Genomic DNA, 144179 nt, shown 5'->3' with positions numbered 1-144179 from the left:
GTTGCAACAAGAACTCCATATTAGTAAATTGTAATGTTAGGTAACTGAAGCTTGACATGACTGCTTGAGCATAACTATGGACACAGATGATATTCATTCTGATTAAAATATTATTATTGAATAATGACTTCTGTCTACAGCTAAAAGCAGCATTTCCGAAGAAAAGTCTTCCCCCTGCCACCCAAGGGGTTGTTGCGTATGAAAAGCAGGGTTTTGCTGGAAGAGGTAGGTAATAGGTTTTTCCTTTAATGTTTTTAATAGAAATAGTGTAGATTTCTCTTTATTATCTGGAAAATGTGGCATAAATCAATTTCAGCTCTCTTTTTTCTTCTCTGATGATCGGTACTAGCCTTTTTGGTTCCCCTTATAGTTGCTAATAAAATTGGTCCTTAATAGCTAACTTAGAACTCCTTAGATCATTGTGGCATGTAACTTTTTTATGGACATTTTCACGGCATTACTTTGTCCTAGAACCAGTTGCGCAAATTGTGACATCTCTTTGTTAGGCTATATTGATTGAAGCATGTCAAAGTTACCTCTGTAACTTGATAGTGGATAATTTGAAACTCAAACCCATAAAGGTCTTTTCTTTCATTTGTCTGATATAACTTGAAAATCATGAAGTTTGGAATCATTTGAGTTTCAAAAATGAAACCTTTTTCTTGGGCATTATAGATAACTGAAGCAGTTGATTTATGAAGTTGCAACAATAGCAATTAATTGTTAATGTGACGTGAATTTGTCCTCAAAAGTCTTAGCTTTGTTGCAGAGAAGGTGTTCATTGGAGGAGTGGATGACAAGCTGTTATCTGACATTGATTTGTCGAGAAGTGTCACAGTGGCTTCCTTTCTTGAACTAGAAGGTGCTGCGAGATCTGGTATGCATAATTCTACTTCATTAAGATGTAGTTATCTTCTGTAATTTTCCAGTAAAAGTTGATATATGATAGAATCTAAGTAATAGTGGATGTCAATTAGAGGATATGTATTTATCCATGATCGATATTTTTATCATTACCTTGGATTTTTACATTTTATATATTCTTTTCAGCATTCCAAGAGGAAAATGAATGCTCCCCAGAACCGAATGTTGCTGGACATAGTACAGTTTTATCAAATGGCGCTCCTCCCAGTTCAAACATCATGTTGCTGGTTCATCAATAACATCAGATTATGGTAGTGATACTGCTTATGAGACATCTGAGCTTGGGTCACCTAGGTTAGGGAGAGATGACAGCTCTGACATTGGTTTCGGAGATCTGACTTTGGATGAAGATTTGTCAGGTTCAATAGAAAAGTTTGTGAAGTATGGTATGTCCAACATCGATGAGGGCTTGGTTATGGGACAAACAATTTGGAGCAGCTAGAAGATTTTCCTAGGCATAAAACACACAGCAGAAACATCAATAGTACTACAGAGAAAGAAACTTATAATGGAAATGGCTCTAGAGCTTCATTTCTTGGCGGTAACGGACTGGAAACTCTTTTCCGAGCCAGAGCCAGCTAAGATGGTTGGTCATGCTCAAAAGCTATCAATTGAAAGTGTTGGAAGTGATTTAACTTCTTTGCGAGGTAGTGATATGGGAAACTCTAGAATTCCAGATTCATCTGTCGACCTTCCTGGAGCTTCCGAAGTTTCAAGCACCATGGCTACTCTCGGAAAACTGGATTCTCTGTTTTCTGGTGGTACACAAATATTTCTTCCATTGGATCAGCGTCAGAAGATGAACAGGGTTTTGACAATGCAGCAGAGACTAGTCACTGCAAAAACTGACATGGAGGATCTTATAGCAAGACTAAATCAAGAAATAGCCGTGAAAGGCTATCTTACAACAAAGGTTTGTAGAAGCAGTTAGATATTATTTTGAGAAATTTTGAAAGTTATCATAATATTATTACTTTAGTATCAGTACATTTGAGATACTTTCAGTATTTGGGACTATTTGCAGAGACATTTAATATTTTTGAAGCTTATTTTTGATATTTCACTATATTGGTTTCCGTTTTCTTTCAATCTACATAGAGATGAAAAATGTGCAAAAGAGGATTTTTTATGGTTAGCCCTTTTTAATGTATGCTCCAGTATTTGCAGATCTGTTTACGTTCCAACAAATTTGACCAGAATCCTTCGTAGCATTTCATTCTGTTTTCAACATCTATCTTCAAGTGCTTTATATTGCAATAGAGGTTAAATGAGATTTATTCTTAGTGAAGTATTAGCGATTTGGAGGTAGAATTAACATATTGGAGATTTTCAGGTTAAGGATTTGGAAGTGGAACTTGAAAGCACCAAACAGAAAAGTAGAGAAAACCTGCAGCAAGCTATCCTGATTGAAAGAGATAGGTTTACTCAAATGCAGTGGGAAATGGAAGAACTTCGGCGTAAATCATTGGAAATGGAGTTGAAGTCTAATCCTAAACAGGTAAAGCATATAACCCCCATTTAACATTGAAATATATTCTTTAATAATTGCCACACGAGTGCACATGCATGGTATTGATGCTATGTGCAGATATTTGTCAATTAAGGTAAATGATGAACTTGGCCTGATAAAATCATGCATGTAATGAAATTGCTTAAAATTGGTGATTGTATGTCTGTAGTCTCTTACTTCCATTAAAAGTGTATCTCCAACCCTCTGCCTCTCACTCATCCCACAGGATAAAGCCAAACTAATCTATGGGTAGGAATGTTAGGAAAATTAACTTCCATTGCTTCCCCTTGGACAAGCATTGCAAATCTTTTCTGAGTGCCTGGCATACAAATTGAGGCACTTTCTGCCCCTGAGAGTAAAATGTACTTACAGGTTTTTTAGTATTCACTAATAAAAATAAAACATGAGACAGGATGAGATGCAAATAACAGAGACAACTATCCATTTTGCCGCTGAGGAGAAAGATGCAATGTTGCAAGAGTTAAATGCTACTAAGGAGCAGCTGAATAGTATCTCAAAGCAATATGAAGAGCTAGAGGCTAAATCAAGAGCAGATATTAAACTTCTTGTTAAAGAAGTGAAGTCTCTTAGGAAATCCGAAAAAACAACTGAAGCAGGAGGTTGGTCAATCACTATCAAAAATATCTGATGTCGAGGTAATTTCTGTACCAAAGCATCTGTTTTCTTCTCTAGACATTCAACAACAACCACCCCCACGCCGCCACACATACAGAGAGACATTAGGTGTGGTCAAAGTAAATCATCGCTAACAGATTGTCCTTGGGATTTGCAGGTACAACTAGAACACGAAAGACAAACCAGCAAACATGTAAAGACTGCTAGGGAAGAGCTGCTAAATGAATGCCGGCTTCTTCACAATAGCCTCTTGAGTGCAATGTTAATTTGTCCACAGATGATGAAATTTGATCAAAGATTCTTCCTTAGTCGAAGAAGCATGGATTTGTTGACTACATCTGATGATAAAATCACTCTCCTACTTGCAGAGGTTCCTTGCTTTATGCCTTTATTCAATATCATTTATATCAGAAATCTTAGATAGAAATCGAAAACCTTTTCACGTTGTAAGTGTAAACCATAAATGGATTCCGGATTTTGTCTCCATCATTTTCTCTTCCCCACCACCTTCTGGTTTCTGGTAACATTTAATATAATTTTCCATTCTTTCATTATCTCATCTTCCCTGACCTTTTTCCGTTACTAATTTTTTCTCTGCACAATATGACCTAGGTGCAACTATTAGCAAAGGAAGATGCAACTGCCATCGAGGATGTCAATAATTTACACGACAGCCACTATGATGGTAGAATAGATGATGAGTTAAGGAAGATCATAGCAGACATCTTCACCGACAATGCTAAATTAAAAGCAGGTGAATTCTCAACTACGGTACTCGAATGTGATATCGCTTCATAGAATAATGACAAGGAGTTAAACAAATCTTAAAGAGAAATGAAATGGGGTATTGGAATAGAGTATAAAATCAACCACCAACAATGTCCTTACAGTTCCCGGTACGCAATCCATGCTTTTTATTGCATGATCTTAACAATTATAGTTGTGTTTTGCGGTTACGTATGTATCTGTGATGCTGAGAAGATGCCCTTTTATGAAACTTATGTATTCTATTTCTGTTGTTTACTTGAATAAATAGAAGATGAAAGTAAAGTCAGTGTTAGATATCCTCTAACCATGGGGCTGTTGGCCATAAAACTCTGATTAACTCTATCACAAAACTAAAAGCCGGAAATGCTTATTACCTAAGAGTTTTATGACAGTCCTTAGATATTGACTCAATTCTAATTAGAAATTAAGTTGGATGTTTATAATTCTATTGATTGAAGATTACTTTATGATTAAGAATTCTTATTGAATAAGGATTCTAGGTGATCAAGTATTTGATTTTATAAATAGATAATATGTATTAACCTTTAAAATTACGATAGAAAAATATTTTGGAGAGATGAAATCTTTTTATAGTCTCAAAATGAAATTCTATGTTAATAGTGAATTATTATTCTTCTCATTCGTAGAGATAAACAAGGCCGAATCACGACGTTATATCTCACCTCCCGTTCATAATTCTCCCCAATTTCTCCAACCATACATGCATTTATCAAGTTCAGATTGCATTAATCCGTACTCCATACCCAGCATAAATATTACAAATAAGTTGAGTATATGTAAATTTTGTGAAATTTGAATCTACTAATTAGATATAAAATGGATGTATATATTTACTTTAAATTTAAATTAATTAAATTACCGTTGAATATATAATTAACTAAAAAAATCATATTTATTAAGTTTTTTCTAACTGGAAAAAAAGTAAATAATGATGTATTTGCAAGTCATTTTCTTAGTACATATATTTAGATTTCTTGTTCTTACGTTTCATTTACTTCCACTCCTTTGCTTAAAATATGTTGGTGGAGTGGACACCACTTTTTCTCCCCTAACTAATAAATGGCACAATGTGATTCACATAGCGTTGAAAAGCCTCCCTCCATACAACAAAGTGTGAGGGTCAAGAAAAAAAAGCTTACTAATCACTCGATCATATTTATATTTGTAAATTAATTATAAATAATATTTAATTTTAATTATTTGAATTACGTTCAAATAATCATGTTAAACTATACAGAACATTGAGAGAATTATGATAAAAACTAAAACATGATAGAAAATAAAACAATAACATGAAAACAATGGTCATATACGAGTAGTAAGACTACTTCAAATAAAGAGGTTGAATATCAAGAAATAAATCATTTAAATAGTTCATATCAACTTTTGAGTTCTATATGGACTAATTTGTTCAAATTGTCATTCAAATTTAAAAATAAAATAAATATGTATTCATTATAAGATGTTAGGCAAGTTAATTCTTTAAAATTAATAAAAATTGAATTTTATTGCACTGACAACTTAATGAAAAAATATATATAGAAATTTATTGAACGAATAATCACAAATAGAACGATAAATTATTTGTATATAGATCTATTAACTTTATACCTGGTCATGAAGTGATATATTTTAATTTTTATTTTAAAAAGATAAAATTATAATGAAAATGAAAAAAGGCAATAATGAAAAAAATCAACGTTTGCTTTATTTAAAAATTGAAATTTTAAGATTTAGATTATAAAAATAAAAACATTATTGATAAATGTGTAGTATCTTATATAATTATGTCTTAATTTGATATTGAATCCATTCAGATAATTACATGTGGTGTTGTCTAGAGCTACAAACCTCATACTTCCCCTGGTCCAAAAACGTTACACGTGCATCTTCACAGACATCTTTCAAGTTTAAAAAAAAACACAAAGTTCTGCCTTGTGACAAATGGCGTACATGTATTGGTGAATTCAAATTTCGTCCGTAGGTATCGGACGCATGCGATCACTCACCCCCATCTTGCACGTAGGCCATCGTTAATTATCCGAATCTCAAATTTCTTTTTCGTTTTGTTTATTGTTGTAGCCAGCGAGTGGCGTAGAAATCTAGATTCTCCCTTTGCTCAAGTAAGCTCCTCTCCTTCTTCTTCTTCATTGAAACCCTTGCCTCATCTTCAAGCACCGTTTCATTCGAGCTTGAAACTTGGTATATTGTTCAAAATCAAAGGTCGCGCTTCTAATTAATGAAGGGATTAAAGGGATGGTTTTTGTTGGAGTAAATTAGAAGAGATTAGGGGATGCGAGCTTTGCTCAATACCTAAAATCATGGGCTTCGCTGCTTCTTTTCGACCCCATCATCTCCCAGCTACCTTCCTCTTCGTTCCCGCGAGGTGCGTTCTCCATCTCTTTTTATTTTTCCTTTTTTTTGGATTTCCCAATTATTTTGTTTGTTTACTCATCATCTTTCAGTATTCTGGAATCTACATGCTAACTCGAATGTTTATTTTTAGTTGGGATTCTTGAATCCACTGATTTTTTTTTGCCGAGCTTAATCCATGCTTCTTTAATGCAAGAGAGTGAAAATTCTTTAAAAAGTATATAGTAAAATGGGTAAATTTAGCAGAAGGAAACCATGGCAATCATTTTCTGGATTTCATGGAAAACAAAGCCGTTCTAGATTTGTGTTTAATGGATAGTAAAAGAAAAAAATGGATGTATCATTGTTTTGGCAGATTTTGATATTGTTGGATTGATAATTTCAACATTCGAATAGTAGATTTACTATTTTCATATTATATTTAATATTTGCAGGGATATCGATCTTAATATACCCTGACTTCATATTATATTTTATGGTATAGTGATCGAAGATTAGTTGTTGATTAAGTTTATTTAAATAGAAAGGATTTTGATATCTATATATGGAGAGAGGTTATGCTTTAACATGGAGAGTTTGGAGGATTATAATCTTGTTTTGATCCTTGCAACTATTAGAGCCTATATTGTAGAGATAATCATGTAGTGACATGGAAAGTGTCTTGCGATACATCAGATTTTAGTAGACATATACACCAAGTTTGTAAGATGTAGGAAATTTTTTTATTTGTATTCTTCGCTGTCTCTAAGCTTACACGAGATTATTTGTTTCTCATCCGTGGAGATAAATAAGGCCAAACCACGTTAAATCCAATCTTGTATGTGATCTATTTCATGTTAATCTTGTATTGTTCATCTTTCCGCTTACATATTTCTAACCTGTTCAATGCAGAAGTATTGTGTATTTGAATATAGCATTTTATTTTATACGGATATATTATCCAATAAATTTATGATTCATGCGTGTATATTGTGTAAAATATTGGGATTCAGACTAATATATTTTAAAAAATTATCCCTAATTACTGTTTTCCTAGTGAATGAGTAGTTATTTATAGTTTAGCAATGTTTTTATGCAGTTATCTTCCTTGAGGCGCGGTTGGAAACAGAAAACGCTACCTTTTGCGGCAGTAACAATAGGGAAAGATCATTCCATTCTTATTGTCAAATCTGGGTTAAATAACAGCAAGTCTAGCATCAATGACAACGGGGCATCTGAAACTGCAAAAGTTCTTCTCGAGAGGTTGTTTGCACAGACCCAGAAACTCGAACAGGAATGAGCAGAGATGGTGAACCGCTCGAGGATTTTCATGTTGGTTTCGACCTTCAGACTCTGGAGTCTGATCTGCTTGCTGCTCTGACGGCATTGAAGCAGAAGGAAGATGATCTGCAGGATGCTGAGAAAATGGTCGTGTTGGAGCAAAGTGAGTTAACCCGTGCAAAAGATGAGTTGGAGCGACGGGAGAAAGAAATTGCTGTCGCATCTTCTAAGCATGAAAAACTGGAAGAGCAGCTGAAGCAGGCAAATCTTGCATTTGCTTCTCAAGCCAGCCAGATAGAAGATTTGAAGCTTCAACTCAATGAGCGAGATCAGGAGGTCGGTGTTGCACAATCTGCACTGTCTGCAAAAGAAGATGAAATTGATAAAATGAGGCATGAATTGGTAAAGAAGAGTGAGGAAGCTGAGAAGATCCGATCTGAACTTGCATCAAAGTCTCAGATCCTGAATGAAGCCAACGAAGTTGTGAAGAAACAAGAAATCGAGCTTCGAGAACTCCGAGAAGCAATTCAGGAGAAAGAAGAGCAGTTAGAAACGTCCGTGAGTCTTAGGAAACTTGAAGAGGAGAAGCTGAAAATTGCTGAGTCTAAATTGGAGCAGCAGACCATGGAGTGGTTATCAGCCCAAGAAGAACTGAAGAAACTCGCAGAAGAAGCATCTAAGCACATGGGAGAAGCTAATGAGACCTTTAACGATTTCACCAGAGTGAAGCAACTACTTGCTGATGTTAGGTCCGAGTTGGTTTCTTCTCAGAAATCTCTAGCATCTTCGAGACAGCAAATGGAACAACAAGAACAGTTATTGAAAAGGCAACTTGAAGAGCTTGAAGAACAGAGGACAAGTGTTGCATCATACATGGAAAGTTTGAAAAATGCCCAGATAGAAGTAGAGAGTGAAAGAGTGAAGCTTAGGGTTGTAGAGGCTGGGAATAAGGATCTTGAACGAGATTTATCCGTGGAAAGGGAACTACTAGAAGAGTTACAGGAGGAACTGAAGAAAGAGAAATCTTCACTTCAGCAGGCTATCCAGGATGCCTCTTTTCTTCGACAGCAGTTAGAGCAGAAGAATGCTGAGTTTGGTGATATGAGCAATGTTCTGCAAAATAAAGAAGCGGAGTTGGTAGAGGCTAAACTAGAAATCCAGCATCTGAAATCTGAGCAAGCTTCTGTGCAGCTTATCTTGGAGGAGAAAAACCAGGAACTCTCCGATGCCAAAAGAAGTTAGAACAGTTAAATCAGGAGATTGCAGAGCTAAAGATGCTTATGAGCAGTAAAGAAAATCAGCTCACTCAAGCAACTGCTTTATTGAAGGAGAAGACGAATATGTTCTGAGAGTACAAGATGAGTTGAGTGATACAAAGATGAAGTTCTCTGAAGCTGAAACTGTGATAGAACGAATTGCAGAACTCACGAGCAGACTAGTTACCTCTGTTAAGGATGAAGATAACAATTTGTTGAGGCCTGTTGATGATATTGGCCATGAGTTAATGCATCAGCTGGTAGATAGACCTTCTAATGATTCCAGATTGCAGAAGAAACAGCTTGAAACCGAACTCAAATTGACTAAAGAGACCTTAAAAGAAAAAGAAATGGAAGTTCTTGTTGCACAGAGGGTCCTCACAATAAAAGATGAGGAGCTCAAAACAGTTCTTGGGAGGTTGGAAGCCAGAGAAAAAGAACTAAAAAGGTTGAAGGAAGAAATGATTGAAGATGCCAATGATATGAAGAAGCTTTATGCTTTGGCACAAGAGAGAATTGGGGAGAGAAGTATTGGTGATTTGGCCATTGAGAAGCTGCAACTTGAGGCAGCTGAACTGGAAGTTGAAGCTGCCACAAGCGCTCTTCAAAAACTTGCTGAAATGAGCCATGAACTTTTGATTAAAGCTAGCACAAGTGTTGAGGCCGATTCTGATACCAGTATCTTACTGCAAAGTTGTTCCGATCCTATGATCAAGAACGACGAAAGTTTCACTGAAGTTAAAACAGGAGTAGCTAGGCTTTCAGCTTTGACAGAGCAGCTAGTGAAAGATGCTGGACTTGCTGGTGCACACCTGCGAAGTTAAAGCTCCTGACCTGATGTTGCATCTAAATATGTGACTGTTTTCACTCGCAGTGAGAGGGTGGCATCAGGGAGGTAGCTTGTTCAGCTAAGCAGAAATTCGGGTTGTAGGTTAGCTGCTTGCATCTTGATCATTAATCATGTTCTCATCGATCATGCAGATGTCGAAACTTACTGTACTTTTTTGCTGAGTTGAACTCCATGAACTTCTTGTCCCTTTCTCTGAAGTAGACTTAGGCAATTTGTGTACTTGTATCATGTCATGTATTTTATCATGTTATAAACATATTTAAGGTGTTTTATTTTTATGTAAATTTTGATTCTATAAAACCTTAAACCAGAGTTCTGTATTCAATAGTTTTGGTAACTTTTATATTAAGCTATTTTCTACTTTTAATTTGTAATTACCTTTTACATTTCGTATAATTTTGCAAAAGGAAACTAGATGATGTTCATTTCTACTTTTAATTTGTAATTACCTTTTACATTTCGTATAATTTTGCAAAAGGAAACTAGATGATGTTCATTGGAGTACGTATTATTAGGATGTCTCTTCCCTTGCATACTTATTGGTTGACTTGATTTGAACAGATAAAAAACCCGAGTTTTATGGAATTGACGTAGGCCATGTCTCATGAATTATTTGGAGGATTATCTAAATATTTTGTAGCTATCTTGCACGCATATAAGACTTTCCATTTTCCAACATGGTTGAACACTTCATTGTCGATTTTGAGGTATTGTTCTTGCGCATTCTGTGGAAGAGAAAATGGATGCATACAACTGTGATCTTTGATGCTGCAATTGTTCTTGGTGAGCTTGTATAAATTCAGTTGATTATCAAACGTTGTGCTGTTGAAGTTTATACAGCTTGTCTGCAGGAATGATTGGCGTCAACCTATTGCAAGAGAAGCCAAGTTAGCGTGCTCCATTGATTCTTGGCCCTTTGTTCCACAACTACCAGTTGGCTGATGGAACAATATTACCTTTTGTCGATCATTTTCATTAAAGTAAGAAGCAGCAAAAGCAGTCGGCATTAGTTTTGAAACTGTTTTTTCTCCCATATTCATTGGCTAATGTTCAACTTTCACCAATGGCTATCACTGGAAAGTGACAGTAACCCCCTTCAAAGGAATCAATTTCTCTTGCTCCAATGGCGGCTGCTTGTGATATTCAAAGCATATTATAAATCCTTTGGTTTTGTCGAGGGGAAATGTAGGATTGCGGCAGCTGTAGGCAGTTAATTTTTAAATTTTGAGAGTCACAACCGGTAATTTTGATAAACTGAAGAAGATGATACACGATTTGTGAAGAGAGAAATTGAGAGTTTAAGATCTCTAGTCATGGATGATGCCTTTTTTTTTCAAATTTAGGTGGAGAGTAAAACTGGTGATTCTGATAAATTGAAGAAGATGATATACAATATGTGGAGAGAAATCGATTCAGGATTTATTCTCTAATCATAGATGGTGATTTTTATGTTAGATTAATGTTAAACTTAAACTAACAAGATAAAAATATATGACTATCGGATATCGGATTTAACTCTAACAAATTAGATGAGTTTATCAATAATCATTTTAAGAAATTGTAATTGATTGGAGGCTTCCAGAAAATTTGGAGACTTCGATCAACAAAAGAATTCCTCTTAAACTTCAATAGATACAAGTGTGGAGTATAACAGGTTTCCTTGAAGAAACTGAACAAGTACAATCCCCCCAACCCAAATTGATTCTCACTTGAGAAAACTAGTTTCATAGATGAACTTAACTCGGAATATAATCAAGCAACCCTATGAATAACCCATAAATAAAAGGAAAGAAAGAAAAACAAAGGGTTCAGATTTCAATAAGTACATAGAGTCGTCCAATGCTATAAATATGTGAAATTTAGAGAGGAAGCACCTTGTTGACAATGTCCTGACTGAGAGCAGCAATGGGAATCAAGTGACTTAATGGTCTCTTCTTTCTGATTCTCCAAATTAGCCAAAGCCTCCTGCAATTCAGCCTCAACTTTCTTCCTTCCTTCAGCCAGTTTCTGCTCAACTTCCAACTGAGTCTCTTTCTTCATCTTATTCAAGCGGCTGAAATCTCTGCCCTTGCAGCTCTCATGATAGCATTGGCTTGTTCTTCAAGCTGCTTCACTTCCTCAGACGTGTCCTTCACGCCGGAAAGCTTCTTCTTTATGGCTGCATCTCTCTCGTCCATGAATTTCCCCAGGGGGTGAAGTAGACCTTGTCGAGAGCAAACATGAGGAGCAAGAACTGAACCATCATGATTGGGAGAGTTAAGTTGAAATAAAAAAGTGCAGCCTTTTCTATCTCTGCAGCAAGTGAAGGTGGGGCAAAGGACAAAGAGGTGAGTGTGAAGATGGAGATGGATTTGAGAGTGGGGATTTGTTGGGCTTTTAAGAACTTTGGAATGGGGATTTTGGGAAAGGAAAGCTGTGGAGTTTTCTGAAGTTTGGGTTTTGAAGGGAAGGAAGATGAAGCAACAATGGTGGTCACAGGTTTTGAGGAAGCCATTATCATGCTGGCCATGGCTTCTGGTTTTTGATGAAATGAGGGAAATGGCGAGTCTTTTGAGCTTTTGGGATGTCTAAGGTGGGATTTTTTTGTTTGTTTGTAATTTTCGGTTTAAATTGCAGAAAAAAAGAATGGGTTTTTCCAATTTTGTTTGGAGATGACGATGAGTGTGAAATTTTGCAGAATGTTATCTCATTATTTGCCACACAAATTGAGGAGAAAATACAACTTTCTATTTGATCATCCTAGTGTTTTTTTATTATTAAATCATTTTTATATGATAATTTTTTATTATCTTTTAATTTTTATTTATTATCAGCAATTTAATTACGTGTTGGTTAAATAAAGTCAAGAGAAATTAATTTGTGAGGATAATGAGATTTAAACCCTTATTCCCTTATAAGGAGGTCAATAACATGGTTAACGATCTAGACATCTTAGTTGTGTTAGTTTCATTAAAATAATATTTATACCTTCATTTAAAAATAAAAAAATAATTATTTTTATTTTGTTAACCCATCAATATTCATTGTTTGAACGGTTTAACGATAACAAGATTAATATGTGATTATTCATTGACAGTTGATCTATATAATATATAATTGATTAGTGTTTTTCTTCTGGGATTGACGTTTTCTTCTTCTTCTTGAAGATAAAGATATTTATATGATAAATTTGTGCTTAAGGTTCTACTTTATTTTATGTTGATATGTTAATTCTGGTCTTTGTTCCTAATAATATAAACGTATTTTATATTTAAATATGACAGCATATTGAGAATCAAATAGTGGTACCAAATTATGAAGATTTTGGTTTGAAACTTTCACCAGAAAGCACACCGACTTGATCCGTTTCTGAAAGTTTCCGTATCTTTATTCTTTAAAAGGTGAACACTTTGAACACGACGACCATAACCCACCACATCTTCCTTCTTTTATTACCTCGTAAATGTCTTCTTCTTCTTCTCATCTTCAAGTTCATCCACCAACAGCCTGCAATTTCCCAAGCAGCTTCATCATCTTCCCATGTCGAGTTCATGTTAGTGTTAAAACAGGGTTAATAAAAGAGAGGCTTACTGATATGAATGGTTTTGAGGAACAGTCTCTTTACTTTTCGGAATCTTTATCGAGTTGGTGCTGGTGGACACATGTCTAATGAAATGAAGCTGAAGAGAACAGGAAAGGAAGAAGAAGAAGAAGAGAAGAAGAAGAAGAAGAAGAAGAAGAAGAGAGAGAAGAAGAAGAAGAAGAAGAGATCAATGCAGGTAATTGTGGGGACAGAAATATGATGTTGTAAGAGAAGAGGAAACATGGTACGAACCTGATCGGCATCCTTGATGCCATAGTTTACGATCAGGTCGGTGTCTTGGATCAACTTCTGATCACCATAAGACAAGCAGAAGTGTCCCCAGACATGTATCCTCCATGTCCCAAAATGCAGATTCATATGAATCCATGTCACAACCAAGCAACTCAATGTCAACAACACGTACCGATGGATAACATGCAAGAAAAACATATGATAAGAAACATGAAGTTACCATGAAATCTTGTCGGGACCATCGTTTGGCATATGATCAAAAACATTCTGCACCCCTAGCTTGAGATCTGCAACGGTAGCCGACTTTAAAACCTCGACATCTGCCGGAAAAAAATAGATGTTAATGGAAACCCAATGTTATTTGGGATGGGCAAGGAAGTAGGAAAAGCACCAAAGGAAGAGCCATCCAATTTGCGAATGCAGAGGTGACGGTTTCTTCGGGAAGCTTCGAATAATGGAAAGTCTTCCGAGAAGAACCATTGTCAACCGCCGGGGATGGCATCGACGGCAGCTTCGAAGTTGAATTTTCCTCCACTTTGAGTCTCAACATGCTGTCAATCTGTCAAAAAAACAGGAGGAAAACAGACGAAAAGAGGGTAATGGGGAAAGAGAAAAAGAGGTAGCGTGAGAGAATATCCGGTTTTGTCTCTGGAAAAACCAGGTGTCAAAGGCTCAACTCATTTTGATTCTTTGGGAACAGGGACGATCTGTCGGTCGTTGGAGATTCAAAGAGAGAATAATGGAATGTGCGTTTCTCGTTATCTTTCCATATTAGCTATGTTTAGGAGGTTATTCGATAGGACCAAAAATTAAATCGAACTTAAAAATCAATTCATTAATCATTTAAAAAATTGAATTATTTTAGTCATATTTTTTATTTGATTCTTTTTTACTCTATGGAATGTATCCATGAATGTAAAAACGTTTTGCTCTCAAGATATTCAGCAAAGAACTCCTTTCAGGCGAGGCACTAGACCAGAATCCGGTGATTTTCAACAATATAACATTTCCTATGAGAAGCAACGGCATGAAAGCGAATTGAATTACATTTACCTTCCAACCATAGAAGATGAAGAATACTTCTGAGTTCTGTCCTGCAAGAAGGAACTCACCAGGGACGGGCGTAGACCATTATAAAATTCTAACCGAACGAATATCAATAAAAAATATAAAAATATCACAATCATGGCAAACACAACTATAGTTCGCCTAAGAGTAGTGTACATGGGAACTCACTGCGCGTAACGAGCTTTCAGGGAGCAAGACAAAGAACCATTTTTTATCAGCCAAGTATCAAGAAAACACTGGGGGGGGGGAAATCTTGATCACTGCAATAAGTAAACAATTATCCAACAGATCGAAACATAATAGTACCATGTAAAGCAAAGAGGTTCGTGTAAGAGGAAGGGAACCAAACTCGTATTGCTATAAAAAATATAAAGCTCATATTACTTATTTTCTAAAATGATTTGAACAACCTATTAAACCTAAAAAATGCAATCAACAGTTTTATGTAAGATTATCAAAATATATACTGTTTGATCATAGTCAAAGAAGTCTAGTTTAGTTCCAACGACAAAGAGTTAAAACCTGTGGTAGCATTTTAACCTTATCTAGTTGATTTCAATTGTCACCAATGAATCCGCAGAGAATTGGTCGAAAGTCAATACAAAGATTAGTTGTTATGTCAACGTCAAAGAAGCTAAGACAAGAACTAAAGCACAAGCATTAGCTTTTCTCCCTCACAACAAAGTGGTAACACAACCTGATTAACCCTTTTGTTCTACGCTTTTATATTACAGAATAATACCCTTGAATCCGGGCAGTCAAAAGAAGCCTCCTCAAACAATGACTGCTTAGCCTTCATTCTCCTTGTTCTTCCATTGTTGTAAGAATCTTCCTCGTCCATCTCTTTCTCCTTCATTTAATTTTCTTTCCTTTGTAAATTGTATGGCCGGCCTTACTTTTAATCCATCTCTTTCTCCTTACATGTCCCATCACTTGGACTAAAAGTGTGTATATATTATGCATCAGTTCATACACGTCTTGTACTGCTACTCGCCATGGGGTTCCTCAGCTTTACTCTGCTGATTCTTGGGCTGCTTCGTCTTGTTTCTGCACAACAAACCACTGATCCAAATGAAGGTCTATATGCAAAAAACCATTTATCTTTTATAGAACGATCTGCAGTTTTCATACATGTTTTGATCTGCTTTTTTCTTTCTCAGTGGCTGCCCTTAGAACGATCATAAGTTACTGGAACCTTGGAAGTAAGATCAATCTAACAATGGACCCTTGCAACCAAACTGCACCATGGGCCACTGAGGATTCTAACCCTCGTGTTGCCTGTGACTGCTCCAGCAATCCATGCCACATCACTCATTTGTCAGCTTACAAGCATCACCATGATTCATTTCTTTTGTTTGCTGTTTTGGGTTTATTGACCTGAACTTGTTTTAAACATCTGCAGGAAGATTTATGCTTTGGATGTCAAGGGTGAGATACCCAAAGAATTGTTTGAGCTTAAGGAGTTAATGGACTTGTATGAGACCGAAATTTTTGAACTTTGATTCCGTTGTTTTAGCCATTGTTTTAGATTGATCTGATATGTCAACTTTGATGCAGGAACCTCGGTCAGAATGTGTTGAACAGTTCTGTTCCGGCCGAAATCGGACAACTATCGAAGATGCAATACCTGTAACTCTCTTAAACTGCTACTGTTGAGCTCATTTATATGAAAGGAACTTGAATTATTACTAACGCCTTTTGTTTGAACAATTCAACAGTAGCTTAGGCATAAACAATTTAACAGGTGCAGTCCCTTCAGAGCTTGGCAATTTAACCCAGTTGCTTTCCCTGTTAAGTTCATATCTATCTGCAATATCTTCAACATTTTCATATTCTTTTTTGGTTTTAAAATTAACCAAGATCCCATAATCATATTTATGAAAGAATTTATTGAACCATTTGATTATTACTAAAGGTGATATACTAATGGTTTAACTAGTAGTATAATACAAAATGAGAATAAATATGCATCATTTTATTATTTATCAAGTTAATAGTAATAATAATAATAAATTATTCATTTACTTAGACTTAATTATCGGGTTAAAATCAGGTCGAAGTAAAGTTTGGATCGAATATGGGTAAATTAAATTCGGGTTGTTTTCGGTTTGGGTGATTTCGGTTCGGGTTGATTTTGGTTCGGGTTGCTATTGGTTCGTGTTACTTTCGGTTCGGATGGTTTTCGGTTCAACAAAAATTCGGGTCGATTTTGGTTCGATTCGGTTCATTTCGGGTTTCAGATCAATTTTAGGTCATCATATTTTGGTCTATATCGGGTCTCGAATCGGGTAAATCGGTTCGGGTAATCGGGTACGAGTCAACTTTGCCAGGTCTAATATTAAATAGTGTTTTTGGTTCGTTGGGATAAAGAGTTATATAGTAAAATAATGGCAAAATTAGTACTTAATGTTTATTGAAATGGTCGTTTTGACCCATATTCTTGTTTTGGAGCATTTCGGCCCCCTAACGTTTTATTTTAGGGCAAAAAGACCCCTAATATTTAAAAGAATAATCACTTTGACCCTTATTCATTTTTTCTAGAACATTTGGAGCCCAACGTTTTATTTTAGGGGCAAAACCCCTCTATTTTAGAGCGATAATGGTGTTTTAACTAACGGTTTCCCTCTTTAGTAAAGGTTTTTTGCTCCAAAATGAAACGTTGGGATAAAAATATTTTAAAAAAATAATAGGGGCTAAAATGACCATTTTAGTAAATGTTGGGGGCTGATTTTTACATTATGCCTAAAGTAATTTAGGATAAACTACACAAATGGTTCATTGACTACAGGGAGATACTTTGTTGAGTATTCCAACTATTAAAAGTTATAAAATGGTCCCTCGACTATAGGGTGTTGTTTTGTTGAGTCATCAACTATTAAAGCTACGAAATGGTCACCCGACTATTCATATGTTTCATACTCATACTTTTATGTTAACAATGTGCGGTTGTCTGAGTTTGACGTTAACTTATTGACTGAGATATGACAAAATCTAATACCAAAATCGTGAGTTGTATTTTGTAGATCAACTCTTCATTTACATTATGTCGACAAGTCAATGCTTGAAACATTTTGTCGTCAAGCTAGTGCTTGAAAGCAACGACGATACCACTAGACATCATTAACATATGATTTTATCATATCTCAATCAACAGGTTAACATCCATGTCAAACGATCATTGATTTTTTCTTTTACAGAAAATTACAAGTTTTAAACATATTAATAGTCAAATGACATTTGTAGCTTTTAATAGTCAGGGACTTGACAAATATTGTCACATAGTCAAACAATTATTTTATAATTTTTTATGGCTGTGGATTCAACAAACCAGCGTCCTATGATTGGGTACTATGTATATACTTTACTCATTAATTTATACATGTATTTGTTTAAATTATTATGCATTATGTTTGTTTGTTTAATTAATATATTTTATTATATTTTACAAAATAAACAAAACTATGCTAATTAAAGGTAGGGTAAATTGTTCAAATATCATTTAGCCTTAGGTTATATATTATTTTTATCATTGAAATTTAAATTATTTTAATTTTAATAATGAAATTTGGTTGAATTCAATGTAAATACTAAATAATTAAATTTAAACGGCAATTAGAAGGCGGCAAAACTGCCCAAATAATGTGGTTTGAGATCTTTTCCCCAGAATCATCTACTTCTCGTATTATTTCCCCAACTATGGTGTTTTCACGATTTCTCGGCGTCTTTAGGCCAACCAAGAAGACTTTCTCGGCGTCTTCAGGTAATCTTGAGGCAACTCAGAAGACCTCGGGAAATCATGGCGTCTTCATCTTTATTTTCTGAACCAAAGCAGTAAAATCAGCTGCATGCCGTGCAAAACAGCGTTGCATGCATGCATGCGTTGGGGACCGGGATGAATAATGGAGCACCGGGAAGCAGCGAAGCTGTGCATGTCCAGCTGTGCATGTCCAGCTGTGGTCCCTCCTCGTCAGTTGCCACCCACGCAATGTGAATGAGAGAAAGAAATACAGGTTATAAAACCCAAAAATCAAGCCAATATTTGAAAACCAAATCAGCAAAAATCGACCTTGATAAATATCAATATTTGAAAACCAAAAACCCTAGGGTTTACCCTAATCGAACCCAGACCCATATCCAGAAACCACTTTGTGCTCAGGTCTCTCTCTTTCTCCTTCATTCTCTGTATCTTCACTATTTTTCAACATCTTTTGCTAATTGAAAAGAGAATCTGGGTGTGTTCTGCAACGGAATCTTTGTTGGCTGAGACTTTAGTTCTGGCTGGAAAGTATCATGCTTGCCTTCTCATGTTGGTATATTTACTTCTAAAGTTTTCCTTCAACTTTGAAACTTGTGTTGTTTGCTTTATTTACTATGTTATACTTTTTGGGGTTTGTCCCAAAAAAACATTGCTTTTGTTTGTTTTTTAAGGTTATGCTGCTTATAGTGTGTTCTTCCCCAACACATTTACTGAATTTGCTGGTTGACTTGACCCTCTCTTTGTCTCCATTGAGGTTTTGAGATACAAAAGTGTTAGAATTACTACATTTTCTGTTATGAATTTGCACATTGGTTGTTAAGGGCAAGTTTTGTTTACAGCTATTGAAACTGTGTGGACCAACTGTTGGGGTCTTAAGTTTTCCTCCTATTTTTAGATTAGGTGTTTGCGGAAGACTTCAACTTGTTTGCACTTTATCTTTCTCTTTTAATTGATTTCATTACGTTTTATTGCTTCTCAATGACTGAAGCTTTTACTTACATGAAATGGTGGGTTTTTTTTTTCCATGTAAGTTTAGTTTAAGCTTTGTTACGATATTTAACATGTTCTTGCTACTAGAAAATAATATACCTTCTATTGTATGTTGTCTGCAATTGAACAATTCCATATTCTTTAATGTCCAGTGATGGACATTGCTGCCTGTGGGCCCTGCAAATTTTGTTTTTTAGTTAGATTCAACATAATATACTGGAATCCTTCTATACCTCTTCTAATGGTTTTCTTTATTTTTTTTTCTTTTAATCATTGCTTTATTATATTTTGCCTACGGTTTCTTTTTATTTACACCGGAAAATGGAACACTTCAGTCCATACAAATGTTATAATCCTACTATTCGTTCTTGCAGTTCATGATTTCCAAAGTTGATACTTGAGTGAAGGAGCTAAGACAATCAATTGATCGCCTTAAGGCTAAAAGTAAGAAGTTGGAGGTAACATTTTCCCCATTTGATTATTCATATTAAGTTGTATTTGAGTTTGGTAAGTTTAGTTTAAATTATATTTTTATTTTTTATTGGGTAATATAAATTATTGGACTATTTATTTTGATTTTACAGATTAAATAGTATTTGAGTGGTTTGGTAAATTTAGTTTAAATTTTAATGTTTTATTTTTTATTGTAAATATAAATTAATTAGACTATTTATTTTGATTTAACATATTTTTTGTTTAAATTTTATTTAATTATTGAAATATTTTTTTTTATAGATTTGTTGAAGCATGACAGAAGAAAATGTTCTTTTGAAGCTAGATGGTCGACACATTTCTAGTCATTTGGGAGCACTAGTATTATGATCGAATAATATATTTTAATTGAGAACGGTGAATTAATTCTAATAACATATGATTTTGATCATATGACATCTATGATGTCAAATACGAGTTTTTGTCATCAGGTGAGAGAGCATAGTGGTGTGGGCATGTATTTACAACACCAGATCATATGCCCTCGATGAATGAGCATGTTGGTTGTGATGAACAAACTCTTGAACAACCGCAATGACCACAACGAAACCGACGTATGCCTCAGCATTATTATTCAACAACACTCCGACACCGACAGGAGTCGTAAATGCTTTATATGTTTGAATTAATAAATTTTAAGTTGAATTAATATTCATCACATTCATTCAAATATTGATATTAATCATATTAATTAAAATATAGCGTCAACAAACCAACCACCAACCTACTCGTATTATTAATGGATAATTAATAACTATCAACCTACCTGAATTATTAATGGATAATTAATAGTATCATTATTTTTTGTCATTATAATAAGTATTACTTTTCGTCATTATAATAAAAAATGTTATACTACAATTACTAAATGCTTCATTTTTTTTTCTACTACATATATACTTTATAACAACCGAGAACTCATGCATGCATGGACTGAAATGCTCCATTTCCCGCTGCAGCTCCCCTATTTTATAACATTTCTTGCTTCATTATTGGTCTAATAATGACTCATCATTCATCCCGGTCCCCAACGCAGCAAAATTTACCTGCATGGCATGGAAAGCAACGCTGCTCCATTATTAGACGAAAGTAATGTTTTTTTACAAACCCCAAAAAGTAGAACATAGTAAATATTGTACCAAAGCTTAACCTAAACTTACATGGAAAAAACCACCATTTCATGCAAGTAAAAGCTTCAGTCATTGAGAAGCAATAAAACGTAATGAAATCAATTAAAAGAGAAAGAAAAAGTGCAAACAAGTTGAAGTCTTCCACAAACGCCTATTCTAAAAATAGGAGGAAAACTTAAGACCCCAACAGGTGGTCCACACAGTTTCAATAGCTGCAAACAAAACTTGCCCTTAACAACCAATGTACAAATTCATAACAGAAAATGTAGTAATTCTAACACTTTTGTATCTCAAAAACCTCAATGGAGACAAAGAGAGGGTCAAGTCAACCAGCAAATTCAGTAAATGTGTTGGGGAAGAACACACTATAAGCAGCATAACCTTAAAAACAAACAAATGTAATGTTTTTTTTGGACAAACCCCAAAAAGTAGAACATAGTAAATGAAGCAAACAACACAAGTTTCAAAGCGGGGGGAAAACTTTAGAAGTAAATATACCAACATGAGAAGGCAACCAAGATACTTTCCAGCCAGAACTAAAGTCTCAACCAACAAAGCTTCCATTATAGAACACACCTAGATTCTCTTTTCAATTAACAAAAAGCAAAAGACGTTGAAAAATAGTGAAGATACATAGAATGAAGGAGAAAGAGAGAGACCTGAGCACAGAGTGGTTTCTGGATATGGATCTAGGTCCCGATTAGGGTAAACCCTAGGGTTTTTGGTTTTAAATATTGATATTTATCAAGGTTTGCTGCTTTGGTTTTCAAATAGTTGTAACACCCCCAACCCATACCCGACCCGGATATGAGTCAGAGATACTACATTGACTTTAAAACACCCTCTTAATAAATAATAGTAAAATATTGGGACTTGTATTAAGAAAATACAATAATATACATACTGTAATATAAGTTTACAAAAATATTCAGAGCATACACAACTTAACTCTTTAATTACATGCCAACTGCTATTTACATAACAAAATAACCTACTGATAAGTTGCTTCTGATCTGATGGTTGCAGGAGTAATACTGTCAAGCTGCTTCACCTGTCTCTTCTATTTTTCTCGGATCCTACGTGTGAAACACTCACACGCTAAGTCATCGACTTAGTGAGGCAACAATAATAAGGCAATGTATTGTAATGAATATGTCAGGATCATATGAGATGAGATGCAAACATGTAACTAATCAATGTAGTATACTTTAACAATATCCATACCTGTAAGCGTATGACTGTAACATTCATTATTCAGTATTAATAAGCTTATTGGCCCATGATAGCATATTGAGAACCTAAGGTATTGAGTAATGTGAGGTTGTGCACTATGCTGTCACCACAGCTCGTATAAATGCACCGAAGTGCCCGTAGAATTGCACCGAAGTGCCCGTAGAATTGCACCGAAGTGCCCGTAGAATTTTGTCCATAAGGACCACGTAGAATCCTTTAAGAATCATATACATATACTATGGATCAAGTATGTGTCTTTCAAGACTTCACACAGGTTCCAAAGGATATACATATGTCCTAAAGAACCGAGTATACCCTCTACCCTTGGCATGCCAACTATACCTATAGTTCTCATCTACATAACATGGGCTTATACATTTCCCGTAGTTCATATCGCGTAGACATAGTATTTCCATACCTTTAACACATAGGCATATCATTTACATACTTTTATCACATAGTGCATAGAACTTTTCTGCATTCATGTCATGTAATACATATAAGATGAATTCATGTCATGTAATACATTTAATACAAATTCATGTCATGTATCATAATATGGAATGTAATCATGTGTCAAAATATGGAATCTAGACTTATCACAAGTCTAGAACTGAATATACTACTGTATTCATGCTATGCATATGCACTCACCTATACTTCTTTGCCTTTTCCTCGATCGATCCTACTTGTAGATTGTTCCCGAACTCGAGTAGGCTCGGTATCTACATAAACATAATTTTTTTAAGATGATCATCAGACGTCTGTGTCTTGAAATTAATCTTTAATAGCTTACTAATTAAAAGAATTAATAGCTTAGTCTTGCTTTCTTTTCTTTCTTCTTCTTTTTCTCATGGGGGAATCGGTTCCCCCCTGGGGTATCGATTCCCCTTAAGCAATCTGGAATTCATAAACGATGAGGGGGTATCGGTTCCCCCCTGGGGGTACCGATTCCCCTCTAGCATACTGGAAATCATATTCGTTGAAGGGGTATCGGTTCCCCTTGAATGGGTACCGATTCCCCTAACCCATAAATCCTATTTTTAGCCCGAAAATCATCTAATTTCAACTCAAACATACATATTTCAATCCCTTTACTACTCTTAGCTCTCATACACTTACTTAAACTAATTATTATCCATTAAATACCTCTAAAACTTAGAAATCTAATTCTCCATGTAGCATTTAAGAATCCAACTCAAATTCCAATATGTTCTAATTTGAATTCTAACCCCTCATACTTCTTAATTAGCTTATTGACAAGTCAAAATTCTGATTCAAACATCAAAACCTCATCCATATCAAAATCTCATCTATAAACTCATTTCCAATCTATCTCTAAAACCCTAATCTTGTTGTTTTAATGTCATATAAGCTTTCCTTTAGCTTATATAACATCCAAGCTTTCATTTCCAATCATAAAACATCAAAGAAACTATCAAGTTCAGATTCTTACCTTAAATGCAAGCCCAACGTTGAGAGAAGGAAGAGAAGAAAATGAGGAAGAAGGGAGAAGAAATGGGAGGTTCTGGAATACACGTGTTCTCATATACCCCATAGCATTTTATTTAATTAAAAATTCCCCTTGCAAATGACCATTTGGTCCTCACCTTAATCTCATATTTACCAACCTTTATTTTTAAACTATATAATTGTTCTACTTTAATCACCAAATGTTGAAACTTTGCAAATTAATCACTAACCCGGCATGGAGGATGTTACAAATCTCTCCCCCTTAAGAAAATTCGTCCTCGAATTTTCATTGCACAAACAAATGAGGGTATTGATGTCGCATATCCTCTTCACGCTCCCACGTTGCTTCTTCTACTCTGTGATTCCTCCACAACACTTTGACCAAAGGAATGGTCTTGTTCCTCAATTGCTTAACTTCATGGGCTAAAATTTGAATCGGTTCTTCCTCATAAGTCAAGTCAGGACGAACCTCAATCTCTTCTGGTGTCACGATATGAGAAGGGTCAGATCTATATCTTCGAAGCATTGAAACGTGAAAAACATCATGTATCTTTTCCATCTCAGGGGTAAAACTAGCTGATATGCTACAGGTCCTACTCTCTTTACAATCTCATATGGTCCAATAAACCGAGGACTCAATTTTCCTTTCCGACCAAATCTCAACACCTTCTTCCATGGAGACACTTTTAAAAACACCTTATCTCCAACTTGAAATTCAATTTCTTTCCTTTAAGATCAGAATAGGACTTTTGCCGATCAGAGGCCACTTTGAGGTTATGCTGAATTTCTCGAACTTTCTGTTCTACATCTTGAATTAAATCCGGACCAAGAACACTTCGGTCTTTGAGTTCATACCAATTTAATGGAGTACGACATTTTCTTCCATATAATGCTTCATAGGGAGCCATCTTGATACTCGAATGATAACTATTGTTGTAAGCGAACTCTGCCAGCGGTAAATACTTTTCCCATGATCCTTTAAATTCCATTACGCACGCTCTCAACATGTCTTCCAATATCTGAATAGTTCTCTCTGATTGCCCATCAGTCTGAGGATGAAAAGCCGTACTAAAGTTTAAACGAGTCCCCAACGCTCCATGCAAAGATTTCCAGAATCTAGAAGTGAATCGAGGGTCCCGATCAGAGACTATGGAAACAGGTACTCCATGCAATCTAATAACTTCTCTAATATACAGCTCTGCATACTTTTCCATAGAGAAATCCGTTCTAACAGGGAGGAAATGCGCTGACTTAGTTAATCGATCAACAATTACCCAGATTGATTCTCTTTTGTTCGGAGTCAAGGGTAACCCCGAAACAAAATCCATCGTAATATTTTCCCACTTCCATTGAGGAATTAAAAGCGGTTGCAATAATCCTGATGGAACTTGATGTTCGGCTTTGACTTGTTGACATATCAAACATTTAGACACAAATTCTGTGATGCTTCGCTTCATCCCTGACCACCAAAATCGATCCTTCAAATCCATATACATCTTGGTTCCACCCGGGTGCATCGTTAACGGACTGCAATGAGCCTCTGTTAATATTTCTTTCTTCAAGTCTTCATTGTCAGGTATTACAATTCTTCCTTTACAATATATATTTCCATCTGACTTAATCTCAAAGTCTTTAATCTCTTGATTCTTTACTTGCTCAATTCTTTTCAAACACATTTCATCTTTACCTTGCAATTCTCCTATTCGTTCCAACCATGCTGGTTTAAGGGTTAATTCTGCACAAAGACCACCGTCTCCCGTTAAAGATAATCTTGCATCCATAGCTCGTAAAGCTGCAAACGTCTTTCTACTCAGAGCATCTGCGACCACATTAGCCTTTCCGGGATGATAGTCAATTATCACATCGTAGTCCTTTAAGAACTCTACCCATCTACGTTGCCTCAAATTCAATTCTTTTTGAGTCATCAGGTACTTCAGGCTCTTATGATCCGTATATAAGTAACAACGTTCCCCATAAAGATAATGACGCCAAATCCTGAGAGCGAATACTACCGCAGCCATTTCTAAATCATGTGTGGGGTAATTCCTTTCATGTGTTTTCAACTGTCTCGATGCGTACGCTACCACTTTTCCTTCTTGCATTAGTACACACCCCAACCCGTTATGGGATGCGTCACTGTATACTACAAAATTCTTGCCAGATTCCGGTTGAACCAATATCGGAGTTTCCGTCAGAATTCTCTTTAAAGCTTCGAAACTTTCTTGACATTCGGAAGTCCAAACAAATGGTACGTTCTTTCTCATTAGCTTTGTTAGAGGCAGCACAATCATCGAAAAATTCTTAACGAATCTTCGATAGTAACCGGCAAGTCCCAGAAAACTCCGAACTTCAGACACATTCTTAGGAACTTCCCAATCCATTATAGCTTTAACTTTCTGAGGGTCTACTCTAATCCCAACTGCCGAGATCACATGCCCCAGGAAAATCACTTCCCTTAACCAGAACTCACATTTGGACAATTTGGCATACAACTTTTTATCTTTTAAAATTTGCAAGACGATCCTCAGATGTGTGCTATGCTCTTCATGGGATTTCGAGTACACCAGTATGTCATCAATAAAGACAACAACAAACTGGTCCAAGTAGGGCTGAAAAATCCTGTTCATCAGATCCATGAAAGCAGCAGGTGCATTCGTTACTCCGAATGGCATTACTATGAATTCATAATGACCATATCTCGTTCTGAAAGCTGTCTTCGGAGTATCTTTCTCCTGGATCTTCAATTGATGATAACCCGAACGTAGATCGATCTTTGAAAATACCGAAGCTCCTTTTAGTTGATCAAACAAATCATCAATGCGCGGAAGGGGATACTTGTTCTTGATGGTCACCTTATTGAGCTGTCGATAGTCAATGCAAAGACGCATTGATCCATCCTTCTTTTTAACAAATAACACCGGAGCTCCCCAAGGCGATACACTTGGTTGGATAAATCCCTTCTCTAGCAATTCTTGTAATTGATGCTTTAACTCTTGCAATTCTTTCGGAGCCATTCGATAAGGTGCCATTGCAATCGGAGCTGTTCCCGGCATTATTTCTATTTGGAATTCTACCTCTCTATCCGGAGGTAATCCTGGCAATTCAGCAGGAAAAACATCAGGGAACTCTCGAACTATTGGAATTTCCTCTAACTTTTTCTCTTGAGCTCTTGAATCAATCACATTTGCCAGAAAACCCTGACATCCTTGTAGCAATAATTTCTTGGCAGACATCATTGATATTACATTTGCTAACGGATTAAACTTTTCACTGTTCACACTTATCTCTATTCCGTCTGGACTTTTCAGAGTTACCTTTTTCAATCTGCAACTAACATCTCCATAATACCGAAACAACCAATCCATTCCCAGAATCACTTCAAACTCGTCAAAGGGTAATTCCATCAGATTAGCAGGGAATTCAATTCCCTGAATCTTTATGGGACCCCCTTACAAACTTTATTCACCCGGGCACTCTGGCCTAACGGAGTTGTTACTATATTCTCATTACTCGTAGCTTCTAAGGGAATCCCCAACTCCTTTACTAACTTACTTGTAATATAAGAATAATTAGAACCCGGATCAATCAGTACCAATACCAATTTATCATACAACTGAAAAGTACCTGCTATAATATCAGGGTCATCACGGTCTTCACTTGTCTTTAGGTTGTATACTCGAGCAGTGGATCGAACTTCAGGTTGAGCAGAGAATTCAGACGGGTTCCTTCCTCTGCCTCTTCCTCGGCCTCTTTGTGAAAAAGAACCAGCTCTTCCAGATGGTGCCGGCTCCCCAACCATCAAGGGACAGTCCCGGACAAAATGTCCAGCATCCCCGCATCGAAAACAAGTCCCAGCTGCCATACGACACTCCCCATAATGATTTTTCCCGCAGTGCTCACAATGTTTCCTTTGACCCGGAGTAGATCTCCCAGCACCAGATTCTACTGACTGCGTCTGTCTAGGTCTTGCCTGACTTGCTCCCCTAGCAGACGATGCAACTGATTCTGATCTAGTTTGTGATCGAAATCCCGAGTCTCTTCCCCTTTTTGTTGGTGTTGAACCAGAATAAGTAGTCGTCCTCTTTGATGTCTGAACCCTTGAGTCCCCAAATCTTTCATTCTGAGCCCTTTCAAGAGCTTTTGCACGATTGATCACCTCCTGGAACGAGGACAAGTTTAATACTATCAACATTTCCTTAAGCCTAGGGCGCAAGCCCTCCACGAACCATTCGCAAGCATCTTTCTCAGTAGGCACAAGCTCGGCTGCAAACCTGCTCAGCTTATTAAACTCACATTCGTACTCATACACAGAGCGGCTCATCTGCTTCAAACTCATAAATTCCTGCTTCATTTGGCGGATAAACTGATCCCCAATGTACTTGCTTTTAAATTCTTCTAAAAACAAAGACCAAGTCAACTGGTCGGTTGACATCCTCATGGTGACATTCGTCCACCATATCCTCGCCTGACCCCTTAGTAAAGACACAGCTCCATCTAATTTCTCCACTTCGGAACAGTGGAGACCATCTAACATGATTTTCAAATCATTCAACCAAAGATCCGCTGACACCGGACCTTCATCAGCTTCTCCCTTAAACTCGGGAGCTCCTAAACTTCTCAATTCTTTTGCTACATTAATTCGTGGAGTTAGTGGAGCAGGAGGTTGAAGACGCGTCAGAATAGCGTCTAACGTTCTGAAGAACGTATCTTGATCTTGCACAGGCACTCCTTGAGATGCCTGTTCTTCACCTTGCCTGGCCAGGGCAGGTGAATTACTGCTTTCAGCATGTCTATCTTCTCCCGCTTCACTTCGGGAGCTATTATGTCCGGACATCTAATAAGAATATACACATTGTTCTATTAGCAAAACAGCATACTCATACTATACCAGATCAGAAGTTATCACCATTTGTTGGCATGTATTCCATTTAAAGACTCCATAGACTCTGGTTTATGCCTAGAATCGGCTAAACCATAGCTCTGATACCATTAAATGTAACACCCCCAACCCATACCCGACCCGGATATGAGTCAGAGATACTACATTGACTTTAAAACACCCTCTTAATAAATAATAGTAAAATATTGGGACTTGTATTAAGAAAATACAATAATATACATACTGTAATATAAGTTTACAAAAATATTCAGAGCATACACAACTTAACTCTTTAATTACATGCCAACTGCTATTTACATAACAAAATAACCTACTGATAAGTTGCTTCTGATCTGATGGTTGCAGGAGTAATACTGTCAAGCTGCTTCACCTGTCTCTTCTATTTTTCTCGGATCCTACGTGTGAAACACTCACACGCTAAGTCATCGACTTAGTGAGGCAACAATAATAAGGCAATGTATTGTAATGAATATGTCAGGATCATATGAGATGAGATGCAAACATGTAACTAATCAATGTAGTATACTTTAACAATATCCATACCTGTAAGCGTATGACTGTAACATTCATTATTCAGTATTAATAAGCTTATTGGCCCATGATAGCATATTGAGAACCTAAGGTATTTGAGTAATGTGAGGTTGTGCACTATGCTGTCACCACAGCTCGTATAAATGCACCGAAGTGCCCGTAGAATTTTGTCCATAAGGACCACGTAGAATCCTTTAAGAATCATATACATATACTATGGATCAAGTATGTGTCTTTCAAGACTTCACACAGGTTCCAAAGGATATACATATGTCCTAAAGAACCGAGTATACCCTCTACCCTTGGCATGCCAACTATACCTATAGTTCTCATCTACATAACATGGGCTTATACATTTCCCGTAGTTCATATCGCGTAGACATAGTATTTCCATACCTTAACACATAGGCATATCATTTACATACTTTTATCACATAGTGCATAGAACTTTTCTGCATATTCATGTCATGTAATACATATAAGATGAATTCATGTCATGTAATACATTTAATACAAATTCATGTCATGTATCATAATATGGAATGTAATCATGTGTCAAAATATGGAATCTAGACTTATCACAAGTCTAGAACTGAATATACTACTGTATTCATGCTATGCATATGCACTCACCTATACTTCTTTGCCTTTTCCTCGATCGATCCTACTTGTAGATTGTTCCCGAACTCGAGTAGGCTCGGTATCTACATAAACATAATTTTTTTTAAGATGATCATCAGACGTCTGTGTCTTGAAATTAATCTTTAATAGCTTACTAATTAAAAGAATTAATAGCTTAGTCTTGCTTTCTTTTCTTTCTTCTTCTTTTTCTCATGGGGGAATCGGTTCCCCCCCCTGGGGTATCGATTCCCCTTAAGCAATCTGGAATTCATAAACGATGAGGGGGTATCGGTTCCCCCCCTGGGGGTACCGATTCCCCTCTAGCATACTGGAAATCATATTCGTTGAAGGGGTATCGGTTCCCCTTGAATGGGTACCGATTCCCCTAACCCATAAATCCTATTTTTAGCCCGAAAATCATCTAATTTCAACTCAAACATACATATTTCAATCCCTTTACTACTCTTAGCTCTCATACACTTACTTAAACTAATTATTATCCATTAAATACCTCTAAAACTTAGAAATCTAATTCTCCATGTAGCATTTAAGAATCCAACTCAAATTCCAATATGTTCTAATTTGAATTCTAACCCCTCATACTTCTTAATTAGCTTATTGACAAGTCAAAATTCTGATTCAAACATCAAAACCTCATCCATATCAAAATCTCATCTATAAACTCATTTTCCAAATCTATCTCTAAAACCCTAATCTTGTTGTTTTAATGTCATATAAGCTTTCCTTTAGCTTATATAACATCCAAGCTTTCATTTCCAATCATAAAACATCAAAGAAACTATCAAGTTCAGATTCTTACCTTAAATGCAAGCCCAACGTTGAGAGAAGGAAGAGAAGAAAATGAGGAAGAAGGGAGAAGAAATGGGAGGTTCTGGAATACACGTGTTCTCATATACCCCATAGCATTTTATTTAATTAAAAATTCCCCTTGCAAATGACCATTTGGTCCTCACCTTAATCTCATATTTACCAACCTTTATTTTTAAACTATATAATTGTTCTACTTTAATCACCAAATGTTGAAACTTTGCAAATTAATCACTAACCCGGCATGGAGGATGTTACAATAGTAGCTTGATTTTGGGGTTTTATAACCCTGTATTTCTTTCTCTCTTTCTCATTGCGTGGGTGGCAGCTGACGATGAGGGACCACAGTTGGACATGGATAGCTTCGCTGCTTCCCGGTGCTCCATTATTCATCCCGGTCCCCAACGCATGCATGCATGCAACGCTGTTTTGCACGCCATGCAGCAGATTTTGCTGCTTTGGTTCAGAAAATAAAGAAGACGCCATGATTTCCAGAAGTCTTCTGAGTTGCCTGAAGATTACTTGAAGACGCCGAGAAAGTCTTCCTGGTTAAGACGCGGAGAAATCGTAGTCTTCATAGTTAACCTGAAGACGCCGAGGTTTCCTAAAGACTATAGAAAACACTCTAGTTGGGGAAATAATACGGAAAGTGGATTATTCTGGGGAAAAAGATCCCAAACCACATTATTTGGGCAGTTTTGCCGAAGGCACTTTTTGTCATTGTGACGGCATGAAGGTTTAAATAATATTATTTTAATTGAATTAAAAATAGGTTTAATTGAAAATAAATATTTAAATTATACAATTTAATTTTTTTTTGTCAGAGTAGGAGCCTAACGTTTTAAAAATTATCATTTTAAGGTCAATTCTATCACAACTATTAAAAAATTCGTCAACTGCTTAAAATTAACATGTAGTGTATCTATAAAATTTTGAAATATTTATTTTTAAAAAAAATTAAATTTCTCTAAAATTCTATAAAAAAATCTTAAACTTTAATCCTAAATCGTCAATGTCGAGCTTCGATCCATTTGTCATCGGGCTCCTATAATTGGTCATTCTCTCATCGTTGCCCCAATCCCCAAAATCCCTAAACTTAAATACATAAATCTCCTTAACCCGTAAATTCCTAAGCCTATGGTACACAAATCTCTAATCCTTTCTAATCCTTTCTACTCCTCTCTCATCGTTGCCCCAATCCCCAAAATCCCTAAACTTAAATACATAAATCTCCTTAACCCGTAAATTCCTAAGCCTATGGTACACAAATCTCTAATCCTTTCTAATCCTTTCTACTCCAACCACTCCTTTCCCTTTCGTTGAAAACTCGTCGTCGGTCAGACTCTTCATCACAACATATTATTGGTGTACCCCCATTTCTCACTCATGTTTGCTTCTCTCCCCATTGTCGACTACTTACTTGCACCTATCGTGAAACTAACATTGTCGCCTTCTCCTTCTTCCCTTTATATTGTTGATCATTATTCAGCATGCACCATTCACGAAAGAGGTCGATTGTGACTAATTTCGATGACAACATGTGAGATTTAGGGATTATAGACCAAAGATTTAAAATTTTAGAGATAAGTGAATTATAGTTTTATGAATTTTGGTTTAGACGGATAAGACATTACCCCTCTTAAACAACATTTAATATTTATATTATAATGTCATGAATGGAGTGAACTAGATTAAATCGATTAAAAAACCCAAAATGTGGATTGTGGAATTGGCATGTGTAGCGTAACATATATTATTCTATAGTATTGATGGGCGAATGAGCACTTTACTTGGTGGTATAGAACATTCGGCCTCCCTTTCACTTTAATAATAGTGTTTTTCCTTTTAAATTCCTTTTGCTTTTCAAGAAGCATTACTCTACAAACAAACCTCTGTAGTCTGTCCTCCACTTTCCATATGTAATTGCAATATTCTTTTTAATTTCGGTCTCTTAATTTATAACTTTATGTTATCAAGAATGTTACAATAATAATACAAATAATGGTAAAAAGATATATAAAACTAAAATATTAAAATTATCTGAAAATCTTAAAATGTGAATGAATTTTTTTTTTGGATAAGTAAATTATATTCCATCCAAAAAAAACCGCAGCTTAGCTGCTACAAAATGAAACTGTCACAAACTAAAACAGTTCCCAGTTTATGTACAAGAATCTATTACCATCATCTACTCTATGTAAACTAAGGCTATACAATTTTGCTTTCACTGCCTCCTTAATTCTTTTTACAATTACCTCACTTGAGCTTGAGATGCCTCTAAAATACCTATAGTTACGCTCTTCCCAAATATAATACAAAAAACTAGTCCAAGCAAGTTTTAGAATCCGTACCCGAAAAGTTTTGCCCTTCAGGTTTCCAACCATCCAGCTAAGGCGCTGATCCCAGGTAAGAGCAGCACAACGAGTACCACAAAGGCTTAGAACAGTGTTCCAAACATCCATAGCAAAAGGACAAGCAGCAAATAAGCGATCCCTTGATTCAGAGTCCGAACCACATACCAAACAAGCAACATCAACAGCTAAACCAAAACGGGAAAGCCTGTCTTTAGTTGGCAACCAATCGAGGATGGCCATCCACGAGATTAAGGAGAATTTGGGAATATGGGACGGGAACCAGATAAGCTTATGCGAACTCACCTTCTCCCTTCTAACTCTAATACAATCCCATACCCATTTGCCATTAATAAGGCGCAAATTAGTACCAGGAGAAAACATATTACAAGCAAGATCTCGCAGCCTCAAAAGTTTAGCCAAAATCCAGCTGTAGTGGGGTTTACAGACTGCTTCCCAATAATTCGCAGATTGGAAACAATAAGCTTTCACCCAGGCGATCCACAATGAGTAATGTGAATGAAATTTCTTTAGATGCGTTTGTTGATTTTTTTTTCGATTTTTTTTTCATTAAGATAATATCATTTTGAACATTCAAATAGCTCGATCAAAATGATATTGTTTTAGTATGATATCCATGTCAGCGGCCCTTATCTATGTCATCGTGTCATTATCGAGTTAACTACTTAATGATATAACTAAAATGAAAATGAAAGTTTAATGCTTTGATTAAAGTAACTAAACGTTTAATAATATAAATAATACAATGCCTAAACTACAGTGGTGTTTAGTGTAATTTTCGCTTAAATTTATATAAAATCACATCAAATGTCGGTGATTGCATAAGTTTAAAAAAAGCCGCAAAGCATGTAATCAAAACCCAATCTTTATCTCTCTCCATTTGTTCTCTAATCCAACGCACAGGAGAGAACATTTCGTGGTTTCTTTCAGACAGCAACACTGACCTTCCCATACCTCCACTCAAACAGCAACCTCTCACCAGATCTCTTGCATCCACCACGATCCGACGGTTCTGATTCCTCCACGTCTCCGTACCTCAAACCCACTATTTAAATCTAGCCTTTTATTTCTCCTTCACATCCTCCGCCTTTCCTCCACTCTTTTTTCATTCACAGAAGAGAGAATCTTTTAAAAAAGTAAACCGGCGCCGCCGCGACTCACCGCCTGTTCACCGCCGTACGCTATACACCGTACACCGTATATCTAGAAGGTATAAGCCTTCTTTATATTTTTTTTCAGATTTATGTTATCGTTTATAGTTGGAGTTCATTAATGGTTTAATTGACCTTAATTAGAGTTAGTTAATTTTTTTTATAAGAATTAGAGTTAGTTAATTAAATTTTGTTAGATTTCTACTTTGGAGTTGAACATTTTAAACTGAAATTACCGTTGGATAATTTTCAAAGGAAGAACGGAGGAGAAGATTTTGGTTTGAAATCGGACGGTCAAGATGCCGAGCACGATTCAGAAAGCGATCGGGGCCGTTAAAGACCAAACCAGCATAGGTCTAGCGAAGGTAGCTAGCAACATGGCGCCAGACCTCGAGGTGGCGGTTGTGAAAGCGACGAGCCACGACGATGACCCTGCCGGTGAGAAGTACATACGTGAGATCCTTAATTTGACCTCTTACTCACGCGGGTACGTCCACGCCTGCGTCTCGGCGGTGTCAAAACGGCTAGGTAAGACTCGTAACTGGATCGTGGCGCTCAAAGCACTGGTGCTTGTTCATAGGCTGTTGAATGAGGGAGATTCGCTGTTTCAAGAAGAGATCTTGTATGCTACCAGGAGAGGTACGAGGCTGTTGAATATGTCGGACTTTAGAGATGAGGCTCACTCGAGTTCGTGGGATCACTCTGCTTTTATAAGAACTTATGCCATGTATTTGGATCAAAGACTTGAACTGATGCTTTTCGATAGGAAAAGCGGCGGCGGTAGTGGTGCTGGGGGAAGTAGCCACGGGGGTAATGTTGATAGATACGGTGGACGAGATAATTTCCAATCACCACCACCGAGGCCATATGATGATAGATATGGTGGACGAGATGACTCCCGGTCACCGCCACCGAGGACATACGAATATGATTATGGAGATTCCAGAGGTGACAATGGATATGGTAATTATGGTATGCCAAGGAGAACGAGGTCTTATGGTGATATGAGTGAGGCAGCAGGGAGAGACGGAAAAGAGGAGAAGAAAACAGTGACTCCATTGAGGGAGATGACTCCTGAGAGGATTTTCGGGAAGATGGGTCACTTGCAGAAGTTGTTAGATCGGTTCTTGTCATGTCGGCCTACAGGATTGGCAAAGAATAGTAGGATGATCTTGATTGCTTTATATCCCATTGTGAGGGAGAGTTTTCAGTTATATGCGGATATTTGCGAGGTTTTGGCTGTGCTGCTTGATAGATTTTTTGATATGGAGTATCCAGATTGTGTGAAGGCATTCGATGCATATGCAAGTGCATCAAAGCAGATCAACGAGTTAATTGCATTTTATAATTGGTGTAAGGATACAGGCGTGGCTAGATCATCAGAGTATCCTGAGGTGCAAAGGATTACCGGTAAGTTGTTGGAAACACTGGAGGAATTTGTGAGGGACAGATCTAAGAGGCCGAAGAGTCCGGAGAGGAAAGAGCTTCCTCCTCCGCCTAAAGAGGAAGAGCTGGCACCAGATATGAATGAAATAAAGGCCCTACCTGCTCCAGAAAGCTACACTCCACCGCCACCGCCAGAGCCTGAACCCGTTAAAGCCCCGGAGCCGCAGGAGGATTTAGTGAACTTGAGGGACGATAATGTCACAGCTGATGATCAGGGGAACAAACTGGCTTTGGCTTTATTTAATGGCCCGGCTAATAACGGTAATGGATCATGGGAAGCTTTCCCATCGAATGGGCCTGAAGTGACATCGGCTTGGCAAAACCCTGCTGCTGAGCCAGGGAAGGAAGATTGGGAGTTGGCTTTGGTTGAGACAGCTAGTAATTTGTCAAGGCAGAAGGCAGCTTTGGGTGGTGGCCTTGATCCATTATTGTTGAATGGCATGTATGATCAGGGAATAGTAAGGCAGCATGTTAGTACTGCACAGCTGAGTGGGGGGAGTGCGAGTAGTGTGGCATTGCCAGGCCCGGGGAAGACCACGACACAAGTTTTAGCCCTTCCAGCACCTGATGGAACAGTTCAGAATGTCAATCAAGACCCGTTCGCCGCATCTTTGAGCGTTCCTCCTCCGTCTTATGTACAAATGGCTGACATGGAGAAGAAACAACATCTGCTTGTCCGGGAGCAGCAAGTATGGCAGCAATATTCGAAGGATGGGATGCAAGGTCAAGCTAGTTTGGCCAAAATCAGTAACCCTGGATACTATGGACCTGGACCTATGCCAGTGATGCCTTACGGAATGCCACCGGTCAACGGAATGGGACCACCAGCTGGGTATTACTATACTCATTGATTTCTCCACATATAAAATAGATAACATTTCTTTGCCTACCTTTTGTATTATGATTTCTAGTTTTCGTTCCCTTTTAATTGTTTCTTCTGTGATGATATGTTGTTCTGCAATATGTTCAAATATGTTCACAAAACACTTACTCGTTGTGGGGATTTTTTTGTGCTCGTGATCCGGTTGTTGTCTCTTTGTGCTTTGTAATATTAGAATTCTATTTACTTTCTTATGTTTCATTGTGTGATCCTCTCCTTAATTCCATTGAACTGTCTGCCAACCCCCAGTCTATCTCTGGTTATGGTTTCAACTTTTGAGCACCTCACTGTTAGGTCTCATGTTGGTTTCAATTTGGTTGAAGTGACCAAAAGAGTAAAGTTTTTGATTTCCTTGCAATGTACCATACTGTTAGTAAGATTTGCTGGCTGGAGTTGAGGGGCCTTGATCACATTAGGTGCCTATGCCTCCGGCCCCATTGACATGTAATAAACCAAATTGAATAGAATGTAAAATTGAGGGATTAAATTATAAATGGAGTAAATTTGTTGTTAAAAATAAGAATTGAAATTGCATAAATATTTTATCGTGTTAGAAGAGCATACGAATCAAATCTAATCAAAAGATCAACTTAAAAATGGATGAATTAGGGGTTTGAATCGAATTGAATGTAGGAAACTCAAGTCAAATTTTCAAATCCAATCAGATTTTAGGCCAAGAATCTGAAACCGAGAGCAAGGAGGAGGGCGTTTGAAAAAGGAGAATGAGTTGATGACCCACCTTTCGTCCACATGATTGGAAATAAAGACACTTTCTTAATCAAGAGATGGAATCCTGAATTGGTGTTAATGTTGGTTGGATGAGAAAGCAAATTATAAGTCAATAGAGACGTGGAATAAATGGATAATTTACTAATCCTCTCTTAATCTGGCATTGAAGATCAAGCTCAGCATCAGCTGTGCTTATATGTGTGTGGGTCCTTGGGGCCTAATGACCGGTGAGCCGTCCCACTACCTCTCCTGCCCCTTTGCTTCACAACTACTCTATTTTTTATATCACGATTTAAATCTCTTCTTGCATTGACCGTGTCTTTAATAAAGATTATTATTTGGTGCTTTATATAAATGATTTGAATCTTGATATTATTCGATTTGAATTAATTAATTAATAGATTTAACTTTAAAATTAAAAAAACCAAAATATATGACATTAAGATTTGATTTATCAATAATATTAAGAATTAGAAAAGATCCGATTCAATCAACAAACATATAAACATGGTTGATTCAAATAAGATCGCATACCTATATAACAGGGGTGAATGAATTTAGTCTCTTAAGGGGTAAAATGCATATTCATTATTTTGAATAAATTATTAAATATAATTTAATATATCAAGGGAAGAAGAAAATAAATAAATAAACTCATTTTGTTAAAAAAATTAAAAATTATGAACTTTATTTTTAGATTTCTGATTCAACCACTACCACGTAAAATGAATTACGCATTTAATTTATACTCAACCACGCTTAAAAAGAATGATACAAGTGATTTATTGTCTCTTTAATGAAAGATTATTGACATTTGGTCATGATTTTTACAATCTTTCTATCGGAATTAGGTCTCAAGGTCTTCATAATTTTTTCTTTTGTCGCATTTAGCTTTCAAAGGTGTATGGTACGTCTTAATTCGATATTTTGATCATAAGCTATGATCAAAAGTATGCACAATGCTCGAATTTAAACCGTTATTCAAGTTTACTTTCAATAAAATATTCAAATTCATTATAGCATACACAATATATATATATATATATATAAACACTTAAAATTAATTAAAAACATATAAAACAGCTACAAAAAATAATTTATACATTATGTTATATTTTCTAAGACTCTTTAAGATAGCAACACGAATAAATAAGTGTTATCGTTAATAGTTTGAAAAAGGGATGTGGTGGTCTTAGATGGTACATTTTCTTTAAGTTAGGTATAGAGTTATAATCAATGATCCTGAGAAAGGTAAAGGAAAACAAATTGAAGAAGAAGATAAATAATAAAAGTATGATTTTAATTTTTTAATTTTGTTTGTAAAGGTACGTATCCCTAACATTAGACTGTAAAGTGATTAGGGATGGATATGAGACTCGAATTCGATGGTTTTTTTTAATTTTGGGTTTGGGTCGAGTCAGTTTTTTTAAAGGTGGTGTTTGGGTCGGGTCGAATTCGGGTTTAGGATGAAAAATACCCGACCCGAAAAAATATAACCTTATCTTATATATTTGGAATAATTACAATAATATCTCTCTATATATTATTATTTTTAATTAAGTCACTATTTTTATTATTATTTCAGGTCGGGTCGGATTTTATCTCAAAATGTCGGGTCGGGTTCGGGACGGGTGGAAGATATATATTATGCATGTTGGGTCGGATTTCAAGTGGAATAGTCATTGTTCTCGTGTCGGGTTAGGTGAGCAAAAAATTTGACCCAAATCGACTCATGCTCATCCTAAGAGTGATTAACATTATCTTAAGATTGATAGATTTATAAATGGGTAAATTTTATTGTCAAATAATAAATTTAATTGATGATGAAATTAATAACAATTATATCAATAGATTATAGTCAAGTCGAAGGAAGGATGTAATTACAGACTTGCAATTGAGGGTACATGTGATGAAGCAGAAAAATGTAGGCATTGATATAGTTGACGAAGGTAGGACGGTGAAGAAGATAATGTTGTGGTGTGATCTGGTCCCGACTGGCTTCCTCGAGTGTGTGCGTGGTGAATCCGAACAAGGATCTTAAGCGGCTAAATTACATAACTGACACCGTTTGTTTTAAATTTTCTCTTTCTGACACAGTTTGACCAATATTTCCAGAAGTAGCACCCTTTCTACTGAGTTGGCAAAGGCGCGTCCCCGGGGACGCGCTTTACCCGCGTTTTCGCTGAGTTGGATGTCACGTGTGGAAGGCGCGTCCCCGGGGACGCGCCTTTGCCAACTCAGCAGACACGTATTTTGTTTTATAATAAATAGTTTATTTTTATTATTATTATAAATTAATAATATATTATGTAAAATGTTTCGATTATAATGTAAGAATTATTAAATGTATTTTGTTAATGTGTGTTAAAGGTGGAGTGAATTATCTACATTAATATGATATAACAATATATGAAAACCAGTTTTGACTTTATTGTAGTTATAGGGAAAATGTATGAAATTATAATATTACACATATGGTTATATTATTATTTTTATTTTTGATTTTGATTATCGATCTATTAATTTTATCAGTTAATTATTTAAATGTTATCAATCTAGTCATCTCATATCAATATTTAACGAAAATATTGATGCATAAGTTAATAAATTAGTATAATTACATATTTAATCTTCAAGACTTACATATTTTATAAAATTAGTCTTATTGAAAATTTAATTTAATAAATTTAATCCTTAAATCAGAACATGAAATGTGTCATCGTATACATAAATTTTTTAATAACTTTTAATTTGTTTAATTTAATATTTTTCTCTACTTAGAAGGTGGAATTATTATTATATTTTAAAAAAAAATTATAACTAATAATATTAATTATTATATTAAATAAATATATTAAATATATTTATGTATTTAAAAGTTAAAAAAAATTATTTAGGTGTACATACATTGACAAATTATATAAATGCAATAACATTAAATTATTAGAAACAAAAACATTCATTTAAATACAATATTAATTACATAAGAGTTAACGGTTATATGATGATAACAGAGCTGGACATTTTTTTCTATTGTGCCCGATGTTTCTACAATGCCCACATCGTTTTTGTTCTATTGACTTCTCCCGAATATCCATATCACAATGTATTCTAGTAGATTTTGGACGACCTGAGTCCCTCAATAGCAATGGATCTGGTACAATTGTAAGCCAAGTTTTAATCTCATTTGGGTCTCTTTCGTTTCCTATGGGCGGAAACTCAAATTCATATACCTTGAATACTTGTGAAAGTTGGTATACGGGATCAACATAATTTTTGTAGTCCAAATGCGAATGTGAGCAAGCAGCAATGACATGAGAGCATGGATATTTGAGTGCTTGAAAGAAACCACAATCGCACCACCTCTCTTGCAGATTAACTCTGAAAGAGTTAGCTTCAATCCCTTGCAGCGGACGTGGCATTTCGGTTACACGAAACAATTCACGGGTGCGAGAAAAATTTGTAACTAACATCCCATTTGATGCAGCCACTTTTTTCTGTAAATCAACTACTAGTCTTGGGTGGTAAATATGTCCGTTTTGCATCCAAGTAAGAGCTTGTCCACCGAGCTTTGCAAAGAGTTGACCCAAACGAAAATAAGTCGTTTTAACCAACGCCGTGACTGGTAAATGACGTGCCCCTTTAAGGTTGAATTTATTGTTTCAGCCAAGTTTGTTGTCATATGACCATAGCGATACCCCCCGTCATATGCATTTGTCCACATTTCTTTGCTGATGTCCATAATGTACTCGCACCCCTTCTTATTTTTGCCAAACAGCTCTTGTAGCATCGACTCAACCTTTGAGGTAAGAGTTCGTAACCTAAGCCATTAGGAATATGTAATAGTTAATATGAAGTATAAATAAGTAATAAGAAATTGATAGAAAAATTGGGAAAAAGTAACATACCCATCCGCACGACTAACTGACGTTCATCGTTCTTCTTGTATTTTCCGTAATAGTTTGCAGCAATATGACGGACACAATAACGATGTTGAACATGTGGAGGTCTATACATTGTACCCAAAGAGTCCATTGCTGCTTTTATCCCGGCTCCTCGGTCTGAAATAATGCATAGTCGTTCCCTGGTGACAACATGTAAACGTAAATTTTTAAGGAAAAAAGCCCAAGACTCAGTGTCTTCTCCTTGAACGAGGGCAAACGCAACAGGAAGAATATTGCGATTTCCATCTTGGACCACAGCCAATAATAAAACTTTCTTGTATTTCCCATACAAGAAAGTACCATCAATTTGGACAATTGGTTTACAGTACTTGACTGCATTAATACACTGAGGGTAAGTCCAAAAGACTCGGTAAAATTGGCAGCGATCGTGAACCATTCGATCATTCACGTAATGATGTTGAGTTTCGAACTCAACAATTGTCCCAGGATTAAGTCTTTGCACAACATGAAACCAACTGGGCAGCTCGTTGTAAGAGGAATCCCATTCGCCATGAAGTTTGCAAATGGCATTCTGTTTTGCCAACCACGCTTTTTTATATGAGACAGTGTACCCATATTGTGACTGTATAGCAGAAATCAATACTGCAACAGCTATATGAGAGCTTTGCTTCACAATGGGCATGATTGCTTGACAAATAATGTTGGAGTCCAAGTTGGGATGATCCTGGTTTATACCTGTTGCACAATATGTATGAGGACCGTTGTATCTGGTTAGTTCCCATAAGTTGTTCTTCATCTTCCTCTTTGATACACGGACCATCCATTGACATCCGTTGTCACGTTGGACGCAGTAGCAGACATATTTCTCCGTGTTAGATCGATCAACTCGGGACTGAACTGAGTTACGAATATTGTAACTCTTTATTGCCATCATTGCTTCCTCCTTCGATGCGAACTCCATTCCAATATGTAAATTACTGTCATTGACTGATGATTGAAGTCTATAGTTACCAACATCAGGAAGATCTGGAAATTCAGGCTCATACATTGCATCATAATCAGCCTCATACATATGTGCAGGAAGTTCGGCTGGTGTTGTATTTATCGGAACGTCATCCTCGTCATCATCAGAATGTACGTTAAACTGTGGTGAGTCAGGTTCAACGAATAATCCCGTTTCAGCACCATCTGCACCTGGCTCTCGAAGAGGTTCTTCTGGTGGAGATGAGGGTTCCTCCGATAATCCAATGTTGAGGTCAAATAAGTTCCCGCTTGCGTGTCCTCCCCTTGAACTTGAGGCCATTGTATTATGTGGGATGTGAATAGACTGTCATCTCGTTGGCATTTCCATATGTAAGTCGAAAACATTGGCAGATGAATGTCTGCCCCTTGAAGTAGAAGAGATGTTGCCATATGGATTATTGGTGAAGCCACGTGGGTTGAGATCATAAGCAGTTGCAGATGAATGCCTTCCTATTGAACTTGATGGCATGGTATATGGCGTTGGATCCGCCATTAATGATGTGAAATCATTACAGATCAGTTGTGTTGGGCTATCAACTTGATCAGTTTGATATGCAATGCCAAAGTGAGAGGAATATGAGAGACCACGAGTTGCACGAACCTCAATAAAAGTGGCATACATTTCAATAAGAGATTGTGAACTCCCCATATGAGCATCAACCATCATAGAAACATCATCATCATTTGAAAGCTGAAATGATGTATACGTGAGCGGAAAAAAGTTCAGTAGGAAATCTGTACTGAAGTGAAGATAGTCTTCTCTGGCCTGCTACACGAATCTTTAACGAAATTTTTGTGATTAACTCCTCAATTGTGATGTTTCTCTTCAAGGTTAAGGGGATATAATGATCTGACTCAAAAACAACCCCCTCTTCAGCTTCCTTAATTTCTCCATCATACAAAACAACAGCAGAAAGACGACTCATTTTCAGAGAATTTGAGAATTTAGAGTTTGGGAATTTGAGAATTTGAAAGATTGTGAACTGAAGTTTGTTTTGAAAGTTTATAATACGTTGCATAATAGTGTCTATAATCGGAGTACTATTCACATGAAGGCGCGTTCCCGGGGCGCGCCTTCCATTATTTCGTCATAGAATATGTTATCATTGCCCTATTATGTCACTCATGTCCCTCGGGACACTAGATATATCAGTACCTATTATTTCACTATTCACATGAAGGCGCGTTCTCGGGGGCGCGCCTTCCATTATTTCGTCAGAGAATATGTTATCATTGCCCTATTATGTCACTCATGTCCCTCGGGGACACTAGATATATCAGTACCTATTATTTCACTATTCACATGAAGGCGCGTTCCCGGGGGGCGCCTTCCATTATTTCGTCAGAGAATATGTTATCATTGCCCTATTATGTCACTCATGTCCCTCGGGGACACTAGATATATCAGTACCTATTATTTCACTATTCACATGAAGGCGCGTTCCCGGGGGCGCGCCTTCCATTATTTCGTCAGAGAATATGTTATCATTGCCCTATTATGTCACTCATGTCCCTCGGGGACACTAGATATATCAGTAAATCAGGTAAATTATAACCAAAATTTAACTTCTTTTGAAAGTTCAGCAAGTTAAGAATAACTTAAATTAAAACGTTATGTGAAGTTTGAATAAATTAGATAAAATGTTATGGATAAATTGAATAAATGTGAAGTGATAAGTTGATTGTGACATTGAAATTGTATGGAATGAGCATTGAAATGTGACATTGAATAAATTGCCAATTCACCCCCCTCTTGGCTGATTCCGTCGATCGATGAACTCAACATAAGTTGATTTTAATGTATACGTTTTAATATATATGTTAATGATAAAATCATATGTATGGATAAATTTAATTTCAATTTAAGTATTGTGTACTATAATTGGAATATAACTTTTAATTTCGAATACAATTGGAATATTAAGTTGAAATTTAATGTTAAATTTTGAATACTATAATTTATATTTTAAATTTAAATTTGAATAATATTATTTTTATTTTAAATTTCGAATAATATAATTTGTATTTTAAAAACATTTATCAAACATTTAATGTTAAATGTGAATAAAAAATAACATTAAAAATATGTATGTAACAACCATGAAACATTTAAATAACATAACCAAATTACATAAAATTCTGAAATATAATTATTTAAATAACATTAAATATAACTGGATCACCGATGTCGTCTTCTCGAATGAGTTCCACATGGCGGTGGTTGTCTATTTCGTAGAGGATTTCTTCGTGGAACTTGTTCTTCAGTCTCCTCATCTTCACTGTCATCATCAGCAGCATTTTCTTCATTTGGTGTAGATGACGCTGAAGGGGCTGAAGGGCCTGTATAAAATAACGACCCTGGAGGAGTGCTAGTAACAATCCCACCGCTCCCCGGGAACTGTGAAAACTGTGGAAACATTGGCATCGATGTATGTGATCCAGATGGAGATTGAGGTGTCTGCGGAGAAGCACCACCAGCCAAATAAGATGCATATGAACCATATGCTGGATCATTAAACATAGTCGTATATGCACCTCCATATGGTATAAAACCCTGCGGGCTAGGCATGTAACCTGGCGGGCTAGGCATGTAACCTGGCGGGCTAGGAATGTAACCCTGCGGGCTCGGAATGTATCCCTGCGGAGATGGCATATAAACTGGTGGGCTTGGCATATGAAGTGGAGGGCTGGGCATGTACCCCTGCGGCATCGACGAATAAGGATGTTGTGGTGGACTGATGCAGAACCGGTAGCGCCTTCTCTCCGTCCACGCGTCGGGGGACGATGATATTGAGACGGTTGACGTCTTTCTCGGCGCCTAGGAATGTTAACCCCTCGTGCTTCCACCGAAAGTAGAAACGGCTTCCCATTTTCATTAAACCAGTCCATATAGTTATCTGTAACCATATGACCAGTTTCAGCGTAATATTGTCGAGGGGCCAACAGTGTATATCGGTTCTCCCAAAGCGCAATCCAATCTCTGTGTCTCACCACCCAGTTAACATCTTTCTTTCCTCGTCTATCTATGTTATGCACGTCGTCTAAATTCCTAGGAGCTCCAGGAATATATTGCGTACAACCATACTGACGGAGCACGCGATCAACTTGATGCCACTCAATAATAGCATAACATATAAGAGGTATAACCGATATCCATACCTCTAATGACCCACTAAGATGGGGTGGGATGCAAGCTTTCACTTTATCGCTCGCATAAGGTATCCACTGAAACTGAAATATAAATATACAATTCAAATAAATAAAATATTCTAATTATATCTAACATTTTAAATTAAAATATTAATAATTAAACAAATTTAAAAACATACCTCTGACCCAGCTTTCGTATCAATAAGTAAACGAATTTCCTCTAACCAGTAGGTATACTTTTATGGTCCTTTCTTTTCATCGACCACCTATGAAATATAATATAAACTAAATATCACCCTATTTAATTGAAAATATTTAAATCAAAATTTAGTTCGAAAATTACCTCAACAATAAGGGGAATACGTATGGTTCATTCACGATCGGGCATAAGAAAGGCATGTGGAACCACGCCCATGATTGTAGAAGTAGAAGACATCCACCGATAGCAGTTTTCTTATAATTCGTCGCCCGACACATTTCTCTAAAGAGAAATGTCAAAACTACAGCACCCCAACTATATCTTCCAGCTTCATCAAAATCGATCAGATGCCGCAACCACATACAATGCACCTGGTTGCGAGATTTGTCGGGCATCATATTCCTCCAATTATTCGTAGAATATATGCCCGAGCACATGCCTTTGCTTGATCCTCTGAAGCATTTTCATTTAAAACCTCAAAATTAGCTTTCAACCAAGATAAAGCTATTCTACCTCCATTAAACTCTGGCGGAGCAGCTCCAAGATAATCAATGCACATTGATTGCCAATCACCATCCGCCATACCACACATCATATTTCCGTCGATGGGAAGCCTCAGATGCATAGAGACATCCTCCAATGTAATTGTCGCCTCTCCACATGGAAGGTGAAAAGTGTGTGTCTCGGGCCTCCACCTCTCAATCAGTGCAGAAATTAGGACAGGTTCGAGTTTGCAACCGCCTATAATTGTTGCAATATACCCGAACCCAGCAGAAGCCAAATATGGCAAAATACGTTCCAGTGTCGGTATACGTGGATTTTTAATAAAAGTCTCTAAAATACGATCACCATCCTAAATAATATACATTATAAAAAATAAAAATTAATATAAATTCATAATAACTTTAAAATAAAAATAAATTTAAATATTAACATTAATTATAAAAAATATTACCATATCGCTAAATGTCTGGAGATATGATCAATATCCAATCGCAACAGCATTTCGTTTTCCATTATAACTGTAGACAAAACATTATAATTAGCAAAAAAATTAATAATTCTAAATAAATAATAATTATATAAATATTATTTTAATAAAAAAATAATATTTACATAATATATTAATATAAAAAATAATAACTATTTAAAAAAATACTAACATAAAATAAATTTCTTACCACTAATAACAAATTTAAAACTCAAATAGTTGGAGAATTTGAGTTATAAGAGAGGAGAATATGATTTTGGTGTGAATAATGAGGGAGGGTTGAGGGGGTTTATATAGGGGAGGAGGAGGGGTAGTTAGGAAAAACGGATGGGGGCATTTATGACATTTAATGGAAGGCGCGTCCCCGGGGATGCGCTTTCCACATGTGTCTGCTGATATGACAAAGGCGCGTCCCTGGAGACGCGCCTTCCACACGTGGCATCCAACTCAGCGAAAACACGGGTAAAGCGCGTTCCCGGGGACGCGCCTTTGCCAACTCAACAGAAAGGGTGCTACTTCTGGAAATATTCGTCAAACGGTGTCAGAAAGAGAAAATTAAAAAAAATGGTTTCAGTTATGTAATTTAGCGCACGCAACGTGTCGGGTTCAAACAAATGGAGGCCCCTACATTTCAACCCTAACGTCCTATATGATCGACACGTAAAAGTAAGCACAGATTGTTGTAATAAAAGTCAGTAACAGAAGATATTTGATTCACATCTCACATCGGCACATATTTCCAAGCTATGTAAAGATGCTGACTTACTTTATGTGCTTCATAAGCAACTCGGTCTCAGGGAACTTATGCCTGTACGACGTTTAAAATACACCTAAACAATAGTGTTATTGGATAAACAAGTGACCTATTAAAATTTAGATCGATTATGTTATATCATTTAATTGAAAATATTATCAAGTACAATAATATATTAGGTATAACTTATATAATATAATAGGTAGCGCTTGTATAATAAAATAGGTATTTAATCAGAAATATTATTAAGTACAATAACAAATTAGGTAGCGCTTATATAATGTAATATGTAGCACTTATATTGACATATTTTATAAGTAAACCGATATATTTATACCGGTAATATTGCAAATTTACCTATTACATTATAATTATCGGTTTCGATGTTTTTTGGATCGATACAATTTGAAATTTATCGACACTTTATACGTGTACTTCGTTGGATATTCATTCTGAAAAAAAAATATCGACACAAATTAAAAAAGTGTCGAACTTGAAAATCAACGCTCTTCTTCCATAGCAAAAAAAGACCACCTGCTAATTCCCGAGGAGGAACATGACATATATAATAAAAATGCAACTCCCTCTTCTATTAGGTATATTGTAAATTTACCTATCACATTGTAATTATCGATTTCGATGTTTTTGAGATCGATACTTTTAATAAATGTATCGACACTTTATGCGTGCACCCGTTTGGCATTTATTATGGGCAAAATGTATTGACACAAATTTAACAAGTGTCGATACTTTATGCTAACCTATTTTCTCATAAAATCGGTATATTTATACCAGTTACATTGTAAATTTACATATTACATTATAATTATCGGTTTCGATTTTATTGGGATCGATACTTTTAATAAATGTATCGACACTTTATGTGTGCACCTAGTTTGGACATTTATTCTGGACAATAAGTATCGACACAAATTTCACAAGTGTCGATACATTATGTTGACCTGTTTTCTAATTAACCAGTATATTTATACCAGTTACATTGTTAATTTACCTATTACATTATAATTATTGGTTTCGATGTTTTTTGGGTCGATACTTTTAGAAAATGTATCGACACATATTTACGTAGTTATTGTACATACCTAAATATGTCATGCGAATTTAATGTTGTACCCACCCTTCAACTACCACTACTAATACCACATCCTATTGAAAGCACGACTGAAACATGTTCAATGAACCTTTACTTACATCTCCTTCAACTCCGGAACCATTGAACTTGCACAACAAAATTTTTGCCATTGATCATACTGATGCAGACAGTGTTAAGCCAACCGAGGAATGCCATGAAGTACATAATGTTGATGAATCTGATAGATTGGTTGGTCAGCTCTTCTCTTCACGTGATCAAGCTTGGTACTTTTACAAGGGATTCACACGAGAACATGGGTTTAGTGCACGTAAGGGAACAACACGGCTTGACGTGGAAGGGAATGTGAAGACACAAGAATTTTTTTGTTCCAAAGAAGGGTTTCGAGTATCAAAAGTCAATACTATTGATCGTCAACGTGCTCATACGCCAGTCACAAGAACATGATGCAAGGATAGAGTCGTAGTTATAGCAACAAATACAAACGATCACTGGGTTATAAGTAAGTCTTATTAGAAACATAATCATGCATTGTGCACACCTGCTATGACACCATTTATGCTTTCTAATAGAGCTGTAAGTAAGGCTGATATCGATGAGGCAACAATATTGAAAGAGGTCGGTGTTGGCACATCACAAGTAATGAACTATTTAACGCAACAGGCAGGGGGCTATCATAATGTTGGATTTACACATAAAGACCTCTACAATGCACTTCAAAGAGGTAAATCAAAGGAAATTATCGATGAGGATGTGAATGCTCTTATTGCTTACTTTGATTATAAGAAACATGATGATCCCGGGTTTTTTATGACATACTCGATAGATGAATCAGGGGCATTGCATAATCTTATTTGGTCGGATTCTACATCAAGATCAGATTACACATGCTTTGGTGATGTAATTGCGTTCGACACAACACACAAAGATAGTTTGTATGGTCGACCAATTATGCCTATTATCGGTGTCAATCATCACCATAACACAATTGTGTTTGCCACTGCCATAATAGCTGACGAGACGTCCCAATCTTTCGAGTGGGTGCTACAGAATTTTTTAGAAGCCATGATGAATAAATCGCCTATTTCAGTTGTCACCGATGTGGATAGGGCAATGCAGAGGGCTATCAAATCTGTTATCTCTTATGCTAAGAACATATTATGTTCTTGGCATCTTTCTCGCAATGCACAAGCTAACATTGGTGACCCAAAATTTACAGCATCATTCTCAAAATGCATGGCTTCCTGGTGGACAACCGATGAATTTGATATTCAATGTTGTTCGATTGTTTCATAATTCAATGTCGAAAAACATCCATGGGTGATTGAGAAGGGAAATACTTGGCACTTATGGGCACAAGCATATCTAATCGGTCATTTCTTTGCCAATATTTGCTCAACACAAAGGTGCGAGTCTATGAATGCTTCACTAGTGATTGCACTGAAACACAAAAAGGCATATGTAGATGTTGTTCGTGCAATTGAAGATGGAATTAGTAGAATGTGTATGAACAAGTTGAAAGCGGATTACTTAAGTTCCCAGATGAAGCCCTTCCAGATCACAAAACTAGTCAACCTTGAAAGCCATGCTACTGAGATTTTTACCCGCGAATCTTTTCGTGCGTTCCAAGATGAACGTCAATGGGAGACATTGTACCAGATTGAGGAAGAGATTCAGTCTTTATCAGATGAATGTCAACATTATATTTTGACAAAGTACAAATAAAAAAATAGGATATTTAAAATTATTTTTGATTCTCGTACAGAAACCCTAATTTACTCCTACAAAAAATTCGAGACCGTTGGACTTCCGCGTCGCCATCAACTTCATATTTTGAAGCACTTGGATTACACATATTTTCTCGGAACTTTGATTCAAAGTAGGTGGACTAAGGATGCGAAGGCTTCTGCACCCAGTTATGTTGACTTGAATGTGTCTTCAGAAGTGATTTAAATGGCAAGGTTCGCTGCTCTACATTCAACGTCATGTAGGTTATGCTACATTGCATCAAAGACAGACGTGTCTTTCAAAACCGCAAGAGATGAGATGAAAAGTCTAATAGAAGAATTTGAAAACTCGTTTGGTTTGAATGATACAGTCAACCAGAGCAGTGTAGTAAACAACGTTCGCAACCCTCAACGAAAACAATGCAAGCGAAAAGAAGTACCGAAGAACAAGGTCAAGAAGAAAATTAGGCGATGTGGGTACTGCAACGGTGAGGGACATAACAAACTAACATGTCTTCAAGTCAAGCTCAGTTTGAATACAAGCACACAACCTACATCTCTGTTTAGCTGCTTTAAATGTAAACAGACTATCATATATTGTTGCAACACGATCTACCATATCCAACATCAACATATACCAATGTGAATTAAGGTAGTTTATTGTGATCATGATCTGCAACAAATGTCACACCCAATTTGACAAAATTCAACATTCTATATCCGAAAACATCATTTGCAATTTGTATGGTGTCTTACCTTCTCACAGTCGGTGAATTTCACATAGTTATCCAATATGGGACCCCAAAAGGTAGCAATACTCTCAAACACTTACTTTGCTGTTGGCATCCAACGCCTGTTGCTGCAATTACGTGACAATCATTATTAACTTACCATCTATAACACTACTTTTGAACATTTATTAATTTAACTCACCGCTAAGTGGTACGGAAGGTAGCCAATCCTCCGGAGTGACTTTTTTGAATCATAGCATACTGTCCAGGCGAGCAAATTAATAACCTAACAAAATTAATTACACAATCAGAACATATTCAATAGGTTTTAACATTTTGTACTTCTACTTACCACACTGTCAACCCATTCCTTAGGCTTCAACGTTGCAACGTCGGATACACTAGCGAATTGATTTCCCATTGAGATTACAGAATATCTGTATGAATCATTAGGATTAATATCTTGTCATGAAATAGTTAAATATTACTCACAAAGCAATATATTTCACTTACTCCGATTCTAACCCACTATTCCATAAATAATCACAAATTGTAGCTTCGATGTCATCAATTCCGCTTGGAATATCCGCTTTTTCAACCTACAATTTTGCATACAAATTTTTGTCACAACAACATGATAAAGATCAAATTAAGTTTTCTTTTATTCAACTTACCTTCTGCTTCTTCTTTTGGGGTGCAGGATATTCCGAATCCAAATCTGCATCAATAACACTCTCTGGTGTATAGATCACATCGACATCATTCCTCCTCATTTCCTCCATATTTTCTTCTTCATATTTTTTCAGTTCATCGTATTTTTGCTCTGCATAACTCTTCATCTCTTTTATTTCACCCTTCAATTTTTCCCCTTTATCCAAGTATTTATCAACCACCATCTTCACCCCCGTAAGTTTACCCCTCAATTCAGCAACCTCCTTCACCACTCCATTAATTTTTTCACCCGTCACCATCTTAAGTTCACCCCTCAACACCTCAACTTCTTTCACCACTCCATCTATTTTTTCCTTCCACTTCCCCCTTATGTCTCTCAAGTGTCTTTTCGACTCTCTCAAGTTTCTCTTCGACTCTTGATTGTCTTTGCATGATATCAAATTGGATTTTTTTATATCAACCAATTCAGACATCAAAATATTAAATTTACTATGTTTTCCCTCACCGTCATCCCCCAATACAACCATCTCTTCTTCCTTCTCCTCTGCCTCCTTGCCAATAACCTTCAAAATTAAATTACAATATTAAGACATTGATTATATTCTTAATATTATTTAATTACATTAATTACCCTTTATTATTTTCTCGGTCTATCTAACTTCAACTTCGCCATCACTCTAACCACCTCTTCCTTCCCCCATGCATGGATGCGTGCCACTCCGGTTCTTTCATAAGCCGGCACCGCCTGACCAAAAATTGAACAGTGCAACCTGTATTTATAATAAAATTTATAATTTTATGTAATAACTATACTATCATTTTATATAAAAAAACAAAAACGTTCTTCAACTCATTTACCTCTAAGATTGCTATGCACCTTTTGAGGTATCTCTGGCTGCCCTTTCCAAAAGTGATTATTGATTCAATCAATTTCGAATGGACATATTCAGCCCAATTAAATTCACCCTTCAAGCCTTTATCGTAAATGAGCTTCATATAGTCCTTGTTCGTTAACGTATCACCCGTTGGACAAAGAAAGATCCCGACAAGGTACAATAAAACTCGGGCCTTCAACTAATCCCCCCGTAAGATCCATTTTTGATTTCCTCTTCAAGTTCAGCATATGCCACCTTCTTCTTCAAACAATATTTGGAGGCAAGTGCTTTACAGTTCTCACTCTTAGAGACTTCTACATCACTTTTGCCTTCATTTCCTACCCCCAAGACGGCTGCAGCACATGGGATCCCTAGAGGAAATAAAACATCACCATATTTAGCAATACATTGTTCGACATCAAATTGCGCCATCAAGGATAGACACAATTCCCTCCGAATAGGTCGATCCCTTACTCCTACCAATAATCCAAACCCCATTTCTCCTAGCACATTCAACTGACTGTTCTCCTTAATGTGTTTAATGAATGAATTCACCCTTTTAATACTGCACCTTGTCGACACTTCCTACATTTTTTAACAATATATAATGTTATAGTTATTATATATTTTGTATCAACTTATTTACAAGTTTAATGAATACCTTCTTTTCATGTGCTTTCCTCCATTCTTTGTATTCTTCACTATCCATATTTGACTGTGCGATGTAAGGTTCCTTATCAGCATCACTCATTGAATTCTATTTCCCCAACACATCATTTCTCACCTAATATTAGGTATAAACATTTCTTAATCAATACATTAACGCTAAATAATACTCAATGTCAATTTCAAATTACATATCGAACCGATGTGTTCACCACCTTCCTTCATCCTTTGGCATCCGGTCATACTGTCAACATTTAAAATTTGCAATCAATTTAAAGTTCTTAAATACTTTAATTCAATTACCATTTCAACAATAATAACAAAAAGACATTGATACTTACTAGAAGTACATATATCCAACCTTTGGTTGCTTTTGAGTCTCGGCCTCAATTTCAAAGTCATCTACGCCACCAACAATATTTCCACCCATTGACTCCATTTTTCCTTCATATATCAGTTTACGCAAATCAAATCAAATCAAATACTTGTTACATACACTTTATTCAATATACAAATATAGATAATTACTCTTGTGGTAAAACGATTTTCTTCAAAAGAATTTGAATAACCACTACAAAATGTGTATGCATATTTATACAACCTAAATATCATTTTCTACCTATAATATTATATACATGTATCCATATTTATTTTATACTTATAATATTATATAATCGGTCTCAATTCCTTCTTGGCTTCAATTCAAAATCCCTAAGCTAAACCCAAAAACCCTAATCCCTATTTCCTTCAAACAAATGAGAACTCTCAATACTCCAAGTATCAACACATTTCTACAACCTATAATATCATTTTCTACCTATAATATTTAATAAAAGTATCGATATTTATATTTTACCTAGAATGTCACTTTCTATATGTAATCGATCCCAAATGGTTCTTGACTCCAAAACCCCAAACAACACATAAAAACCCTATTTCTGATTACTGTAATAATAAAAAACTAGGGTTTCGACAACGTACTTTTCGATTCGACTGCAGCAACAAACTTCGCTTTAGAAATGCCTTCTGAAATACAACAAAAATTATGCTTTAATTTTAAAAACTCGTTTGTTCTATCTATTTTTCAGAGGATATTTAACTATGCCCTTTATATTTTCACCGAATATTTTATTTATATTTAATCGATACAACTACAAAAGTGTCGATACTTTTATGTCAGGTGTCGATACTTTCGATAGTATAATTACCTATTTCTTTGAAAGTATCGATAATTTATTACGTGTACTTATTAAAGTATCAACACTTTCAATATATCCGGTAGCGCTTTACTGGTTTTGTCATTTTGAGATCGGTTTTGTCATATTTTTACCTGTTATATCGTTATGGATCGATACTTTTTATAAAGTATCGACACTTTATGCGCTAAAACTGCTTCTCTTTTAAATTCACAAAGTGTCGATACTTATATTAAAGTATCGACACTTTCAATATATTCAGTCGCTCTATACCGGTTTTTTCCTTTAGAGACCGGTTTTTTCATATTTTTACCTATTATATCGTTGTGGATCGATACATTGTTATAAAGTATCGACACTTTATAGGCGCTAAAACTGCTTCTCTTTTAAATTCACAAAGTGTCTATACTTATATTAAAGTATCGACACTTTCAATATATCCGGTCGCTTTGTACCGATTTTGTCCTATAGAGACCGGTTTTGTCATATTTTTACCTGTTATATCGTTGTGGATCGATACATTGTTATAAAGTGTAACACCCCCAACCCGAATCCGACCTGGATCCGAGTCCGAGTGTCACATTGGCTTTTCAAAACTCCGTTCTTTACAAATTCTGTAAAATTTTAAGTTATCATTTAAGAAAATGATACTTCATATAATAATTACAATCAAATTGTTTCTTCAAAACCGATCAAAGCGTATTCAATTTAAATCTTGTGACTACATGCCACTAAACTCTATAAACAAAATACATATGTTCAATATGTTTCTGATCTGATCATCGTAAGGAAGATACTAACCTGTCTTGCTCCACGCTACATCCATTCTCGCTTCTCAAACCTACGTGTGAAGCATTCACACGCTACGTCGATGACTTAGTGAGACATATAAAACATATAATGAAACTATTCACATATTTATGCAAAAAAAACAATTAGTATTTTTATCGCATACAAAAGAATATATCCTTTCATATAACCAATACACACACACACACACACACACACACACACACACACACACACACATATATATATATATATATATATATATATATATATATATATATATGATTTCACAAAGAGTACACGTAGCATCATATCAAATTATACATATTATGTACAATCATTTCCATTATTACCAATCTGTACGTTAGTCCTTATTATTTGCTACTCTTATCTACCAACATCGTATCATAACTCATTTATCACTTTATATTACAAAAACACATATACTCTCATTATTATTATCCTCATTCCCATTATCATATGATTCCAAAATTATCATTATACATGTCACATAACACAGATATCAATTCACAAATGAACACACATATTCTCATAACAATTATTGATTCTCTTTAAAGCCCATGCACTCTTTTGAGAACTTAAGGTATGTGAGTACATAGAGGTTGTGCACTCTGCTATCACCACAGCTCGTATAATTCCCACTAGGGGCGCGTAGAATTTGTCCTGTAGGACCACTATTGTAACATCCCAATCTATATGTTAGTGATTAAATTATAAAATTTCAGAACTTGGTGACTAAACTAGAAGAATTGAATAGTTTAATGATTCATTTGGAAATATTACCTGCAAAAGGTAAGTAATTATTAGATGAAGTGAAGGGCAAAAGGGTCTTTTGTAAGGGAAATAATTAAATTAAAGAAAGGTTATATATTAACCACGTGGAAGGGAAGAGAAATCTACAAGCTTCCAGAGTTCTCTTTCTCTTCTTCTTCCTTCATGCGTGAGTAGGGATGGCAAAAAAATCTGAACCCGACGGGGAAAACTGAAAACCGAATTTAACGGATCGGGTTCGGGGATGATAAACGGGGACGGGGAAAACCCATTTATGTTAAACAGGGACGGGGACGGGGACGGGTTTGGTAATTCCCACCCCGATTACCCGATTACCTGCCCCGATTACCCGGCCCGATACCCGACCCGATAAATATTAAAAATAATTATTTTTTTATATATAATATTAAAAATATTTAAATTAACCCTTAAAATTTTTATTATTTTTTTACCCCATACTGCCCACTTTAAAACATCGTCCCCGCTTCAATTTTAGAATTTACCTCAATTTTTCGCTGTCTCATAATATTCTTTTTTTCTTTTAATAGTGAAAATAGTGCTTACACTTCTTGTTTGTAATCACGTGTGAACCTTTAATATCTTTTAATAGACAAACATTGTCTAGTTAAATGGGAAAAGTCTGGTTGGTTTGCTGGTATTGTGCCACTTCCAACAAACGTGTACTTGCTGCAGGGTCCTCGTCCAGTACACCATTACACACCTGAAGCCCACCACTAGCATTGGCAAGCTGTAAATTATGTCCAGCAGAATTTAAAATCAATGCAACTTGCATATTGTCTTCGTCTCTTCGACAACAACCCTCATTTTCACCTCGCATTCCAATAACCTCATACAAGATGTCTCCATTACACAAGCTTTAACGTTCCTCTGACAAAGCGAAGCATGTGAATTAGCCATAATAAAATCAGCCTCGGGACCTATACCAACATCACGTTCTTCCCTAGCAAATGGAACAACAGCTGCTCTCTAGTATTAAATTCGAAAATTCTAAAAAATTTCGGTTAATTCAAAAATTAACCGAAATTTATTCGGGTCGGTTAATATTTTCGAAAAAAAAATTTGGTTCGGTTAACGATTAAAGAAAAAAAATTCAGTTAATTCGGTTAATGGTAGTTCGGTCGGTTAGGCCACTGAATTAACCGAATGAACAACCCTACCGATACCCGTTTAAATAAACGTTTATGCTAAACGGGGATACCCGTTTCCCCGTAGTTTTCCCCGATTACCCGATGGAGATCCCCGTTTAAATCCTCGTGGTTTTTTAAATGGGGACGGGTACCAGTTTTTTAAACGGGGATGGGGACGGGGACGGGGGAACCAATACCCGGCCCGAACCCGGCCCGTTGCCATCCCTATGCGTGAGAACCCAAAACAAAGGTGAGTTTCTGGTTAGTTAGTTTCTTGTTAAATTTAAGATTGGTTTATGATTATTAGATGATAACTAAGCTTAAGGAAAGCTTAAGTTATCTTAAAATCAAAAGATGATGGAATTATAAGAGATTAAAGATTGTAGTTTTGAATGAAATTTTGTTATAGAGTTAATAATTAGAATTGGAAGTGGATTTGACTTGTCATCAATCTAAATAAGGAATAAGAAGTGTTAGGATGAGAATTAGAACATGTTGATATTTGCGTATGATTATTGAATGCCATATAAAGGATATGATTTAGAGGTTAAAAAAGTGATTATTGAGTAAGAATGAGTGTAAATATGTGTATGAAAGTTGGGAATATAAAAAAGGGGTGAAAAAAATGAAGAGTTGAGAGGATCAGGAAGGGATTTTCGTGCTCAAAGTATCATTTTTGGGTTGTGTGCATCGATGCACATTCAATGTGTATCGATGCACTCTTAAATAAATGAACATCGAATGCAATTAGTGCATCGATGCACTTGCTTAAAATAAAAACATCGAATGGGATTTATGCACCGATACATAGATAGTGCATCGATGCACCCGTCAAGGGATGCATCGATACATGGTGTAGTGCATCGATACATACCTTCATTAAGAGATGAAATTAGCCTTTCTTTTAGCCTAAGAAGTTATAGTTAATTAGTATACTGATAAGTATCAATTTATTACTATGTAGATATAGAAAGAAAGCTTGTTCCGAAACAATCGAAGGATTAGGATTGATTCAAAGCAAACAAGGCTAAGGTGAGTGCATATGATTATAATATATGATTATATGGAAATTAGACTTGCGATGAGTCTATTTCCATGTTCTAATTTTATGAATGCATGAAAATAAGTATAGTTGGTAGCCGTTAGTATGTGAATATGTATTGTTATGTTCTTTTATATGTGATATGATTTAGGTGATAATGTGACTCTATGATATAAGTTATATGATCATAAACTATGTAAATAATAATGACTTATGTAATGACAAGAGAAAGTGATATAAGCTATGTGGTATAAATATAAATGATTATATGAACATATATAAGTTATGTGATGAGGATCTATGTTTTTATATGTCTATGAGAAGTATGAGCTATGTGATCCTATGAGAATATGAAAAGAGATATGTGAACACGTGAATTATATGAAAAGTGATATAAATTACATGAAAAGAAGTTATATGTCTACATGTATATATGAAAGAAGCTATGAGCTTATATGAACATGTGATATGAAAGTGTATATGTGAAATGATATAAGTGAAAATGCCCATGTTATGTGTATTGAGAGCTAGAGGTATAGTTGGCATGCTAAGAGTCGAGGGTCTACGTAGTCCTTCGGGACATAGTGGTTCTTCAGGACATATGTGTTATATATAGTCATTTGGGACATCTACGTGGTCTTTCGGGACAAATTCTACGCGCCCCTAGTGGGAATTATACGAGCTGTGGTGACAGCATAGTGTACAACCTCAATAGACTCACATATCTACAGTTCTCACATGTGTACATGGGCTAATAAGAGATAATATTGAATACAATATATGTGATATTAATGTTTTGGGATATGAATTATATGACATGATATATGTGTTAATGATTATTGTATATGTTATAAGATATATGATGAACATAATAAATCATATGAACAAGAGAATAGAAATATGAATGATAATAAAATGATAATGATAGGAATGAGGATAATTATATGCATGTATGGATTTGATGGATGAACGGAAATATGTTTGAGTATGCTATGATAGCAGTAATTGTTCAAGTATGATTACAAGTATAGTCTACATTATATGTTTATTTGCCTCACTAAGTCATAGACTTAGCGTGTAAGTGATTACACGTAGGTTTCGAGAAGAGTAAAGAGCAATGTGGAGAAAGATATGTCAGTTCTCCTTACCGAATGTCAGATCAGAAAAGAGGTGAATAATATGTCTTTTTGTATATAAAGTTCTAGTTGGCATATATTCAAAAGAATATTGTATAAGCTCTGAATAATTTTGTAAACGTTTTGAATAAGTTATATGTAGATGAATAAGTGAATTGCATGCTCTGATCGTTTTTACAATAATGTAAATGTATTTGATGTAAGTTAGTCATTTATATGTTATAAAAGTTTTAAATTACTCCTTATTTATACAAGTAAATATTTGAAAAGTCAATGTGACACCTCAGACTCATATTCAGGTCGGATACTAGTTGGGGTGTTTATTTAATGGTATCAAAGCTAAGGTTTAGCCGATTCTAGGCTTAAACCGGAGGTAAAAGAGTTTTAAAATTTGTTCATGCCAATATAGAGTGAAATTTCTAATATGATAGTGTTAGGAGTATATGGTATGTTAATAGAATTAGACTATTAAGTATAATAGAAATATGATGATTTTGAATGAAGTGAGAGGTAAACCTGATTGTGATAGCAATTCACTGCCCTGGCCAGGCAGGATGAAGAGCGGACACATCAAGAAATGCCTCGTAAGCTCAAATGATGATTTCATAAATTTGAAATCATATCAGAATAGTGATATAAGGTATTCATTGTTTTGAACTGGAAAAGTGATATGAAGTAATTTTGTTATTTGGTGGATAAGATAGAATATGGTGAACAAGTGTCACCATAAGGGCGTTAAAAGATCAAATGATGTGGTTAGAATTGTAGAAGAGTTCAAGAATAAGTGCATCAATGATATGTTTATAAGATGAATGAAATCAGTTATGGATTTGAAAAAAAAGGGTAGTATTGTGTATAAGAAAGAGTGTGAATATGATAAGGGTTGGTACTTTAGAAGAAATAGTTAGTGTTGGCTAACAAGATTACATGATGAAAATTGTGTTGATTATATGAATGTGATATAGTGAAGGAAATAATGATTCATATGTTTGAGGGAAGGTAAGGAAGTATGAAAGAAAAGACATGATCGATGTTATAAGGATATTCTGATTTATGGAAAGTAATGGAATAAGGAAAGAAAAGGATAGAGTTTACAGTATTAGATATGATAAGGGTTATACAAGAAATATCGATTAAGTTTGATATAGAAATGAGAAAAGTGCGTAAAATAATATGAGAAGATCATGTGTATTGAAGTACAAACAAGGATTAAGAAATGATGAAAGGTCGGATGTATATGATTGGTTAATTAGGGCTTGTGCCCTAAATTGAATAGTTGTTATTAATTAGCTGTAATATTAAAGGTGATAGAGTTATAAGATTTGGAAAAGAAGATAAGGATTTTGTATAAGAACAAGAATTTTGGGCAATTCATACGGATTATAAGAGTTTCGAAGATACGATGAAGATCGATAATCAGAGATAAGTATAAACGATATGAAAAGAGTATGAGAGTCTGAAGAAAAGATATGATATATGTTACAAGGAGGTTTTGATTTGTGAATGAGTAAATGGATAAGGAAATCAAATGAAAAAGGAAATTAAAGGTGTAAGTATGATAAAGGTTATATAGAAGTGTAGCTGATAAGTTCGATGTAGAAATATGAAAAGTGTGCAAGGAGATGTGAGAAGATTGTTTGGTTATATAAAGTATATTGTTGAAAACACTTTGATGTTTCGATATAACAAATTAAGTTAAATGAATTTTAAGATTTTACAAAAGATTTTCTAAGTATTCGATGTAATTATTCGAATATCAAATATTACTCCAAGTCTTTCAAAGTTCATTTTAATTCTTACTCAAATGTAAAATTAAGTTTTAATCTTAAAATAATTTCAAAACAATTTTACAAAGTATTTCGAATCATTTCAAAGACAAAAATTCCAGATTGCTCAGAGGGAACCGATTCCCCCCAAAGGGGGTACCGATTCCCCCTGTTTAACGGTCGAAATATTTAAATTTTACACTTAGGGAACTGATTCCCCATGAGGGGATACCGATTCCCCCTACGCTCCAAGCTATTTTATTAATTGATTTCACACTAAAACGACTTTATTGACTCCACTAATCATCCCCAACGTTCAGAATCATTTGAAGGTGTATTTAAACAAGCTTAGAAGCCATTTATCAACAACAATCAACAAGAATCAAGAGAGAATCAAATAGAAAGCATCAAACCTCAAGTTTGAGCATTTTCAAGCCTATTTCATTCAATATTCATTTTTTCTTTCAAGAACACTTATTGTGCTCAATTGTATTATTCTTGAGTGTTCTTTCTTTGTTCTAGAATTGCAAACATCTTGCCTTGTGAGGATTTTCTTGTAAGTTTGCAAAATTTGTTTATTCTCTTTGGGGAGAGTGTTCTCAAGAATTTGGGGTATAATTCTTGAGGGATTTGTAAGGTTACTCTTTGTCCTCAAAAGAAAGACAAATTAGTGAATTTGTGGAAAATCCTTAGTGTGGATAGCTAAGGTAGTGGACGTAGACTTTGGTTGAGAAAGTCGAACCACTCTAAATCGATGTGCAAATCTTTTCAATTTTCTGCAAAGCTTCCACCGAAATGTTTATTTGCCAATTCACCCCCTCTTGGCCAACTCCATCGATCGATTAACTCAACAATTGGCATCAGAGCCTAACTCTTTAAGAAGGTTTAACCTCTTGAGACGATCTTAGAAGAAGCTATACCAATTCCCGACACAACCGAAAGATGGCTTCCACCTCCAGCTCGTTCCACAGGAAGACTCCCTACCAACAAGCCTCCATACTTCAATGGAGTTAATCATCATTGGAAGAAATTAATGAAGGTATTCATCCAATCCAATGATCTTGATGCATGAGAGATAATCGAGAATGGCTACTCTTCTCCAAAGAAGAAGGAGAAGAAGAGGAGTGACAAAGAACGAAAGAAAGCTCAACTTAATGCCAAGGCCATGCACATGCTGTTTTGTGCATTTGGTCATGAAATATATGAAGGGGTTTCTTCATGTTCAAGTGCCAAGGAGCTTTGGAATAAGCTTGAGGAAATCCATGGAAGCAAGAAAGAAGAACCAACAAAGGTGGTGTCTCTAATGGCTTGTGAAGAGCCCGAGGTATCTTCTAACTCAATTGAATTTAATTCATATACGTTGAGAGTTACAAGATGCTTTAATAGGTTCTATTCGGAGTTTGAGACCATGAACTCCAAATATAAAAAAATGATTTCAAAATTTAAAATCGAAAATGATTTCTTTTGAAAGCCAAAATGAAATTTTGAAAAAAGATTAGAGCTTTCAAAAATAAAAATTAAAAGTTTTGAAAAAGAAAATTTTGATTTAAAAGTTAAGCTCGAATGCTTAACAAAAGAAAAAGAAACCATTTTAAATAATTCATTTAGTTCAATAATGACAATATGCTCACATTGTCATTATCATGGTCATAAGGAACATACTTGTCCTTTGAAGAAATGAAAACGTTTTAAAATTAGGCAAGTATGGGTTCCGAAAGGAACAAGGGGAATTGTAACTAACGTTCAAGGATCCAAAGCAATTTGGATACCAAAATCTACTTAAATGTCTCTTGTAGGTATGTGGGAGCAATGGTGATGAAAATGATGATATTCAAGATGCTCTAGCCACACATGAAAAAGGAATGGGTAACCTCTAAGCTTAATACTTTTAATTTTGGTTATTTGGTTGCTCATTTGATTTTAAGCATGCATGAGTTTTGGTTTTAAATGATTATGCATCATTGTTTTAATCTCATGTATGTTGAAAAGATGATTATGATGACATTTTAAAGATGTATTAATTTTTAAGAATTTTAGTTCATCATAATAAATTGTGGTCAAAATTAGTTTTAAATGTAAATGATATCTCTCTAACAATTGATATCAACTTTTAAAATACTTTGATTTTATAAATTTTAAAATTTTGACCTAAATTTGAATGTTTATTCATGTGGTTTAAATGAAAATGATATAATTATAACAATTGATATCAAAAATTTTCAAATGCATAACATTTTTGAAAACCTTTATGCATATGCACTCAAATTTCAACAATTGGTATTGCATAAAGTATTTTAGTCTTGCATATATTGAATTTCATGTGCTACTAACATGTTTTTTATTCTTTGTTGAAATTCAATTTTGTTTAAGTTTCAAGATCCTAATTATTTGGAATGCATTTATTGAGGGGGAGCTTTGATTTTTGAAATGATTTTTAAAATGTCAAATTTACTACTTACTCTCTGAAGTTATTTTGAACTTTAAAGATTAGAGTCTTTTTGATTTAAAAATATGGGGGAGAAGTGTTAAGGTGTTAAAGGGGAGAAGTGTTAAAGTAAGGGGGAGTAATTTCAAACTTGATTTCAAAATCTTAAAATTACTCAAATGTTTTGTTATATCAAAAAGGGGGAGATTGTTGAAAACACTTTGATGTTTCGATATAACAAATTAAGTTAAATGAATTTTAAGATTTTACAAAAGATTTTCTAAGTATATTCGATGTAATTATTCAAATATCAAAATATTACTCCAAGTCTTTCAAAGTTCATTTTAATCCTTACTCAAGTGTAAAATTAAGTTTTAATCTTTACACGGGATTAGCTAGAACATTTCCCCTTTACACAAGGATAAGAAATGTAAACAAGAAAACCTCTCTAAGGTAAGTGTTTACAAGAATTAAGCTCACAAGAACAAAATATTTACAAAAGAAAGATGCAATAAGAATAAAAAACTCTTCTCTTGTGTTTGATTGCTTGGATGATTGTTCTCTTGCTTCTTCAAGTGTCCTTAGCCTGTATTTATAGCTTGGAATATGTTTGAAGTCGTATATAGCCGTTGGGGATGTTTTGGAGTCGTTTAGAGATGAGATCCATTAATAAAACAACTTGAAGCGTGGGGGAATCGATACCCATCATGGGGAATCAGTTCCCTAAGTGTAAAATTCAAATATTTCGACCGTTAAACAAAGGGAATTAGTACCCCCTTGGGGGGAATCGGTTCACTCAGAGCATTATGTTTTTCTCGGAGCCAAACCATTCAGGGGGAATCAGTACCCCCTTACGGGGGAATCGGTTCCCTCTGAGCAATCTGGAATTTTTGGCTTTGAAATGGTTCGAAATACTTTGTAAAATTGTTTTGAAATTATTTTAATTTTAAAACTTAATTTTACACTTGAGTAAGGATTAAAATGAACTTTGAAAGACTTGGAGTAATATTTTGATATTTGAATAATTACATCGAATATACTTAGAAAATCTTTTGTAAAATCTTAAAATTCATTTAACTTAATTTGTTATATCGAAATATCAAAGTGTTTTCAACAATCTCCTCCTTTTTGATATAACAAAACATTTGAGTAATTTTAAGATTTTGAAATCAAATTTGAAATTACTCCCCCTTACTTTAACACTTCTCCCCTTTAACACCTTAACACTTAAATCAAAAAGACTTTTAAAAGATTTTAAATATAGCTTAAGCTGTTAAGATCACAATCAAGAGAAACGTTAGCCATTAGTTTCATAATCAATATTCATAAACAATGTGATATGGCGAAACTGGTCATATATCTAACATGATGTAAATGATGCAATAATGAATAAATTTAGCCAAACCAAATATATAGAAATATAAGTTCAAACATCCATAAAACATCAACCAAATTCAAACATCCAACAATCAAAATTAAAAACAATCCAAAGTCATTCAAAATGTTGAAACAATAATCTCTAAGTTCTATTTCAAAGTACTAAAGCATGACAAATAATCAAGTATCCGTAGGAGGATCGGGAGGAGGAAAATGAGCTCGCATAGCGGCCATCTCATGTGAGAGTGCATTAATGCGTTCATTCATAGAAGCGTTGTTCGCGCGCATCTCCCGGAGAATCTCCAATTGTTAAGCTCCCATTGTGGATAAATGAGACTCTATGGAAGTGAAGCGAGAATCCATGGATGCATATCGGAAATCAAATGTCTCCATAAAGGATTGAAAGTATGGAGGCATTTGATGCTCTGGTCGTGCTTGTTCCTCTGGTAGAGCTTGTACCTCGTGTTGTTCTTGCTCATCGTCGGAGTCATCGGCTTCCGGAGGTTGTTCATGAATACGAACCCAAAGACCAGTCTCTTCATTGAACTTCCATCCCGATTTGGTTAAAGAGAAGAGGTTGATTTGGTTTTTGAGGGGATAAGAATCATCAAGACCAACTCTAAGCCCAGTCTTTTTAAACAGATTACTAAGAATACAACCGTAAACTAAAGAAGAACATAATTTCTTATTGGGAACAAGATTTACGGTTTCGATAAGTTCAAAAAAGATAATCTGTAGAAGGTTGATTTTAAGATTATTTTGGACACAATGTAGCCAAAATAAATCCATGTCTCGGAGAGTAGAGTAACGGACTCCAGATGGTCAAAACCACCAAGAGATCATGAGATGAAGAAAACGGTCGTGAAGATCTAACACACTTGCACTATCTCTTCATTTATACTGAGATCCTACTGTCAGTTTTTCATTGTCTATCCCGTCATTATCTAATCCTAATGCTTTGGCTATGTATTCCGGGTCAAGATGAAAGAATCGTCCTAGAAGATACGAACGAGTTGATGGTAGACTATTGGTTCAAGCTCAAAAAGTTTGTCAAATTTCCACTCTTGAAGAGTAGGAAGATGTCAAAAATTGATGTCTAACATGGCTTGAAGAGATGTGATGCGTTCTTCCCGAATTTTGTAGGACTCAAAGTATTGACAAAAACTAAAGTAGAGATTTTGTCTACGACCGGGTTCATTGAAGAAAGAATTGCGAATGGTCATGTTTGGATCATCGGGATTAGGATTAGGAATTTGTTGGATAGGTGGAAGATTTGGAGGTGAGTTTGGAGGTTGGCTAGAACGACTAGAGGAAGGTCTAGAACGTTTGTGAGACATGATTTAAGATAATCGGAATGGAAAGAATAACCTGCAATTTTAAAACACATGTATGCAATATAATCAATCCCAAAACTCAATTGAGTCCTCAATATCTCAAGGTTCTCTAAACCAATCCTAATGGGCAAAGTTTTTGAAAACTATTGAAAAATAAAGTTTTGAAAATTAATAAACGTATAGTTTTCATACTAACAACATAATTAAATCAAAACACAACAGTTTGAAATTAATTAAAAAATTTCTTTTTTTTATTTCAAAAATTCAAGAATTAATTGAAAATTATGATATTTTGATGAAATTAGTTGTAAAATCTAGTTTCTAAACACTAAACAATCAATGCCCGATCACTATTTCATTCTAGAACTAATTAAAACTAGTTCTAAAATCAAAATTTGATAAAAAGAAGTTTTTAGAAAAATACCTTGAAGAATTTTAGATTAGAGTGAGATTGGATGAAGTTTGCACGATTTTGATGATTTCAACAGGTTTAGGAGTTGATATTTGAAGTAATTTCGATTAAAAACGGCGTTTTTGATAAAATATGAGAAATGTTCTAGTTTAGCCCGGAAAAACTAGGGAGTTTGTAAAGTTACTCTTTATCCTCAAAAGAAAGAACAAATTAGTGATTTTGTTGGAAAATCCTTGGTTTGGAGCTAAGGTAGTGGACGTAGACTTTGGTTGAGAAAGTCGAACCACTATAAATCGATGTGTAATTCTTTATCTTTCAATCTCCTTACTCCCTAAACACAAAACCGTTCCGACCCTTCTTTGCAAACCGTTCCGGTTATCGATTCGAGCTTCCGAAAATCCCAACATATATGTTTAATCACGTTTGACGAAGATTTAAAGTTTGGTATTGTTATAAGGTAATTTGAGGATAATGAATAAACATATGGATTAATGATATGAAGTGATGAGAATAGAGGTTATTGTTTATATGATAAGTGACAGTGGATGAATATATAAGGGAAAAAGGTAGTTGGAGAACTAAAGGAATAAAAGAGTAAGTAATGGAAACAACATAAGAAAATTAGAAGATATGTTCTTATCAATGTATGCAATGAAAATTCGAGGACAAATTTTATTAAAAGAATGGGAGATTTGTAACATCCCAATCTATTGGTTAGTGACTAAATTGTAAAATTTCAAAACTTGGTGACTAAAGTAGAAGAATGGAATAATTCAATGATTCATTTGGAAATATTACCTGAAAAAGGTAAGTAATTATTAGATGAAGTGAAGGGCAAAAGGGTCTTTTGTATGGGAAATAATTAAATTAAAGAAAGGTTATATATTAACCACGTGGAAGGGAAGAGAAATCTACAAGCTTCCAGAGTTCTCTTTCTCTTCTTCTTCCTTCATGCGTGAGAACCCAAAACAAAGGTGAGTTTCTGGTTAGTTAGTTTCTGGTTAGTTAGTTTCTTGTTAAATTTAAGATTGGTTTATGATTATTAGATGATAACTAAGCTTAAGGAAAGCTTAAGTTATCTTAAAATCAAAAGATGATGGAATTAGAAGAGATTAAAGATTGTGAGTTTTTGAATGAAATTTTGTTATAGAGTTAATAATTGGAATTGGAAGTGGATTTGACTTGTCATCAATCTAAATAAGGAATAGGAAGTGTTAGGATGAGATTTAGAACATGTTGATATTTGCGTATGATTCTTGAATGCCATATAAAGGATATGATTTGGAGGTTAAAGAAGTGATTATTAAGTAAGAATGAGTGTAAATATGTGTATGAAAGTTGGGAATATAAAAAGGGGTGAAAAAAATGAAGAGTTGAGAGGACCTGGAAGGGATTTTTGTGCTCAAAGTATCATTTCTGGGTTGTGTGCATCGATGCACTCTCAAATAAATGAACATCGAATGCAATTAGTGCATCGATGCATAAGGAGTGCATCGATGCACTTGCTTAAAATACAAACATCGAATGGGATTTATACACCGATGCATAGATAGTGCATCGATGCACCCATCAAGGGATGCATCGATACATGGTGTAGTGCATCGATACATACCTTCAATAAGAGATGAAATTAGCCTTTCTTTTAGCCTAAGAAGTGATATTTAATTAATATATTGATAAGTATCAATGTATTACTATGTAGATATAGAAAGAAAGCTTGTTCCGAAACAATTGAATGATTAGGATTGATTCAAAGCAAACAAGGCTAAGGTGAGTGCATATGATTATATGGAAATTAGACTTGCGATGAGTCTATTTCCATGTTCTGATTTTATGAATGCATGAAAATAAGTATAATTGGTAGCCGTTAGTATGTGAATATGTATTGTTATGTTATTTTCTATGTGATATGATTTAGGTGATAATGTGACTCTGTGATATAAGTTATATGATCATAAACTATGTAAATAATAATGATTTATGTAATGACAAGAGAAAGTGAAATAAGCTATATGGTATAGATATAAATGATTATATGAACATGTAATATAAGTTATGTAATGAGGATCTATGTTTTTATATGTCTATGAGAAGTATGAGCTATGTGATCCTATGAGAATAAGAGATATGTGAACATGTGATGTAACACCCCCAACCCGTATCCGATCCGGATACGAGTCCGAAGTGTCACATTGACTTTTCAAACATTTATTCGTATAAAATAGTGAGTAATTTAAAATTTTTGATAACATTTAACTTATTCAAAACGTTTACAAAATATATATCAGAGTTCATACAATTTATATCTTTAGACTACATGCCAACTACACTCTATATATAGTACATATATTTTCTGATATGACATTTGGTAAGGAGAACTGACCTGTCTTTCTCCGCATTACTCTTTACTCTTCTCGAAACCTACGTGTGAAACAATCACACGCTAAGTCGAAGACTTAGTGAGGCATAAAGAAAACACATCTAATGGAATTCATACCCACTAATCATGTATGACTGTTTTATGCTATCAAATTATACAACTCATTTACATATACATCAACATATATTCATGCATATTATGTAACAGATACCATAACCCCTATCACACATATATCATATCATGCACACATCATATCACAAATCATATACATATATCACATACATTGTTCTCATATCACCAAGACATATATGCACTTCTACCATGTCACAAAAAATACACATATCATTATATCAAATTATGTTATCTTTTTAAAACCCATGTACACATGTGAGAACTAAAGATATGTGAGTCTATAGAGGTTGTGCACTATGCTGTCACCACAGCTCGTATAATTGCACCGAAGTGCCATGTAGAATTGCATCGGAGTGCCGCGTAGAATTGCACCGTAGTGCCATATAATAATGTCCATAAGGACTACATATCATTCCTTAAGAATCATATATATATATACTAGGGATCAAGTATGTGTCTCACCAGACTTCACACATGTTCCAAAGAATATATATATGTCCCGAAAGACTACATATCATTCCTTAAGAATCATATACATATGCCAAGGATCAAGTATATGTCTCACCAGACTTCACACATGTTCCAAAGAATACATATATGTCCCAAAAGACCGCGTAGACCCTCAACTCTTGGCATGCCAACTATACCCCTAGCTCTCAAGACACATAACATGGGCATTTTCTTTTATACTTATCATTTCACATAACACATAGTTCAATTACTCATAGAACATTTTCATATGAGTCACATTTACATGTCACATAGATTATATACTTTCTCACGTAGTTACATAGATCCATATCATATAACATATATCACAAAGTGCACATAATCACACATATCATATCATATAGCTTAGATCATTTCTTAGATATTCATATAAACATACATATCATATCTTGTTCACATATGATCATATATGCTTCATATAACACATAGAAACACCTAGAACACTTTCTCATAGCTTATATCAATTTTCAGAGTCCTTTCATATTACCTGATGACATATATCATATAAATATATAATAACGGATATCATATTATCTACCTTGTGCTCTATTTCTTTGTATTCCCTTAGATTATAAATTATGCCGTATTTCTAAACATATCATTAATAGTATTTTTATTTATGTACTAATTTAATCTCTTTACTTAATTCAATTTCATATTCATTATAATCTTTTCATATAGCTCCATTATACTAATTCTCATAATAAATCATACCACTAGGTACTTGTCCAACTCATGTTTCCATTATGCATATACTGTTACCCATGTTTACCTAGTTCATATCACTTCTTATAAACTCACTTTCATCATATTTTCCTATTATTACATATTTTATCTCATAACCATGTATCCACGTAGTCTTATATTTCATTATCATATTACATATATTTGTTCTCCTATAACCCTTAATAAACATCTATTTCTATTTCCCTACATCTCTCGACTTATCTTCTATATTCCTATAATTTCATAACTTATTTTATATCATTTCCCCTTTTTATTCACATAAACCATCTATTTATTTAGTTCAATTTCTCATGACTTCCACAATACTCTTTAATAAAACTTTGTAGCTCTTCACTTTAATACATAAACCATAGTTTCCTTTAATTTATCAATTTTCTCTATATAACTTATGTATCCTTATTTATGCCCTCGAATTCATACTATTCTCTTAGAGTCTCCTAACATTTCTCGTATAATCACTTATACCATATAATATGACTTATACTTGATTATCTTATTCTCTCATGTTCATTTCATTTCTTATGACTCTATCATATAACTTATTCCATGTTCTTCCATTATTACATAATAAAGTCTTACATAAATCATATAGCATATACAAATCATATCATTATCTTTACTCATGCATACATACAATCAATGTAATACATATAATCACATATAGTTATAACCAACACATAATCATGTCTATGACTTCATGCATATTACTCTAGAAAATAGACTCATCGCAAGTCTTATTTCCATTAAACACTACATGTCACTAGTATGCACTCACCTTGGCCTCACTAGTCAATTTCAATCTCTTATATTTCCCTTGATCGATTTTACTTGCCAAATGTTCCAGAATTGCTTTACGCGCAGAATCTACATAAATGTACATTTTGAGGCAATCATTAGATACCTACCCTTGTAATTGGATACTAGCAACTTAAACGAACTTATTAAACCAATATTCACATTTTTCCTTTAGGGGGAATCGGTTCCCTACTAAGGGGGTATCGATTCCCTCATGACATTCTGGAAATGTTTGTTCGTTTGAAGGGGTATCGGTTCCCCTTGAATGGGTACCGATTCCCCTTGCCCATAAATCATATTTTTAACTCGAAAATTACTTCATTTCCTCTCAAACACTTCATATATCATCCCCTTTTCATTATTAACTCTAGTACACATACTTAAACCAATCTATATTCATTTATTTCATCTTAAACCTCAAAATCCTATCTTCCATATGAGATTCAAGAATCATACCAAATTTTCAATGTGTTCTAATTCCAATTCTAACACTTCATACTTCTTAATTAGATTGATGACAAGTCAAATTCATCCAAAACTTCAACAACCATACCATATCAAAATTTCATCTTAAAACTCATATTGCAAATTCCTTCATAATTCCTTTATCTTATTGTTTAAATCTCATATAAGCTTTCCTTAAGCTTATTTAATACCCAAAGAATCAAAACTAAGCTTAAAACTCAAGAATTAACCAACTGAAATTAAACTTACCTTTGCCATGGAGCATACGGGAAGAGAGGAGGAAGGAAATGACCCAGCTCCAGAACTTTCTTTTCTTCTCACCCTTCCCACGTTTATATCACCTTTAAAGAAAGATAAAATCTTTCTGGTCAAATGACCATTTAACCCTTAATTTCCTTTAATAATTACTAATTAACCTTCATCATATATATCCAATAATCATTGAACTATTTCATTCTTATACTTTAGTCACCAAATTCTGAAACTTTACAATTTGGTCACTAACCCGGTATTGCGGATGTTACAAATCTCCCCTCCTTTTTAAGAAAATTCGTCCACGAATTTTCACTGGACATATTGATAGAAACATATCTTCTAAAGTTCTCATGTTGCTTCATTTAATTAATCTTTCTTGTCATCATCAGAAACTTACTTTTCAATCCTTTAGTTTTCCAACTATCTTTTTCGTTTATACATTCATCTCATCACTCTATATCATAAATCCATCTATTTCTTCATAACTCTCTAATTACCTTATAACCATACCAAACTTGTATTTCGTCATCATTTGACCAAAACACAACTTTAAATCTTCTGCCATTGTGATTAAACATATACTTTAAGGAGTCAAACAATATTTTCACATCACCTTGCACACTTTTCGTGTTTCTATATCGAACTTATCATTTACACTTCCATACGAATCCTCACTTCATTCACTATATCACATTTACGTAATCAAAATATACAACTATATCCAATATAATTTCATCACAAAATCTTGTTAGTCAACGCTAACTCTTTCATTCTAAAGTACAAATCATTATCATCTCCACACTCTTTCTTATACACAATACTATCCCTTTATTTCAAATTCATAACTCTGATTTCATTCATATAATGTTACTTATCCTGTAGACAGTAACATCAATTCTTATCACTCAAAATAAAAAATCAATCAATTGATTTCTTTCCTCATTTTTTAATTAATTCACCACAATCCAAACTTTTACTCATTCTTTCATCCTTGTCTATATTACAATACACACAATCTCTTCATATGACCTTACATACTTTTTTTACTTCTAATCAAACTTATAATCTGCACTTCCTTATAATCCTTTATCATTTTTAATCCTTTCATTATTAAAATCTTCTTATAACATAACTAAACTATATCTTTTCATAACTTTGATAATCAACTTTACTTGTACATAACCTCATTCTTATCATCTATTGTACTTGTATTTCCTTCAAACATACAAATCTTTATCTTCTTCACCACAACACCTTACTATGATCAAACTATACAACTGTATCCAAATCCTCTTCATATTTGGTTATCATAACCTGTCAATATATTATAATTCCATTACATTTTCATCAGATACTCTTGTTAGCCAATGCTAACTCTTTCCATCTAGAATACAAACTCTTTTACAAACAATAACCGCGTCACTTGATCTTTTAACATCCTTATGGTAACACTCGTTCACCATATTCCATCTTATCCACATAATAACAAAACTACTCTATATCGTGTTTCCGATTCAAAACAATGAAAACTTTCTATCATTATTCAGATATGATTTCAGCTTTCTGAAATCAACTTTTGATCTTATTAGGCATTTCCTGAGGTGTCCGCTCTTCATCCTGCCTGGCCAGGGCAGGTGAATAGCTATCACAATCAGGAATATCACCTTTCACTTACTTCGAAATTATCACGATCGGATTTCTACTGTATTAAACTGTTCTTATTCTATTAGCAAGACAACATACTCCTTACACAATCAGATCATAAATTTTTTTTTCACTCTATGTTGGCATGCACACATTTTATGACACTTTGGACTTCGGTTTATGCCGAGAATCGGCTAAACCTTAGCTCTGATACCATTAAATGTAACACCCCTAACCCGTATCCGATCCGGATACGAGTCTGAAGTGTCACATTGACTTTTCAAACATTTATTCGTATAAAATAGTGAGTAATTTAAAAACTTTGATAACATTTAACTTATTCAAAACATTTACAAAATATATATCAGAGTTTATACAATTTATATCTTTAGACTACATGCCAACTATACTCTATATACAGTACATATATTTTCTGATCTGACATTTGGTAAGGAGAACTGACCTGTCTTGCTCCGCATTACTCTTTACTCTTCTCGAAACCTACGTGTGAAACAATCACACGCTAAGTCGAAGACTTAGTGAGGCATAAAGAAAATACATCTAATGGAATTCATACCCACTAATCATGCATGATTGTTTTATGCTATCATATTATACAACTCATTTACATATACATCAACATATATTCATGCATATTATGTAACAGATACCATAACCCCTATCACACATATATCATATCATGCACACATCATATCACAAATCATATACATATATCACATACATTGTTCTCATATCACCAAGACATATATGCATTTCTACCATGTCACGAAAAAATACACATATCATTATATCAAATTATGTTCTCTTTTTAAAACCCATGTACACATGTGAGAACTATAGATATGTGAGTCTATAGAGGTTGTGCACTATGCTGTCACCACAGCTCGTATAATTGCACTGAAGTGCCACGTAGAATTGCACCGGAGTGCCGCGTAGAATTGCACCGTAGTGCCATATAATAATGTCCATAAGGACTACATATCATTCCTTAAGAATCATATATATATACTAGAGATCAAGTATGTGTCTCACCAGACTTCACACATGTTTCAAAGAATATATATATGTCCCGAAGGACCACATATCATTCCTTAAGAATTATATACATATGCCAAGGATCAAGTATGTGTCTCACCAGACTTCACACATGTTCCAAAGAATACATATATGTCCCGAAGGACCGCGTAGACCCTCAACTCTTGGCATGCCAACTATACCCCTAGCTCTCAAGACACATAACATGGGCATTTTCTTTTATACTTATCATTTCACATAACACATAGTTCAATTACTCATAGAACATTTTCATATGAGTCACATTTACATGTTACATAGCTTATATACTTTCTCACGTAGTTACATAGATCCATATCATATAACATATATCACAAAGTGCACATAATCACACATATCATATCATATAGCTTAGATCATTTCTCATATATTCATATAAACATACATATAATATCTTGTTCACATATGATCATATATGCTTCATATAACACATAGAAACACCTAGAACACTTTCTCATAGCTTATATCAATTTTCAGAGTCCTTTCATATTACCTGATGACATATCATATAGATATATAATAACGAATATCATATTATCTACCTTATGCTCTATTTCTTTGTATTCCCTTAGATTATAAATTATGTCGTATTTCTAAACATATCATTTAATAGTATTTTTATTATGTACTAATTTAATCTCTTTACTTAATTCAATTTCATATATTCATTATAATCTTTTCATATAGCTCCATTATACTAATTCTCATAATAAATCATACCACTAGGTACTTGTCCAACTCATGTTTCCATTATGCATATACTGTTACCCATGTTTACCTAGTTCATATCACTTCTTTAAACTCACTTTCATCATATTTTCCTATTATTACATATTTATCTCATAACCATGTATCCACATAGTCTTATATTTCATTATCATATTACATATATTTGTTCTCCTATGACCCTTAATAAACATCTATTTCTATTTCCCTACATCTCTCGACTTATCTTCTATATTCCTATAATTTCATAACTTATTTTATCATTTTCCCTTTTTATTCACATAAACCATCTATTTATTTAGTTCAATTTCTCATGACTTCCACAATACTCTTTAATAAAACTTTGTAGCTCTTCACTTTAATACATAAACCATAGTTTCCTTTAATTATCAATCTTCTCTATATAACTTATGTATCCTTATTTATGCCCTCGAATTCATACTATTCTCTTAGAGTCTCCTAATATTTCTCGTATAATCACTTATACCATATAATATGACTTATACTTGATTATCTTATTCTCTCATGTTCATTTCATTTCTTATGACTCTATCATATAACTTATTCCATGTTCTTCCATTATTACATAATAAAGTCTTACATAAATCATATAGCATATACAAATCATATCATTATCTTTACTCATGCATACATACAATCAATGTAATACATATAATCACATATAGTTATAACCAACACATAATCATGTCTATGACTTCATGCATATTACTCTAGAAAATAGACTCATCGCAAGTCTTATTTCCATTAAACACTACATGTCACTAGTATGCACTCACCTTGGCCTCACTAGTCAATTTCAATCTCTTATCTTTCCCTTGATCGATCTTACTTGCCAAATGTTCCGGAATTGCTTTACGCGCAGAATCTACATAAATGTACATTTTGAGGCAATCATTAGATACCTACACCTTGTAATTGGATACTAGCAACTTAAACGAACTTATTAAACCAATATTCACATTTTTCCTTTAGGGGGAATCGGTTCCTACTAAGGGGGTATCGATTCCCTCATGACATTCTGGAAATTTTTGTTCGTTTGAAGGGGTATCGGTTCCCCTTGAATGGGTACCGATTCCCCTTGCCCATAAATCATATTTTTAACTCGAAAATTACTTCATTTCCTCTCAACACTTCATATATCATCCCCTTTCATTCTTAACTCTAGTACACATACTTAAACCAATCTATATTCTTTATTTCATCTTAAACCTCAAAATCCTATCTTCCATATGAGATTCAAGAATCATACCAAATTTTCAATGTGTTCTAATTCCAATTCTAACACTTCATACTTCTTAATTAGATTGATGACAAGTCAAATTCATCCATAAAACTTCAACAACCATACCATATCAAAATTTCATCTTAAAACTCATATTGCAAATTCCTTCATAATTCCTTTATCTTATTGTTTAAATCCCATATAAGCTTTCCTTAAGCTTATTTAATACCCAAAGAATCAAAACTAAGCTTAAAACTCAAGAATTAACCAACTGAAATTAAACTTACCTTTGCCATGGAGCATACGGGAAGAGAGGAGGAAGGAAATGACCCAGCTCCAGAACTTTATTTTCTTCTCACCCTTCCCACGTTTATATCACCTTTAAAAGAAAGATAAAAATCTTTCTGGTCAAATGACCATTTAACCCTTAATTTCCTTTAATAATTACTAATTAACCTTCATCATATATATCCAATAATCATTGAACTATTTCATTCTTATACTTTAGTCACCAAATTCTGAAACTTTACAATTTGGTCACTAACCCGGTATTGCGGATGTTACATGTGAATTATATGAAAAGTGATATAAATTACATGAAAAGAAGCTATATGTCTATATGTATATGTGAAAGAAGCTATGAGCTTATATGAACATGTGATATGAAAGTGTATATGTGAAATGATATAAGTGAAAATGCCCATGTTATGTGTATTGAGAGCTAGAGGTATAATTGGCATGCCAAGAGTCGAGGGTCTACGCGGTCCTTCGGGACATATGTGTTATATGTAGTCCTTTGGGACATCTACATGGTCATTCGGGACAAATTCTACGCTCCCCTAGTGGAAATTATACGAGTTGTGGTGACAACATAGTGCACAACCTCAATAGACTTACATATCTACAGTTCTCACATGTGTACATGGGCTAATAAGAGATAATATTGAATACAATATATGTGATATTAATGTTTTGGGATATGAATTATATGACATGATATATGTGTGTTAATGATTATTGTATATGTTATAAGATATATGATATGAATATAATGAATCATATGAATAAGAGAATAGAAATATGAATGATAATAAAATGATAATGATAGGAATGAGGATAATTATATGCATGTATGGATTTGATGGATGAACAGAAATATGTTTGAGTATGCTATGATAGCAGTAATTGTTCAAGCATGATTACAAGTTATAGTCTACATTATATGTTTATTTGCCTCACTAAGTCATAGACTTAGCGTATAAGTGATTTACACGTAGGTTTCGAGAAGAGTAAAGAGCAATGTGGAGCAAGATAGGTCAGTTCTCCTTACCAAATGTCAGATCAGAAAGGAGGTGAATAATATGTCTTTTTTTATATAAAGTTCTAGTTGGCATGTATTCAAAAGAATATATTGTATAAGCTCTGAATAGTTTTGGAAACGTTTTGAATAAGTTATATGTAGATGAATAAGTGAATTATGCATGCTCTGATCAGTTTTTACAATAATGTAAATGTATTTGATGTAAGTTAGTCATTTATATGTTATAAAAGTTTTAAATCACTCCTTATTTTATACAAGTAAATGTTTTGAAAAGTCAATGTGACACCTCGAACTCGTATTCGGGTCGGATACTGGTTGGGGTGTTACAACTATGCCTCGTAGGACCACGTAGAACCCTCGACTCTTGGCATGCCAACTATACCTATAGCTCTCATAACACATTACATGGGCGTTTACTTTTATATCTTTTCACATATTCATGTAGACACATAGTTTACTTTCACATAGCATAGTTCCATGTAATTCACATTCACTTATCACATAGCTTCTCACTTTTACTTGTATTCTTTTTCACATAACACATGTTTGCATATACATGCTCTCATTCAATCCCTTCATTCAATTATAACATTTAACCTAGCTTATTACACTATTATGTATTCACATCACTCATTTAGCAAACATAGCATATCATGTAACATTCTAGTAGAAACACATATATATTTCATCTCATGGGATCCCATAACCTATTGTCATTCATACATACATTTATATAGGTCACATATAAAGATAAATTCAATCAATTAAACATATGCATTTACTAATATACAATACATTTAGCACCATATCACTACATGTTTATGCTTCAGTTATCCCTACATGTTTATGCTTCAGTACCCCTAATCACAAAATTTTTGAATTAGACTCATAACAAGTCTTGATTCCCTATACATAACGTACACTTAATATCATGTACTCACCTGGTCTCAATAACATTCATGAGCTCTTGTTCTTCCTTGCGTATCTTACTTTGTCGACCTATCCGAACTTTTCTTTCGATCGATGTCTACACAATCATGTATTGATACCATCATTATCCAATTAATATACTATAATCTATCATTTCTTAGACTTAAATAATGATTTATTCCATTTCCATTGAAGTGCATCGGTACATTCTACAGTGTATCGATGCATCCCTTTACATGTGCATCGATGCACTACCTCTGCATCGGTACACAATTTACATTCAATGTTTGTATTTTAATGGGGTGCATCGATGCACTCCTTATGCATCGATGCACTAATTGCATTCGATGTTCATTTATTTGAGAGTGCATCGATACACATTGAAGATGCATCGATGCACACTACCCAGAAATTACATCTTGAGCACGAAATTCACTCTTTTTTCAGCTCAAATCTTCATCTTTCGCCTCCTTTAATATTTCTAACTTTCATACACATACTTATACTCATTTCTACTCAATAATCACTTCTTTAACCTCCATATCCTCTCCTCCTTATGAAATTCAAGAATCATACCCAAATTTTAACATGTTACAAATCCAATTTTAACACTTCATACATGTCAATTAGATTGATGACAAGTCAAATTCACTCTTAAACCTCATTAAAGAATCATCCTTCAAGATTTCACTTATTCCTCTCTTTTCTTTAATTCCCTCTATTCTCTTCATCTTATTGTTTCAAAACAATTTAAGCTCTCCTTAAGCTTAATTATCACTTAATAATCAAAACTCAACCTTAAATTTAACTAGAAACTCAAAAAACAGAAAACTCACCTTTAGCTCTTGGTTTTCACGCGTGAAGGAAGAAGAAAGATGAAGAGAACTCTAGAAACCACTTTGTTTTCTCTTCTCTTCCACGTGTTTAATATATAACCATCTTTAATTATTTTCCTTGCAAATAACTCTTTTGCCCTTCAATTCGTCTAATAATTACTAACATCTTTCAAGTAATATTTCCAAATAATCATTGAACTATTTCATTCTTCTACTTTAGTCACCAAATTCTGAAACTTTACGATTTACTCACTAACCCATAGTTTAGGATGTTACATAAAGTATCGACACTTTATAGGCGCTAAAACTGCTTTTCTTTTAATTTCACAAAGTGTCGATACTTATATTAAAGTATCGACACTTTTAATATATCTGGTAGCGCTTTACCGGTTTTGTGTTTTCGGAACTGATTTTGTCATATTTTTACCTGTTATATTAATGTGGATCGATATATTTTTATAAAGTATCGACATAAACCGACAAGCTAAGTGTGTCGGTTGCCAAATTTTTAATATTTTTTCATGATTTAGACATACTACAATATTATTACTCAACATTTCCGGTAGCGCTAAACCGAATTTATTAAATATCTTTTAATGTATCCGGTAACACCGTATATTAGCCCGTCTTTCCTGAGACAATTCCCTCGGTCTCAACCAATTACATTTTTAAATTTTGTGAAAATATATCAGTCAAAATTAAACTTGTGTTTGAATATCATTAGATAATCATAAGAAACTATAAATAGTAACTACAGAAAGCTTTAATTATCTGTACACAGTGGACGTTAGGTTCGCAAAAAATATCATTATGGGGAAATAATTTTTTTCAAAATTATATTTGTATTTTTGTTTTATAAAAAAATTATTACTAAATAATAATTTATTAGCAATAATATCATTTTTTTAGTTAAAATAGTGAGAATAATATTACTTCAAAATTCTTAGGTTATGAATAATTTTCACCCATTTGGATAAAATTATCTATAGAATAATGAAAATTTTTCGTATGGATCCTTATCAATTTTTATTATTCGTACTTTACTCAAAATTGTAAATATAATAATAATATACAAGGAGTTTGATTTAGTAAAATATTAATAAATTTAAGTAGGTAAAATTATTTTATATATTTAATATATTAATCGTTTTATAATTTTATGAGGTGAAAAATGATATTATTGTAAAAAATATAATTATTTAAAATAATTTTAAATTATTAAAAAATTAATTTTATACATTGAAAATTAATATATTTGTCCATTCGAAACCATAATATTTTTTTATATTATATTATGTTTTATATAGATAAATACAATACTTATGAAAATTATTTTTGATTAAGTTAAAGGTGATTACAAAGTAGTATATGTTCTAAGTACTCTTAACCATTTGACAATGAAAGCTTAATCACCCTTGCAGTCGCTGGTACTCAAATCCATGATCTCTAGGAATAACAATGTTTCCTTTAACCACTGAAGTAAGTTGGTTCGTGCACTTATGAAAATTATTTAAAAATATACGTTTTATATACTAATTATATATTAAATATATTTTTTCTTTAATGTTAGATAATGTAACAATTAAAATATTTTGATAAATTTTTATTCAAATATTTATAACTTAATATTAAAGTTTAACTTGTTAGAAGAAACATAAATCACGAGAATAATTTAGTAAAACATGTATTCAATTAATTTTATATTCCTTCAACAAAACCTCAAACTTAATTTGGTGAGTAATTTTATCTGAATGAACTCGTGTCGCACACATAATTTAGTGAATAAATCTCTCAACGAAATTTTTTTACATATACATAACCTCAAACTTAATACATACTTAAATATTATTAAGTTATTTATTATTTAAACCGATCTCATGGATTTGGAAAGTCGATACATAGATGTTAGTGACTGTGACAATGTTGTCTCATCCCACTTGTCCTATTCGACTATCCCTATTTGTAGTGTACAAAGATTAAGTAGTCAATAATTTGAATATTTATAATTTTCATAATTTTAAAATAAAATTATACGCAATAATTTTAAATATGAAAGTTGAATTATGGTTTTTCTATTTTATATTATAATCAATTCAAGTTTTAGCTTCAATTTTAATTTTTTATAATTTATTTTTTCTATTATCTTTTAATAATAACTTTTTAAAATTTATAAATATAATTATATTTATAATTACAATTGTCTTAATATTGTAATTATAATTTATTTTTCATATTTAATTTATTGTACTGTTTTATTTAATAAATATTCTATTTTTTAAAATTAAAATAGGAAATATTTTCTCTTATTTTTATGATATGTTTCTACGTTATTATATCATCCTTTAATTAGAGGATTTAACATCGCTTCTTCAATTAATATTTATTTTGTTATATACGGCCCTTGCTTGAGCCATTAATTTGATTTTGTCACATTGATAAGTATCTGTAATCATCCTATGTAAGTCGTGTTTGAGTTGTGATAAATTAATTATCAACGTATTATTATCGTTATACATTTTTATAATATTGTTGATGATATTTTTCTTTTATAATAGTTAATGTTGTTTGTTCATATATTTTATTATTTTAAATTATTTGATTAGATTTTTAATTTTGTTATCATATATTTATTATTTAATGATTAATGTCATTAATCTACCCTGGTTTTTGCAGAACACTTGTTTGTTTTCAATGATCTTTTATTGCATAGGTGGGATTAGTACCGAGCTATGTTGAGGGCTAGTTATAGATATAATATTATTTCATTTTTGTTACTAAAATAGTATCTAAAAATATTTATATTTTTAGAATATAATAATAGTATCTAAATTTTTTATTTAGGACGAAGATACAATTACGTGATAAAGTCTTTTGTTTGTGTGACAAGTTATTTGAATTATTTTTCAGAGGTGGAACATAAGCTAGGTTAGAGTGCGATATGACCGGTGTTTTGAAAATCAGATCAGATCGGTTCAATCGGGAATCGTTGACTGGTCCGGTTCATTCTACGGTTAAACCACTACTAGTGAACCGGAAGGAATCGTTGAACCAGTTGTGAACCGTTCAAACCGGATCGGACCGTGAACCGATTGAAAACCGATAGAACCGGCTGAGAACTCAAGTATTGCTAAGCCGAATCGAACTGAGTATTGCTGAGCTCGACTTGAACTCGAAAACTTTAAAAGTAAGTTCAACTTGACTCAAAAACTCACGAGCTAAAAATTATCAAGTTCAACTCGAGCTCGAAATATAATATTGAAACTTGAACTCAAAAAGACTCGAACTCAAAAAAAATTTAGAAGCTCGATTGAAGCCTGAAATTCGAGCTCAATTGAAGAGAAAGAATAGTTCGCACTGTGCTCAGCAAAATACTCCATGATTTTGAATGTCAAATTACCTCTATTATTTATAGAAGTCTCTTGGGATGCTCTTCTATGTTTTTTAGCCATGTGGGATTGTTTTGTTTTCATATTTTTACTCTTTAGACTTTTGTGATGATCTTCTATGTTTCTTAGCCATGTGTGATTTTTAAAAAAAAAATTTAAACCAAACGACATCGTATGTTATGATTTTTTTAGCCCCAAATTTATTTTTTGATTATAGTTATATAATTCTATTTTTATTTAATATGTTTTACCTTAAATATTATGTTGTAGTTGATTTGAATCATTTTGTTTCACTTGATTTTATGGTTTTTAACTTATATATGTTATGACTTGCTTTGAATATGACTTGTGATATAAAAAACTGTTTTTTATTAAATGTTTTTGGTATTTTTATTTAATTTTTTAAATAAATAATTAATTATGACGTTGTCCGGTTCTTCCGACCGGTCTGACCAGTTCAACCGGTTGAACCAATGAACCGGTAGCACGACCGGTTCGCTGACCGGTCCGGTTCTGAAAAATAATGGATATGACTGTAACACCCCCAACTCGTACCCGACCCGGATCTGAGTCCGAGGTGTCACATTGACTTTTAAAAAATTTACTTGTATAAAATAGTGAGTAATTTAAAACTTTTATACATGTAACTTATTCAAAAGATTTCCAGAACTATTCAGAGCTTAAATGTTTTTTTTAAAAACCGGTCAGAGCATATACAATTCAAAACATTAATTACATGCCAACTATTTTCAATGTATAAAATACATCTAATTCAAGACATCTTTTCTGATCTGATCTTCGGTAAGAAGTAACTGACTTGTCTTGCTCCACTTTGCTCTTTACACTTCTCACTTCTGTAACCTATGTGTGAAACAATCACACACTAAGTCTATGACTTAGTGAGGCAAATAAACATATAATATAAACTATAGCTTGTAATCATGCGTGAACAATTATTGCTATCACTCATACCCTTATTCATGTAACAAATCCCTATAACACATATACAATATATCATTACATGTAAGAACATATATACACACATATACTCATCACTCATTATTTCCATCTTTAGCCTTATTTCATTATCAATATTATTATCGTTTATATCACTTAATACATATCCTCTTATACCTAGTATTTTAACCAATATTTGACTCATTTAATCATACAATCCACATATCATCATATAAATCATATAATACAATTATAGCACAAAAGCATACAAGTCACATGTAATATGTTTGTTGTTATTTCTTTATTAGTCTATGTACACATGTGAGAACTATAAATATGTGAGTCTATAGAGGTTGTGCACTAATGCTGTCACCACAACTCGTATAAATGCACCGAAGTGTCACGTAGAATTGCACCGTAGTACCGTGTAGAAATGCACCGTAGTGCCGTGTAGAAATGCACCGTAGTGCCATATAAGATTGTCCCTAAGGACCATGTAGAAAATTCCTTAAGAATCATATACATATGCCAAGGATCAATTATGTGTCCCTAAAGACCTCACACATGTTCCAAAGAATACATATATGTCCCGAAGGACCGCATAGACCCTCGACTCTTGGCATGCCAATTATACCCCTAGCTCTCATGACACATAACATGGGCATTGTCATTTATGTCATTTCACATATTCATATATACACATAGTTCACTTAAACGTAGAACATTTTCATATGATTCACATTTACATGTCACATAGCTTATATACTTTCTCACGTAGTCATATAGATCCATGTCATATAACATATATCCAAAGTGCATATAATCACGTAGATCATATCATATAGCTTAGATCATTTCTCAGGTATTTATGTAAACATACATATCATATCTTGTTCACATATGATCATATATACTTCATATACAACATAGAAACACCTAGAACACTTTCACATAGTTTATATCAATTTTCAAAGTCCTTTCATATTACTTGATAACATATATCATATATATATATAATAACTTATATCATATCATCTACCTTATGCTCCATTTCTTTGTATTCCTTAGATTACATAAATTATGTTGTATTTATAAACATATATCATTTAATAGTATTTTATTTATGTATTAATTTAATCTATTTACTTAGTTCAATTTCATATATTCATTATAATCTTTTCATATAGCTCCATAGATCTTTAGCATATAACTTATCTTACATATTCATATCATCCATTTATATTCAAGTTTCCTAATTGATATACAATTCTCATTTCATTCTATAATTCAATCTTATTTAGTTCCCTTAACTCTCATTAAATCAAAAATCTCTATTAGGCATATACTGTTACACATGTTTACCTAGTTCCTATCACTTCTCATGAACTCACTTTCATCATATTTTCCTATTATTACATGTTTTATCCCATAACCATGTATTCACATAGTATTATATTTCATTATCATATGACTTATATTTATTCTCCTATGACTCTTCATAGACATCTATTTCTATTTCCATATATCTCTTGACTTACCTTCTATATTCCTATAATTTCATAACTTATTTTATATTCTCTCATTAACACTTAATAGTGTTTTTACATAAACCACATAGCACATATAAAAACATATCAATTCATATAATCAAACATACATACACTTCATATTGTTAACATACTTATAATCAAGACTTAATGAGCTATTACTATAGGAAATAGACTTATCACAAGTCCAATTTCCATATAATCTTATAAAAATAAGATGCACTCACCTTGGCCTAACTAAGTTCCAATCTACTTTTATGATTTCCTCTCTTTCGATCGAATCTTAACTTGATAATCGTTCTGGAACTTGTTCATGTTCGATATCTACATAATTATACATTAATACATATCAGTATCCCATTGGTATACTCTAATCCATCATTTCTTAGACCAAAAGAGATTTCTATTTCAATTTCCCCTTGAAGTGCATCGATGCATTCTACAGTGTATCGATGAATCCCTTAGCATGTGCATCGATGCACTCCTTATGCATTGATGCACTCCTTATGCATCGATGCACTAATTGCATTCGATGATTCCATTTTTAAGGGGTGCATCGATGCACTTCCTGTGCATCGATACACGCTGAACAATTTCTGGAAATTTACCCTTGATGCATCGGTACATGATGAATGTGTACCGATGCACACTAGCCCAAAATTCCAATTTATGCCCGAAAATCCACTCTTTTCAGCTTAATTACTTCATATATCATCCCCTTTCTTTTTCTTAACTTACATACTCATATTCAAACTCATTTCTATTCATTAATCACCTTTTTAACATCAAAATCGTATTCTCCATATGTAATTCAAGAATTACACTAAATTTTCAACATGTTCCAAATTCAGTTCTATTGCTTCTAACTTCTTAATTAGACCCTTGACAAGTCAAATTCATCCTTAGAACTTCAAAAACCTTTTTATAATAAAAGTTCATTTATAACCCCTTAATAGAAATTCCTTTCTAATTCTCTCTTCTTAGTGTTTTAAACTTATATAAGCTTTCATTAAGCTTATATAACCCCCAAAGACTCAAATCCAATTTAAAAATTCAAGAAATTAACAGCTAAATAAAACTTACATTTTCTCTTGGCTTCCACGTGAAGAAGAAGAAATGAGAAGAAGAGAACTCTGGAGAAATCTCTCCCTTTCCACGTGGTTCCATTTTCTTATTAAGGAAGAATAAAAATCTTACTTGTCAATTAACCATTTTACCCCTTAATTCATTACATAATTACTAAATAACTTTCATCATATATTTCCAATAAATCATTGAACTATTCAATTATCCTACTTTAATCACCAATTTTTGAAATTTTTCAATATAGTCACTAACCTGATATTGAGGATGTTACAATGACCATCCAAAGAATTTTAAATTTTTTAATTTTGACCCTTAATTTAAAAAAAATAATTTATTCCTCCAAAATTTTTAGAAATTCAAATTTAAATTTAAACTTTTTAATGTTCTTAATTAAATTTATTCCTACAATTTTTAAAAATTCCCATTAAGTCTCTCAAAATTTTAAAAATTTTAGTTAGATCCTAACTTTTTTGAAAAAAAAATATAAACTAAACCATTCAAAAAATTTAAAAATTATAATTTAAACCTCCAAAATTTTTAAAATTTTAAATTGACCCCCAAACTCTATTACCAAAATTTTTCACTTATTATTTCCCTAAATGTTAATGCCATTTTGAATATGTCATGTAGACAAAATGTTTTTTTAGAAAGAATCTTTCAAAAGATGTTATATATAGATGTGTCTTCGTTGACAAAAATAAGTATCGCTTTTTAAATTAAATTTTTTGTTATATTATTTTAATAAAAAAAGTAAAAATGTATTATTTTAATAATTTAACATATGTTGAGGGAGAGGGATGAGGCTAGGGGAGCAAGCATGTGTATGAGTGGGGGACAAACCAAACTCATCAATCAAAACATTTAGATAAAGGGTAAAAGAAATTATTGCACACGATAAAACAACAGCAGCAGTCAAGTCCCTTTCTTTCACTGCTTATTTGTTGCTTCATGCTTTTGTCTATTTGGCTCGCTGCTTGAACAAACCAAAATCCAAAAGCATTTGTTTCCCTTTGAAGAAACTAGAAGCCTCTGTCTGAAAGAATTCATTGGAAGATGTCTAGACTTGGTCCAAGACCTTATGCCTTTGAGAGAAAAGCTTGGCACACTGATACTCACCAACGCATGAGAGGTTCTCTTGTTCAAGAAATCTTCAGGTTTTTCCTTCTTTCTTCTAAAATTAATTTCTATCTCTGTAGATTTCTTTGTTTTCTCACTGATTTTATGTATGTGATGTTGTTTTAGAGTTGTGAATGAAATCCATAACTCATCAACTAAGAAGAACAAGGAATGGCAAGAGAAGCTCCCTGTCGTGGTCTTGAAAGCTGAAGAAATCATGTATTCAAAAGCAAATTCTGAGGTAAAAATGTTAACTTTTAAGTATTTGATCACTGTATTTATTGTTGTTTTTGCCATTTGATGGATTGGAAATCCAAACTTTGATGAAAAAAACTTTGCATAGGGTGAATACATGGACCTTAAAACCCTTTGGGATCGAACAAACGATGCTGTTAACACAATCATTAGACGAGATGAGAGTGTTGAAACTGGAAAGCTTCTTCAACCCTGTATTGAAGGTACCCTTTCATTTCTGTTTGAATTTTAGCTGAAATTTGCATATTTGCAATTTGAATCTTTCTGGGATTTTTTCTGTCTTAATTATGAACACCACTAATGGTTTATATTTTCTTTTGTTGTTGTTGTTTGTTAGCTGCTCTTAATTTAGGCTGCACGCCAAGAAGAACCAAGAGGAGCCAACGAAATTGTAGTCCAAGGTGTTACCTTAACTCGGCTACACAAGGAAATCTCATGGCTGACTCACATTGCTTGGCTAGGTTTACGAAACCCGCAACCGCGAATGTGATTCGATCGAGCTTTGAATCTCCGAAATACACTGACCGGGACGGTTATTACACCGGTTTTGCATCTGAGGATGGTTCTCTTCCTAGTAATAACCAATGCTTACCTTTAGAAAAGTATTCAGTTTATCCTCTTTACTATGGCGACGATCTTAAATCCGAAGAACTGAGGCATGGTTTCGGGATCTTCCATAAGTCGATTTCTAACACAGTCGAGCCTGCTAAGATGAGTGTTAGTCATAAGCTTCTTTCTCTTGACGTGGACTTCTCAAATAAGATGAACCAAATAGGTGTTAGAAAATCTTATAACAAACCATACCCCGGAATATCCTGTGATCTATCGTTGCAGTTGGGCTCTCTTTCAACACCTTGCCTTGGACGCGATCAGACTCAAGAAACCGATTCCATAATTGCAGAGTGGAACAGGTCCCCTGCAATTGGTAAAAGATTATCTTCCTCTCATAAGAGCAACAGATATGACCCTTTGAACTCTTCTCTGGAGTTGAATGAACTGATGAATGTGGATGCTGCAACGAGAAAGAGAAAGATGCTTTCATGATCCATCAACAGATCAGCAGTTTTGTCTTGTCCCCACCGCTTCCTTATGAGTCCCTCGACTTGAAGAGTGAAAATTGCAGGATCCTCGACTTCGGCCCCTTTAGACCATCAACATCTACTTTATGTGAATCAGCTAATATTTAGCGACTTTCAGATACATGAGGCAATCGACAGCAAACTAACGGGAGTGACTCTTTGATCCGCAATGTGGAAAGAATGTTGTCTTTTACATGTTTGTGCTTCCATGTATCAAAGGTTTGGATCAAGCAATGTTGATCTCATTCTTCAAATGTTTTGGCACCATCTTCCTTTGATACTAATTCGTTTAAACACTCAATTAACAAGTCGAAATCGTCTTTGGTTTTGATCAAGCTCGGTCAAACATATCGTTCTTCAGTGTCGAACAGATTTCCGAGACGGCCGATTATATTAGCTGCCTTGAGAACTGCATAACAATCTTTATCTTCGTGTCTCTCACATTCCAACCATGCGTAAGCTGCCATATAAGGTCATGCTTCCTAAATCAAATATTTGAACTTGGTTGATGCTCAGAATTAGTTGATACCCTCTAAAAATTTTATTATTTAAAGAAATAGAAAACTTTTATTATTAAAAAATCGTATAGAAAATTAATCACAGTGCTAAAACCTAAACACTGTACAATGTATCAACCCTGAGTCAAAAACACTCGTCAACTCGTTGCCATTGAAGTAGAAGAAGTATAATGAAATCGATTTGCAGTCGTCGGTGAGAGAAAACGATGAAACTCTGCCCTTTTTTTCTTCTTCCTCAAGCTCCTCAACTGTTATGGCCGCTAGAAATCTTTTTATATATTCCCTGCAACATTCTTTCCCACTGCATATCACCATCCCATCTTCTTCACTTCCCCCCACCTTCTTCCCATACATCAAACTCAAATCATCAAACTTCAACATGTACGCTTGCTTACAACCCTCGAATAGCCGCTCACCCAACGTATCGATTATGTAACACGCCTTCGATTCTACTTTTAACACGAAGAAATGATCGTTCCAACTGATAATGTACACCCTCGGCTGATCACGGTTGTTGCTGATTTCGTTCCATATCTCATCGAAAGACATTGCGCCTTTCAAGCACTCGAATCTCTCGGGGCTGAAGAACCCTGTAAATGATTTGTCTTGTGAAACGGTGACAGGCTTGTGATCGGCTTTTAGAACGGTCTCGAGATCGAAATGCTTGTCGGGGAAGGCATTGGTGTAAGCTATGTTGGAGCAGAGCTTACGCCATTGTGATGAACCTTCTGTTATGAGGTTATCGAATTCGAGCCTCGTTGGCATGGAGGCTTGGTTTGAATTGAGTCGGTGGGCAATGACGGAAACTAGTGCCGTGCAGGCACTCTCTCCGGCGGCTCTTTCGCTTCGTTGGTCGAACGATGCAAAGAACACTTCGGCTTTTAGCGTTGCTCGTCCGTCTCTGCTGAGTAATCGCTTCCCTTCCCAGCAATTTTCTCCGGTTTGAATCAACGGCTGTGTTTTCTTCTTCAACAATCTAAAACTTAACCGTCTTTTCTTCCATGAGAAGAGTCTTACCATGTTGTTCTGGGTTGGTTCCAACTGAGTTTCCAAACTTCGGAACGATTCTAACTCATGTCCTAAACTCAGCTCGCCGCTGTTACTTTCACTCGTGGTAGTAGAGTCATTCCCATGCAAACCATCTGAGTTGAATACCAGTGACTCGTCCGAGTCACAGGAATTCAAGTGACAGCTATCCTTTTTCTCCTTCTGCCGGGTTAAACTCTTCACTATTTTGAAGAATCCATCTTCCTTGATTGACTCGGCTGAGTTTTGGGCACCTCCTGTTTTGTCTGTAGAACCTCTGACCTCGGCAAAACTCACTAAAATCTAAAAAATAAAAAAGGAAAAAAATGTCAACCCGAGTTCATATAAAAAATATTCAAAAAAACAATCCAATGATAAATTAAGTATTCAATCAAATCCAGCTAAAAAAATCAATATTATTTATTAGTTTTATTTTTAAATTCAAATTTTATTTGATTATTTTAAAATCAAATCGATTTTATAAAATTCGAATTTAATGAAATTCTAATGAGTTTAACTCTGTTTAAGAACGACAAAATCCAAAGACGAAAACTCAATGATGTTATAAAAGTTGGTCTGTTTGTGGTTAGTCCCTCGACTATGCAAAACTTAATTGTTTAATCCTACTGTAAATATCAAATTTTAACATGATAAGGACTACAAGCATAGTTAGACCAAGAAATAAAATATTCGAAACAGAGAGAAGCCGTTGCTGGAAAAACGAGATAAAATCGATGACAAAAGAACATTGAAACTTACGAATAGAGAAGCTTCGACGACGACGCCGTCAACGTTTACCGCAACCGGAAGCTTCCGTTTAACGTCCGAACACTCCGTCACCGGAACCAGCTTTGCCAAATCCAGAGAAACCTTCCCGACCAACGCCAATTTACTCTTTGCTTCACAATTCTTTCCCTAAATCAAAAAGGAATCTGAATACCAAAACGGAAATCTTAAAAGGAAAATGGGATTTCTGTAATTTACGTACGTGCAATACATTGAACAAAACATCCCAAGAATCATTGGAAGCGACGGAGAAATCGCACACGTTTTCGAATTCGTCATCGTCCCATTCGATCGGTTTCCGATTCCCAAAAACTCTCTCGCTGCTGCGGTTCCTCTTGTGCCTCGAAGACGACGATATGTAAAACGAAGCCAATCTGCGTTTGGGTCCTTTCCAAACCGTTTCAAGAACCACGATTTTGGTATCATCGTCTCCTCCTCCTCCTTCCTCCTCGTTTCTGGTTATTCCTTCAAGTTTCAATGGCTTCACCTTCACGTGCAGCAATCTCTTCGACGGAGACGTCGGCCGCCACTTCATTTTCATTTTTAAACGAGGATGTGGGGATTTTCGGAAAGTTGTATTTATGAAAATGTCTTTTTGACTCGTTAAAATGTGTAAATAGACAGCGAGTCAGAATCACCGAGTTAGGGGAAAGGCGTGCGTGTTTTATTATTGTGGGCGCGAAAATCAAGTGTACTCATTGTGATCATTTGTTTTGCATACGTGGCCTGTTTTTATTGGTCTGATAACGATAGTAAAGAAGAGTTTTGGTAGAATGTTAAAACCAACATCAAAGAACCGATGGGGTACTTCCACGTCAGACGCGGGAATAGGCAATTCGACACGTGCGTTACGCGTAGGTTTTCAACTACACGGAAACGTATTACGGTTTTCTTTGTTCTGGATTTGCTTTTTCGGTCTAATTATGTTCCAAGTCCCTGGAGGCTTCTCCCGTTTGACATTAGATCTCTTTATTTTAATTTCAAGAATTCAATCTCTACTTTGAAAAAATGATAGATTAAATTAAGTTGAAATTTCATATCTTTATTTTTATTCTCTAGAATTTAATCTCATTTTTAAATATTAATTGTCGACACACATTTTCGTCCGACTTATATATTAATTTATGTGTTATTAATTATGGTATATAATGTATATGTATTATGTTATATAATATATACATACTATATTATATACTATAATTATATAGCCTATATTTTATTATTATGTATACATATTAATTTATTTTTTTCATTCATTTATAGAATAAGGCCAAAACCCAAATACAAGTGTTACACAATCAAATCCAGCAGCCCAAGTACAAATGGAGCCCCACAGACCCGGATCCGGATCCTGACCCGAGACCCGAGTCTATTGAAGTCTGACCCGAAACAGTTAGGTGCCGTTCCAGCTGCAACTCCTTCATTCCAACAAACTGAAATTCTCGGTACCCACTCAAGCAGAAAAACAACCAAGTCAGTAATTTCAGTCCTAATGGGAGTCTAAAACTGGATTGAAATCTAGCGCTATAAATATTCATGGAAATACACAAGATAGAAAAAAAGGATACGAGAATTATACATAGTATTCGGGGAAAAAACACAGAGAAATCAAAGGGAAAATAACGAAAACGCCGTTCGTAAGCTTAATCATCCGAGCTGCCCACAGAAAAAGAATGAAGAAATGGAAGTAGTTCGATCAAAGAGGAATTACAGTTCCAGCTAAGCACTTGAATCTTATCTGGATCTCAGGAGATTGGAAACGAGAGAGAGGCTGACGTACCTTCAAAGGACCTGGAGTTGATGCCTTTTTAGGACATCTGGCAAAGCTATCAAGGGGCGATACCAAATTTTGTATTAGCAAGCATTATAGAGATTTTTCAAAGCTTAACCAGGAACCAAGCTGTCGAGCAAAAACCCAAACTTTGTGTTTTGTGTATGTAAAGGTTGAGAAATCCATATTTAGAAAATGTGGGATAGTGGTTTGAGGAAGGTTCAATCTTTTGTAGTGTTTTCACTTTGGCCATGTTTAAAGTTTTGGTTTTATTTTGAACCTTCTAATTCATTTAAATTTGCGTCTTGATTCTATGTTTTTTTTTAAATTCATTTTCGTTTAGTAGTGCGTGATCTAAGCCATTTGTGTTGATATGGAATATACTTGATTCATGCATGTCTTTGTTCCTTATTAATTTTATTTCCTTATTCTTTTGATTAGTTTTTATTTTTAGCCATGAATATATGTTTTACTTTACTTTTATTTTGAGTTTCCATGTACTTTTCCCCTTTAAACTTGGTATATCTTAATTTCTAGATTAGCTCGTGATTCCATGGTATTTATTTTAGCCTTAATTTTGGAGGTTACTTGACTGTGATTCAAAACTATCAGCCTTCCTTTATTAGGTAATCACTTTGAATAATTAGGGAATTTCTTAAAATAGTTTCTGCTTCTGCTTGAGGTTTTTTTATTATTCGATTAAAATATCAATAGTTATTTAGCATGAATATTTAGAGCCTCAAGTTTAGTATTAGCTTTATTAAGTCATCTAATTCCATAATTTGACACTTTAGTTAGACGAAACCTTAATTAACCTATTAGCATAATTAGGTCAATAATCGATTGTTTGATTGCATAATTTGGTTTCAAAAAAATGAAGACAATGTTGATTTATTTAATAGTTGTTTTCTATTTCTTATCTAACATTTTCGACTTTTTTTTCCAACCAATCAAAGGTAAGTAATTTGAATTGGATTTTTAAATTTCAATTTAAGTTTTTAATGTTCGCAATTAAAGACAACTGATAAATTAATTGGTACTGAAAGGGCGGTTCAGGGGTGCTAATCCTTCCTTGACCGTAACTGACTCTCGAACCCGACACGTTTCTAGTACAACGCAGATCAAGTAAGATGGTGTCCGACCCACCTTAATTCATTTTAAAGTGGTCGGTGACGACTCCAATTCATTTAATCTAAGTCGAAACTCAATTCCGGACGCAACCGAAAAACGGTTGCGACAAATATCAATTGAAATTTGATTGAAATAGTAGATAGATTACATTCCTAGAATTATAAGCAGATGGGCTAAATTTTAAAATATGAAGGGTAAGGAGATTGAGAATAAATTATACCTTTTTCCTTTTTATTGATAAATTAAAAAACATGTGGATTTGTTCGTAAGCTTTCAAGCAAAGTAACTTAAAAACGGCTAAGGATTAAGGAAAGCTTAGCTTGAGTGCGGTCCACGTGCAAAAAATGTTTTTCCGCAAATTTTCTTTATGCTGAAATACTATAAAACCTTGGGGTAAAGTAAACAAATAGTCATTTGACTATAAGATATTATTTTATTAAGTTTCCTATTAATAAAATGTTTCTTTATTAAATTTTGGATTATTAAAAGTTACAAAACGGTCACTGATTATTCATATATTTTAAATTCATCTTTTTTTTTTATAAAAGTTATAGGCAGTCTAAAATAGACGTTAACCTATTAATTAAAATATGATAAAATATGATCTTATAATCTTAAACGATTATTATATCTCAATAAGCATGTTAATATCCAACTTAAACGACTCAAGACTATTAAAATTTTAACAAAAAAAGATGAACTTGAAACATAATAAATAATTGAATGATCATTTTGTAACTTTTAAAAATCAAAAGACTCGACATAACAATATCCTATAATCGAGGACCATTTATGTACTTTACCCAAAATCTAAATGTTCAAATAAAGAAATTTTTATTTCAAAACCAATATCATTTAGTTTTAAGAATGAACATATAATTTTATGTTGGATCACAAACATATAAATTTATATTATAAATTTAAGATGATCAAACTATAAGTTAATCTTTTCTATTAACATTTTTTTTTATTCGCAAAACTTCAAAAAAGATATTTATAGATGAATGTGAAAAAATAATCAAATTTAAAGATAAAATTAGATTTCATTTCTAGAAATTTAGAGTGGCCCAACTCCAGGCGCTGCCAAGTCATTGCTATCTTTGATGGGTGATGCAACTAGGAAAGAACTGAAGGAGTAGACGCGGCACGCTCGGCACCAGGAGGCAGGGGAGTTGGCGTCTATGAGGGTACCAGGCAAGGCAAGGCAGGGCAGGGCCACAGAATAAGGCGAAGGTGAAGAACTAGTTGACGTGATTCTGATCTTGCAGCGGGGGCGGACCCTGGGAACTGAGAAGAATAAAAATTGGTTAACAAATACAACAATTAACAACTAAGATCAACTTCACGAGGCCTCGGCATCATTCCAGGAAAGGATACAGGGTCAATAATCATAAGTCGTATCAAATTATCTAATGTCTCAACTAAAAGCCGATAATGATTTGCAGTAACACCCAACTAGATACATTATTACATAGATACAGGCTCCTGCTTTCTTGCCACTGAAAACATACAAGTTATGTACTTATAAAATTCCAACGTCTAAATATTAAATAGAAGAGAAAAAAGCATAATAGAAAACAGATATTCTTCAGATTTTACAAATCATGTCAGAACTAAAATCTAACTCCTGAGGAAAATAGTCATTTAAGTCTTTGAAACCCTTTCGTTTTTAAATTCCTTTTGAATCCTTGTTTCACATCATATCTTCATCTATTCCCCAAATAATCAGTACGAAATAAAATCCATCAATCCATAGATGATGTTTATTTTACTTCTGATAATTATTTTCTAGTTGGAAAAAAAACTGTTGAAGGAAGCAAAAGCAGAGCCAACCAAAGAAGGGAAAGGGATAAGTTGGAGAAGGATGAGGATATTTGAGATTTATTGGATTGGTGGAAATCTCTGATAACATGCTTAAAAATTTACAGGCGGTGGTTTCATAGACATGAAAGAAAGGCTGAGTTAAGAGTTGAAATTTAGAGCAGATATAAGAATCCAATGTGGAAAACAATGCTGTTTTGGCTCAAAATAATTGGATGGGATCCTCACTAAAGTGGTAGAAAGGGCCTATAGAATAATTTCTCCTAGTGGTTGTGCAACTAAAAACTGGATTGTCAGGAGCCTCTAGTTCAAGAAGAAATAACCACACCAATCAAAATTCATATAGATAAAGAGAGTCATACCTTGTCCTCAACAAGCATGCTTGTCAAGAAATGCTTTGGCCAGGTTACTGAAGCTTACATTTACAGTTTGAGCTTCGGCATAACGCTCAATGACATCAATTACTTCAGGCTTCAAAATCTCCTCACTGTTAGACTTGTTACAAAGATAATAAAGGGCCCCCAGAGCGTAATTCACCTGATAATCAATTGTTTCTCAGATGTGTATGCATTTACAGAATCAATCACAAGAAGATTTAATTGAATTACCGTATTATATCGCATCAGGTAAAGTGATGTTGTTTACTAATATTTGCATGCCTAAGGGTGTTTCCTTATGCAATTCTGTCCTAAGCTCAACCAACTCACTTAAGGACCAACTAGATGTTAGCTAGGTGTTCTATCAGATAATTTACTCTCCGGTTCACCTACTTACAATCTTAGAGGGGGTGGGGGGAGAGAGGTACAGTGAATTTAGCATAATCCATCTCATGTATATCTCTAACAACTCAGAGAATTAAGGATGGAAAGAAAAAATAACCAAGAAGAGAAGCTTCCCCACTCACTGTGTTTCTGACTGGGCTTGATAAACACTGAACGACAAGAGGGATTCCTCCACACTGAGTAATAACAGCGGCATTAGCTGGATCTGCAAGGAAAAAATGTACTCATGATGAACGGGTCATCATAATTCATAAAGAAAGAGAACCGTAACTATAGAACTAAAAGCCAGACTTACCCACACAAGAATTGCAGACGCCTCCCATTCCAAATTCACAAGATTCTCATTTGGTTCTGTTATGCAATCTAGGAAGAGATGCAAACATTAAGCTGCTAAGAAAGTAAGGTGTTAATGTGACAGAAAAAGTACTTGATACACTAATCAAATTTGAGAGACAAATAATTTCACAGAAAACATGAATTTGAACCTGACGCAGGAATGAATAATTATATGGATCATAGGCAAAGTTTGCCAAATTTGCAGCGATCTTCTCCTTTGTTTCTGTGGAAACAAATACCCGTTCAGTTAAGAATTATGAACAGAATCGGAAAAATATGCCAAATTGGAACACACTAAATCTGACAAGTCAGGAATTATTGATACATTCTTCCAAACAAACTACATGTATTAAACAAGCATACGAACCCAGAATTATCTGGTAATGTTTTCACTCATTCTGAACAAGCAATTAAATCCCCAAGTATGAAAGTTTGACTGAAAATAGTAAATTAACCCATAAAATAAGTTCAATTAATCTAAGGGGAGATTATTGACAAAAGGTCTCGAACATAAGCAACGACGGAAGCTCTAAAGATTAAGCATACCTTCATCAGTTGTGTTCTGAAACTGATTCACCAATTCCTAAAGCGAAATGGGTAAACAAGAATTAATGAATTGTTTTCCTATATGCTGCTTTACATGAAATTGTATACCCAGAAACCTTGTGTAAAATACAGATACCCAAATATTCGAATCGAAAACAAAAGAGGAAAAAAGGTTACCTGAAGATATTGGAGCCTTGAAGTTCCATATTTTCCAGTTCTTTCGTCTTGTCTTTTATCATTGGTAAACATGACGCGTGTTTATACGAATCTACATGCAGCAAAAAAAAAATCAAGTTTAGATAGAAAAGGTTCGAAGCATGCAGTTTTTATTTCCTAATCAAAGTTTGACGAGAAAACATACAAATTGATTTGGAGAAGCCTATGTTCCAGTTCCAAAATGGGCAAAAGGGTAACCTTAAAATAACTAAAAGGATGAAAATTTAGAGGCTTTTCAGTTTGTAAGGATGGCTATAGCTGGGTTTTGCTTGTTCTCAGATCCAAGAGAAGAATAGGGTCAAGTACATCTATAGTTATTGTGTCTTTGGTCGGGGATGTGAACATGGGAATGAAATCTACATTTTTCGTTTGATTAGTTGAGAATGTCATTTTAGGTAATCTTATATTATTAATAGTGAATTTTTTTGGTATATTACTGAAAATGTCATTATCTCTCTTTCCTCAGATATTGTTGGATTATCATCGTTTTGGACTAAAATGTCCTTAATTTTTTTTCTTTAAAAAATATACTTATTCTGTAATTGAATAATAAAAATTATATAAATGTTAAATTATAAATTTATTTTCAAATTATTTTAGATTTACAAAAAAATTATAATTAAAATTTTATATGAAGTTCAGTAGTTAAAATAAAATTTTATCCTTTCATTAAACCTTTTTATATTTTAATTTTGTAAAAAAAATTATATAAATTTTATGAATTTAATTATTTTTAAATAAAATATATAAATATTTTCTAAATTGTTAAAAAAACAAATATATAATAAGGATAGTTTGGTCAAATATACATTCCAATAATCTTTTATTCCTTTAACCAAACACAATAATCTTACATTCTTGTTAAACAAACCAAACACAAAATACAATATTCCCAATAATCCTATTCCCTGATAATCTTTTATTTCCACTGGTAATCTTACATTTCGTTAACCAAACGCACCCTTAAAGTAATAAGGTGAAGTTTGAAGGCAAATTTAGGGAAATATTGTGGGCAGAAAAATAAATAGAAGAATGTGGTCAAGTAAAAAAATATTTAAGAATTTATAATATTTATTGTATCTACTCGTCACGTGCATACGACAAATTATATAATAGTATATTTATTTTGTTAAGAATAAAAATAAGAATTTGACATTTTTCTGCCCTGGATACAAAAAAATATATATTATTATTTAATATATATCTTTAAATATATGATGTATAATTATATTATTATCTCCGATAAAGTAAAATTAATTTTTTTTATCATAAATTCAAATCTAACTCGATATTTTTCTTTAAAAAATTAATTCGACCCAACTCACATCCAAATTAAAAAAAATGTCTACTCTTATAAATCGGGTCACGTCGAAACCATCGATTTAGTTTTTCTGCCTAATTACAACTAATTTCAAATTTTCTAAACTAATTACATTCTAACAATACTACGTGACGACAACGGTGTACGGATAAAGGGTTTCATGTTGAAGATTGAGAGAACGGACAATCTAAAAGCATGATTGTAGGGTACCCTACATGGTTTGATTGTGGAGTAATAAGTTCCTAGTGTTGGTGGAAGAAATGCAAGAACTGATGAATATTCGTATTCAACAATCAGATAATAAACAGTTTTAAATTCTTATTTGGAAAGGTTTTACAAGGGATGCATGGCCTTTCCCGAAACAGTATATACACCATTGTTGATCATCATTATTTACCATATCAGAGCAAATATGAAACCACCTATGTGGTTAAGATAGGAGGAAGGTATTCGGATTTGGTGCCAAGAACACGAGCTTTCGTGTCCGGGAAAAACTCCGTGTTCGGCAGCGTCGTAATGCCTCCGGTATTGCTGATTTCGATCGGATACCGAAGCAGGTGACCAGGCAGATCTTGCACCACTGTATCACTTGAATACATATCCCATAACTCATCAGCTGTGGCATTGACTGTGTTAACACATTGAAGACTTTCTGGATTCTGGAAACTATTGTGAAGTAGTCCAAGGTGCTCTTGCCACAATGCAATTCGGAAGCCGTAGATTTGACCCTTGGCTCGTTGCCGATCGGTTGCGATATGATGCGGTTGAAATGCTCCCATGGCGATCTCGGAATCTCTCCCACCATCCATTGATCTCTGGTTGATGTTGGCAGATCCAATTATAATGTACTCATCATCAACTGTAACAAAAAAGTTCAATTGTAAGCTAAAGTTGTAATGTACATGAATGAAGATTATCATGATTCGTCGCATACCGATCATCATCTTCGCGTGAACGTAGATCATGAATCGTCGTGCCTGCTGTGCTCGAGCGTAATCCGAACCAGGTTCTGGTTTTTCAGTAGGTACATATTCTCCAACCTTTTTGGTCTCCTTGTTTCCAAGGCAGAAAAATGTCAAATAGTCCCTGGGTTTTGCATTGAGTCCCTTTTTGTTAAGAGCCTGAGTAATATCAGTGTACATCATCTCCATTGTTCTCCTTTGCCAGTCTAAAATTGCTTGAACGGATCCACTCTCTGGTATACCTTCAGGCCACATCGGATTACGATGTAGACGGTGAACCTTTCTCCGGCTTCGATTTTACTCACAATTTTCAGTGAAAGCTCCTTTGGTATGAGATGCAGAGCACCAATGTCTTCCACCTTGATATCTTGTGATTTCCATCCGAATGAGCTTCCTAGGAAGTACTGATTTTCAATGTAAATGAAACTCTTTGCTCGTCGGATAGCGTTGATATACGCGTCCTGGATGCTCCGATCGATGGTTGCATCTTTTCCACTGACAAGGCCTAATTTGGCAACTTGGTCCGGTGCTTCAGGAAAACCAGCAGCTGCCCCACCATCAATGGACCTGAATAACTGAACGTTCCATGTTTCAGCGTCGTTAGACGTCGTGATCGGTGTCGTCGCTTGAATCATGATTTCATCGAGCTTGCTTCGGGGAATCAGGACATCGGTTCCGACTTGCTTCTGCCATCGCTGCTCGAAATTATACAACACATCCCAAGCAACCGGACCTTCTAACTTGCAATGAATATCATGCCACGGCTCCCTTGGACCGCCTTTTTTTATCGAAGAACCGGTGAAATTCGGCTGATGGAAATCATTCCGATGGACCGTTTCTAGAGTACTGAACAGAGGATGCTCTTGAGTATCGTATCTCCCGTCGCATAGATCGATGCCGCCAATAAAACTAACGACGGTTCGCTTCCCGGACCTTTCGCCGGGCAATTCGCCATCGACGACCACCGTCTTTTGATGGTGAGTAAACATGGAAGCCGTCTCAAAGCCCTGAAAAATACTCTTCCCATCATCTGGATTCCGAGGGCACAAAACACAATTAACCTTCGTGTTCTTGAAGTAATCAGCCGTTTCTTGATCATGAGTCGCCATTAAACCATCCTTTTTAAACTCCTCAACCGATGTTCTATCATCCCAAACAAGCATCAAAACCGTCACACCTTCATCGGCCTTATCTTTAAGAAGTTGTCCGAGCGTCCGATCTCCGCCGGGCTTCGGCCGTCTCGGATCTCTCACCAGCGTTATCTCGGTGTACACTGACCACCCGGTTATATATATCAAATGCTTCGCATTGCAGATCGCATCGAAGATATCTTCCCACATCGATGCGCCTGAAAACGCTCATCTCTAGCCAAAGACAGCAAAGGGAAATCATCTTCAACATGAGCATCCTGGTAAAGCGTGACTTTACATCCCCGTCGTTGGCTGAAGAACGTGTATGGAACTCCTTCGAACTGTGGATTTTTTATCCCTCGAGACCAGTTAGATCTCCGGTGACGTTGAAGAACTGGAGCTGGACATGGATTTTGGAATCTCCATGGATGGGATCACGATTTTCGTCCAAGATACTGACCCACCGGTCGGTTACTTCCCCGTCGATGATGTCTTCGACGGGAATGTAAGCTCTTCCGACGAGCGTTGCACCGATGGGGTTATCGTATTTGACCGTGAAGACGATGCTTGAGATCAAGTGTCCACAGTAGATGTGGAAATTCTCGTCCCATTTAGGTCCATGGCCTTCTTTTTCTATCATTCTGGTCCTTGCAACCCTTGCTTTGTCTAAATCGACCGTTGCATAGATTTTGGAATCAGTAATCTGCAACATAATTTGGACATGTTATTAAGAATGTCTCAAATAATTTGATTCAATTCAATTTGATATTAAAAAAAATTGATTTAACTCGTTTTTAATAATTTGAAATATAAATAAAATAATTATTTTTTTAATAATTAATGAATTGATTTTTAAATTTAAGTCGAATCCTTCAACTCTACATGATATATGTATATCACATATGAAAATATAGGAAGATATATATATATATATATATATATAAGTACATAGTATATGATCATAGAAAATCGTTTCAATTAGAATCAATTAGAATCGTAACATTATAAATATTTAAAATCAAATTTAAACATAAACTCGAATAATTTGATTAGAATAAAATTCAAATAAATTTTAAATTATAAAATAAGAGTAACTCAAAATTTTTTGATTCAACTCAATTTGATATTTAACCCTATTAAGAAGGTTTCATAATCCAAGAAAGGTCAAATTTTGGCTTTGGAACCTCTACTATATATGTTAAAATTATGGATTGGGTCTTATACTTTAATTTAATATTATCTGATCCTCCTACTTTTAAAACATTATTAATTAGCTCAAATTGTAAAAATAAAAACAAAAAATTGCTGTAAATTAAAATATAGGGACTAAGTGCAAACTTTTCAATGATAGAGAAAAATAAAATAAAATTGAGATTTTGTAGGATTATTACAGATTGGCAAAGCAGGAGTTTCTTGAGTTGGGCTATCAGTACTTTCCCTCGCTGCAATAGTCCAGCATCCTCCAAAATTCAAGAAATGAAAAAACATTATATGCTTAGAATTTATGGAAAAATGTTTATTAAATTTTTTAAAATAAATGTTTAAGTATAAAAAGGAAAAAAAAAGAGTTTAAAAATTTATCAATGAAACATACCAATTTCTTAATGAATGATATAAATAATTATAATAAAATATTAAACACCTAAAATTAAAAAACCAGTATAATTTAAATATTTATTTTATAAAGCTATTTGTTTAGTAAGTTATGTTTATTTATTAGATAGAATAATGTATACGTAATTTAGCCTAGAAGCCTAGTTTTCAATAAATTGTTAAACTTTTGTAGTTTACTTCAACCATAATGCGTATAATTTATAGGAGAATATTTGATACACATGAATAAAGTTTCGACTTCACAAATATGTATATTCGAATGTCATTCAAATGATCTTAAATTCTAAACTTTGATTTTATAATCTTAAACCGAATGTATGTAATGTCCATAATAGTTAAAAGATCACTTACCTTGCTGAACAATCCTGCATAGAACCTCAGCCTATCGATCTCATACACTGTCACATTAAGAGTCCCGTGGAGCAAATGGGGCGCCATTGTTGGCCTGCAAACACCTGGGATTTGGTCAGGGACTGTAATGAAAAAGATAAAGAAATAGATGGATCCCTCACAGGATTTTACGGATTGTAGACAGTCTGGGGGAAGAAGGGATTTATAGTATGAGCAAGATGTGGGATAATTCCTCCAAGAATCCTTCCTTGTTGATCGATGAGACGAATCAAGAGAAGCTGAGAGGAGGAGGTTCAAGTTAGAATATGTTCCGGCCATGGTTTCATGTAACTGTGGCCTGGGTCCCATGATGAAGTTTCGATGTTTGGAAGTTGGTAATGATTCTAACATGTACTTTTGAAACAACAGATTGGAATCAAATCATGGCCAAGTCATCCTATACTTCATTGGAGAAAAGCTATGGTTCTCCCATGAAATCTCTTTTTTTTTATATATATAAAAATAGGGCCGGTCCAATGAGTTTTAATGTTCTGAGCGAGATAATAATTTTATGCCCCTATACTTGTACCGTATAATAGACAAAACATAAATAATTTTTTAAAAACAAAAATGTAATAGAAATTATAGTCAAACAATATCAATACTAATACAAACCAAAACCTACAAGGCTACAAGGCTACAAATAATACCTAAAACGATGCCTTCGTGCATTTTTTGAAGCAAAAACCTCTATTATTTTAATTTAATCAAGACTTTGTAAAAATTGACTTTCGATGCTTAGAATTGATAATTCGTTCAATCTATCTTGAGTCATCGTGCTTCGAAGATAGAATTTAAAGAGCTTCAATTTTGAAAAACTTCTTTCCGCGGAAGCAACCGTAACCGGTACCGTCAACAAAATTTTATATGCTATCAACAAATTAGGGAACATATCTATTCTTCTTGCAAACTCCATTATTTAAATAGATGTCCATGGACTTTCACATTTGTATGCTTCATCCGACAACATTTTCCTCAAAATTTGTAACTCCATAAATAAATATTTTCCATCAATATCAAATTCTTCACCATTTGTCAAATTGGACTCAAGATTTAAACAATATTTTTTTAGTTCGTCATCAAGTAATGAAATTAACTTTGAACCATCAAACAAAAAACCAAATATAGACTCGAAATGTTGTATTTGTTCAAATCTATTTTTCAATTGAACAAGAGCCATATCTACAAGAAAACTGATCAGGTGTTTTGGGCTAATTTTTTTGGGCCAAATATATATACATACTATAAGCACTAAAAAATGATGCCCCCTCAAACATACTATCTTGGGCTAAGGCCCATCTGATACATGTATTGGGTCGGGCCTTTATGAAAAAATAATATATTAAAATTAAATTGTAGCTTAGTATTATGATCATGTGTTGACACATGTCACATTCTGATTAAAATATTAGTTTATTAAATTAAATTAAAATTATGATAAAATGTATAAGTATTATGGACTAAATGTATGAAAGTTGGTAATGATTCTAACATTTACTTTTAAAACAACAGATTGGAATAAAATCATGGCCAAGTCATCCTATACTTGATTGGAGAAAAGCTATGGTTCTCCCATGGAATATTTATATATATATATATATAATAACATATTGGAATCAAATTGTAGCCAAGTGTCATGATCATGTGTTGACACATGTCACCTCTTGATTGAAATATTAATTTATTAAATTAAATTAAAATTAAGATCAAATTGATCAAATGTATAAATATTGAGGATCAAATGTATAATTATATCAATTTTATTAACTATGACAACACTTCCTTTAAATGTTAATCGTATGTGATTTAATTGACATATTTAAATAGTTAAGTGATGTGAATGATAAAATTTAAAGAATGAACTAAGCAGGAAAGGAGTTGAAATAATTGACTTGTGGGGGTTGAAATTGCAGAATCAGCCAAAGCAATGAACCACCACGATTAGTTTGGCCATAAATTTGATGTACATAAGAGCTAATCCGAAATATCAAGCCTACCTAATTGTTATTAAGCCATATCCTGTGTAAATTTCACCAATGGTAGCGTTTTATGCCCTACATATTTGATACTTTACCTGTGACCTATGTCCTCTGTTTTAAAAATCGGATCGGACCGGTTGATTCAATCGGGAATCGTTGCTTAGTCCGGTTCAATATAAACTGGTTGAACCGCTATTAGTGAACCGGTCAGAACCGCTGAACCGTTCGAATCGGACCGGCTAAAAACCGGAAAAAATCGGGATTTTTGTTTTTTTTTTTTAAAAAATTAAACCAAACAACGTCGTTTGTTAAACGAGCCAAGTCGAACTCGAGTATTGCTGAGCTCGACTCGAACTTGAAAACTTTAAAAGTAAGCTCAACTCAAATTCACAAGCTAAAAATTATCAAGTTCAACTCAAACTCGAAATATAATATTGAAACTTGAACTCAAAAAGGCTTGAACTCAAAAAAAAATTAGAAGCTCGATTGAAGCCTAAAATTCGAGCTTGATTGAAGTGAAAGAATAGTTCACTCAATGCTCACCAAAAGGCTCCATGATTTTGAATGCCAAATTACCTCTATTATTTATATAAGTTAGTTGTGATGCGCTTCTATGTTTCTTAGCAATGTGAGATTGTTTTGTTCTCATATTTTTATTCTTTAGACTTTTGGAATGCTCTTCTATGTTTCTTAGCCATGTGAGATTGTTTTTAAAAAAAAAATTAAACCAAACAATATCATTTTGTTATGATTTTTTAACCCCAAATTTATTTTTTAATTATAGTTATATAATTATATTTATTATTTAATATGTTTTACCTTAAATATTATGTTGTAGTTAATTTGAACCATTTTGTTTCACTTGATTTTATGGTTTTTAACTTATATATGTTATGACTTGCTTTGAATATGACTTGTGATATAAAAATTATTTTTTATTAAATATTTTTGGTATTTTTATTTAATTTTTTAAATAATTATGACATCGTCCGGTTCTTTCGACCGGTCGGACTGATTCGACCGGTTAAACCAGTGAACTGGTAGCATGATCGGTTCGCTAACCGGTTCGGTTCTAAAAACCATGTCTATGTGCATTGTTGATGATGACCTACTTTTTAACGATTTTTGTAGGGTAAAGTATAGTAATATTATATCGATTATAGTGTATTGTTTTATTAAGTCATCAATTATTAAAAGTTATAAAATGGTCATTTGACTATTTATACGTTATAAACTCGTCATTTTTTGTTAAAAATTTGACGACAATCTGAGTTAGAAGTTAACTTGTTGACTTAGGTACAATTTGAGTTGGCAGTTAACATGTTGATTGAGATATGTTAAAATTTGACCCTAGAATTTCAAACGACTATCATATATTCAGTCAGCATGTTAACGTTCAGTTCAGACGTCATTTCTTTACCCAAAAAGACGAGTTTAGAACATATGTATAGTTGAGTGACCATTTTATAACTTTCAATAGTTAATGAATTCAATAAAATAACATCATATAGTTGGATGATCATTTATTTGTGTACTTTACACATTTTTTATTAATCGACAACAAAATGAGTTAACATTGTAGTAAATCATAATTATTGTGAGCGAATCTAATCTTTTCCTTCAGCAACTTTGAGGACAACCTTTTTCTTTGTCAATATGATGATTTTTGGAGAATATATGTAATGGTTTATCTATTATGATAAAGGGATATCAATTTTTTAAGATGGATCGAGCTTGATCGATTTATCATTAAGGAAAAAAAAACGTTTATCGATATAGTATCATCGACCTCAAATTAATTGGAGAAGAGAAAATTTTTGAGAAAAACGTTTCTCGAAACATTTGTTTCTACTCGTTAGAGCTAGAAGCATGGACTAAATTATAATTTGTGCTTAATAGAGTAACCAAAACCGCAATTTGATAAATTTGTTTCTCATTCCTCCCCATTATTTAATCCCATCTTAAAAAATTACACACCATAGCTTCTATATTTTATGATCTCTGAACTTCTACCAAGTGTTTGTTTCCCAGGAAAAACATGGTACAATCAAAGAAATCCAGAGGTGTCCGCCAGTGCCAGTGGGGCTCTTGGGTTTCTGAAATTCGCCGCCCTTTACTGTAAACTCACTCTCATTCTCCAACATTAATTACAATATATATATGTGTGTATATATGTATGTATCTCCAAAAAGGCATTGGTAAGGGCATTTGAGGCAAATGTGACGAACACAATCATGGAGATTCACTTCTTCTGGGCTGGGAAAGGCACTTGCTGTATCCCATATCAGAGCAAATATGGCCCCTTAGTATAGCAATCCATGCATCCCAAGGTACTTTTTCACATAAAAATCATTCATCTCCTACCTATTGTCGTCCCTAATCATTTGATTTTTGCAGTGTCCGAAGCTGTTGGTGCCTCTTCAAACAGTAAACACGTCGGACGAGTAGTCGGGATCGTAGTCGGAGTTACTGCCGGGGTTGTGATACTGTCTTCCGTATTCTACTTATGGTGGAAGAAGGATCCACAGGGTCATATGAGAATTCTAAGAGATTCACCAAAGAAGCCATTAAAGTATAGTCACATTGTGTTGTACATTTACGTAATGGGATCCATGAATAACTGGAAACAATATTCATATGTTACATAAATGGATGGATGAAGATATTAATGTAAGAAATTGCTTGGTTGGTGTGGAAACCGCTGTCTTTCATTCTTCTAGCTTAGCCAACTGTCATGTAATTTATGAATACGAAGTTGGGTTTTTAGTGGTTTTTTCATTTTTATTCGCTTTGGTCTCTTTCTTGATGTCTGGATCTCTGTCTTCTCTAACAGGGGGTCTTCATATTAAATAGTGTTTTTGGTTCGTTGGGATAAAGAATAGGATGTGCGCATGGGTCGGGTTTGGTCCAACCCGACCGACCTGAAAAATATATACCATCTACCCGACTTGATATTTGAGATAAAATTTAAACCCGATCCGACCTAACTCGAAATAATAAAAAATATTATTTTTATTAAATAAAAATAATGATTTAATTGAAAAAAATAATATATAGAAGAGTATTGTTGTAATTATTCTCAAATATATAAGGTAAAATTATATTTTTTCGGAATATGGTTGAGTTGGGTATTTTCACCCTAAACCCGAATCCAACCCGAACATCACCTTTAAAAAACCTAACCGACCCGATTTGAACATGATTTAAAAAAACCCTGACCCGATCAGGTCAGACCAAGTCCAAACCCACAGGTTCGGGTCCCATGCACATCCTTAATAAAGAGTGATAGAGTAAAATAATGGCATAATGTCAAAATTAGTACTCAATGTTTATTGAAATGATCATTTTGACCCATATTATTTATTCTAGAGTATTTTGGCCTCCAATGTTTCGTTTTAAGGTAAAAAGACCCCTAACATTTGAAAAAATAGTCACTTTGACCCTTATTCTTTTTTTTGGAGCATTTTGGCCCCCGACGTTTTATTTTAGGATAAAAAAGTCTCTATTTTGAAGCGTTAATGGTGTGTTAACTCACATTTTCTATCTATAGGCAGAGCCTTTTGCTCCAAAATGAAATGTTGGGGGACAAAATACTCCAAAAAAAGTATAAGGGCTAAAATAACCATTTTAGTAAATGTCATGGGGCTAATTTTTGCATTATGCCTAAAATAATTTAGAATAAACTATACAAATGGTTCTTTGATTTTAGGGAACTACTTTGTTGAGTCCTCCAACTATTTAAAGTTACAAAATTGTCTCTTAACTATAGGGCGCTGCTTTGTTGAGTCATATACTATTAAAAGTAATGAAATGATCACCCAATTATTCATATGTTCCAAACTCATACTTTTCCGTTAAAAAATTTGTGGTTGTCTGATTGGACGGTAACCTATTTAGTAAGATATGATAAAATATGATCCCAAAATCGTGTGAGTTGTATTTTGTGGATCAACTCTTCGTTTACATTATGTCGTCAAGTCAGTGTTTGAAAGTAACGACGGTACCAGTAGACATCATTAACATATGATTTTATCATCTCCCAATCAGCATGTTAACATCCAACTCAAACAACAATTAATTTTTTTAATAGAAAATGACAAGTTTAGAATATATGAATTGTCAAATGATATTTTGTAACTTTTAATAGTCGGGGACTCAATAGTCATTAACATATAGTCGGACGATTATTTTACAACTTTTAATAATCGTGGATTCAACAAAGCAACAAAGCAACGTCTTATAATCGGGACTATGTATATACTTTACTCGTTGATTTATGCATGTATTTGTTTAATTATGCATTATGTTTGTTTGTTTAATTAATATATTTTACTAATAAACAAAACTATGCTAATTAAAGGTAGGGTAAATTGTTCAATATCATTTAGCCTTAGGTTATATATAATTTTTGTCACTGAAATTTAAATTATTTTAATTTTAATAATAAATTTTGGTTGAATTCGATTTAAATACTAAATAAATAAATTTAAAACGGCACGATGTCGTAGAAGGACTTTTTGTCATTGTGATGGTATGAAGGTTTAAATAATATTATTTTAATTAAATAAAAAATAGGTTTATTTGAAAAATAAATACTCAAATTATTCATTTTATTTACTTTAGGTGTTTAAAGTTTTTTTTTTCAGAGTAGATGCCTAATGTTTTGAATATTATCATTTTAAAGTCAATTATGTCACACCTCTTAAAAAAGTTCGTCAACTACTTAGAATGTAACATGTGGTATTTTTATAAAAAATTGAAGTATTTACCTTTTAAAAAAATGAAATTTATTATTTTTTAAAAAAAAATTCTCTAAATTTCTACATAAAAAACTTAAACTTTAATCATAGATCGTTGGTGTTTAGCGTCCATCCATCCGTTGTTGGACTCCTATAGTCGATCATCCTCTTATCGTCGTCCCAATTCCCAAAATCTCTAAACTTAAATACATAAATCTCCTTAAACCTCAAATCCCTAAATATATTATACACAAATCTCTAATCCTAAATCTATGATACACAAATCTCTAATCCTTTCACTCCAACTGCTCCTTCCCCTTCCCTTGAAAACTCGCCATCGATCAGACTCTTCATATCATCGTATTGTTGGTGTACCCCTATTTCTCACTCATGTTTTATTCTCTCCCCGTTATCGATTGCTTACTTGCATCTATCGTGAAACCTACACCATCGTCGTCTCTTTCTTCCCTTTGCTCTATCGATCATTGTTCAACTTACACCATTCACGAAAGAGGTGTCAGTTGTGACTAATTTCAACAATTACATGTGAGATTTAAGGATCATGGATCAAATATTTTTTATTTTAGAGATAAGTGAATTATAGTTTTATGATTTTTTTAGATTAAAGAGTTTTATGAATTTTAGTTTAGATGGATAAGATGTTAAATCTCTTAAACAATGTTTAGTATTTATATTATGATGTCATGAATGAAGTAAATTAGATTAAACGGATAAAAAAATAACCCAAAATGTGGATTGTGGAATTGGCATGTGTAGTGTAACATATATTATTCTATAGTATTGATGGGCGAATGAGTACTTTACTTGGTGGTATAGAACATTCGGCCTCCCTTTCACTTTAATAATAGTGTTTTTCCTTTTAAATTCCTTTTGCTTTCAAGAAGCATTACTCTACAAACAAGCCTCTGTACTCTGTCCTCCACTTTCCACTTGCAATTGCAATCTTCTTTTTAATTTCGGTCTCTTAATTTATAACTTTATGTTCTCAAGAATGTTACAATAATAATACAAATAATGGTAAAAGGATATATAAAACTAAAATATTAAAATTATCTGAAAATCTTAAAATGTGAATGAGATTTCTTTAGATGCATTTGTTGATTTTTTTTTTCAATTTTTTTTCAATTTTTTTATTAAAATAATGTCATTTTTAACATTCAAATAGCGCGTTCAAAATGATATCGTTTTGGTATGACATCAATGTCAGCACCCCTCATTTATACCATCATGTCATTATCGAGTTAAAGGTATAATGATATAACTGAAATGAAAATGAAAGTTTAATGCTTTGATTAAAGTAACTAAACGCTTACTAATATAAATAATACAATACTTAAAGTACAATGGTATTTAGTGTAATTTTCTCTTAAATTTATATAAAATCACATCAAATGTCGGTGATTGCATAAGTTTAAAAAAGCCGCAAAGCATGTAATCAAAACCCAATCTCTATCTCTCTCCATTTGTTTTCTAATCCAACGCACAGGAGAGAACATTTCGAGGTTTCTTTCAGACAGCAATCACATGACCTTCCGATACCTCCACTAAAACAGCAACCTCCCACCAGATCTCTTGTATCCACCACGATCCGACGGTGCTGATTCCTCCACGTCTCCGTACTCCAACCCACTATTTAAATCTGGCCTTTTATTTCTCCTCCACATCCCCCGTCCTTTCCTGCACTCTTTTTTCATACATAAAAAAGAATCTTTTAAAAAAGCAACCGGCGCCGCCGCGACTCATCGCCTGTTCGCCGCCCTACGCTGTACACCGTACACCGTAAATCTAGAAGGTATAAGCTAAAAGAACAAATCTTCTTTATTTTTTTTTTCAAATCTCTGTTCTCGTTTATAGTTGGAGTTCGTTCATTAATGGTTTTGTTGACCTTAATTAGAGTTAGTTAATTAAATTTTGTTAGATTTCTACTTCGAAGTTGAACATTTTAAAGTGAAATTACCGTTAGATAATTTCCAAAGGAAGAACGGAGAAGTTTTTGGTTTGAAATCGGACGGTCAAGATGCCGAGCACGGTTCAGAAAGCGATCGGGGCCGTTAAAGACCAAACCAGCATAGGTCTAGCGAAGGTAGCAAACAACATGGCGCCGGACCTCGAGGTGGCGATTGTGAAAGCAACGAGCCACGACGATGACCCTGCCGGCGAGAAGTACATACGTGAGATCCTGAATTTGACCTCTTACTCGCGCGGGTACGTCCACGCCTGCGTCTCGGCGGTGTCGAAACGGTTAGGTAAAACTCGTAACTGGATCGTGGCGCTCAAAGCACTGGTGCTTGTTCATAGGCTGTTGAATGAGGGAGATCCGCTGTTTCAAGAAGAGATCTTGTATGCTACCAGGAGAGGTACGAGGTTGTTGAATATGTCAGATTTTAGAGATGAGGCTCACTCGAGTTCGTGGGATCACTCTGCTTTTATAAGAACTTATGCCATGTATTTGGATCAAAGACTTGAACTGATGCTTTTCGATAGGAAAAGCGGCGGTGGTAGTGGTGCTGGGGGAAGTAGCCACGGGGGTAATGATGATAGATATGGTGGACGAGATAATTTCCGATCATCACCACCGAGGCCATATGATGATAGATATGGTGGACGAGATGACTTCCGGTCTCCGCCACCGAGGACATACGAACATGAATATGGAGATTCCAGAGGTGACAATGGATATGGTAATTATGGTATGCCAAGGAGAACGAGGTCTTACGGTGATATGAGTGAGGCAGAAGGGAGAGATGGAAAAGAGGAGAAGAAAACAGTGACTCCATTGAGGGAGATGACTCCTGAGAGAATTTTCGGGAAGATGGGTCACTTGCAGAAGTTGTTAGATCGTTTCTTGTCATGTCGGCCTACAGGATTGGCAAAGAATAGTAGGATGATCTTGATAGCTTTATATCCGGTTGTGAGGGAGAGTTTTCAGTTATATGCGGACATTTGCGAGGTTTTGGCTGTGCTGCTTGATAGATTTTTTGATATGGAGTATCCAGATTGTGTGAAGGCATTCGATGCATATGCAAGTGCAGCAAAGCAGATCGACGAGTTAATTGCATTTTATAATTGGTGTAAGGATACAGGCCTGGCTAGATCATCAGAGTATCCTGAGGTGCAAAGGATTACCGGTAAGTTGTTGGAAACACTGGAGGAATTTGTGAGGGACAGAGCTAAGAGGACGAAGAGTCCGGAGAGGAAAGAGCTTCCTCCTCTGCCTAAAGAGGAAGAGCCGGCACCAGATATGAATGAAATAAAGGCCCTACCTGCTCCAGAAAGCTACACTCCACCGCCACCACCAGAGCCTGAACCCGTTAAAGCCCCGGAGCCGCAGGAGGATTTAGTGAACTTGAGGGACGATAATGTTACAGCTGATGATCAGGGGAACAAAATGGCTTTGGCTTTATTTAATGGCCCGTCTAATAACGGTAATGGATCATGGGAAGCTTTCCCATCGAATGGGCCTGAAGTGACATCGGCTTGGCAAAACCCTGCGGCTGAGCCAGGGAAGGAAGATTGGGAATTGGCTTTGGTTGAGACAGCTAGTAATTTGTCAAGGCAGAAGGCAGCTTTGGGTGGTGGCCTTGATCCATTATTGTTGAATGGCATGTATGATCAGGGAATAGTAAGGCAGCATGTTAATACTGCACAGTTGAGTGGGGGGAGTGTGAGTAGTGTGGCATTGCCAGTCCCGGGGAAGACCACGACACAAGTTTTAGCCCTTCCAGCACCTGATGGAACAGTTCAGGATGTCAATCAAGACCCGTTCGCCGCATCTTTGAGCGTTCCTCCTCCGTCTTATGTACAAATGGCCGACATGGAAAAGAAACAACATCTGCTTGTCCAGGAGCAGCAAATATGGCAGCAATATTCAAAGGATGGGATGCAAGGTCAAGCTAGTTTGGCCAAAATCAGTAACCCTGGATACTATGGACCTGGACCTATGCCAGTGATGCCTTACGGAATGCCACGGTCAACGGAATGGGACCACCAGCCGGGTATTACTATACTCCTCATTGATTTCTCCACATGTAAAATAGATAACATTTCTTGCCTACCTTTTGTATTATGATTTATAGTTTTCGTTCCCTTTTAATTGTTTCTTCTGTGATGATATGTTGTTCTGCAATATGTTCAAATATGTTCACAAAACACTTACTCGTTGTGGGGATTTTTTTGTGCTCGTGATCCGGTTGTTGTCTCTTTGTGCTTTGTAATATTAGAATTCTATTTACTTCTTATGTTTCATTGTGTGATCCTCTCCTTAATTCCATTGAACTGTCTGCCAACCCCAGTCTATCTCTGGTTATGGTTTCAACTTTTGAGCACCTCACTGTTAGGTCTCGTGTTGGTTTCAATTTAGTTGAAGTGACCAAAAGAGTAAAGTTTTTGATTTCCTTGCAATGTACCATACTGTTAGTAAGATTTGCTGGCTGGAGTTGAGGGGCCTTGATCGCATTAGGTGCCTATGCCTTCGGCCCCATTGACATGTAATAAACCAAATTGAATAGAATGTAAAATTGAGGGATTAAATTATAAATGGAGTAAATTTGTTGTTAAAAATAAGAATTGAAATTGCATAAATTACGAATCAAATCTAATCAAAAGATCAACTTAAAAAATGGATGAATTAGGGGTTTGAATCGAATTGAATGTAGGAAACTCAAGTCAAATTTTCAAATCCAATCAGATTTTAGGCCAAGAATCTGAAACCGAGAGCAAGGAGGAGGGCGTTTGAAAAAGGAGAATGAGTTGATGACCCACCTTTCGTCCACATGATTGGAAATAAAGACACTTTCTTAATCAAGAGATGGAATCCTGAATTGGTGTTAATGTTGGTTGGACTAGAAAGCAAATTATAAGTCAATAGAGACGTGGAATAAATGGATAATTTACTAATCCTCTCTTAATCTGGCATTGAAGATCAAGCTCAGCATCAGCTGTGCTTATATGTGTGTGGGTCCTTGGGGCCTAATGACCGGTGAGCCGTCCCACTACCTCTCCTGCCCCTTGGCTTCACAACTACTCTATTTTTTATATCACAATTTAAACCTCTTCTTGCATTGACCGTGTCTTTAATAAAGATTATTATTTGGTGCTTTATATAAATGGTTCGAAACTTGATATTATAAATATAAAAAACTGCACGACTGCAAGGGTGATTGACATTTATTGTCAAATGATTGAGAGTACTTATAACATATATTATTTTGTAATAATTTTTAGCTTAATTAAAGAAAAAAATGTAAAAAACTATATTCAAAGGGTTATTTTCACATTGATCATTTATATTATTCAATTCGAATGAATGAATTAATAGATTTGATTTTGGAACTAAAAAAAATTCAAAACATAACATCAATGTTGATTTTGAAAAAAATAATTAGATGATAAAAAAGACCAAAGTGATAATTGGGTGATTAAATATATATATATTTTACCCCAATTAAAATGAACACCATTTATTACGCCTCTTATCAATAAATAAGTATTATTTAGCTTAAAAAGTAGTATTTAGCTTAAAAAAGTATTATTTAAATAATTTAACTTATGTTGAGGGAGACGGATGAGGTTAGGGGAAGCAAACATGTGTATGAGTGGGGGGTACACTAAACTCATCAATCAAAACATTTAAATAAAAGAAATTATTGCACATGATAAAAACAACAGCAGCAGTCAAGTCCCTCTCTTTTACAGCTTATTTGTTGCTTCATGCTTTGTCTATTTGGCTCACTGCTCCAACAAACCAAAATCCAAAAGCATTTGTTTCCCTTTGAAGAAACCAGAAGCCTCTGTGTCAAAGAATTGATTGGAAGATGTCTAGACCTGGTCCAAGGCCTTATGTCTTTGAGAGAAAAGCTTGGCACAGTGATACTCACCAACCCATGAGAGGTTCTCTTGTTCAAGAAATCTTCAGGTTTTTCCTCCTCCTTTCATCTTAATGTATTTCTATCTCTGTAGATTTCTTTGTTTTGTCACTGTTTTATGTAATGTGATGTTGTTTTAGAGTTGTGAATGAAATTCATAGCTCATCAACTAAGAAGAACAAGGAATGGCAAGAGAAGCTCCCTGTTGTGGTCTTGAAAGCTGAAGAAATCATGTATTCAAAAGCAAATTCTGACGTAAAAATGTGAACTTTTGAGTCTTTGATCACTGTATTTGCTGTTGTTTTTGCCATTTGATGTGTTGAATATCCAGACCTTGATGAAAAAAAAGTTTGCATAGGGTGAGTACATGGACCTTAAAACCCTCTGGGATCGAACAAACGATGCTGTTAACACAATCATTAGACGAGATGAGAGTACTGAAACTGGAAAACTTCTTCAACCTTGTATTGAAGGTACCCTTTCATTTCTGTTTGAATTTTAGCTGAAATTTGCATATTTGCAATTTGGGTCTTTCTGGGATTTTTTCTGCATAATTATGAACACCACTAATGGTTTATATGTTCTTTTGTTGGTGTTTTTGGTTAGCTGCTCTTAATCTAGGATGCACACCAAGAAGAACCTTGAGGAGCCAACGAAATTGTAGTCCAAGGTGTTACCTTAACTTGGCTACTCAAGGAAATCTCATGGCTAACTCACATTGCTTGGCTAGCCTTACGAAACCGCATCCACAAATGTGATTCGATGGAGCTTTGAATCTCCAAAATACACTGACCGGGACGATTATTACACCGGTTTGCATATGAGATTGGTTCTCTTCCTAATAATAACCAATGCTCACCTTTAGAAAAGTATTCAGTTTATCCTCTTTACTATAGCAACGATCTTAAATCTGAAGAACTGTGGCATGGTTTCGGGATCTTCTATAAGTCGATTTCTAACACAGTCGAGCCTGCTAAGATGTGTGTCAGTCATAAGCTTCTTTCTTTTGATGTGGACTTCTCAAATAAAATGAACCAAATAGGTGTTAGAAGTTCTTATAACAAACCATACCCCGGCATCACCTGTGATCTATCGTTGCGGTTGGGCCCTCTTTCAACACCTTGCTTTGGAGACGGTCGGACTCAAGAAACCGATTCCATAATTGCAGAGTGGAACTGGTCCCCTGCAATTGGTAAAATATTATCTTCCTTTCATAAGAGCAACAAACCTATATTTAAATTCAATTCAAATTATTTTCAATGAGATCATAACCCACCATTAATTTCGTGAGTTAAAGTCATATAATATAACAAATGTTTATCGTTTAGAGTTTAGAGTTTAGAATTCAATTATATGTGTGTGCATGCGCACACCTAGAGTTTTTTAAGATAGATATGCGTTTTACATCATTCTTGAATACTATAATTGATTATAATGATTTTTTTGTATTTATAGTTTTATATGTTAAAAGTTTTTAAAATAAATTTATGTGTTTATTTTTCTAATTTATGAATCGATTATTTGTTATTATCTATCGTATGATGAAAATTTGAATCTCAATTATGATTTCCTTTGTGTACTACTTCCGTTTCGATTTGAGAAGTGTCAAACAAGGTTATTCATTTACTCTTGTAGTTGTATCATGGATGTGTAGGTGAAAATCTTTATTGCATCAAAGCACTAAATTGCTTTGGACTTTAAGACTGTCTCATTCAATCCACAGACAAACCTCATATGATTCCCTTTGGTTAAATTCTGATTTTGGTCCCTCTATGATGTTTACACTCTATAACATATATGTTTTCCGATGTCACAAGCATTCGACTTTTGATTTGCTCATATTTTAGTCACTCCGTAGTTAAACACTTAATGGCGTTATGATTGGACATTTTTATTTTAAAAATCATGGAATTGCCTTACTTTTTTTTGGGGGAAAAGCCCATTGATTTCATATTTCACTTTGATTTCTTGATGACGAAATATCTTCTTTCAAATCTCAACGGAGAGGTAGGGTAGGAGAAGTGAGTTATATATCTTGATTCTATGTTGACTGAAAGATAAATATTGAATATCTTAGTGGTTTAGGGTTTAGGTTGAATTTCATAAGTTTTAAAGCGATTTTGAGAAAATCTAAACAAATAGAGTGGTAAGAGACAATAAGGTGAGTTAATCAGTGTCTTGATTGGTCAGAGAAGATATTGGAGAATATTGATTTTAGTGTCATAGATATGAAACTATAAAACTTTCATCTTTAGAGGTAGAAGATAAAATTAAAAAAAATGAAAAATGACTTGGAAGACATGTGGATGCCATGTCAATAAAAGTCAGTCCACATGAGCATTTATGGTTACTATGTCACCCTTCCATTTCTTATTTAACACCTAAGTGACCAAAATAGGAGTGAATCGAAAGTTTTGTGAATAATTTTTTTTAAGAAAATATACCTTAGTGACCAAAATAGAATTGAGAAGAAACCTGAGTGATGAAATTTGCAATTTTAAGATATGTTTTTCTTAAAACATTTGTTTCTACTCATTTGAGTTAGAAGCATGGACTAAATTATAAATTGATGCTTAATAGAGTAACCATAACCGTAATTTGATAATTTTGTTTCTAATTCCTTCCCATTATTTAATCCCCTCTTCAAAAATTACACACCATAGCTTCTATATTTATGATCTCTGAACTTCTCTTAAGTGTTTGTTTCCCAGGAAAAACATGGTACAATCAAAGAAATTCAGAGGAGTCCGCCAGCGTCAGTGGGGCTCTTGGGTTTCTGAAATTCGCCACCCTTTACTGTAAACTCACCCACTCTCATTCTCCAACATTAATATATATATATCTACGAGTTTTAATTGTGTTTGATATTGGTGCAGGAAAAGAAGGGTATGGTTAGGCACATTTGAGACAGCTGAGGCGGCGGCAAGAGCATACGACCAGGCGGCGATTTTGTTGAACGGGCGAATTGCCAAGATCAATTTTCCAGTATCCGACGATGGTGACAGTGGTGGTGGTGATGGCTCTCTTCCGGATAAGGCTTTGTCCGAGCTTTTGAGTGCTAAGCTAAGGAAGTGTTGCAAAGACCAATCTCCTTCTCTAACTTGTCTCAGGCTCGACACTGATAATGCTCATATTGGGGTGTGGCAAAAACGGGCAGGCACTCGTTCGAGCTCCAGTTGGGTCATGAGGGTCGAGCTGGGGGATAAGAAGACACCGGCGGAAGACGGATCGTTGGAGCTGTTTTCGCCGATGACCGACGAGAGCGAAGCCGGTGGAAGTGCAGTGGGAGAAGATGATAGGATTGCCATGCAGATGATTGAGGAATTACTTAATTGGAATTGTCCCATGAATTCAGCCTCAGTTGGAGTTTAGAATATATATATATATATATATATACATATATACTTAGAATATCATGTATACTCTCTTCTATAAAATCATTCATGTTCTATCCTCACATGTAAAACTAGCTCAATACATGCTTGTATAACGGATCCATAAATATTTTTAATGATTTATATATTTATGGAGATTTTTTTATATAGAACTTGCTAATTTTATTAAAAAAATAAAATATTTATAATTACAATAAAGGTTTACAATCATAAACGTAAATTAAATACATAATTAAAACATTTTCTTGTGACTATTAGCATTAAAACTAATCATTTAAGATCACACGAGGACTATAAAAAGAAAATGGTAAAAACCTAATAAAAAAGTTCGAACAAAAGATGAATACAAATATATCTGACTACATCTACAAACGAACCATAAAAGGAGATTAAGCTAATGAAAGATCGCAACAAATCGCAAATCAAAGTCGAGCGACGTGAAACAACTATTCATGAACGCAAATTGCATATCTAAATCTAATATGAGAGTCAAAAGTAGGGTAGATTAACATATAACAAATAAGTGTCATCTTGATCAGTCATGGTGATGCCAAATCCAACACTGAGAAAAAAAATAAACTAAAATAACAGTCAAACGACCGAAAATTTACTATAAAAATAAATAAAAACGTGTCATAAAGGTAGAATCATTAAAAAACTTAAAAAATAAAGAAAAAAAACTTGATATAAAAAATTAAAAAAAAAAAGAAAGAAATTTATACTTTAAAATAAACTTGTTTATCTAAATAAAAAATGGACCCGTCACTAAATATAACAGTGAAATTTATGACATGAAAATAAATATAAATACGTATATAAGCTTATACCTATATCATGTTGATCTCTCACCAATATTGTATTCCCCAGTTAGCGTTATATATGTATGTACGCATAACTATTTCAAATGAATCATACATGTGTGAAGTCAAGTTCTCCTTGTGCCCTACGTCTTTGCTGCTAATAGATGTTTGTCGTATATATTTAACGACATGGTCCCCATAAGTTCATAACATGATCAATATGTTTCTTTTATGATGCTTATAATCTTTCTAAATATTTACATATAAAGTTAATATATGTTAAAGTATATTCTTATCAATTATTTATTATGTGAATAAAGCGATCTCGATGTTTGGAGGGTTGTATAAGTGTTTATAGTCAAATGATTGAATATCTTTTGAAGTAATACTACCTTGTATTCATTGGCTTTCTCGCCTATATAGTTGTAAGAAAAATGATTTTCCTATATAAGGAATCCGCCATATTATTTTCTGAACTAGAGTCATTGTTACATTGTCAATGGAAAGACGCCAGGATTTCCATGCAACTTCATTTGTTCCGGTAGAATCCGCATGGATTGCTATGCATCTTTAGCTTTGTAGAGCTAAATAAAATGGTGAAGAGGTTGTACAATTCTACGGTCTTTTGATGACGCGTGGAATACCCAGTGTCTTCGTTTGGTTACTGTAGCATTCACCCTATATTAGGAAATAATCTTTGAATTGGATTATTTTGAGAATTCTTTTTCCCAAAATCATTTTCTAAGCCATTTTGATTGTATTCACTCCAATCTAATAAAAAGATTTTAAAAAACAATTACTTATTAAATATTTAATTTTACGTGAACAAATATTTTCTAATAAAAAATAGATATAAATTTTGTTGAAAGCTAAGTGCATGAGTAATGACCTAGTTAAAGCATAGATGGAAAGATAATTGAGATTTTATTTCATTTTCAAATGAGAATGATGTTTTATTTTATATAATTAAATGATGTTTATTTTAAAACAATGGCAGGTTTAATATAAAAATTGGTCATGTCTAAAAGAGGAGTGAGCAACTAACGGGTTAGTTCAAGTGGTAAATAACTTGATATCGCTTAAACAAATTTCAAGTTCAAATCTTTATGTATGTATAACATTTTCGTAGAGAAACTAATCTACCAAAATTAAATATACGATACAGTCCGAGTTAATAAAGGAAAAGCCATGAAAACCGGGAGGAAAAAAAAGGAGTGAGCAGTTGGAAGAGAGTAAATGCAGTTCGTAGAATGGGAGTGAGATTGCATGTGATTCCATGTCAATAATAATAAGAAAGTGAGAGTTTTTACGTATTTGGTTAATTAGCTGCACATGCTGATATCTTCTTCTTCTTATGAATGAGAAAAAATAGGAATTGTGATAATTACATTATTCGAACATATGTAAGATCATAATATTTTTTTAGTTGTAGAAATTATTTTTTAAACTATCATGAAATATTAGTTGAGATATTCAGAATTATCGAATTATTTATTATCATATTTATCTTTTTCTAAATGAGATATTCAATATTACCGAAGTTAAAAATAAATAAAAATTCAGCGTAATTTGACAATATGAACTAATATAATTCCTACCAACTTTGTGTAGTTAATGTAATGTTTTAGGTAACACTTTACTGGATATAATAGCAAATTAAGTGTTCAATAATAATATTTTTAGTAGAAATAATAATATTTTAGTTAATTTTTTATCGAAAATTGTAACACCCCAACCCGTATCCGACCCGAATACGAGTCCAAGATGTCACATTGACTTTTAAAAACAATATTCGTACAAAATATCAAAACATTTGAACTCATTTTTAAAAAAATACGATAATATATTGTTCAATTATGTTTGGTATAACATTTTGAGGTAAAAACGTATTTATGAACAATAACATGCTACAGTACCGTGAATGTTAAAATTTCCAGATTGTAATAGGGGAACCGATCCCACTGCTACAGGGAATCGATACCATGCTACAGTGCTGCTACAGTACTTCGGTAAAAATACGTATAAATTTATAAAAATCATAGTTTTCATTCGTATAAAATTTTCATTTACATATACACCTTTAAAACATTACAAAATTCAATCATATGATTTTAAAAAACCGATTAAAACATATCTGATTCAAATCTTTTATATTATTACATGCCAACTAAATTCTTTATAACAAAATACATGTAATTCGATTTACATTTCTGATCTGATCTTAGATAATGAGAACTGACTTGTCTTGTTCCTCTTTACTTCTCTTTTCGCTTTCCAAACCTACATGTGACATATTTCATCATATTTCTATTCATATATCAAATCCACACATGTACATATATAATTATCTTCTTCCTTGTAATTATCCTATTATTATCATTAATACATTTTATCATATTATCATATACTTATCATTTATACCTATCGTATATCATTTCATAAAGAAATACACTTAACTTCATATAATTCATGTAATACAGTTCATATAACTAAAAACATATATCCTTTCATATAACCAATACATGAATCATGTAATTTATTTCATATAACAAATCACATATATATATCACATTCAGTATATTTATTTAATTTCTTTATTAGCCCATGTACACTGTTGAGAACTGAAGGTATGTGAGTACATTGAGGTTGTGCACTAATGCTGTCACCACAGCTTGTATAAGTCTCACTGAGTGGCATATGAAATTTGTCCCGAAGGACCACTGTATTGTCCCGAATGACCTATGAAACCCTCGACTCTCGGCATGCCAACTACACCTATAGCTCTCGTATCATATAACATGGGCATTATCATTTGTTCATTTCATATCACTTGTTCTTTCTCTTCTCTGTCACATACCACATGTATGTGTAAACATCTATCTCATATCATTTAACATGTATCACGGGTGCATGTAATTATGTATTACATGTAATCATGTAGATCATTTCATATGGTTATATCATTTCTCATTTATTCATGTACGTATGTCATATCTTGTCCACATATGTTCATATATATATGTCACATATACTTTGAATCATCTTTTTCATATACTCATATAATTCTTTCCTATAGTTCATATTTTATTTTCACATATAGCATATCACATAGCACATATAAGCACATATCAGTTCATATAATCAAGTATACATACATTTCATGTCATTCACATCCTTATAATCAATACTCCATACACTATAACTATTGGAAATAGACTTATCACAAGTCCAATTCCTTATAATCCTATAAACTAAAATGCACTCATAAGAATCATATCAATCATATAATATTTTAGGAGTCACTTATTACCATAATAACTCCATCACTGGCTCATCGCAAGCCAATGTTTTTCGATAGCATAAGTACAATTAAATTGCACTCACCTTAGCCTTGCTTTGATTCGATCATAATCCTTTGATTATTCCGGAACTTGTTTAGGCTCAATATCTACATAAATGTAACATTTCAAAACAATTATCAGAAGCCTAAACATTATACTTGATGTTAATAACTTAAGCCCAAAATTCCATATTTTTTTCTTTTAGGGGGAATCGATACCCCCCAGGGGGAATCTGTACCCGCTGCACAATCTGGAATTTTCATTCAAGCCCAGAAAATCATTGTTCATGCCTGAAAATTTACTATAAACTTAAATTCTTCATGTTTCATTCACTTTTCTATTCTTAACTCAAATATACATACTTAAACTAATTTATATCCATTTATTTCATCTTAAACCTTAAAATTCTATTCTACATATAGAAATCAATAATCATACCAAATTTTCCATGTTATCCAAACTTAATTCTAACACTTCTAACTTCTTATTCTCATAGATGACAAGTCAAATTCAACTTATCAATTTTATTTTAAGATTTCATTCAAGAACTCAAAATCTTTAATCTCTCATATACATTTCATCTTGTTGTTTTATAACAAATTAAGCTTTCCTTATGCTTAATTATCATCTAATGATCAAAACCCAACCTTTAATTCAACAAATAATCAACTAAGTATGAAACTCACCTTTGCTTGTATGCTCCACGGTGGAGAAGAGATGAAGATGAAGAAGATGAGAGAAAATGAATTTCACGTGGGTTTCCCTTATCTTATAAGGGAAATAAAAATCTTTCTTGTCAAATGACCATTTTGCCCTTTAATTTTCTTAATAATTACTATAAACTCTTAGGAAATATCTACACATAAATCATTGAACTATTCAACTTTTCCACTTTAATAACCCGTAATTTGGGATGTTACAAATCTCCCCTCCTTTTAAGAAAATTCGTCCTCGAATTTTCATTGCACACATTGATAAGAATATATCTTCTAATGTTCTCATGTTGTTTCCTTTATTTAATTTTTTATTCTTTTAGTTTTTCAACTAATTTTTTTTTCATTAATCTACTGTCGTTTATCATATAAACAATAACATCATCCATTTCTGTCTTTTCTCTCTTTCGATTCTGCATTTTCCTTTGATCTTTCTAAAATTCATATAATGTCACTCATCATGTATATACTAACATTCCCTTTCATCACTTAGCATCATAAATCAATCAAATTCCTTATAATTTTTAATTACCTTGCAACAATAACCAAACTTTTATTTCATCATCGTTTTACCAAGAACATAACCTTACATCTTCTTCAATTCTGATTAAACATATACTTTACGAAATACAATAATCTTTTTCACATCACCTTGCACATTTCCTTACTTCTATATCGAATTTATCATTGATACTTCGATATGACCTTTATCATATTTGATCTTTCAATATTTTTTATTTATTTATTCCATTATTCCTTTATTCCTTCAAAGTCAAAATCTCCTTATACTCAGATCATATCTTTTCCTTCATGTTTACATACTCTTTTCCTATCTTACTTATACTTATCCCCGATTATCAATCTTCATCGTATCTTAATAATTTTGATAAGCAGCTTTACTTATACATAACCTCATTCTTTACCATCTCTTGTACTTTGTATTTTTTTTCTCAAGGCTCTCTTTAAAACATATAAATACTCATCTCCTTGCCTTCATCATATCTCTATAATTAAAATACAAATCCATATATAGATTCATATTATATTTAATTAATTCACTTGATCTTTTCTTCCAATCTTATTACTCTATCACCTTTACTCTTACAGCTAGTCAAACATGCCCTAATCAATTAATCATATACTTTTTTTTCAACCAGAATTATCTCAATAATAGTTTACTTAACTTATCAAATCCACATTCATTCCCATACACCATGAAATTTTCTTTGTTCACTCTCAACATTTCAACATCTTCCATCTTATAAAATAATCATTGACGTACCTATTTCTTAAACTTTTTTTTACAAATAGTATTCACATCAATGAATCTTCCATTATTCCCATTATAACATTTGTTTACCATATTTTAGCTCAACCGCATAGCAACTAAATTACTTCATCTAACTTTTCCACTTTAGGATAGTGGAGATCCTCTAACATTATTCAGTTGCACATTTAATTTTCTGAATGCAATCCTTAACTTTTAATCTAGGGTAAACCCTTATCAACTTGATCATATACATTCTTATCCATCGAAATTTTTCCTCAACGGTATCTTACTCAACTTTTCAAACTCGGACTTTTACTCACACACAATATTATTCCTCTGTTTCAAAATCAAACGTTATAACTTCCTTTATCTTATAAATTGTTCACTGACATACTCATTCTCAAACTTTTCTATTGCTCTTTATATTCTCTTGAACATTCAAATCCTTATCTCCTTCACTACATCACATTACATAATTAAAATATATATTGTATTCGAATCCACTTCATATTTGGTTATCATAACCTAACAATATCTTATAATTCCAATACATTTTCATCACATAATTTTGTTAGCCATTGCTAACTATTCCCATCTATAATGCAAATCCCTTATCATATCCACACACTTGCTTATACACAACACTATTTACAATTCTAATATTCCTTTTCACATATCACCTCTTAAATAAATCTTTCATGCTATCATAATCTTCACTTCATTACTTTAATTCTTTCATTACCTTTTTCCCTTATGCTTTTACATTCCTTTCATATCATTTATACTTTTCCTTCTTTATCATTTTTTACTTTTCTATCAATCCTTAGTTCCCGTCAAACATACAAATACTTTAACTTTAATACATTTACAATCACACTACTTTATTATTCAACTTATTTCTTTCAATCCAAACGTAAACCTTCATCAAACTATCCATATATATATATATATATATATATATATATATATATATATATATATATATATATATATATATATATATATATATATATTTCCAGTCAAAATCATTCATTCGCTATTTCCTTCCCCTATTAAACCTTCATTCTCACTCGTCCATAATACAATTCCTTTGGTTCGAATTCAATCATTCCATTTACCTTTATCTTATAACTGATCACTGATATACATATTCTTAAACCCTTCTTTGGTCTTTTAATATTCTCCAATTAACATCCATATCTTCCACTTTATCTTGTCCATGCAGTAAAGAAACTATTCCATTTCAGAACAATAAAATCCCTTTAATACTATAATTTCCAATCCGTCTGAACTGATTGACTTTATTCTCTAGCGGAGAATACAACTAATTCATATCTGATTTAAAGTTGAAAACCAGAATCTTTATCTTTCTTTGATGGTGCTTAACTTTATGAAGCACTAATTCTCTTAATCAGTTGTGATTTTTTTCCAATCCTTTCATTTTGAGTTCTTACTAGAACTTTAACGCGATTAACCATTTATTGAAACGAGAACCAATTCAAAACCAGTAACACTCTTTTAATTTAAGGTGCAAGCCTTAAACAATCAATCACATGTATCCCTCTTATCTTTCTTAATCAGAATCAACCCAACAATAATTCTGCTTAACTTATTAAACTTATACTCATACACATGCATGTGTAATTCTCTTGCTTCAAGCTCGTATATTCTAGCTTCATTTGTCTTATACACTGGTCATCCATGTACTTATTCTTGAATTCTTCTACAAATAATACCCACATCACTGAGTCTTTTAACATTCTCATGGTGACATTTGTCCACCATACTTCTTGCTTGCCTACGTAGTAACGAAACTACTCAATTTAACTTCTCCAATTTGGAGAAATGAAAACTTTCTATCATTATCTTTCTATCATTTAATCAAATTTCCATAACAATGGAACATTTCTCAAATTCACCCTTGAACTCGGGGTGTTCTCAATTCTTTTCGATACATTCATTCTATGAATTATAGAGGTATAAAATTAAAAACACATCATAATATCATTTAGCATCATGAAACATTCTCTAATCTTGTACAGGCACGCCATGAGGTTTTTCACTCTTCTACCTGCCTGGCCAGGGCAGATAAATGCTATTACCTTCAGTCTATTGCCTTATGCTTCACTTTGGAAACTCTTATGATCATACATCTAATATAACTTTTGATAAGAATCATACATCTAATATAACATAATAATTTAACTCTATTTACAAGACAATATACTCCTTACACTATCAGATCAGAAAATTTTTCACTTTATGTTGACATGTATATTTTTTAAAACACTTTTGACTTTGTTTTTAGCCTAGAATCGGCTAAACGGTAGCTCTGATACCATTAAATGTAACACCCCAACCCGACCCGAATATGAGTCCAAGATGTCACATTGACTTTTAAAAACGATATTCGTACAAAATATCAAAACATTTGAACTCATTTTTAAAAAATACGATAATATATTGTTCAATTATGTTTGGTATAAAATTTTGAGGTAAAAATATATTTATGAATAGTAAAATATGGTATGAACAGTGAACAGTACCGTATGACCAGTAATGAACAGTACTAAACAATATCGTGAACAGTAACCTGCTATAGTGCCCCGAATATTAAAAATTTCCAGATTGTAATAGGGGAACTGATTCCCCTACTACAGGGAATTGATATCCTGCTACAGTACTGCTACAGTACTTCCGTAAAAATACATATAAATTTATAAAAATCATAGTTTTCATTCGTATAAAATTTCTATTTACATATACACCTTTAAAACATTACAAAATTCAATCATATTGTTTTACAAAACCGATTAAAACATATCGGATTCAAATCTTTTATATTATTACCTGCCAACTAAATTGTTTCTAACAAAATACATGTAATTCGATTTACATTTCTGATCTGATCTTAGATAAGGAGAACTGACCTATCTTGTTCCTCTTTACTTCTCTTTTCGCTTTCCAAACCTACGTGTGAAACAATCACAAGCTAAGTCGATGACTTAGTGAGACATATAAAAACATGTAATAAAACCCATAAAACATTTCATATATCAAAATGCATATATGCACATATTCCATCATATTTCTATTCATATATCAAATCCACACATGTACATATATAATTATCTTATTCCTTGTCATTATCCTATTATTATCATTAATATCTTTTATCATATTATCATATACTTATCATTTATACCTATCGTATATCATTTCATAAAGAAATACACTTAACCTCATATAATTCATGTAATACAGTTCATATAACTAAAAACATATATCATTTCATATAACCAATAAATGAATCCTATAATTTATTCCATATAACAAATCACATATACATATCACATTCATTATATTTATTTAATTTCTTTATTAGCCCATGCAGACATATGAAATCACATATACATATCACATATCACTGTTGAGAACTGAAGGTATGTGAGTACATTGAGGTTGTGCACTAATGTTGTCACCACAGCTCGAATAAGTCCCACTGAGTGGCATATGAAATTTGTCCCGAGGGACCACTGTATTGTCCAGAAGGACCACTGTATTGTCCCGAAGGACCTATGAAACCCTCGACTCTTGGCATGCCAACTACACCTATAACTCTCGTATCATATAACATGGGCATTATCATTTGTTCATTTCATATCACTTGTTCTTTCTCTTATGTCACATACCACATGTATGTGTATACATCTATCTCATATCATTTAACATGTATCACGGGTGCATGTAATTACGTATTACATGTAATCATGTAGATCATTTCATATAGTTATATCATTTCTCATTTATTCATGTACGTATGTCATATCTTGTCCACATATGTTCATATATATATGTCACATATACTTTGAATCATCTTTTTCACATACTCATATAATCTTTTCCTATAGTTCATATTTTATTTTCACATATGGCATATCACATAGCACATATAAGCACATATCAGTTCATATAATCAAGTATACATATATTTCATGTCATTCACATCCTTATAATCAATACTCCATACACTATAGCTATTGGAAATAGACTTATCACAAGTCCAATTCCTTATAATCCTATAAACTAAAATGCACTCATAAGAAATCATATCAATCATATAACATTTTAGGAGTCACTTATTACCATAGTAACTCTATCACTGGCTCATCGCAAGCCAATGTTTTTCGATAGCATAAGTACAATTAAATTGCACTCACCTTAGCCTTGCTTTGATTCGATCATAATCCTTTAATTATTCCGGAACTTGTTTAGGCTCAATATCTATATAAATATAACATTTCAAAACAATTATCAGAAGCCTAAACATTACACTTGATGTTAATAACTTAAAACCAAAATTCCATATTTTTTTCTTTAAGGGGGAATCGATACCCCCAAGGGGGAATCTGTACCCCCTGCACAATCTGGAATTTTCGTTCAAGCCCAGAAAATCATTGTTCATGCCCGAAAATTCACTATAACAACTTAAATTTTTCAAGTTTCATTCACTTTTCTATTCTTAACTCAAATATACATACTTAAACTAATTTATATCCATTTATTTCATCTTAAACCTCAAAATTATATTCTCCATATAGAAATCAATAATCACACCAAATTTTTCATGTTATCCAAACTTAATTCTAACACTTCTAACTTCTTATTCTCATAGATGACAAGTCAAATTCAACTTATCAACTTTATTTCAAGATTTCATTCAAGAACTCAAAATCTTTAATCTCTCTTATACCTTTGATCTTGTTGTTTTAGAACAAATTAAGCTTTCCTTAAGCTTAATTATCATCTAATGATCAAAACCCAACCTTTAATTCAACAAATAATCAACTAAGTAGGAAACTCACCTTTGCTTGTATGCTCCACGGTGGAGAAGAGAAGAAGATGAGAGAAAATGAATTTCACGTGGGTTTCCCTTATCTTATAAGGGAAATAAAAATCTTTCTTGTCAAATGACCATTTTACCCTTTAATTTTCTTAATAATTACTATAAACTTTTAGGAAATATCTCCACATAAATAAGTGAACTATTCAACTTTTCCACTTTAATCACCAAATTCCGAAATTTTACAATTTAGTCACTAACACGTAATTTGGGATGTTACAAAAATATTAAAAAAAATAAGATTTTCGATAGCGTATTTCCTTAACCATATATTAAGACTGCCGTACTGTAGAACTTGTTGTTGGTTCACAAATGTTTTTCTAATTTGTTGAAGTTTTAAGCGATTGATGGATGACAATGCTTTCTCATTTCTTGTAGGACAAATTAGGCCATTAGTCCCTATACAATATATAAATTTTGGATTTAGTCCTGGTATTCTAGTTCGGTTAACTTTAGTCATTGATTTTTTTATTTTTTTTAAAAAAGTTGAAATTCATTTAAATGGTATAGGATCAATACAACTAATTTATATGAACATAAAATGATCAAATTAGAGAATATGAATTGAATCGACAACTTACATAGTTATCATCTGAGTCTTAACTGGAATTTTAATAGATAAAAAATACAAAAAAAATAAAGAATGATTAAATTAAAATATATGGACTAAATTCATAACTTATACGTATAATTTCGATAATATACTACATTTACCTTTAGAATTTTGAAACCTTAGAATTGAAAGATTTGTTGGGACAATAATTAATGAGAAAGTGAAACATGGATAGATAATAGCCAAGGGAAAACCCAATGGAACCTTCACATTTTCCTAATAAAGAAAGAGAAAATCGCCTCAGTGACCAAAAAAAAGTTATAATATACGATTTTAACCAACTTTTTTTGGATTTGCCAAAATGACCAACAAAATCGCAACGCGAAATAAAAATCGCAACGCGATCCCCAGAATCGCAAATCAGTTTCCAGAATCGCAACGCGATTCTTGAAAATCGCGATGCGATAGTACAAATTCGCATTGCGATTTTCCATAATCGCAACGCGAATATGAAAATCGCAACGCGAACACATAAATCGCAACGCGTATCCGTAAATCGCAACGTGTATCCGTAAATCGCAACGCGTATGGGTAAATCGCAATGCGTATCCGTATATCGCAACGCGTATCCGTAAATCGCAACGCGTATCCGTAAACCGCAACGTGTATCCGTAAATCGCAACGCGTATCCGTAAATCGCAACGTGTAGTTGTATGAAATGGCAAACATCTGGTTATCCGTGTGGCCATGTTATAAAAGTTGCTCTTCATTTAAACCAAGATGATTCAAGCGCATACGCTATGGATTGCTACACTACAGAAGTTTATCGACAGACTTATGCCGAGATTGTCTACCCTATTCCACATCCTTCTGAGTGGGACATACCAGATGACTTACAAACAGTTTTGCCACCAGCCATGGACAGAAGGCTACCTGGCCGACCAAAAGTCACGATCGTATACCGTCTAAGGGTGAGAGAAGAGATCGACATGTAGTCGGTGCAAGGAAATGGTCATACAAGGTTGACATGTGGATCACCAGTGCCATCAAAATCATCTTTTCCTCTACCAAAATATGGATCCTCATCAAAATCCAAAGCTCATATGGTGTGAACTTTGTATTATGTAAACGTTGTTATTCAGTTGTATTATGTAAACGTTTTAACATTTAACATTTTATGTGTTATGTAAACGTTGCCATCAAAAGCTCATATGCAAACGTTGTATTATGTGGATTTTATGTGTGAACTTTTAACATTTTCAGTTAATTAATGACTCAGGCCAACCATTTTGACTTAACCAACTCTTGTTATTCAGTTGTTATCACTATTAGGCATGCATTTGACTATCGCAACACGGAAAATACAATCGCAACGCGAAATGAAAATCCCAACATGAAAATCGCAATGCGGAAATGAAAATCGCAACGAGAGAATCGCAATGCGAAATGAAAATCGCAATGCGAAATGAAAATCGCAACGAGAGAATCGCAATGCGAAATGAAAATCGCAATGCGAAATGAAAATCGAACCGACATAATCGCAATGCGAAATTAAATCGCAATACGAAATGAAAATCGCAATGCGAAATGAAATCGCAATGCGAAATGAAAATCGCAACGAAAGAATCGCAATGCGAAATGAAAATCGCAATGCGAAATGAAAATCGCAACGAGATAATCGCAATGCGAAATTATAAACGCATTGCGATTTTCATTTCCGCATTGCGATTTTCATTTCGCATTGCGATTCTCTCGTTGCGATTTTCATTTCGCATTGCGATTTTCATTTCGCATTGCGATAGTCATTTTTGCCTTCAACATAATGCAGATTGAAATCAACAAAATCAACCATTACATTTCAATCAATTTAAACAAGCACAAATAAGAATTATGTTCGCATCAATTACACAAATCAACTTTTACAAATCATCTTTTACAAATCAATTAAACATCAAAAAATAAGCAATAATTCTTTTTCCGATCATCTACTATTGAATCAACTTTTACAAATCAATTAAACAATCAAAAAACAATCAATTAAACTATTGAATCAACTTTTGCAGCTCGACATCATTTTCACGCAGTTCACTTCTGAGATTAACCTGCAGAAACCAAACATTTGTTCAAACAACACTTTCTACGCAAATTATTGAATTCTAGTTACTTAACCAAACATTTCATTTATAAGTATATAAACTTACCAATTGTTTATGGACATTTTATAACGCGGATGCAGGTAGGCGCGCTCGTATATATCGATTTAGCCATATAATGCCGAAACCACAAGCCTACTGCAGCTTTATCTCTATCGGTGGGAGGTAGATACTTGATGCTTCCCGTCGTCAAACGCTCCAACGCCAAGCATACGAGAGGACCACAATCTCCTCTGGCTCCGCTCGTTTGTTGTGGCGGTCTCGTCTCTAATAACTGTAATATTGAGCTTCTTTGGCTTCTTGTTTCCAGAACGAGTCCAATAATTGATCGCATCCAAGAATTTAGCCAAATGAGAGCTCCATCCCTTAATAACATCTCTTAAATCAGCCAATGATATGTAATTTATCATGCTGTCATACACTATTGTCTTAAGGGATGGGAGCTGAAGCTCGACGAGAATCCAATGTTACGTTCCAAAACAGGGATAAACACCTGCAATCATAAGTAATAATTCATTCATTGCGCACTTATTTCATAAAACCTTTAAACTCAATCTAAAATAAATACTAACCTTATCGACCTCCCACCATGCAGGATAAAGTTTAGCTTGTCCATTGCCCAAATCAAATGATTCATCTCGTGCATTCTTCAAGTGAACGGCGTGAAAAGACGTCGGCATTATTGTATATCGTATATTTTATTTTCTTAAGTTTTCTTATTATTAGAAGACGTGTCACCCACGCATCGATATGCTGTTTTACAAAAAAGACATATATTAGTGACTTACATAAATTTAAAAAAAAAATTAATCAAATTGAAATATAAGAAAATATAAGACTTACCCCCCCATCGAAATAGCCATTGTCTTCGACCCCTAATAATACGCCCCACCAAGGCCGTTCAAGCAACAAAAAGATATCATCGGTGAGCTTGCATATGTCAGTGAAACACCCCTTGCTCCGCTCATGTAGATAAAAATCAACTGCGGTCTTAGCCCAAAGGGTGTTATCCAAAATTGTGTCCGGTAGTTGTTCCCTCTCCTCTTCAGATACCGGTATGGTACTGGCCGGTAACTCATACGAGAGCCAACTCTCATCCATCATGTCCGGAACCGGTGGGGGTTTCTCAATACTTCGATATTACCCCATGTGAATCAGACTCTGGAATGGTGGGAGGGACCTCTTCAACGATGACAGTTGCCTCTTGAACGGTGGGAGGGGACTCTCGAGGAATGATATGGGGGGCCTCTTCACGATAGGAGTGGACTCTTGAGGGATGACAGGCGAGTCGGGCTTCTTCTTGCGGTGTCTTCGCACTATTGGGGTGTACGGAGACTTAATAGCACGTGCACGCTGTCTGATGCGTGAACTCCGTCGTGCAAGCATAACCCGACGTAAAGCATCCACTATATCGGGCCGCTAAATAATTAAATACAAAAATCAGTAAATAAACAGACATGATCTTTAAACAGTGAAAACAAAGACAATATGTTTCAAACTTGCATTGTATTCACCCAAGTCATTATTCTATCATAGTTCACAAAATGCATCAGATAACAAAGAAAATATGTTTCAAACTAATACCCTGAAGTTAGTATTTGTCTTTGTTTTGTCTATTGGTTGAAGTAATGCAATCCATTCAAGTTTCAATTTGCAGAAGAAGAAGAAATAGTTTACTTTCGCAACACGAAACTTAAAATCGCAACGCGAAACCAAAATCGCAACGCGAAATGAAAATCGCAACGACAGAATCGCAATGCGAAATGAAAATCGCAACGAAAGAATCGCAACGCGAAATGAAAATCGCAATGCGATTTTGGTTTCGCGTTGCGATCTTGTCGTTGCGATTTTGGTTTCGCGTTGCGATTCTGTCGTTGCGATTTTCATTTCGCGTTGCGATTTTGGTTTCGCGTTGCGATTTTAAGTTTCGTGTTGCGAAAGTAAACTATTTCTTCTTCTGCAAATTGAAACTTGAATGGATAAATTTACTTTCAACCAAAAGACAAAACAAAGACAAATACTATTTCACAGTGTTAAAGAATACACAGTTTAGCAGAATTGGCAGCAACCGAACAAATTTACTTTCAACCAAAAGACAAAACAAAGACAAATACTATTTCACAGTGTTAAAGAATACACAGTTTAGCAGAATTGGCAGCAACCGAACAAATTTACTTTCAACCAAAAGACAAAACAAAGACAAATACTATTTCACAGTGTTAAAGAATACACAGTTTAGCAGAATTGGCAGCAACCGAACAAATTTACTTTCAACCAAAAGACAAAACAAAGACAATATATTTCACAGTGTTAAAGAATACACAATTTAGCAGAATTGGCAGCAACCGAACAAATTACTTTCAACCAAAAGACAAAACAAAGACAATACTATTTCACAGTGTTAAAGAATACACGTTTAGCAGAATTGGCAGCAACCGAACAAATTTACTAAGCAATCTAAGTGAAATGGCTAATCTAAGTGAAATTACGAGTAAATTTATCATTAAGTTAAATATGGAAAATCTTAAACTTACCTCGTTGCGTAGAGTATGAACCTCATTCTGCAACGATACTATAATCTCACGTAGAGCGGCAACCTCACCACGTAAAGTTGACACCTCCACACGCCATGCACCATCGTTATCGCGTAGAGTACCGATCTCCTCACGCAAGGCATTGACCTCATCACGTAACTCCCTTGACTCATCCCGTTGAGGTGGAGGTGGAGAACATGGAGATAGGAGTCGTGGCATCTTTGCCGGTCGCCTATCATGAGGTGATGGTGGAGAAGAGGCTCGATGATGTGACGGGATAGGTGATGGCTCTCGTTCTAGAGATGTATAGTCGGGTCGATCGGGTGATGGCTCTAGGTGAGGTGATGGCTCTCGAATTGGAGGAAGTGGATGCTGCTCATCATCCGTGCCATCAAAAAAATTCTGACTAGCTTGCCACCAATCAGTGGCAAGCTCTTCCTCCGTGGGTGTCAGTCTTTGTAATGGAATGTTGGCCTCATAAAATATAAAAACTCAAACAAAGTTAAACGTCTACTATTAATAACTTGTTTATATATTATATGAAAGTATTTGTGTTAACTTACATTATTTATTGTGGCATATGGTATTAAGTCTTCCCAATCCAACAGAGTTTTCCTCTTCCAGGAAATAGCCCTGGGAATATCATTTGACGTTTTTATTGCATATGTACGCATGCTGGGGAAAGCCTCGAATATCCAAATCTACAAACAATATAATAACAAAATTAGTAATTGTTAAATAATTAATTATAATTTTAGAAACATTATATAGAAATTCTTACCTTAAAGGCCCAAACAAAGCCTGACAAAGTGTATTTGGACCCATCGCCCCGCAAACTTTTGCGGTCATCAAAGGCAGACGACAACTTAGTCCAGGTAGCTTTCCATATATACGAACCCCACGGAAACAGATTCCATGCATTCAGGTCCTCTACCAATATTATTAGCTCCCGATGAATAGGTTGTCTGGCCTCTCTGCCTAAAAAGCCGGCATACACAAGTAGTAGAAGGCATACTCGGACAACATCGACGTCTTCCATCCGAGTGAAACCAGCTTTCTTATTAAATAATTTCTTCAGGTCGTCGACATGTAGGTTCGGCTTCTCCATTGACTCATCCGGAAAAACCCGGGATAACCATGATGGGCGGGCGATATGACGAGTGTACCGGCCTACATCATCGTGTCCGAATCGTAGACCAGTGATTAAGCAGAACTCCTTCCGCCCAAAGCAAGTATACGCTGGTGGAAAATGAAACCATATCTCTTCCTCACCACGTTGTATACTGTCGGGTAGATTTGATGTCATGGTCTGAAGCCACAAATGGGTCAAATTAGCATCTCCACCCGGATGCTGTACTCTCAGCCATGGCCCGAAGCAGGTTTCCTCAAACAATTGTCTTTGAGCAGGTGAAAGCTTCTTTGCAATTGTAGTGGCCAGGCTGACTTTATTTCTCAAGGTCAATTGAGCCGAAAAAAATTTCTACAAAAACAATAAACATACCAAGTTAGATATACCAAAAACTACACTGTGAAGATATACCAAAAACAATAAACATAAAAAGTAGTAGTTTATTCTTTAAACTAAAATTTGCAACACTGTTTTGTCTTTTGGTTGAAATGAAAATCGCAACGAGAGAATCGCAACGCGAGATGACAATCGCAACGAGAGAATCGCAACGCGAAATGAAAATCGCAACGAGAGAATCGCAACGCGAAACCAAAATCGCAATGCGATTTTGGTTTCGCGTTGCGATTCTCTCGTTGCGATTTTCATTTCGCGTTGCGATTCTCTCGTTGCGACAGTCATTCTCTCGTTGCGATTTTCATTTATCTCGTTGCGACTCTTCTGCAAATTGAAACTTGAATGGATTGCATTACTTCAACCAAAAGACAGAACAAAGACAAAGACAAATACTAACTTGAAAATCGCAACGAGAGAATAGCAACGCGAAATGAAAATCGCAACGACAGAATCGTAACGCGAAATGAAATCTAAGTGAAATGGTTAATCTATTATTGAAATGACCAGTAACTTATCATCAGTTCAATATGAAAAACCTACAATAATGCAAACATTTCAAAATAAAAATAATTAAAAAACTAACCCTCGGAGGTTGATTTTCCATTTCTGAATATTGTGAGGGATTTCTGACCGTGAATGGTTGTGAGGGATTTCGCCGGAGATGGGGACGGAAATCTTCGGAGATGGGGACGGATTTCTTCGCCGTAGAGAGTGAGAGATGGAGATGGGACTGAGTTGTGATTTTAGGTTTTAGGTTATGAGTTGCGATTACGGGATTTTGTCTTAATATTCTTTTTGTAATTTGAAAATAAAATACGCGTAGCGATTATAATGGCGCTTTAAATATCGCGTTGCGATTTACGGATACGCGTTGCGATTTTATGTATTATCGTTGCGATTTACGGATACGCGTTGCGATATACGGATACGCATTGCGATTTACCCATACGCGTTGCGATTTACGGATACACGTTGCGATTTACGGATACGCGTTGCGATTTATGTGTTCGCGTTGCGATTTTCATATTCGCGTTGCGATTTTGGAAAATCGCAATGCGAATTTGTACTATCGCATCGCGATTTTCAAGAATCGCGTTGCGATTTTGGAAACTGATTTGCGATTCTGGAAACTGATTTGCGATTCTGGGGATCGCGTTGCGATTTTTATTTCGCGTTGCGATTTTGTTGGTCATTTTGGCAAATCCAAAAAAAGTTGGTTAAAATCGTATATTATAACTTTTTTTTGGTCACTGAGGCGATTTTCTCATAAAGAAAAGACATGGCTGCTTTTAAGTTTTGACCTTTTACAAATGAGCATGGACCTCCTTTCCACATGATTCTTCTTCAACCACAGTTAATGTGTTGACTTGCAAACCCTAGTCAAGATGATAAGTTTCTAGTTGGCATGCCCTATTAATTCCATTATTTATGGACAACTTTCCAGTTGACCTCTATCTCTCTACCTACTTAACTACGAAGGCTTGCAAGATGATTCGAATGACCAAGTGGGTGCTGATGTTGTAGGAGCTACAGTATGTTGCAGCCATTTGTTTTCCATGGAAGCCATTGCAGTCAGAGCAACTATCTAGAGCCCCAAATGGTTACGTAAAGGGAAAAAAAATTATAAAAGTTCCATTGCGGGGAATTGAACCCGGCTCTGTTTGGGTGAAAGCCAAATATACTTACCACTGGACGACAATGGATTACTGATTTTGGGGCATATTTTAAAATTTTCAAAACTATAATTAATTATTAAAGTATACCTTGCAGTACGATTTTTTGTATATAATATAATTTCATCACAACTATAATTGAGATTAGTTTTATTAAAGTGGATAATATTATAAGGATGATAAAGTATTTCATAAAATAATTTATTATATTATACTTTTAAAATTTCGAATTTAAAATTATAGTTAAATGAAAACAGTTTTATGTTAATTGATTCAAATGTTCTATGATTTTAATTAATAAGTTTTATTAAAAATGTTTATATTGTATAGATATTTTGAAATATTTTTTTAAAATAAATAATTATATCTAATAAAAAATATTTATTTTTCGGTAAATTAATTTTAAAAAAATTAAATTACTATTACAACCTTATAAATCTGTACTTTTTAGTTTATACTTTAATATTTACATACTTTCCTAATTGAATTAATGTCACTAAGTTAGGTTACATTGAAATTAATCAAATACTTAAATATAAAATAAAAAGTTTATGTAAATGAACAAGTGATCATAGGTTAAATGATTAAAGTTTTGTATTTTAATCTATTGATTTTGTGTTTGGATCTCAAATTCTTTCTTATTTTTATTTAAAAAGTTTATGAACTCCATCTGTTCTCCAATTTTCACCAATATCTTACAGCATGTGATGAGTAGCACAGCACAAGTGATTCCCAAACAACCTCGTCATTACTGGTTTCCCTCACTCATTGTTCGGCAGTGCCACCATAGTGCCGAGAGCCATGGACCGTGACTTTCTTATAGGGATGGCAACCTTCGAACAACATTACCGAGGATTAACCGGACCTTATTTCTGACTTTCTCTTGGGGCTTTCCGGTTTCGGAAGACGAAATAAGGGAACTCTTCACTAAGATACACGATGTCTGTGATAGTATACGTATATAGGATACTGTCCCTCTTGATGAACAGCCTTTGTTTGCAAGAATGGCTCTACGCGGCGTTACGAACGTAGATCAAATCTTGAATGGGAGACATGTAGCTTAGCTCCGGATTGATGATGGAAAGCGTAGGTGCACCGAGGAATGTTGATGATAGTAATTTATAGCTGTTACCTTTTTGGTAGGAAACACAGCTTTTGGGACTTAAAAAAGCTTCCCTGCATGCATTGTTTCATAAATGTTAGCCAACTATATATTATTTTTTGTGAATCAAAACTATACTTTTATCAATGTTGAGTTGGAATATGCACCGTAGGGCGCCAAAGGCACAAAATTTGATGTACATTAATCGTGGAGTTTAGCATAGGGTAGAAGTAGAGAAGATTGGAGAACAGTTTGTGGTTAAAAGTGAGTTGTAACGAAGGATGGATTCTGCAGGGTTTGATCAATGGGATATAGAAATATTTTGAGGGTGGATATACATATTAATAGTAAAAAAATTTCTAGGTGGATAGGGCTGTAAACGAACCGAGTCCGAGTTCTAATATTACTGAGCTTGACTCGACTAAACTTGAAAACTCTGCAATGGGAACTCTTCAATAAGATACATGGCATCTGTGTTGATAGTGTACATATGCAGGATAATATCCCTATTGAAGAACAACCTTTGTTTTCTAGAATGGTTCTACACTAACGTCGATCAAATCTTGAACAGAAGACGTGTAGCGAAGTTCTGGATCAACGGTAAACACATATGGGCGCTGAAGTATGAACGGAGAGAGAAGGTACGCCAAAGTTTCCTTGTATGCATTGTTGCATCAATGTTCGCCAACTATGTACTGTTTAGCGCCAAAGGTACAAAAATTTGACATTTGCAGTTGCAGAGAGGTAGCCTTTCTTGTTTGAAAAGGATAAAAAAATTGCGTCTGCCGGGAGTCGAACCCGGATCTATTGCTTGGAAGGCAATTATCCTAACCGTTGGACTACAAACGCTTATTGAAATATATCTATATTGGTTTTTTAACAACATATTTAAAATGTCAAAATCATCAGATTTGAGAGCAGCGTCTTCTCGTTATGAAGAATTAACTAGATCTTAATCCAATGATTTGGGTGAATAATCTCATCAATTTAATTAATGCGAAGTTGATGCCCCATTTTCATGAAAACCAACCCAAAACTACTTCTTCATCATTCAAATGTTATTGAATCATAAATTCGTAATTCTAAACTTGTAATATCCCATAATAAAATGTGTCATCAATTATAATTTTAAATTATTTGAGTCAATTTAAAATTTTAATTTGAATTTTGAATACTAGTAAAATTAGAATTTACAAGATTCAAATAATAAAAAAATTGAAAATTAAAACAATATTTTTTTTACGTCTTTAACTAAATAATTTATTATTTTTTGATTTAATTTATGATTTCTCTTATTTTTCTATTTTTTTCAAATTTATCAAATATGTATTGATTGTACCTTTTTCCCATATGTATGGGGTAAGGGGGAGGTAAGATAGTAGGCTGCCCCCAACACTAGGTTGAGAGCAGCTTCCGTAGGAGACCTCCAAATTATGAAATGCCCTCCGTGGGACTTGATCCCACGACCTCAAGGTTTAGAACCTTGTGCTCTACCAACTGAGCTGGATGGTCATTTCTTATCAAATATGTATTGATACTGTAAAAATTCCACGTCCTACTTTATGTAATTGCTTGGTCTTAATATAGTCCTCCATGCACCAAAAATGAAAGAAAGCAACTGCCCCGTCGAATATTCCACCATTTATTGCTTTCCATGAAACACAATCCTTTTTCTTTTGGACATTTTATCAAACACTTCCCGATCAAGCTCAGTTCCTCCTTTGCAACTACAACACATGTGAATCAGCGTGCTTACAACATGATTAGTCACATGGAGACCAAATTTTAACAACGACCCATGTCCGGGAAGGCCTAAATTCAAGTCGCCAATGGCAGCAAAGGCCTTTGAAAACAACTGGGCACATGCAATTGTTGGCATGGAACTGAAAACCCATAAAGCTTTCGCCTTTAAGTTCGTAATTTGAAAAGGAAAAGCAGAAAACTGCTTGTAGAGACGATGGAAGTGAATTCAGTGTTAGCTTACCAACAGTAAAGAAGCGTTCCACGTCAGTGTTTCTTTTCGGTCCCTTGTGGATAGTAGAACGATCGCCACGTCATTTTTCCAGTTCTTCCCTTTCTATTCAACTACAGAAAACAGAACTTTGTTTCTCTTCTTCTTCTTCTTCTTCTTCTTCTCAATTCGCAAGTCTAGATCAACGATTAGGTTTTAAAAAAAAAAGGGAAAATGAGAAGAATTTTTTCGATATCTTCGCTTCTGAATCAAGGGTTTGTTCAAAGAAGAGTTTTTAATAAGTATCGCATCAATGCAATTCGTCCATATTCAGAGGATCTTTCTTACCCGAAATCTCCAGGTTTGTTCTTATGCTCGAGTTTTTCGTCTTACATTTATTTATTTCATCTTCTTCATGCTATCTCCGGCTAATAACTCGAACTGGGTATTTCCCAGATTTTAGTATTCTTGTTAACTTGGATAAAAATTTAGGATTTTGAAGTATGAGAGATCAGTACAATGTTCTAGTTTGTTTGTTTCTAGAGAAAATAAAAATAAAAAAGGGTTAACCTTCTTGATCTGACTCTTTAGTTTTCTTGAAATATGTGTAGTGGACCCTTATGTCTTAAGCATAAACATGAGAAAGATTTAGCCATATCTAGACCTGAGTCCTGAGTAATATAGCATTTGTTTTTATAACTGGAATTAAGCAAGCTAATGCTTTGAATATTTTCTTCCACTTTCAGGGCCTCTATTGCAATACCGGAAGTTGGTGGAGCAAGGAAGGCTTGAGCATGATCCTTACCAAGAAAGGGTTGCTTTGGCATTGGAAAATTTGCTGGGGAGGTTGGAACAGTATGAAAAAGATATGGAGGAATATCATGTATATATGAATTCTCATTGACTGTCGTGCCATATATATTTCTTCTTATGCAATTTCTATGATATTTGTTTGTATGATCCAGTGTTTAAATTTCCTATAGATTAAGCTAGCTGAGTGGGAGAAAAACAGGGAGAATGAGCATCGGAGGCTTTTGATGGAGGAAGCTGAGAAAAATCAGCGGGGGGACCTTTGGACATCAGTTAATAAGCGCAGGAGTGAACTTCTAGAAAGATGGGCGTTCCGGTGAGGCATGCTAGTTCATTTTTTTCCGAAAAACTACATGAAACATTTGGATAGAAATTACATTATGTTCATTTTCCAGTTCTTGTGGCATTAATGGAGTTCCGATTGACTCAGGGGAAAATCTGAAGATATAGAACCCGGAGTTGGTAAGTGGGTTTCATACCTCAATCGTGAGAAGAAGTTGGATTCACTTGTTGGTCGTCGTCCTACTGCTCCTCCAGCCCCAAAAGGACTATATATATATGGGAATGTTGGAAGTGGTATGTTGCCAAATTTCATCTACAGTAACTGTGAGGTTTTGTAGATCAATAATTAAAGCAGTAAAAATTGGAAATTTGACTTGCCATTTTATTGGGTTCAATCTCCTTGTGTATCCTTTTCCATAATTCTTCCAGGTTGAACAGACTGTTGTTACAGAGTTATTAACTTATGCAGGGAAGACAATGCTTATGGATATGTTTTATAGTGCCACTGATGGAATAGTTAAACATAGACAAAGGTTCCATTTTCATGAGGTGAGCCTTTTAATTGTGTTCTACGTATGTCTTGAGTAATCTCAGTTTGAATATATAATAATTGTATTTTTATAAGTGAAAGCTTACTGTTTCCAAAGGCACACAAAAGAGCATTAGTATTATTTACCTATCTTTCTAACTATCCACAACACTCTCTTCCCAAAAATAAGCTCATTCTTGTGCAAATGGTCACTATTTTCTCAATATAATCATGAATTTATAGGGAATGGTAATATGGTAATGAGTAGTTTGCACCTTTTGTTCTCTAACAAAAAAAAAGCATGGAAGTTAGAATTGCTTTACATTTTGGCAGGCGATGCTCAAAATAAATGAAGCTATGCATAAGTTGTGGAAGAATCAAGTTGAGGAAAAGTCTATTAAATCATGCATATCTTCTTGGATTATGAATCTTCCCTTTGATATGAAAGCCAAGGAGTGGTTAGCCGCTGAAGAAAGATACAAACAAGAGGTTCAGATGAAAAATATTCTTCCTGCAGTGGCAGATGAGTTTCTTGTTGACAGGCAAGCAGGCGAAAAAGGAGCTAGCATTCTTTGCTTTGATGAGATACAGGTAATGTTTTTCTTCCAAATAAAGGTCGTGAATCCTTGATTCTGGTTGGTGATATCTACTGCTATAATATGATAGTTTCTTAAAGTGGGAAAATAAGAGAAGGGTTATTTTAGTATTGTTTATAGCTATGAATCTTAGTTCCATTTCTATTGCATTGTTGGCTGTTCTTCACTGCACGCTAATGTTGCTAAAATAACAGTTTTCAGAATGCGCAACTGGTGTTATATCTTGAGCTGTCTTGCTTTCTGTTACAGACTGTTGATGTTTTTGCTATCGTTGCCTTATCTGGAATTTTAAGCAGATTACTCAGTACTGGAACTGTTCTAGTTTCTACTAGTAATCGGGCGCCGAATGATTTAAATCAG

The 144179-nt window shown here is 34.2% G+C and overlaps 11 protein-coding genes, 1 non-coding gene and 4 pseudogenes across 13 annotated transcripts in view; 9 read left to right on the top strand and 7 right to left on the bottom strand.

Annotated features, from left to right (window-relative positions):
- Nucleotides 1–3913, top strand: part of LOC120149875 — a 5673-nt pseudogene extending 1760 nt beyond the window's left edge.
- A 1890-nt stretch (nucleotides 3914–5803) lies between these two features.
- Nucleotides 5804–9882, top strand: LOC120150004 (flagellar attachment zone protein 1-like). Its single transcript, XM_039162702.1, is given in 6 exon segments — nucleotides 5804–5808; nucleotides 6221–6245; nucleotides 7311–7503; nucleotides 7506–8720; nucleotides 8723–8824; nucleotides 8827–9882. Coding segments are annotated over 6 exon segments (2286 nt in total). The 3' UTR covers nucleotides 9573–9882.
- A 1560-nt stretch (nucleotides 9883–11442) lies between these two features.
- Nucleotides 11443–12205, bottom strand: LOC120149874 (annotated as a pseudogene).
- A 710-nt stretch (nucleotides 12206–12915) lies between these two features.
- Nucleotides 12916–15321, bottom strand: LOC120150003. Its single transcript, XM_039162701.1, has 8 exons — nucleotides 15223–15321; nucleotides 13890–13971; nucleotides 13804–13857; nucleotides 13633–13732; nucleotides 13413–13512; nucleotides 13169–13257; nucleotides 13034–13084; nucleotides 12916–12946 (listed from the first exon to the last, which is right to left on the bottom strand). Exons 1-8 carry the CDS (start codon nucleotides 15319–15321, stop codon nucleotides 12916–12918), a joined length of 606 nt encoding a protein of 201 aa, XP_039018632.1.
- Nucleotides 15322–15475: 154 nt separating this feature from the next.
- LOC120150002 (probable LRR receptor-like serine/threonine-protein kinase At1g56130) lies at nucleotides 15476–16349 on the top strand. The gene is made up of 5 exons (XM_039162700.1): nucleotides 15476–15557; nucleotides 15641–15797; nucleotides 15883–15954; nucleotides 16038–16109; nucleotides 16199–16349. The coding sequence occupies exons 1-5, from the start codon at nucleotides 15476–15478 to the stop codon at nucleotides 16347–16349; spliced, it is 534 nt and encodes a 177-aa protein (XP_039018631.1).
- A 16230-nt stretch (nucleotides 16350–32579) lies between these two features.
- On the bottom strand, nucleotides 32580–33029 carry LOC120150000. The gene has a single exon (XM_039162699.1). It carries the CDS (start codon nucleotides 33027–33029, stop codon nucleotides 32580–32582), a length of 450 nt encoding a protein of 149 aa, XP_039018630.1.
- Nucleotides 33030–33900: 871 nt separating this feature from the next.
- Nucleotides 33901–36482, top strand: LOC120149929 (putative clathrin assembly protein At2g25430). 2 transcript variants are annotated; one of them, XM_039162640.1, is made up of 2 exons: nucleotides 33901–34022; nucleotides 34154–36482. In XM_039162640.1, exon 2 carries the CDS (start codon nucleotides 34258–34260, stop codon nucleotides 36253–36255), a length of 1998 nt encoding a protein of 665 aa, XP_039018571.1. In that variant the 5' UTR covers nucleotides 33901–34022; nucleotides 34154–34257; the 3' UTR covers nucleotides 36256–36482. The 2 variants fall into 2 exon arrangements, with proteins under 2 accessions (XP_039018571.1, XP_039018570.1); XM_039162639.1 differs by having other exon boundaries at nucleotides 33932–34017; nucleotides 34156–36482.
- On the top strand, nucleotides 33931–114016 carry LOC120149928 (putative clathrin assembly protein At2g25430). Its single transcript, XM_039162638.1, is given in 3 exon segments — nucleotides 33931–34017; nucleotides 111747–113793; nucleotides 113796–114016. Coding segments are annotated over 2 exon segments (1998 nt in total). The 5' UTR covers nucleotides 33931–34017; nucleotides 111747–111845; the 3' UTR covers nucleotides 113846–114016.
- LOC120149999 lies at nucleotides 87328–88704 on the top strand. Its single transcript, XM_039162698.1, has 4 exons — nucleotides 87328–87443; nucleotides 87532–87646; nucleotides 87749–87863; nucleotides 87998–88704. Exons 1-4 carry the CDS (start codon nucleotides 87343–87345, stop codon nucleotides 88702–88704), a joined length of 1038 nt encoding a protein of 345 aa, XP_039018629.1. The 5' UTR covers nucleotides 87328–87342.
- LOC120149931 lies at nucleotides 89326–91663 on the bottom strand. Its single transcript, XM_039162641.1, has 3 exons — nucleotides 91272–91663; nucleotides 91043–91198; nucleotides 89326–90586 (listed from the first exon to the last, which is right to left on the bottom strand). The coding sequence occupies exons 1-3, from the start codon at nucleotides 91608–91610 to the stop codon at nucleotides 89345–89347; spliced, it is 1737 nt and encodes a 578-aa protein (XP_039018572.1). The 5' UTR covers nucleotides 91611–91663; the 3' UTR covers nucleotides 89326–89344.
- On the bottom strand, nucleotides 95007–97929 carry LOC120149932 (annotated as a pseudogene).
- LOC120149927 lies at nucleotides 99359–103203 on the bottom strand (annotated as a pseudogene).
- Nucleotides 114017–115592: 1576 nt separating the features above from the next.
- On the top strand, nucleotides 115593–116485 carry LOC120149908. Its single transcript, XM_039162613.1, has 4 exons — nucleotides 115593–115742; nucleotides 115833–115947; nucleotides 116051–116165; nucleotides 116299–116485. The coding sequence occupies exons 1-4, from the start codon at nucleotides 115642–115644 to the stop codon at nucleotides 116448–116450; spliced, it is 483 nt and encodes a 160-aa protein (XP_039018544.1). The 5' UTR covers nucleotides 115593–115641; the 3' UTR covers nucleotides 116451–116485.
- A 1865-nt stretch (nucleotides 116486–118350) lies between these two features.
- On the top strand, nucleotides 118351–119094 carry LOC120149910 (ethylene-responsive transcription factor SHINE 3-like). Its single transcript, XM_039162617.1, has 2 exons — nucleotides 118351–118490; nucleotides 118569–119094. The coding sequence occupies exons 1-2, from the start codon at nucleotides 118411–118413 to the stop codon at nucleotides 119062–119064; spliced, it is 576 nt and encodes a 191-aa protein (XP_039018548.1). The 5' UTR covers nucleotides 118351–118410; the 3' UTR covers nucleotides 119065–119094.
- Nucleotides 119095–140428: 21334 nt separating this feature from the next.
- Nucleotides 140429–140500, bottom strand: TRNAG-UCC. Its single transcript has one exon. It is a non-coding gene; the product is annotated as a tRNA-Gly (tRNA).
- Nucleotides 140501–141766: 1266 nt separating this feature from the next.
- Nucleotides 141767–144179, top strand: part of LOC120149904 (AFG1-like ATPase) — a 4376-nt gene continuing 1963 nt past the window's right edge. The window contains exons 1-7 of the mRNA XM_039162610.1: nucleotides 141767–141963; nucleotides 142349–142485; nucleotides 142586–142728; nucleotides 142843–142988; nucleotides 143164–143243; nucleotides 143557–143814; nucleotides 144069–144179. Coding sequence (XP_039018541.1) covers nucleotides 141837–141963; nucleotides 142349–142485; nucleotides 142586–142728; nucleotides 142843–142988; nucleotides 143164–143243; nucleotides 143557–143814; nucleotides 144069–144179 — 1002 coding nt within the window. The 5' untranslated portion in view covers nucleotides 141767–141836. The remainder of the gene's footprint in view (nucleotides 141964–142348; nucleotides 142486–142585; nucleotides 142729–142842; nucleotides 142989–143163; nucleotides 143244–143556; nucleotides 143815–144068) is intronic.

Source organism: Hibiscus syriacus, unplaced genomic scaffold (genome assembly GCF_006381635.1).
Source record: "Hibiscus syriacus cultivar Baekdansim isolate YM2019G1 unplaced genomic scaffold, ASM638163v2 tig00111013_pilon, whole genome shotgun sequence".
NCBI classification, from domain to species: Eukaryota; Viridiplantae; Streptophyta; class Magnoliopsida; order Malvales; family Malvaceae; genus Hibiscus; species Hibiscus syriacus.
The sequence above is the reverse complement of the archived record's forward strand: the minus strand, read 5'-3'. Positions and strand labels throughout refer to the sequence as shown.

Excerpts from the sequence above, each read along its gene's own strand:
- LOC120150003 (XM_039162701.1), bottom strand. The coding sequence starts at position 15,321 with ATGGACGAGGAAGATTCTTACAACAATGGAAGAACAAGGAGAATGAAG. Across the intron at positions 13,858-13,889 it reads ATCCCCGGCGGTTGACAATG|CTTCCCGAAGAAACCGTCAC; the intron begins GTTCTTCTCGGA and ends CATTATTCGAAG. Across the intron at positions 12,947-13,033 it reads AAGAAGAAGACATTTACGAG|AAACGGATCAAGTCGGTGTG; the intron begins GTAATAAAAGAA and ends GGAAACTTTCAG.
- LOC120150002 (XM_039162700.1), top strand. The coding sequence starts at position 15,476 with ATGGGGTTCCTCAGCTTTACTCTGCTGATTCTTGGGCTGCTTCGTCTT. Across the intron at positions 15,558-15,640 it reads AACCACTGATCCAAATGAAG|TGGCTGCCCTTAGAACGATC; the intron begins GTCTATATGCAA and ends TTTCTTTCTCAG. Across the intron at positions 15,798-15,882 it reads CCATGCCACATCACTCATTT|GAAGATTTATGCTTTGGATG; the intron begins GTCAGCTTACAA and ends AAACATCTGCAG.
- LOC120150000 (XM_039162699.1), bottom strand. The coding sequence starts at position 33,029 with ATGGCCATCCTCGATTGGTTGCCAACTAAAGACAGGCTTTCCCGTTTT.
- LOC120149929 (XM_039162640.1), top strand. The coding sequence starts at position 34,258 with ATGCCGAGCACGATTCAGAAAGCGATCGGGGCCGTTAAAGACCAAACC.
- LOC120149999 (XM_039162698.1), top strand. The coding sequence starts at position 87,343 with ATGTCTAGACTTGGTCCAAGACCTTATGCCTTTGAGAGAAAAGCTTGG. Across the intron at positions 87,647-87,748 it reads ATTCAAAAGCAAATTCTGAG|GGTGAATACATGGACCTTAA; the intron begins GTAAAAATGTTA and ends AACTTTGCATAG. Across the intron at positions 87,864-87,997 it reads TCTTCAACCCTGTATTGAAG|CTGCTCTTAATTTAGGCTGC; the intron begins GTACCCTTTCAT and ends GTTGTTTGTTAG.
- LOC120149931 (XM_039162641.1), bottom strand. The coding sequence starts at position 91,610 with ATGAAAATGAAGTGGCGGCCGACGTCTCCGTCGAAGAGATTGCTGCAC. Across the intron at positions 91,199-91,271 it reads TTTTGTTCAATGTATTGCAC|GGAAAGAATTGTGAAGCAAA; the intron begins GTACGTAAATTA and ends TTTTTGATTTAG. Across the intron at positions 90,587-91,042 it reads TCGTCGAAGCTTCTCTATTC|ATTTTAGTGAGTTTTGCCGA; the intron begins GTAAGTTTCAAT and ends TTTATTTTTTAG.
- LOC120149908 (XM_039162613.1), top strand. The coding sequence starts at position 115,642 with ATGTCTAGACCTGGTCCAAGGCCTTATGTCTTTGAGAGAAAAGCTTGG. Across the intron at positions 115,743-115,832 it reads CTTGTTCAAGAAATCTTCAG|AGTTGTGAATGAAATTCATA; the intron begins GTTTTTCCTCCT and ends ATGTTGTTTTAG. Across the intron at positions 116,166-116,298 it reads TCTTCAACCTTGTATTGAAG|CTGCTCTTAATCTAGGATGC; the intron begins GTACCCTTTCAT and ends GTTTTTGGTTAG.
- LOC120149910 (XM_039162617.1), top strand. The coding sequence starts at position 118,411 with ATGGTACAATCAAAGAAATTCAGAGGAGTCCGCCAGCGTCAGTGGGGC. Across the intron at positions 118,491-118,568 it reads GAAATTCGCCACCCTTTACT|GAAAAGAAGGGTATGGTTAG; the intron begins GTAAACTCACCC and ends ATATTGGTGCAG.